Source organism: Arvicola amphibius, chromosome 14, assembly GCF_903992535.2.
Source record: "Arvicola amphibius chromosome 14, mArvAmp1.2, whole genome shotgun sequence".
NCBI classification, from domain to species: domain Eukaryota; kingdom Metazoa; phylum Chordata; class Mammalia; order Rodentia; family Cricetidae; genus Arvicola; species Arvicola amphibius.
The window spans coordinates 8,915,576-9,059,754 of record NC_052060.1 but is presented as its reverse complement, the minus strand read 5'-3'; the positions used below and the strand labels follow the sequence as shown (position 1 = coordinate 9,059,754).

General features: G+C 46.4%; 1 protein-coding gene across 6 annotated transcripts; it reads left to right on the top strand.

Annotated features, from left to right (window-relative positions):
- Positions 1-47,387: 47,387 nt before the first annotated feature.
- Positions 47,388-132,937, top strand: Bcl9 (BCL9 transcription coactivator). 6 transcript variants are annotated; one of them, XM_038311873.1, is made up of 10 exons: positions 47,388-47,495; positions 113,121-113,255; positions 115,162-115,242; positions 119,390-119,702; positions 120,593-120,909; positions 122,901-123,087; positions 123,867-123,966; positions 126,019-128,257; positions 129,288-129,548; positions 130,661-132,937. In XM_038311873.1, exons 4-10 carry the CDS (start codon positions 119,650-119,652, stop codon positions 131,776-131,778), a joined length of 4,275 nt encoding a protein of 1,424 aa, XP_038167801.1. In that variant the 5' UTR covers positions 47,388-47,495; positions 113,121-113,255; positions 115,162-115,242; positions 119,390-119,649; the 3' UTR covers positions 131,779-132,937. The 6 variants fall into 6 exon arrangements, with proteins under 6 accessions (XP_038167801.1, XP_038167802.1, XP_038167804.1 ...); XM_038311874.1 differs by lacking the exon at positions 47,388-47,495 and adding an exon at positions 108,530-108,662; XM_038311876.1 differs by lacking the exon at positions 47,388-47,495 and adding an exon at positions 109,602-109,668 and having other exon boundaries at positions 120,593-120,687.
- The last annotated feature ends 11,242 nt before the right edge of the window (positions 132,938-144,179 follow it).

The window sequence follows — 144,179 nt, the reverse complement described above, 5'->3', positions numbered from 1 at the left end:
AATTCACAAGGAAGGCTACCCTGATGTCACAGTGCTTAAACAGCTGCGGCCACCCAGAGGATGTCCTTTGGGGGCCATGAGACATCCTGGAGGTTGCTCACTGGCTTGTGGGTGGGGATGGGAGCCCCGGGGTGGGTGGTGAATCTAATGTAGCAGAACAGTAGGTATTTGGTTGGTAAGAATCTCTCCCTCCTCAGCTGCTTGAGTTCTAAAAACCAACCCTTCCTGAAAGGAAGCAAGGTCAAATGCGAAAGGATCTGAAGCCAGAGTCTCAGAACAGTGCGTGCCTCACCTACAGCAATTTCTAGAAATTAGCTTCACGCTGAATTCTAGTTTCAAAACCCTAGCCAAAGTGACTCCACGAGGTAAAGAAGGTGAACGGCGACAGGAATTTCCTAAAAGCATTTAACACAACCAGAGGCTGACCTGACCGAACTGGCGGGAGTAAAGGAGACCAGAGAATCCCAGCTCCCTCTGCCTCCCCCAGGTTGGCAGACTGCCACCTAAAGATACTCGCCCCGTGCGTCCGCAGCAGCTGCTCAGCGCCTCCACCGGCTTTCCGAGGCGCTGCCTCCCAGCAGGTCAAGCATGCGCACATCTTCTGTACAAGAATGTCCAGATGCTGTTCAGACGCAGTTCTAGAAATAGCCAGGCACCTGAGTGTAACCCGACACGGGAAACATCCTTCCATGCGTGCAAAACAGGCTTCTCTAAGAGGCAGGGGGAGAGGAAGTCCTAATTAGAGTCTTTCATCCAACAGAACCGAGCCTCCAAGCCACCAGCCAAGTGGATCTAGACCTTGGCTCCACACTGGATTCACCGGGGAACTTTGAGAAAAGACCCGCACCTCCGCAACTCCACCCAAAACCAATTAAATAGAACTACCTGGGAGTGGAGCCCAGTCCTCTGTGTTTTTAAAAGGTTTGCTGGGTGATTCTTTACGTGGGGAGAACCGTTATATAGTAGATACAACACAAAACAGGCCAGGCCTCAAGCAGAGGAGCCTGTGTTTTCTGGGAAGTGACTTTGAATCGTCTTCACCTGCAGACTGCGAGGGGTTTGCCTGTCTCGCAGATGGGGTGGGTGACGCAGCAAGCAAGCAGCCGTTGCGGAGGAACCGGTTTCCTAGTTCCATGACTCTCTTGTTCGCGTCATTGCGCAGCACTTTAAGGAACCCCGCTGGAAACGAGCTTCGGGGATGTGCATTGCTGCACCAAGGCAAGATCACAGCCAAAGGACAATGACGGGCGGTTGGATCTATCCACCAGCCAGCAAGTGTCGGTTGGTGTTCTGAAAACTAAGCTCCTGTTGATCCATTTGTTGTTGGCTTAACTGTTCGCCTCAAGGATTTTCCAGACAGCCTTGTGGCCAGAACTGTAAGCAGATATTTAAGAGACTGCAGCGCCGGGATCAGCAGTTGGCCTTAGGATATGCTATATCCTAAGGAGAACGTAATTTATCGCACAAGCTCTTAGCTGAATAGTTAGCACTCGCGTGTTTGGCCGCTTTGCTGGCCCTTAGTTAGCAGTCAGTAAGTGTAGGAGGGCCAGCCTGTGTTCACAGGAAAAGCACAGACAGGTGCGACATGTGCAAGGGGCTGAGACCCAGACTTTGAAATATAATCCCCTCTCTGGGTAGCTGTTCAGCCGCATCTAAACCTTGCTTCTTTAGGCTTCGGTACAGCTTAGCCTATCCTGGAGTGGACTATAACATTCTCAAAGCAGCCTCCAAGATATTTAGTCTAGTTTCCCAAGTGCTGGTCCTCTGGGAAGTAGCAATTACCCTTCATAAACAAACCCACTGGAACCTGCCCTTCCCCCTCGGCAATGTTGGCCTTGCTCTTTGTTCTTTCAGTGCTCTTCTCCCTCGCCCTTGGTGTTTGCCAGAGAAGTTCATCTGTTTGCCACTTGTCCATCACTAACAATCAGACCCTCTTGCAAATGAAGAAACTGAAGTCCAAAGAGCAGAGCTGAGGACCAACCCAACCTCTGGGTCTCACGTGGGTGGTCTGTCAAGTCCCACTCAATCAAAGGCTGTGCAGCACTTCCAAGCACAGGTTGCATTCAAAGCACAAACCAGTGCAACCCAAAGACGTTAGATGCATTTTACCGGCATCCGAGCCTGGGTCTAATCTTGGGCAAAATCCTAGGGAAAGCAAAGATATAGTCTTATAACCCTATATGTCTCTAAATCAAGAAAAAAATCTTAGAATATTTACCAATATCCACTATTAATACTTTGATATTTACCAAAGAGGACTTGCCAACAGAATTCAAAGAATAAGTCTCTAATAACAGAATGTTTAGGGGTTGCTTTGATGCTTGTTCTGTGATAGATGGAGTCTGCTGGCCCTCTTGGCTCCTTCAACACCACAGAGTATCAATAAAATCCACTTACACTTACTAAGTACTAAGCATGTTCCATGCGATGTAAAACATACTTTCTGTGTACATGTGTCCCATGCCACGTGACACCAGTCTTACTGTCTCCTTGTACAGGTGAAGAAACTGAAGCTCGCTGAGTAATTTGTCCAGGTTCACGTGGTTCATAAACACTTGAGACAGGGTTGAGCCTTTCTGTTCAAAAGATCCTATGCCTCGCACACAAATCACATGTGCCTTCCCCCTGACTGGGGCTTTTCTTAACAAACATGCAGAAATGATAGAGCTGGCAGGGACTGCACACAGAGAGATGAGCAGAGAAATGCCAGACCACCCCCCCCCCCAGGGCGGACACCCAGCACTTCTTCTAACTGGTTCCCACCCCTGCTTCACCTCACCCACGCTGGACCATCCTTCTCCTCATTAGTCACACACCCCAAAGGCCGTGCAGGGAAACAGCCTGAGCACAGCCTGGCCCAAGCCTGGAATGGAGCCTGATGCCTGTGACATTCATCAACTGGTTAATTTCAGAAAAGCATCCACTTGCACCAGCTGCTTACAAAGCTCTTGGCCCTCCGGAGACAAGCAGCCAATCACAAGGCAGTGTAGAGAGGCGGAGTTTTTCTGGGAACTGTATTCAACTGGGGGGGGGTGAGATGTCTGTCGGCCCCTTGGCTGGTTGTGTAATTTCAGTGAAGCTCGGGAGATTGGAAGATAGAGTTTAAATGAACGGTCTTATTATTTTATATTTATGGGTCATATTTGTCCTCAAAGCACAAGTGCCCTATTAGCCTGTCATGTGGGTGATGGTCGTGAGGCAAGGACTGCTGTTGCTCTTTATGTGGAGAAAGATGCCTGGGAGTTTCTGGCAGTCTCTCCAGGTGGTAATATGCACGTGTGTGTGTGCGTGTGTGTGTGCATGTGTGTGTGTGTGCGCGCGCGCGCGCGTGCGCGCGCACGCGCTCACGTGTGTAAGGAGAAGAGAGGGAAAGTCACAGGTCCATCTGCTCCTGAACTTCAGGCTCGAGTCTCAAGAGTTGCACGGCTTTTAGAGATGACCAATAAACCAGAATTCCAACACATTCCCACAGACAGAGAGCGACAGCTCAGTCTTTACAAGACCGCATTAAGGCATGGTACCCTTCCTCCCAGCTGTCAAGTTCCCTCAGGAGATCAGATGTCTTGGCATCACAGAGAAAAGTTTCCAGACGTTCTCAGGGAAACACTGCACCCACCTAGAGCAAAGAATGTGATTATTCCACTCCAAACACAACACGGAGATAACAAGCACTACCCCTTCCTATGCTAAGAACTGGGGATGCAAAGAATGTCCTATTCTGGAAATAAATGTCACACACACACGGAACAAGACAGGAAGTGGAAAGATCCCAAATCTTACCATTTCTGTTCAGCATTGTATTATATAGAACCATCGGATATGAAAAAGAAATAAAACACTATATAATTGGAAAAGAAAAGGGAAAACTATTTCCAGGTGACATGATTGTATATGCTACCTTTCCACATCCCTCCTCTGCACCCGGCACTGGACAGCAATGACCTCACCTGGTCCTTGCAAGCAGAGACTCACTGAGGTCAGTATCCCACTCTGGTGTGGTGTGTCTACCTGCAGAGCTGACCTGCTGAAGCATCCCCTTTACCCTTCTCTCTAGCTTTAGAACTACTTAAGCTGCTGCTCTCATCCATCCGGCTCACACTACCTTCTGCCTCTGTTGTTCTTAACACTCTGGCTAATGTTTGCTTATGTGGTTCTTCTTATGGTGTCCGTGGAAGCCATCAATCGGGTTGCATTTGATGCTTTCCATTTTCTCTTTGGATTCCATGGCTCACTCAAGGTGAGAATTAATTAGTCCAGAATACATACACATATAATAATAGAAGTAAATTAGTAGTGACAATAAAGGATAGTCAAGAGAGGGAAGAACAAAAATGGGTGAGTGATGTATCTGTTCACTTAGTAACAGACATGTACAGAATACATATGACATATCAGTAATGAAGGGCCCAGAGCTGTGGACAAGCAGAGCAGGCCATGCCTGCAGCCCCCTACAGCATAGAGCAGTAGGAGTGGAGGACAGTTATGACCCCAAATTTAAAATAATTGGAGTGCAAGAGAACATAGACCACATAACTGGTCAACTTTTCTCTGTGTGTGGAAAGCCGGGAAGCTCCCATAGTGTGAGCTGGCATTGCTAGACATAATTTCTTCCATAATGGCATCACGCAGTCAACTGAAGAAGGGCTCTTTATTATCGTTGCTTTTGTTTGGTTGGTTGATTTGATTTGGTTTTTGAAGAAAGGCTTTCTCTGTGTAGTCCTGGCTATCCTAGAACTCACTCTATAGACCAGGCTGAACATGCCTGCCTCTGCCTCCCGAGTGCTGGGATTAAGGGTCTGTACTATCACCTCCTGGCAAAGAAGTTCATTTTTAAGTCATGTTTCCAACAAAATCAAATAGCGGGATTTTAGAAATTGTGGCTTATAACTTGAAAAAAATCACATTGAGATGAATTTCAAACAATAATCCAACATTTATTAATTTATCATGAAAGTTCATGTATAAACCACTGAGAGCAGCAATTGATAAATGGGATCTCCTAAAACTGAGAAGCTTCTGTAAATCAAAGAACACGGTCAACAGGACAAAATGGCAGCCTACGAGTGGGAAAAGATCTTCACCAATCCCACATCAGACAGAGTACTGATCTCCAAAATATACAAAGAACTCAAGAAACTGGTCATCAAAAAAAATCTAATAAAAAATAAGATTCAGACTGAAGCCGAGAACTCTCAACTGATCAATCTCAAATGGCTGAGATATTTAAGGAAATGTTCAACATACTTAGCCATCAGAGAAATGCAAATCAAAACAACTCTGAGATTCTATCTTACACCTGTAAGAATGGCCAAGATCAAAAACACTGATGACAGCTTATGCTGGAGAGAAAAGGACTAAAGGGAACACTCCTGCATTGCTGGTGGGAGTGCAAGCTGGTTCAGCTGCTTTGGAAATCAGTATGGCGATTTCTCAGAAAATTAGGAAACAGCCTGTCTCAAGACCCAGCAATGCCACTTTTGGGTCTATACCCAAAGGATGCTCAACCATGCCACAAGGACATGTGCTCAACTATGTTCATAGCATTATTTGTCATAGCCAAAACCTGGAAAAAACCTAAATGCTCCTCAGCTGAAAAACAAATAATAAAAATGTGGTACATTTACACAATGGAGTACTACATTTTTACAGTGGTAAAAAATGATGACATCTTGAAATTTGCAGACAAATGGATGTATCTAGGAAAAAAAGACATATTGAGTGAGGTAACCCAGAGTCAGAAAGACAAATATAATGTGTTCTCACTTATAAGTGGCTTTTAGACATAAAGCAAAGAAAAACCAGCCTACAACTGACAACCACAGGGAACCTAGACAACAAAGAAGACCCTAAGAGAAGCCGGGCGGTGGTGGCGCACGCCTTTAATCCCAGCACTCGGGAGGCAGAGGCAGGCGGATCTCTGTGAGTTCGAGGCCAGCCTGGTCTACAAGAGCTAGTTCCAGGACAGGCTCCTGCAAAGCTACAGAGAAACCCTGTCTCGAAAAAACAAACAAACAAACAAACAAACAAACAAAAAAGACCCTAAGAGAAACATACATGGATCTAATCTACATGGGAAGTAGAAAAAGACAAGATCTCCTGAGTAAATTGGGACCATGGGGACCAGGGACCATAAGAGAGGGTAAAGGAGAGGAGGAAGAAGGGAGGGGAGCAGAGAAAAATGTATAGCTCAATAAAAACAATAAAAAAAGAAATTTAGTGTGTATTAATTCATTTCCTCTTCATTTGACCCTTAAGAGATAAGTATTTTTCTCTTATTGATGGGGCTAAAGGGCCAAATATCACTTATTACCTATAACTCACCGGACTCAGGGGCTAAGCAGCCAGCAGTGGAGAACAGGTTTTAATTAGAACAAGAAAACAACCCTGCAGTTCGGGGCCTTGGTGGGTAAAGGAGATAGTCTGGTCCATAACTTCCAAGACATTTTAAATGCCAAATGCTGATAGCGCCACTTGATTTTGTTTTCTTGGTGAATCAGGTAAGGAAGGGTGAGAGAAGAAAACAGGGAAAGCTGACTGGAACCACCAGGGCTCTGGAAGATGCTATGTGAACAAACTCCCCCCAGAGCCCAGGAGGAAGCCAGGAAATACATGTTGGGGAAAATAGATGTATGAAGGAAAGAAATAACAGAAGAAAAAGAAAATACTTATTTCCATGTGGAAAATTATTGCTGCTTAGCAGAAAACAGTGTAAATCTATATAGTTCATGAACATACAAGATGGCTCAGTGGGTAAAAGTACCTGGCTGTGGAAGCTGGAAGTCCTGGGTTTGATCCTACAGCTGTCCTATAGGAAAAAAGGTTGGGCATGGTGGCCATTAATCACAGCACTCTGGAGCCAGTGGCAGGTGAGTGTCTGTGAGTTCCAAGTCAGCCTGTTCTACATATTGAATTCCAGAATAGCCAGGGCTAGATAAACCCAATCTCAAACCCTGGGTTTAATGGTAAAACTTACAAACCAGCTCATGGGTCCACTAGCCTGGGGTACTAGACACAGCAGAAACGAGAGATGCTGTCTCACTCAACAAGGTAGAAGTCAAGTTGACCTCTAGACATGAGGTTGGGAGAAGTCTGTTGTGGAATGTTAAGATGTGTTACATTTGTTTATGCTGTGGAACATTGTTTTAATGATGCAAGGATGTGTTGCATGTTCTTTTATGTTGCATTCATTTAACTCTGTGAAGCTGCCTTACTTTGCCTGTCTAAAATACCTCGTTGGTCTAATGAAGAGCTGAACAGCCAATAGCAAGGCTGGCAAGAGAAAGGACAGGCAGGGCTGGCAAGCAGAGGGAGTAAATAGGAGGAAAAGCTAGAGAAATGAAGGAGCGAGACAAGAAGGGGCCAGTCACACAGCCAGGCATGGAAAAGATATATAGAAATAGAGAAAGGTAAGCCCAGAACCTGAAGGCAGATAGGATAATTTAACTTAAGAAAAGCTGGCTAGCAATAAGCCAAGCCAAGATCGAGTATTCATAAGAAAGGATAGGCCTCCATGGGATTTATTTGGGAGCTGGGTGGTAGGCCCCCCAAAGAGTAGAGTAATAAAATAACCAACAACAGAAGTCCTTGGTGAAGGGTAGATGGGAGGGAGGGGTGAGATGTAAATATGGTCAAACCACATGCTATGCACACTTGACATTCTCAGAGAATTAACAGAAATAGTAAACAGTTGTCCTGTGACCTCTCCGTGTGTCATGGAATGCCATAAACACTACATACACACCATCTTCATCATCAACAACAACAACAGCACTCAAACCTGACACCAGGGATGAGTCTCTAGGGATGGCTGACAAAGGGCCATGCAGATCAGAGCTTCATTTTGGGTTGCTGGGAGTATAAAGCTCTGCTATCAGACAACTTCAAGTTCAAATCCCAACTTGGAATGTCTTCAATCTGACCTTGAGCAGGCCATTCAGTCTCTCTAGGACTGATTAGGGGACAACATTAGTACCTTTTTCATAAGGTAGCTGAACGGCAAACTGCAATAATAATCACACACACGAGCTGCACTTGGACAGAGTGGCTTGACTTGTCACCACTTCTGAGTCGGTGCGTGTGAACCAGACAGGGAACATTGGTAGCACCAGTACTGGCATCTCCTCATCATATCTATCCTTATTTGGGGCCAGAAATTGTGACAACAGCAAGTGGATTGTGTAAATGGAGGGTTTTCAGATCTTCAACAAGCACTAAAGGAACTGAGTTGAGGCAGCATGGAGACGGAGAAGGCAAGCACAGGATCGAAGAAACCCAGCATCCTGTACTGTCGGAGGAAACAGGTTTGCTTCCATGTAGGTGGGAAAGGTTTCTTCAGAAGCACCTAGGGGATTTGCAAAGGGAAGGATAGCTACCTCCTACTTTATGGAGGTGATTAATACAAACAACTTCTTACCTTACTGAAGTGGGGACTTGACCAATGATGAAGAGTAAGTTTCCCTAGTAGGGAGCACTGGTCCTTTGGTTCTGTCCCGCCCGGCTAGCTTGCACACAAAATAATCACACAGAAACTGTATTAATTAAATTACTGCTTGGCCCATAAGCTTTAACCTCTTATTGGCTAATGCTCACATCTTGATTCAACCCATTTCTAATAATCTGTATGTCACCACGAGGTGGTGGCTTACCGGGAAAGATTCAGCATGTCTGACCTGGCGGCTGGCTCCATGGTGGCAATCTCTGACCCTTCTTTCTTCCTCCCAGAATTCAGTCCTGTCTACACCGCCTACCTATGTTCAGCCCTATCGGGCCAGGCAGTTTCTTTATTAATTACCAATGAAAGGAACACATAGATAGAAGAGCTTCCTACACCAAGTTTCAGTGACTCTGGAGGGCCAGGAGCCCAGCATGTACAGCCTTATTCTGCTTATCACCCCACATTTGCTGAGTACTACTGTGTGCTGGCATCCTCCTTGCCCTCTGTCTTCGTCACTAGTCAACTGCTGTGACAAAACCCCATGACCAAGGTAATTTACAGAAGGAATCATTTAATTTGGGGCTCACAGTTCCAGGATGTGAGATTCCATGGCTATCACAGCCACTGAGAACATGGCGACAGGCAGACAGACATGGTACTGGAGCAACAGTTGAGAGCTTACATCTTGATTCACAAGCATGAGACAAAGAGCTGGAATGGCTTAGGCTTCTGAAATGACTCCAAGTGACATACTTCCTTCAATGAAGTCACACCTCTTAATCCTTCCCAAACAATTCTACCAACTGGACATGAACCTACTATGGAGCCCTTTCTCATTCAAAGCACCACGGGACAGTCTGAGGCATAGTTTAATACATGGGTGCAGATCTCACGACAGCAATGGTCCCTCTCTACTTCTCAGGTGCTGAAACTAGTGGTAAATAAGAGAGAAGACTCCCCCAGGTGGGCCACTTTAACAAGAGATGGCGTGCGCACAGGAGAACACTATTACTGAGACAGGAACACCACTGGAAGTTCTGGACTCTCCTTGTCTGTGTTTTGAGAGAGTCACAGAACTCAGTGGCAGAGACGCCTCTGGAGAGAAAAATCCTACCACGTCAGACTGTTGCCAGCCTGTCACAGACAAGGTGAAAAAAGTCTGCCGCTGAGGGTCATACCCACGGGCGGTTCTCAGAAGTAACCAGGGTTGGGTTTGATCAGAGCTCATCCTCTTTAATGGGGCCTGACGCCTTGAGAAATAAATGCCCCAGGTTACACTCACTAGCCAAGACAACCCAAGTCTGGACTGTTCAGGCAGAGGAAAATGGAACGAAGCTGCCTGCTAATTGGCGATCTGGCTGAAGGTCTGTGCAGAAGACAGGCTGGGTGGGGGACTTCTGAAGGCTTTGCCACCTTCTCCACCTTCCCCCAACCTCCCAGCATTGCTTCTGCCCCTGACAAAACCCTGGCTCACAGTGCTAAGATATCCCATGCTTAAAGCAGAGTGGATGACATTTTCACACTCTAGGTGTCTCGTGAAGCTTTACATTCTAATATATGTAGCACTTCAGCAAAAGGCAACAGGCTACAAGCACCTTGAATTGTCATGGACAACTAGCATCTATTGAGTATGGATCTTAGATCAAATTTCCTAGTGGATTTTTGTAAGTCTGTTATCTCCTTTGTGGCTTCATGACAGCCTGCTAAAGTAGGATTGCTCTTCCTACCTAAAAAGAGGAAGCTCAGGAAAGCTAAGTAACCTTGCCTGGATATATGCAGGCAAAAAGAACCTAGCCTGATCTAATTTAAAATTTTCGCCACTATGTGGCTTAACCTCACTCCTATACTTACCTGAAGTCTCCTTGTCTTGGGTATTCACTCATCCAGTGAATGACTGTGTACTGGATATTCTTTCTGTTTATTTAGCCAGCCTTCCTCTATGTCTCTGAAACTGTATGTTGGCTTCTGTACATCTTTCTTCATCTTTTGGATACACTCACATGTACACACACACACACACACACACACACACACACACACGGGGTGGGGAATCATAAAGAGACAGACCAACAAACAGAAAGAGACAGAGAGAGCATAAGGAAGCAAGCAAGACTTTGCTCTCAAAACCCAGTTCTGGGCCTACTCCATCCACAAAGGCTCCTTTCCCTCTACTCCCCTCCTAAGATCCCCCTATTAGTGGGGCTCAGATCATTCATTTAAATGAAAGTAGGGGAGCCTCTGGCAAGGTCTAAAGAATGTGGCCACTCACTTGTGCTATAATCCACCTGATAATGTTAAACAGTGCCTTGAGGCAGGTCAACTATTTATTGCCTTTATCAACAGTTTCATACTTAAGTCTTCCACATGGGTCTATCTTTTTTTAAAATATTTTATTTATTTATTATGTATGTAATATTCTGTCTGTGTGTATGCCTGCAGGCCAGAAGAGGGCACCAGACCCCACTACAGATGGTTGTGAGCCACCATGTGGTTGCTGGGACTTGAACTCAGGACCTTTGGAAGAGCAGGCAATGCTCTTAACCTCTGAGCCATCTCTCCAGCCCCCGAACACATGGGTCTATCTTATACTTGTTTCGTTTATAGATCCTCATGCTGAGCATTTGAACGGTTTTTGGCCTCTTTGCTGATTTTCCATTCAATGCCCTCCCCTTGGTGAGAATAGCTCTGCCTAGTTGCCCTCCTGGACATTTTCTGTTCCTTGCTGAATTGAAAATGGAGTCCCTGGCTGTGACTCCCATGAGATCTGTGCCATCCTCTCTCACCCTGAGGTTCTTTTCTGATCCAGGAATGATTTGGACAGGGTCATCTTCCATACTCTCTGTTAGTTCCATTCCCTGTGTGGCTCGAAAAGCAACTGCTTTCAAAGCACCACGCGACTTCTGCATGCAGCCTTCCATGCTTAAAGCTCTCCTATTGTCCAGTCTGGGCCTATAAGTCAAGTCTTCCCACCTATTCTGCTTACAGGGTCAGCAGAGCTCTTCGGGCCTGCCTTTGCACTGAGAGGGGGACCCTCCTTCTATCTACCCTAACTGTCCCTCTCACTTTTTAACGCATTACGAAAACTTTAGTTTAGAGGACATGTTGGCATAAGGCCCTCCTGGCCATGGAAAAGCTGATTTGGAGAATAACGGCACATCGACAGTCTTTAAAAGCAAACTTTCTATCAGTGGACTACTGGGTAAGAACAGTTGAATTGGGTATGAGAAAGGGAAGAAGAAAACCCAGGAGTCCATGTGAGGGTAAGGATATACTAGATGAAAGGCAAAGTGTGTTTACTGATAAGATAGTGGCATGACCATTTGGGGTAACCAACTGCTTTCTGATTGGATTTGAAGCCTGCTCCACAGTAAGGAATTCATGCCTGGTGCTATAACCCTGGTCAGCACAACATGGCTGGGGGAGGTCAAAGGCCTTAGTGGGGAACCTACTACTGTTTTTGCTAAATGGACATGTTGTCCTTCTACATATTTATTTTCATCCATGTACATTATGGCTATCTTCAACCCTAATCAGAGAAACTTCTTTAGAAGGGCACAGCAATTAATGCACAAGACCAAGTCAATCAACATCCAAGCCCAGATAGAGGAGCCGCTGGGGCACAGGAAATCATTGTCTTCGTAAGAGATGGAGACCTCTGGTAGATTTCCTCGCCCTGGTGAATGGCCCCTAGTCATGTGCCTATGGCCGCACTAATTGAACTCAGTAGATTATAAAGAATAAACGACAACATGAAAGTGAGAGGAGTAGTTTGAGGGGCTCTCAGGGGAGTGGGGGAGCAGTTAGGGATGAATATAAACAAGACACGCTGTATAAAAATATGAAGTAGTCCAAGAATGAATAACAAATATTCCTTAAAAAGAAATAAGAGTTACTAGGTAAGAAAGAGAATGACTCAACCTTCCTTGGACACACTTGCTTCCTTCAATGACAGCCCATCTTGCCAAAGCAGGACAACTCCAGCCCACTCTAAATAGCAATGGATGTTCCTTTCCGATCCAGTATAATCCCACACAACACTCATTTGCTTTCTTATGACTCAGCTTGGAAATTGGGCTGCTTATTCAGAACTGTTTCTGAGCTTAGAAGCCAAAACCAGGATCATCTCTAGTGATTTTTTTAATCACTACCAGGAATAAATCCACTGAGTCAGCTTGTGGTTTAAAATTATAATAACAACCACAATCAAAACAGAAAAGGATCATTAATTTATTCACATAAGGAGAGCATATAAATGCCCTTCTCTCTACTTCCTAGACTAAATACCCTTTGTGAATTCTTGAGAACTTTGCTAAATATTCATTACCCTGATGTAATCTGGTTTAAAGTGTCAGGAGAAAGCGGTTAAAATCATCTGTGCTGAGACCTCCTTGTCGGGAAGGGAACAAGTGTTCAATACCACACAAAATTGTTTATCTGTAGACCTCAACTCTGGAAGCTTCTACAGTTTGCATGCTAAGCTAGCTTCCTTCCTTCCTTCCTTCCTTCCTTCCTTCCTTCCTTCCTTCCTCCCTCCCTCCCTCCCTCCCTCCCTTCCTCCCTCCCTCCCTCCTTTCCTTCCTCACTCCCTCCTTCCCTTCCTTCCTTCTTTCCTTCCTTAGGTGTTTAATCCATGTGTAATTAGCATATTTAAATTCCAGGGGAAGTGTTGACTGTATGCTCCACTGGAACACTCTTCCCTGGCAGCCACCTAGATGCAGGCACCTCCCCTGGTCCCCTTTGTTTCTCTGCCCTGCTCACTCCCACTCCCCTGGCTCCCAGGTGCAGGAGGCTTTCACTTCTTCTTCATCTTGGGTTCACAGCACCTTGGTTACACAGCCTCCAAAGCTTTTCCTGGGTGTCCCTCTTTACTGTGCAGTTGAGGAAGTGACAGCCCTGCCACAACGCACACGGTTAAGCTGGGTTTTAGGTTCAACGCAGGAGGAAGGGGGCACATAAAGATGAGGAAGTTAGCAGACAAGTTTCGTAAGTTCTCAAGACGCTGATCCTGGAGCTTTGGTTTTTCATCCTCACCCCAACCTCCAGCCATCTCTGAATAATAACTCGATAAGACGAGACGCACTGGTGCCTTGGAAGGCAGCCAGTCTTGTGGTATTAGCAAGATAATCTGATTTTGCAACTGGAGGGGACCTCAGACCTGATTTAGTCCAACGGTATCACATCAGGATTAGCACAGTGCAGCCCAGAGAGGTGTTGTACTTTGCTCAACGTCAGATGGGGAGCTTGCTCTAGACCTAGGTCCCTGGCACCTGTTGCCTCTGGGTAGATTCAGGTGCCTGAGTGTCAGCGCCAGAACCTGAGCAGGAGCCAGAGGAGGCAATGTAAAAGGGAATGAGGTTCCCGGTGCTAGGGGGCAAAGAAGCCAGGGAAAACGACAGAAGAAGGTGCCATTTCAAGCTTAAGAGAGGTACCGGATGGGCTGGAGACAGGCAGCAATCAGGCACTGGTAGATTTACCGGGAGTCAAGGCAACCGGAAGGAGCTGAGTCAAAGAGGCTGATTTGCGAACGTTCCAGGCTCTGCATATAGTAGCTCCAGCTGCAAAGCCAAGGACAGCATCGAGATTTACCGGCGCGCAGACAGGACTTCGGGTCAGCATCCGTCACTTCAGCCAGGCCTGTGAATCACAGCCAAATCTAGATGAGTTGTATTATTGACCATGATAATGGGAGGCTGAATGGGGGCTGTGATTGCCTCTACCGCAATCAACCTTTAAGATGGCTAGGAATCCTGGTCCGACCAGTCCTTGGCCCAGATAGCGGTGTTCCAGAGAGCCGGTGATTGCTGGGAGCAGAAGCAGCTTAAGAGACAAAGGCCACAGTGCACAGTGCTGTGATCGAGGAGTCCACTTTGTCATGGGTCACAGCTCAGGTTAACACGGACCTTGGGTGGTGGGCAGAGAGGAAGGCAGAGAACTGCAGAATGAAGAGAAATGAATGGGCGATTTTCATGTCTGGGGCGGCAGCGAAGCGTTTGTGCTGGCGCTACCAAAATAGCGAACCTCTAAGCCGTTTTATTGTCAGTATCCTAAGAAGATTTTGTCACGAATCCTGAGAAGGTGACTTAACTTTGCTATGTGCGGGGCTAAACCAGCGCAATGCAGAAACATCTGGATGAAAGGGAAATGTCTCTGTCAGCCCTCCAGGTGCTGTGTCTACCTGACATCAAACAGCTGGATTCTTGTAAACATTTGGATAACACACTGCATTTTTTTTTAATTTTTCATTCACGTCGCAAAAATCGTCCTCCCCAGCTTGGCAGGAGCGCAGAGGTCAGCTAATCTCTGATATGTGGCATAGCCTCAAATGACCTATTTGCATTATCATGCAAATCAAACGCTGAGACAGGCCTATGTGTTGTGTCTAATTATATGCAGTGTATCTTATTTGAACACGTGTTTATCTGAACGGTTTATTCTCCTTGGTCGTTTCATTGAATTGTAAATGAATCATTTGCAGATAAACTAGATTATTATAGGTATGAAAATACAACAAAATACTCTTAATTAAGGCAGACTTGGTTTACTGCAGCAAGAGTGGAAATGTTCGTGACCCCCGAGGCTGCCGGAGGTAGCTGCTTCCCTCAGAGAGCTACCTGCGACTTGAGCGTCATCTCCTCTGCACTTGCCTGCTGATGCCTGTCACTTGAAAACCCTCACTCCAGGTGTCTGTCCCAGGACGGAGACTAAGGCAAAGGAAGGGTACAGGACCGGGAACTTCATTAACTCCAGAAGATTTCTTTCGGCATCTGACTTTTCCTCTTCCGGATGGCCAAGGTGTCAGCCCACCCAACCCTCTCCACTAGCTGAGAGCCTTGAACAGCATCCACACTACCACAGCATCACAGGCAGGAAGCACCAAGCCAGCTTCTCTGCTCGGAGTCGGCGCCTGGCTTCCAGCGTACGTTCAATTACCCAGAATGGAGCTTTTTATCTTCCGCGTGTCACACTTTGAACTATTGTCTCATTTATACCGGTAGGCAGCACAGAAAGTGGGCACAGCTAAATTAAGATATAGAAGCAAGGGGGAAATATTTTCTAAAAACTAACAAATGTCTGTGTGCTGAGTTTTTTAAAAAAAAAAAAAAAATGATAGTCTGGGGAGGGGAATGAAACGAAAAGGTCTAGACAGAGGAAGAAAGAGGAAGGAGAGCCAATGAGGCAGGGACATCTAAGAAGGCTGTTTGGACTAACAGGAGAGGGAGAAAAGAAGCTTCTCATGTTTGCCACCATGAAAACTTAGAATGGGATGGAAGGGAGGTGCCAGTCAGTCAACGCATCAGCCAGGCCCATCTGCCCGGTGCCCAGCGTACGCAGAACATTCTTGCTGCTAATAGCTGGAAGGGCAGTAGTGAGGCTATATAGAAGGTCTTCCAAGAAGAGCTTGAAGACTAGTGGAGACCACTTCAAACAGCACCTCCGTGAGCCGACCACGAAAGCAGAAGCACATGCCCAAGATAATGAAGATCCCTGGCACCCATGCAGACATCAATACAGCCCTAAGCACAAAGACTGACTTACGCAATCCGGGTAGCATAGGTTTAATATATATATTAATATATAATACATATATATTTATATATTAATATATAACATATATTAATATATATAATTTAATATGCAATATATATACATACATGAACGTCAGAGTTAACAGTTCCTGAGTGCTCGCCATGCAGCAGGCATTGTATGAAGTGCTTTATATACATTACATCATTTTATATATGGCAAATGTGGATGAGCCTCGAAAGTCTAAACGTTAAGTAATACAGCAGTTCATTTTAGTGTGAAATGAAATAAATGAGAGGAGATGAAGTGGAGGCATTAAGAACAGAGTCCAACGGGCTAGAATTTGTCATAGCTTAGTTTGTGACTACCGTCCCTTTAAGGGTAGGACATGGTTCATTTTCTCAGACCCAAGACTGACGTGAGGTGGGCAGTGGTTCCCTCTCGGTTTCAGGGGGAAATTACTTATTCTCTGCCGTTGACTCTCAATACACCTTTATTACCCTTGAGCTTCACTGAGTCTGTACTCGGTCCTTTCACATCCTGCTTCATTTCATGGTCTGGTGGACAATGAGGACACTCACTGTGGCTCCGGCTACCCTAGGACTACCCAAGCAGCCCAGGCTGACCTTGATCTGGTGATGGCCTGCCGGTTCTCACATGTTTAGATTATGAGCCCAAGCTACCATGCCACACTGTGAAAACTCTTGGGCTATGGGATGGCTTGGTTGTTAAAGTGGTTGCTAGGCAACCGTGAGGACCAGCGTTCAGATCCCCAGAACCCACAGAAACGCCAGTTGTTCGTGGCGGCCCGCCTGTAATTCTATCTCCATGAGGTGGAGGCAAAGGATCCCCCCAAGCAAGCTGCAGGCAAGACTAGTCATATCCTTGAGCCCCAAGTCTCCCTGAGGGACCCTCAGCGAGGGAAGTAGAAGAAATGATCGGGGATGAGGCCTACCATCAGCCTCAGGCCTCCACACACAATGCACAATGCTCCCACCCATGCAAGCACGAGCACACCACATGCATGCATGGAAGAATAAAAACAACTCTGGTTTAACAGGGAGTTTGAAGACTTGCAGAGGTCTTCAGAAAGAGACTTCACAAAGACCAAGGGACCCCTGACTTCAAGAATGGCGATGGCACTCAGTGGCTCTGGCATCTTTCTTTAGTTTTATTCCAAGATAGAATCAGAGCCGGGAGGGCTTGTCCCCACGGCTCCATTCCGCTTGTGCTGTGGCAGCCAGCCTTACAGCTTCAGTCTCCCAGAGAGCCATCTCCAGAGAGCAGTCAAAGTTCGCAAATAGAGGGCTGGGGAGATGGCTCAGTGGTTAAGAGCACTGGCTGCTCTTCCAGAGGTCCTGAGTTCAATTCCCAGCAACCACATGGTGGCTCACAACCATCTGTAATGAGATCTGGCGCCCTCTTCTGGCATGCGGGCATATATGGAGGCAGAATGTTGTGTACATAATAAATAAATAAAATCTTTTTTAAAAAAAAAGTTTGCAAATAGAGACTTGAAAACTGTATTCTGGACCCAGTTTTTCCTAAAAGCTCTCTTCAAAGGCAAACTCACACTGGCTGCTTCCTCCCATTGTCTGCTATGCTGAAGGCAGAATCTCACGGTTGTTCCTTGTGGGAAGGAGGACCTTTCTCAACTGCAAAAGCCTGCTCTCCACCCTCTGGCTGGATCCACGGTCACCGGCTAGCCTGCAAGCGTCCCGTCTGAATTGTGGCAGGTAAGCCTTGTTCACCACCACATCCTGCACAGCAGAGGGGATGGTAAGGCAGGCAATGATGTTCTCTCAATGATTGGAAGCTGGGAGAGAAACAAACAGATAAAGCAATACCATTGGGCACACGAAGATGTACACAGGGGGATGGTTTGAGAGGCCGGTGACATGAGCTGGCTAGCACAGTGCTTGCCATGCGAATACTGGGTTTGGTCCCCTGGTGCTTATACACATACACACAAAATCCAGGCATGACTGTTGGCACCTGTGATCTTAACACCGGGGAGACAGGGACCGGAGGGTTTCCGGGGCTTTCTGGCTAGCCAGTCTAGCCAATTGGAGGAGGTCTAGGTTCAGTGGCAGATCCAGGGAGACACCTGATGTCAACCTCTGCCCCGCCCCTCCCCCACACCCACAAAAGAAGAACAGCCTGTTTTTGGCAAACAGCACAGGTCTGAAAGATGTTTCCTAGGGTCAGACACATCCTGTGCCCACGTGACATTTCATTGACTGGGATGCCACTGCTATCAGGGAACTCTAGTGATGTGTCTCCAGATGTCCCAGGTATGCCACAATAAGCCCTCAGTGACTGAGAGAGCCTGAGCAAGTATCATCACTGGGAAGCAAAACATCCCTGTACTGTCTGCATTGGTGGGGCCCTAGGATTCCTCAAGCCAGGATACCTGAAGGTGGGATCCAAGGACCAGTGGATCTACGACTGTTTCCGTGTGGGAGGAACTAAATAGAGACTCTGAGAATAAGCGTTTGGAGACATTCAACTAGATATGAGATATGGGGCATCCATGGGGGCTGGAGAGGCAGCTTAGCTGTTAAAGGCACAGACTGCTCTTACAGAAAACTAAAGTTTGGTTGCTAGCAGCCACATCAGGCAGCTCACAAAAGCCTGTAACTCCAGGGGATCTAATGCCTTTGGTGTCCTTGGGTATCTGCACTCGTGCATGTGTGTGCATGCACACACACAAACACATGCATGCACACCTGCAATTTAAAATAAAACAATTTTTTTAAAAAAAGGAAACATGACATTGCCTCTACATTCAATTTTATGTCTAGTTGATCTAATAAGAAAAAAAAAACTGAACTCACGTCTTGTAAGTCTGTTGGAGCTTTTCCCCTTTATTTTTGTAGTAATTTATTTTTATGTTTTTATAAAGTATCAACCAGTATATGAAAAACTAGAAATGATAAAATATTTCAAAGCTTTGCTTCGCAGCAGATAGATTGAGGAACATTGATCTAGTCCCTTGCTTTCAAACAAGAATCCTTGATCATTAGTGGATTGCAATCCATCAGTGAGTTGTAAAATTAGGTCAGGCAAGATGGCCCAGTGGGCAAAACTGCTTGTTAAGCAAGCTGCCCTGAGTTCAATGCCCAGAACACATGGGGAAGGGGAGAACCAATTCCCAAATGTTGTCTTCTAGTCTCCACACGCTAACTTTGGCGCTCACATGAAACCCCCCACCCCATGAAAAATATTTTTAACTTACAATGAGTTATGAAATTAATTTTAGTAGATACAAAATTTGAGCGGTAAAAGCCAGGCTTGGTGATGCATACCTTTAATCCCAGAACTCGGGAAACAGGGGCAGGCTGATCTCCTGAGTTTGAGGCCAACCTGGTCTACAGAGTGAGCTCCGGGACCGCCAGGGCTACCCAGAAGAAATACTGCCTAGGGAAAAACAACCAAATTAAGCATTAGCGAAAGGCTAACACAGAAAGTATCACATATAGTGAAGTGAGTCCTGTTTTATTAAACTTTCATTTTGAATAGTGTATATAAACATATGCATACTTTGTATATGTAGCAGGAAGGGGGCCTGAGAGCCTAATATTTCATCTGTCAAAGCTACCTCCGCTTTTCCACTGATGCTGTTTTGCTGATGGAGGTAGAAACGTGTGCATCTTTGGGAAACTGTACTCTATCTGGGGTGGGCTTTCTTCCACATTATCTGATTTAGCTTCCACAGGAGTTATGTACAACTCTGTAAATTGTAGATCACTGATAACTTTGCAGAATAATTCTTGTCTGCAGACATGCAACTCCTGTCCCTTGTAGTACAGTTGCAATTGCCTGCCCTCAGTATTTCTGACCATCAGTGAGTCTGTTCTTTGGATCCTCCTTGAATCAGTTACAGTGTCTACCCAGTTCCCTCATTGAATTACGTTAAATCAATTTTCTGATGCGTGTTCATTTAAATCTGTGTGAGAGTCGAGATTCTTTTTTTTTTTTTAATTCCCTTTTACCGTAGGTGTTGGGGGAGCATTCCTGCATTAGGTGGTAGTGTCTGTTCAGACTGAGGTCAAGTGTAATGAAATGGGCCCTCCACATAAAGGCAAGCCCAGGCATTCAGAAGCCCAAAGGGGTCAACTCGCTGCTGCTGTGGCTTGTTAAGGAATCAAAGGGAGGGAAGGATATCGTTGGGTAATGATTTGAATTCTGTTCTGTGATAGATCTCTGCTTCTATGACACCTATGAGTACATATCTCTCTTTTACTACAGTTCAGAAAAATCTGAAGATAGAAACATCGAGCACACAAATTAAAAGTCCTCGCTCTCAGCCACAGCAAGAAAGAGGACTGGCCTGAAGATCAGAACCTTAGGTGGGGACCCAGCTTGATCCCTAATTAGCAGGACCATCTTTACCACATAACTTTGCCTCTCTGGGCTCAGTTTCTTTATCTTCTCGTTTACCTTAAGTCAATAGCTTTTTTCTTTCTCTCTCTCTTTCTTGTGGTTTTTTTTTTTTTTTTGGAAGCATGCACACAGTCCCAATTTGCAAAGGAAGGCAGCACAGCCACTCTGATTTAGTGAGACATCTGCTTGGTTTCCACCCTCCCCTCCCCTCCCCTCCTCTTCCCTCCCCTCTCCTCCCCTCCCCACGAAGGTGGTCTCCAATTATAAGGACCCCTTGGAATCCTGACGATTCCATGTGGCACAGCCTGAGAGGCATAGAACCCACGGCACTACAGCTTCCTCCTGATGCTATGATGTTACGGTCAAATATTTTTCTCTGGGTTCAATGTCTTTAAAAAGACATGTACGTTCCATTAGCACTGAGGCAGGGGGATTTTGTGCTCAAGATAAACCTGTGCTGTACAATGAGATCCTGGCTTGTAAAAATCAAAAACCAAAAAAAGCAAGCAAGGCATCCTTATCTTCCTTATCCACCCTTATCTTCCTTGCCCCTCCCCAACCAGTAGGCGATACCTATTTATGGCTGATCTTCAGAGTCCTCCTCTATCTTAGGTCCCCTCGATTTCTATGATTCAGAGGGTAGCTTCAGTGCAAAATGCCTACCGTATTCTAATAATCTAATTATCTGCCTTCTCTAACAAGGCTGAATTCCCTGAGATAGACATCTTACCGTCACTTTGCTCTCTGGGTCTACCACGGCTCCCTGGTCCTGTCTGAGCTGAGTACACCCTGCCTGGATTCTCTCCTCTATTCTTCCCCACTCTGCTCTGCTCAGACCTCTGGAACTGCGGCTCACATCCACAGTCACTTACCAGACAGCTCTACTCTTGGGACCTCACAGGCTCTTCGAAATCAACAGGTCAGAAACTGAAGATGGCGTCTGTTCCGTGATCCTCACTTCCTCCTTGCAAGTCTCAATTTATCTGCCAAGAAGACAGAAGTCCCCGTTGCTTCTCTGTCCTTTATTTCCCCATCAAACAGTCATCACATCCTTTTAATTACCCTCCGGACAATCCCCGACTCCACCTATGTTTTCCCATTTCCATAACTGTTGCGCTCCACTTCAGATCACGTGGACCACATCACACTGACGGTGCCCCTGGCATGCCAAGTGTTGTGAAAAAGTCAGCCAGGCCTCTTTGCTCTTTAGCTCCCTTGGTGTCCATCGCTACTCTAGCTATGATCTAGCATTGCTCAGTGACCCCACTCACAGTTAGAGAAGTTGAAGTTTACAGAGAGCTGGGCCGGGCTGGCAAACCTCACAGCTGACGTTTAGCCTGTATCTCTCTACTGCCAATACGGTAGCTCTTAACATGACATCACCCTGGGGACATTAACCAGGACTGTGCCCTTCCATCAGCCTGACTTTTGACTCCTTTCTGTGTATGACATCCAGGATTTTCTTTTTTCTTAATTGAAGTCTTACTGTGTAATGTTCACTTAAAACTCTTCCTTTGCTTGGTGAACCTAGTGCAAGCTGGGGACTAGTCACTCAGCCCTTCTCAGCCTCCACCACATTAGGCCTCTCTCCTTGCCACTGCCACCCTTAGCTTCATTGTGCTGTTTGAGGGCTGTACCTTAGCAGCCTCCATCAAGACTTCGATTTGTTCTTTTCCTTCTGCCCGGTGAATCCTTTCCCTCACCACATGCCCTAGCCGGTCCCTACTCAAACTGCACACCTCACTTCCAAGGAGCGTGTAAAGTGAACCACTCCCTTCCCAGAGCACAGAGTGTCTTCAGAGCCTGCGACCTCGCCTGTATCCAACCCACAGAAGCCTCAGGGGAGGAGGCTGCCTGGCTGACTCAGCAGTGCCCTGGGGCTGCTCAACAGTGCTTTATTAGGGTGGACACTCGCAGACAGAGCAGGTGAGGGTAAGGGATACAGGACTAGGCAGGGATTCAGCCTCGCCCTCATCCCAGGAAGGGCTCTAAGGCTCAAATGGTACTAGATGGGTCCTAGTTGAAGTCATAGGAATGAGGTTTTGTCTTCCGCAGTTCCAACCATCAGTCACTGGGGGCAGGGTGACCTGACAGTGTGGTGAGAGAGGGAACACAAGAGTCACACCCCACTGGAGAGTTCTTATCGTCAGTAAACTTCTATTAAAGGGAACAGCTTAGTGTCCGTAGCAGGCCGGATGGATGCCACCAGGAAATGGGAATGAGCTGGTCTACACATTGGTAGCCAGAATGCCTCTTGCCATATTGCCCTCAATAGATGCCAAAGGAACAAGGGGCGTATGTTTTTCAGCTGCTCTCTAGCTCTCTTTTATGCCCAGTTTCATGATTTCTCTATTGGATCAAATTCCCCCATTTTCCCAAACTTGACTTTTGGCGGGTGGGCCTCTTCATTTTCTTTAACCTTCCCCAAACTCTAACCACTTTTGAGGGTTTCCAAGCTTGGGTGACCCTAGTTTCTTACCTCTTGTGTTTTGTTGAGAACTAGACAAAGCCAGGTGGTGGTAGTGCACGCCTTTAATCCCAGTACTCTGGAAATAGAGGCAGGAGGATCTCTGTGAGTTCGAGGCCAGCCTGGTCTACAGAGAGAGTTCCAGGACAGTCAGGGCTATAGAGAGAAACCCCGTCTCAACCCCAACCCCACTCCCATCAAAAAAAAAAAAAAAAAAAAAAACCCAACAACAAAAACTGGATGAGCGTGAGCATGGTTATTAGTGTTTCTACAACTTTATTTTTTAAAGATTATTATTATTTTTATTTGTGTGTGTGTGTGTGTGTGTGTGTGTGTGTACATAAATGTATGCCCTTGGAGTTTTGAAAGGGGTATTAGATCCTCTGGAACTGGGGTTACAAATGATTGCGAGCCACCCAAAAATTGAGCTCTGGTCCTTTGAAAGAGCAGTAAGCATTCGTAACTGCTGAGCCTCATCTCTCCAGCCCCAGCTCAATTCAGTTAAAGATCAGACAAGATAGAACATTTGCAGCTTCTCAAACAGTGAGATTGCTGGGGGCCAATTTGTTGTTTTATTATTTATTTGTGTGTGGGTGTGGATGTGGGTGCATGTATGTCACAGTTTGAGTGAGGAGGTCTGAGGACAGCTTGTGAGAGTCAGTTCATTCCTTCCACAGTCTGGGTTCTGGGGCTCAGGTTGTCGGGATGCAGCAGCAAGCCTCTTTACACACTAAGTTATCCATCTCCCTGGTTCCAATGTAATCTTTTAAACCATTTGACTAGAACAAATTTACTCCACAAAAATCTCCATATACTTTGGGTCCACCCTAAGATATCTTTCCGTTCTCCATTAATTTTAGATTCAGACATCCTTATTCATGGACTCAACTAGCTGTGGCTCAGGTGTATTCAGAAAAATAATTGCCAGTGCTGAACACGTACAGGCTTCCATCAGTATTCTGTCATTAACGTAGCAGAGCATCAACATGTGTAGTGTCCACTTCGTATTGGGTGTCACAAATAATCTAGGGACAAAGCAATGACCAGCAGGGTGTACACACATTATACACAAATACTATGCTCTCCTGTGTAAGGGTCTTCAAAGATGTTGGCGTTTGAAGCAACTTCCCTGTGCGGATTCGCGTGGATTGTTAAGAGGATGTAGACGCACCCAGACCTCCAACTTCTAAGCTCTTTCTGTGAGGGCATTTGCAACGTAACCAGCAGCCTCATGCAACTTTCTCTCCAGGACGGATGTGAGCCAAAACAAACCTTTCTTTTTTTTTTTTTTTTTTTTTTTTTTTTTTTTTTTTTTTTTTTTTTTTTTTTTTTATTCTCATGGGTTTATTTGTTTTTTATATTTAAAATTTCCATCTCCTTCCTCCTCCATCCCCCCTCCCATCCCCTTCTCTTCCTCCCCTTTCTCTCCCTCTTCTCCCCCTTCCCTCCCCTCCCCTCCACCCATACCTCCCCTCCCTCCCTCTCAAGGCCAAGGAGCCATCAGGGTTCCCCACTCTATGCTAAGACCAAGGTCCTCCCAACTCCCCCCAGGTCCAGGAAGGTGATCGACCAAGCTGAGAAGGCTCCCACAGAGCCCGTCCATGAAGAAGAATCAGAGCCCAGAGCCATTGTCCTTTGCTTCTACTCACTCATATTCGGTTTCTAGCCATGATTATAGGACATCGAGCCTATAAGTTTGGGATCCTTGAGAAGATAATAAGAAGGTGAACTCCCAAAAAAGATATAGTAATCCTCCTGGATATTGGAAGTAGACACGATCGCCAGGCAAAATTGGGAACTTGAGGGTTGGGCAAGACTGGGCCAAGGGAAGATGGGGAGAGAAAAGTGTGAAGGGGAGAGCGGGGGGAGCTCGGAGGAATGGGGTGCTTGGGATATAGGAAGGGTGGATATGAGAGCAGTGAAGCATATATCTGAATTTAAGGAGCTACCTGAGGGTTGTCAAGAGACTTGACCCTAGAGGGGTTCCCAGGTTTCCAGGGAGACGCCCCCAGTTAGTTCCTTGGGCAGCTGAGGAGAGGGAGCCTGAAAAGGCCATACTGATGAATTTCTTGCATATCACCATAGAACCTCCACCTGACGATAGATGAAGAAAATGACAGAGCCCCACCTTGGAGCACCGGACTGAGCTCCCAAGGTCCTGATGAGGAGCAGAAGGAGAGAGAACATGAGAAAGAAAGTCAGGACCGTGAGGGAACCTCCAGCTGGCGACAGATGGGGAAGGTGACTGAGCCCCACATTGGAGCACTGGACTGAGCTCCCAAGGTCCCGATGAGGAGCAGAAGGAGCGAGAACATGAGGGAGAAAGTCAGGAACGAGAGGGGTGCGTTCACTCATGGAGACGGTGGGACAGAACTAATGGGAGATCACCAACTCCAGTTGGAATGGGACTGATGGATCATGCGACCAAACCCGTCTCTCTGAGTGTGGCCAACAGCGGGGGCTGACTGAGAAGCAAACCTTTCTTTTTTTAAAGCTGCTTTTGTTGGGTATCTTGTTGCAACAGTGAGAAAAGTAACAATTAACTTGTACCCCTGCAATACTAATGGAAGCCCTGAAGACACATTTGTCAAAAGCTTTCCTGGAAGGGTTCGGGGCCTCTGCTCAGTCTTTACTGGGAAGCTCCATGGAGCCATGTGGAGTGAAAGAAATGATTTGGCAAGAAGGTTCTCTTCTCCAGTGAGCTTGTGCCCTCAGCTTACTTGTTTTTATTTTATTTTTTTATTTTCTGAGACAGGGTTTCAGGTATCTCAGGCTGAAGTCAACCTTCCTATGTAGCAGAGAATGACCTCGAACTCCTGATCTTGTGTCTACCTCTGGAGTGCTGGGGTTCCAGGTGTGCATCATCGAGCTGGCTTATGCAGTGCCGGCGTTTGGCGTTTGGTCTCAGATCTTCACACCTGACAGGCAAGCACCCTACCAACTTAGCTACATCCTCAGCTTATTCCCCAATGGAATTTTCTTTCTGGGGAAAATTCAGATCAACCAGACTCAGCCAACAGTTGAGCCCTTGGGATGGTTAAGAGCACTTTCTGCTCCTGCAGAGGATCACAGTTAGAGTCCAAGTGTAGACAGCTCACACCTGCTTGCAGCTCCAGCTCCTGATGAACAGATGCTCTCCTCTGGCCTCTGTGGACACCCACCCATACACACCATACTCACACACACACACGCACACACCATACTCACACACACACCATACTCACACACACACACACACCATACTCACACACACACCATACTCACACACACACCATACTCACACACACACCATACTCACACACACACACACACACCATACTCACACACACACGCACACACACCATACTCACACACACACCATACTCACACACACACCATACTCACACACACACTATACTCACACACCATATTCACACACACACCATACTCAAACACACACACACCATACTCTCACACACACACCATACTCACTCACACACACACACACACTATACTCACACACCATATTCACACACACACCATACTCAAACACACACACACCATACTCACACACACACACACACACTATACTCACACACACACCATACTCACACATACACCATACTCACAACACACACACCGTATTCACACACACACACCATACACACACACACCATACTCACATACAAACACACAGAAATCTTAAATTTTTTTAAAACCATTTTTGAAGTTGTGTTGTGAGACAGTTGTTGGGTCTTGTTCATCTTTACACAAAACTAGTCATATTTCACACACAGCTGTTACAAGTGTTTTCACATACAGTATCTCATTTGAATCACGTGCACACACGTGCGCACACACACACACACACACACATACTTTTTCCCAGTGGAAAATTAATTACTGTTCTCAGTTTTACAGAGAAGGAAACAGATGTCTGGAAATCAAGAAACTCCCCTAGGGCTACCCAGATAACAAATGGCAGGGCTTGTGTTCGAACCCAGGACTTCTGGTGCCACATAGGAAGGTGTTTCAGAGAACCCTGATGAGTAGCATGCGGCTGTTGTGCCACAAGTGTTCCATGCTCTTTGGTGAGCTGAACTGCCCGTGCCTTCTGTCACTCACAGCCAGTGTTCTCCTTTAGTGTAGGGGACGAGGAGTGGGTGATGGTCTCAGCTGTGGGAGCTAATGCATTGTGCCGGTGAGGTCAGGGGCATTGCTTTACTTCCCCCAAAGATGAGTTGCATTGTTTCTGGTAGTGAGCTTGGTTCTGTGACCCAGGCCGCCATATTAAATAGCCAGGATCAACACTGGGGATGGGGCCAAAGAATTCGGATGGAGCAGAGAAAATACATCACCAATTCTAGGGGACAGGGAGAAAAAAATCCTTTTTTTCTTGTCAAGAAGAACTAACTTTAAGAGCTCTAAATGGACATTTGTGGAACTGAACTCAGTGAGTTAAGTAGATCTGGCTCAGGAAGAGTTTGTTTGAGACAGGGCTTCTCTGCGTGTTCCTGACTGTCCTAGAACTAGCTCCATAAACCAGGCTGGCTTCGAACTCGTAGAGATCCACCTGCCTCTGCCTCCCCAGTGTTGAGATTAAAGGCGCGCGCCATCACCACTGGGTGCAGAAAGTCTTCTTAAAGGGAGGGATGTGTCAGACTAAAGCCAGAGCTGAGTACAGAAGAAGCCGTGGCTGGGAAGCCCAACCCAGCAAAGGCAAGAGTTGTGAACAGAAGGTAACGGGTGCACCTCCTGCTGGAAAACTTAAAGGCCTGGGGAAGCAGGAATGGCTCACAGCAATGTCAGCCAAATCTCACGTTCAGGATCCCAGGACCAAATCACGTTCAGGATCACGTTCAGGACCAAACCTTCCACCAGGATCTCATCTTGCATCCCTACAGCTTAGCCTGTGGTCCTGATGGGGAGAGGCAGACACTTAGGGACCACAGAGCTCTTCCTGCCACTGATCATATTTATCCCGCTAAACTCGGTGAGGATTGAGGGACGCACCTACTCTGCATTCCCTAATCTAAACGGCACTGGGCACAGTTCTTGGAGTCCCTCCTCCGGTGTATGGAGTGAAAGGGTTAAAACATACCACAAAACCAAGCCAAACACAGGAGCTATTTGGTGCATGTCAGGGTGACTGGATGGTGCCGAGGAGTCCTGTGAGGGAGATTTGTGGGAAAGGGCTGAAGTGAGCTTTGAACCGTTGGAGGTTTGGCACTTGAAGGCAGAGAGGGTGGAGAGAGGTTCATCTCCCTTCAGGCCACTTAACTTGCCCTGGGCTCACCTTTAGTCACCTGGGTCACTGCCACAGCTGACATCCGCAAGTGAGAGCAGCATCACCGTAGGTGCCCTGATCATCGCCCACTTTTGTCCCCTGCAGCCCTTTCTCTGCTGCCTACAGGAATCTGCTCAGCCGCTCTGCAATGTGTGCAAGCCTGGAAGGGCGTGGAATTAACTCCAAAGGGAGCAGAACTCTATAGAGTCATGCTTTGTTCTTCCACGCTGTGGGCTGTGGGGCCTAACACACATTCTTCAGGGCCTTCTCAGAGACTCTGAGGAAAGACTGAGCTCTGTTCATCTCCAGGGATGATCAAGATACATAAAGTCATCCTAGACTGACTTGCCCTCTTCCGTGCGTGGCTTCATGGATGCAAAGGCCTCAATCCTGTGTACGACATCGCCTTCCAAACTGCCCATTTACATGCATGCCTTTGCTCGGAAGGAAGGTGAATGAAGGCTGTAGTAATGGGAGCGGCGGGCTGCATTCCCGCCGCCAGGCTCCCAGCCACCAGCTAGCTTATGCCCCAAAATAATTACACGGAAACTGTATTCTTTTAAACACTGCCTGGCCCATTATTTCAGCCTCTTACTCACATCTTGATTAACCCATATCTAATAATCCGTGTAGCACCACGAAATGGTGCCTTACCGGGAAGTTTCTAGCGTATGTCCATCTTGGGCTGGAGCTTCATTGCATCTGGCATCTCTCTGAGGAGAGGCATGGCAGTCTGCCTAACTTAAGAGAGGCGTGGCATCTGACTGAGCCATCTACCTCACTTCCTTCTTCCTGTTCTGTCTACTCCACCCACCTAAGGGCCGGTCTATCAGATGGGCCAGGCAGTTTCTTTATTAATTATCCAATGAAATTATCAGATAGAAGACACACCTACATCAGAAGGCTGAGAATTAACCTCTGTTTTTTCTCCCTATATCCAGGAAAAATAGCTGCTCCAGAGGCAAGAGAAAGGCAAGTGAAAGTCACAGGAGAGGGCGCAGGTTCTACCATAGTAGAGCTGCCAGGAATCTCCTGGGTGTGGTGGGGAAGCTCACATCTGTGCGGTATGGTGACAGTCCACTGAGGGCAAAGCTCCTCAAACATCTGTCAAATCCTAGTCTAGGAGTGGAGAGGGTGGAACGGGGAGGGAAAGAGGTGGGTGGAGAGGAAGGGAGGGAGAGGGAAGGGGAGAAAGAGACAGAGACATAATGACAGAGAGACAGACAGAATGGCAGGGCATCTTCAGCCCGCCTTCCGTGCTTTGTGGGCCTCTTGTCCACAGCCATCTTTTCTGCATTCGCTGGAGAACCCACTGTCTGACAAGCTAGACAGACCATTCAGTCCCCATTCTGTCTTCTGCAAACGTGACGCCAAAAGAGCAAGCAGCCACCTGGCTTTCTCCCACCCATAGGACTTCTGAACACAGACCTGGTTGAATTTCATGCCACACAAGCAAGATGTGTTCACGAGAACCTTGGGGGTTTCTACGGCAACCATCGGGCTGCGAGTTTGAGAAAACCTGGGTGCTGGATGCCTAGAGAAGCCAGGCCCATGAATTTAGAGAAAAATAGAGGTGTACAAGTCACACCTCAGCCCACGGAAGGGGGCAGAGCGTGAGAGACGAAGGCAAGACAGAATTTTCCCCTCATGAAGGAAACAAAGGCCTTGAATTGTGTGAGAAAGTGGGAGAAGGGAAGGACAAGAAGGAAGAAGAAAGGAGGGTCACTCAGCAGTTTGGAACGGTATTAAAAAGTGCTCAGTTGGGTTGGAGAGATGGCTCAGTAGCTTGGGGCACTGGCTGTTTTTCCATAGGACCCAGGTTCAATTCCCAGCACCCACATGGCAGCTCACAACTGTCTGTAACTCCAGTTCCAGGGAATCCAACACCCTCACACAGACATGAATAAACAAAACACGAATGCACATAAAATAAAAAAAAATGTCCTCAACCTAGCAGCAATAGTGCACGCCTTTACTCCTAGCACATGGGAGGCAGAGGCAGGTGGATCCGTGAGTTAGAGGCCAGCCTGGTCTACAGGGTGGGTTCCAGAACAGCCAGAGCTACACAGAGAAACCCTATCTCAAAAAAAAAAAAAAAAAAAAAAAAGATAAAAAAACTTTTAAAGCGCTCAGTCGTTCAAAAATGGGTTAAACCGTTCCCTGAGTTGGTGGTGTAGATTTGTTCCACTCGGCAATTTTTCTGGTCCCAAATGAACTTATCAAATTGCAGAGGAAGGACTGGGAATCAGAAAGGAGGGAGGACCGTGGGAAAGATCAGGTGAAAGACCACCATCAGCAGTCGCTAGGCATGTCCCCGTATCAGGACATTTCCCAAATCCTGCCTCCAGCTTTCTCCCATCTCCTCCAGGGCCTGTCTTCACAGACAGTAGGTTTGAGATTCAGAACACTGGCTTTGGACTATCAGAACCAAGCAGCCCTGAGTCACACTTACAAGCTGGCCAGTTCTTATTGGACGAGGGTTTATCTTCTCTCCGACCTCAGGATCCTCAGAACGAGAACAGAACAGCATGAAGGCAAGGGCTTTGTCCGCCTTACCCACTGGAGTATCTCTAGAGACCCACTGTGTGCAAACCCATCTGTGGATAAATCAATAAATAATGTCTAAAGTCAGAATAGTGCCGCCAGTACTCCAAAGGCAAAGAGTTACGGTGCTGAAGAGTGGGGACCCTGGAACCCAACTTACTGCATTGAAGTGGGATTCAGGGATTGTGGGGTGGCTCAGCGGCTAAAAGCCCTTGCTTGTATCCAGATAGCACATGAGTTCAGTTCCTATCACCTGCAGTGAAAGAGGCCAATCAGACCCCCCAAACTGCCCCCTTACCTCCACATATACCACTTCTCAAGTGAGCTCATACTCACACACAGGCACACAATTATAAGTTAAATTAAAAAATTTTAAAGTCAGGATTCAGCTGCATCTTGTCTCTGAGGTTAGATAATCTTTGTTTCTTCATTGGTGATATGAAGACCATGACAGCACACCTAAACCGAGAGTGCTATGTTGAGGCTAAAAATACTTTACTACAAATAAAATACACAAAGCCATATCTGGGTTGACTGCGGCGTCACGCGCTTTCAATCCTGAGAAGCAGAGGCAGGCAGATCTCTGTGAGTTCAAGGCCAGTCAGGGCTACGCAGTGAGACCCTGTCTCAAAACAACAGCAAGAACCAAGAATCTAAAAGAAAAAAACGAACACCTGGGGTGGAGAGATGACTCAGAAGCTAAGGGCTCCCGGATGCTTTTACAGAGGGCCTGACTTCAGTTTCCAGCGTCATGTGACGGGTCACAACCCTAGTTCCAGGAAGTCCAGTGCCCTCTCCTGGCCCCTGTGGAACAAGGCAAACACGGTACACAGGCATGCATGCAGGCAGAATACTTCTATACATAGAAAGTATCTTCCTGGTTATGCAGTTTAGCTATCGTTGCTATTATAAGAAGGGACAGAAATCCAGAGAATGGCATCTCATGGTTAATCCCAATCTTCTCAACTATTCCACTTCATCCTTCTCTGGTAAAGTGTAAGCGAGTGTTATTCGTTTCCAATAGAGAGGATACTGTCTACCAGACACCTCATGCCCTGCTACATGTCAGCTCACAGTAAATGCAGACCATCACCGGTGTGCTTGAAGTCATTCTGACCTTAACAGCCCCGTAGGAGGATGACAAAGCCAGGGCTTTGCCTTCCAGATCAGCACAGCGCAGGAGCAGGCAACGGGGGCGGAGGGAAGGAAGGATCCCCAGGAAAACTGCTGCTGGCACGCACTGAATGAGCCGAGAGGGAGCCGAGCTGACTGTCATGTTCAGCTTAGCCGCAGGCTATAGAAGCAGACTTGAGTAACAGCAAGCAGGAGAACAGTGGTACCGCGAAGCCGCGCGCACGCTGGCTAGAACTGGCTGTTAATACACCAGACCAATTTCTTCAAAACAGCTACTTCCATTTCCAGTCAGAGGGGCAGCCGCAATTTTTCAAGAAGTATTTATGCTTCCGCTTCGTTTTTCAGCCCAAGCTGAGGGCTGTGGGAAAAGGGAGAGCAGGGGGCTGCTCCAGCACTCGGGCTCACGATTTCTTGCCGAGAGAATCCATTAGATACTAAGGCAAGATTGTTTATGATCACACCCTCAAACAGCTAACTGCAACGATCGGCGAAGGCAAAGGAGACATCACTTCATTTGTTCACCCTTGCCCACATTCATGTGTGTGCACATGTATGTGTGTGTGCTACTACAGAGCACACCCAGGCCCTTGCACCTCTATCTCCACGGTCTTTGCTATGGTGTCTAGTGCTGCAATGAAACATCATAACCAAAAAGCAAGGTGGGGAGGGAAGAGTTTTTTTTAGCTTGCACTTCTACTTCACTGTTTGTCATTGAAGGAAGTCAGGACAGGAACTCACCCAGGACAGGATCCCGGGGCCAGGAGCTGATGCAAAGGCCATGGAGAGCTGCTTCCCCTGGCTTGCTCCGCCTGCTTTCTTCTAGAACCCAGAGCCTCTAGCCCAGGGATGGCACTGCCCACCCCTGTTGATTGAGAAGATGTCCTACACTGGATCTCATGGAGGCATTTCCTTAACTGAGGATCCTTCCTCTCTGATGACTCTAGCTGGTGTCAAGTTGACACAAGACCAGCCAGTGTACCCACTCCTTGCCTTTTTTAACATGAGGTTTCAGTTTGTGAAGGCTGGCCTGGCATTTGCTACGTAGCTCTGAGTGGCTTTGAACTCACAATCCTCCTGTCCCCACTTCCCAGTTTGCAGAGATCATATTTCTGAGCTACCACACCTGAATAATAATTTTAAAAAATCCTCATTTAATTACATGAGCTAAATCGTGGGGCAAGCCTATGGAGTAGGGTGCTGCATTCCTGCCCCTTAGGGACCTCGGCCTCAGTGACACTCAATGAGTCATTCTATGTGAGAACCACCATGACATGGGGTATAAGGAGATCATTCTCTGAGAGTCTAGAGGCCTATTAGGTGTTCACTTTCTGAGAGCGACCTGTCTGAGGAGCATCTCGCTGTGTATTCCCAGCTGTCCTGGAACTCACCGTGTAGACCAGGCTGTACCGGACTCACAGCGATCCTCCTGCCTCAGCCTCGTTAGGAATAAAGGTGTGCACCACCATGCCCAACTTGCATTTTCTTGAGGAATGACTGGAGAGGGCTCAGCCCACTGCGAGTGACGTCATCCCTGGGTCAGGTGATCCTGGGTTGTATAAGGCTGAGGAAGCCATGGGGGGCCAGCCAGTGAACAGCCCTCCTACTCCGTCTCTGCTTCAACTCCTGCCTCTAAGTTCTTGCCTGACTTCCCTTCATGGTAGACTACAAACTGTAAGATAAAATAAACTTGGATTTTTATTTTATGAGATAAAGTTCCTTCCCAGGTTGCTTTTGGTCGCTGTTTCTCCTAGCAGTAGAAAGCTAGCTAGGACAGCAGGCCACCTGGAGAACGAAGGGCAGCCGACGAAAGAAACCCAGGAAAGGGATAGAGATGGGATAGGAGTTAAAATCCTACCAAACCCCACCCTGCCAAATAGAGGTCTTGTTTTGGGACAACTGCCTAACAATATTTAATAAGGTCTGGTGAGCTGCGAAGAAGGCAGTGGAGCAGGGGCACCAATCAGATTCTTCTGTAGTGGTAGCATAGTGTGTGCTATGGCAGAACCCACATGTACTTCCTGTTTGGTCCACACAGGACTCTGTAGGATGGTTCTATTGTGCCCATTTTACAGGTTTGTCAGCTCAGAGAAGTTAGCAAACACTAATAGAAGAGGTCACATTGAAAACCGGGGTCTTTTCACCCAAAAGCTTGTAAAAGAGACATGTACTCCAGCTCTGCACGGTATTCATACCCTTCCCAATCCCACAGAGGGAGGTGCCGCTCAGGGAACAAGGCGCTAACAACATCAGAGCCCACAGGTGCAGGGAAGGCTCTGTCTTCTGAAGAGATCCCACAGGGAAGCAGGGCTGCCCCACCTGAAAGGATTCCTCTGGGCTTTGGAAGGGATTTCCCACCGAGAGCCGCTTCCAGGCCCGCCACACCGAGCTTCCTTCCACAGGGTCCCTGCGTAACTCTAACTTCACCGTCGGGCGCCGCATAAAGCCGCCTCCGAAAAGCCATCCTCTGATTCACGCTGAATGAATTCCTGGCCTACGCTGTCAGGACGTAAAAGGCAGGTGTAGCTCCCCTGACGCTTTGAGTAGGTACTTGTTCCGATCGTGCAGCCTCTCTAGGAACAGTTTCTCAAAGGAGTGGTGTGTAATTTCTCCTCTGTAGCAGAGGTGAGGGGGTGGATTCTGAGAAAGAAACACTGATGGAGGAGGCAGGGGAAAGATGCCATCCTGGATCAGATCTGGGGAGATCAAAAGGTAGGGGTGAGCCTCACCTCTGGAGGTGCTCGGCTGGAGGTGGAGGGGTGGGGGGGGTGAAAGCCTGTGAGGGGAGAGGAGAGAGAGGGATTCAAAGTGTGTGGGAAGGAAAAGCAGTTTCAGATTCCCCAGAGGATAGATGGGAGTCCAGGCTTCCTGCTCCCCATCATCCTCTCTGGGAGCTCCTCTAACGCCCACCCCATCTCTCCATTCCCCACTCCGACAGCACCCCCTCCCCTTTACCCTTCAGGTAGCAAATGCCATCCAGCCTCTTTGTAGTGATTTAGTCTCCAGGTCACCGTCTTTCCTCCCTTCGTTCCACCTCACAGATCACAATCAAATGCAAGTGCCAGATGCCCCAGGAGCCCTGACCCCTGACCTCCAGCCCACAGGCGTCCTTACCTCCTATAAAGCTAGGTCTCAAACTCGACCACGCACCAGAATCACCTGCAGGGCACAGGGCTTGCTTGTTTGTCTGAGACAGGGTCTCACAGCCCAGGCCAACCGCAAACTCACCTTGTAACCAAGGATGACCTTGAACTCCTGGATTTCCTGTCTCCATTTCCCCAAGCCTGGACCACTACATCCAGTTTAGGCCGCGCTGGGGATCAAGCCCAAGGCTCTACCAACTAAGCTATGCCACAGCCCAGTGGTGGGCGTTTTAAAAGAGAGTTGGGAAGTCAGCTGAGTATTATTAAGTACCCAAATGATTCTCATGATCTGGAGATACTAGAAGTTACTGTCCCTTCAGCCTAGGGTCATGCTCTGGCCTGTGTTGAGACTGTAACTGGGTTATTATGTGAAGAGTTTGAAGACAGGTATATAATGGGTCCTAGACTGTATCCTCCACAGTAACCAGCTTGTTCAGAACAGGCACCCAAGTCTTGCTGGATGTGTCAATAGCATGAAGGGTTCATACTGATTTTTAGGTCCAGTTTATGAAGCAAGGCAGTCTGTCTTCAGGAACATCCCACCTTTTTTTTCCCCTTCCAGACCTCGACCTGCTTCTGGGCTGTCCGGTCTTCCCTTTTCACCAAACATAAATCTTAAGACTTCTCCCATCTGTCTATCAACATCTACAAGTAATCCTTACAGAAGTTTGGCAGGGGAGAGAAGTGAGGTAATCAGTCCCGGCAGAAGGGTGGGAGGCCCCAGAAGGCCTAGTATTGTACTGAATGAAGAAGAGTATGATTTGAGCTCATTTAAATACCCATGGCGAGGAGCCAGGAAGGATGCTGATGTGGGAAACAGAGACAGAGGCCCCAGAAGCAAGGGAAAGAGGGATCCAGAGTATGGGCACGGGGGTGGGGGAGGGGGCTGCTAGGGCAGGGGCACATGTCCCACTGTGGGTGTAAAAAGAAAAAGATGGGTTTAGATGCAGGAATAATGAGGCTATAGACTTTAGGTGACTCCCGGCTCTAAGTCCACAGAATTAAATTGCCATGGTGTCACTGGCTTAATATGTCACCTCTCCTTGGCAGAGCTCTAAGGCCCCAAGAAATGAATCTTCCATGAGAATCTCTCAGGCTGGAGGATGCCTGCTAGTGGAACAGCAAGGACTTCCAGTGGCACAAAGTGGAAATGGGAAAGGAAGGATAAATATGCCCAGCTGTGACAACGGAGGGACTCGCGCAGGGTCACGGAGCTAATAAGTGCCGGGGCCAGATTTAGAGTCTTGCTCAGCTTACCCTCAGACTCATCTGTCTGGCCCGTCCATTCCCGTTCTCGGACCACCTGAAACTGCAAGGAGCAGGTAGAAGCTAGGGGTAAGAGCAGCTTTTTTCCTCACCCTCAGAACGGGAACTTAGGGTGCCATGGCTCACCCCCACCCACCCACACAGTCCAACCTGTCTCCGGGGTGCCTGAAAGTGACAGGAATCCTAAGAGCGAGATGCTGCCTTGCCTGAACTGGCATGCAAAGGCCAGGACCAGTGTCTGAGAACCTGGATCCCAAACATACGTCCTCCTCATCGCTGCCTTTATTGGGTGCCAGGGACCATTATAGCCAACAGATACTTAATTTTTGTATAGTTTTCCTGACTATGAAAGTAACAGATGGTCAGTTTTTAAAAAGAAAAAGCTCTAACAAGAAATGCATCCCTAACCTAGGACAGCCAAATGCGATGTGGTGGGAGGAGGAAGGACACCGCATTCAGAACTAACATTCTGGCTCTCTTGACCATAACTGTGTGGTCTTGGACACACAAGGCTTCCGTTCCTCGGTTCCCCTATTGCTAAGCGAAGACCGTAGTGGCCTTTTCTCTTTAAAGACTTATTTTTATTTTAAAGATAAGTGCATGAGTGTGTCTATGCTTAGGGTCTATGTCCCTTGAGGGCAGGCTCCTGAGGACACTGGATGAGGGACTCCGAACCCCTGGGGCTGAAGTCATAGACAGCTGTGAGCCACCCAAGTCAGGAGATAAACTTGGATTCTCTGCAAGAGGCCGTTCCTCCACCCATGGGAATAACAGTTCCTGGACATTTTGAAAAAGAGGAGATACCTAAATTACTGAGAATGGCGCTTGGCACATGTCAGCCATCAACGCAGAGCGGTCACTATTGATAGCATTGCTGGTATTTTGCTCTACGTAGCCCGAACCTCAGCAGTAGGGAAAAGGCACCTTTTTTCAGGCTATGTGCTAGCTAGTTTTCTGTGAACTTGACACAAGCTACAAGTATCTGAAAGGAGGCAACCTCATTTGAGAAAATGCCTCCATAAGATCAGGCGATAGGGCATTTTCTTAATTAGTGATTGGTGGGAGAGAGCCCAGCCTATTGTGGGTGGTGCTGTTACTGAGCAGGTGGTCTTTGGGTTCAGTAAGAAAGCAGGCTGAGCAAGCCATGGGTAGGCAAGCCAGTAAGAAGCACCCTCCATGGTCCCTCTCAGCGTCCTGCTCTGCTGGGGTACCTATGCTGACTTCCTTCAGTCATCACTATGACCTGGAAGCATAAGCTGAATAAACCCTTTCCTCCCTAAGTTGTTTTGGTTATGGTATTTCATCATAGCAATAGTAAGCCTAACTAAGATAGATTAGACTGTACGTACGTACGTACGTATGTACACACACACACACACACACACGCACGCACGCACGCACGTGTTCACTTGCCAAACGTTATGGAGTACTCTCAAAATGATCCCATGGGACTGAGGGTATAGGTCTGTGGTACAGCGTTTACCTAGAACATGAGAGAATCTAAACTCTATCCACAAGTAAAGCAAATTAAATAGATAATCCTAGGAATATGGACATGCCATTTTGTCTTGGCCATACCCAAGATGGCCCCATCATCACACCACAAATATTTAAAGCTAAAAGCTGCTAAAGTGTGGAGCATGGATCAGCAGCTTTTTCTCTGTGAAAAGCCTGTCTGGAAGAGCCGAGGCTTTGCAGACCATATGGTCTCTATTGCAACTATGTACCTGTGTGGTGGGTACTGAAAGACAGCCAGAGACAACACTCGGATGAAAGAAAGCAGAGGCATCCCAATAAAACCTTAGTTTTAGAGATATAACTTTCACATCATGAAACATTATTCCTTTGATTTTTTTCTTTTTTTAAAAGTTTATTTATTATGTATATAATGTTCTGTCTGCATGTATGCCTGCAGGCCAGAAGAGGGCACCAGATCTTACTACAAATAGTTGTGAGCCACCATGTGGTTGCTGGGAATTGAACTCAGGACCTCTGGAAGAGCAGACAGTGCTCTTAACCACTGAGCCATCTCTCCAGCCCTGATTTTTTTCTTTTACAACCACTGTTTAACAATGTAAAACATATCCTTAGTTTTCCAACTGTACTGTGCAAAAGACATCAGGGTAGATTTGGTCTGTGGGTCACAGGAAGCCACGAGACCTGCCATTCTGAAACCTGGTTGAGGATGAGAGGCACAGGGAAGGCTCTATACCTCCTCAGTGGGGAGTGCAGGGTCCTTACCTCCCACAAGACCTGTTGAAACACCCTGACTCAATTTTTACCTCAAATACCGTAACCTCTGTGAAGGGTTTCCCAAAGGTCTCTGAAGAATTAAAAGCTGAGTTCTCCCCATTTCTCTACATGTCTTTACTGGTGCTAGAAACAATCATCTGAGTTCCCCTCAAATTCCTACCAGGCCACAGGCTCTTTGTATGTGGAGTACTTAGCCACACATCTGGAGGTGACATAGCACCTCGCTCGCTTTACCCTCACTCTAGGTGCAAGAGCCAAGAGCAAGGGAATCAGACAGGAGTGGTGGGGGAGGACTAGCTTCAGGAACCTCCCTCTCTCTGGAGATCTGCCCTTACTTCCCCTTACTTCTCCCTCACCAACTCCCTCTCCCCACTTCCCTCCTCTCCTGAATACTCCCTCAGAACAAAGGCGCTACCTTACCCATGGTCTTCCTGGCAGCAGTCCTGATAATAATTTCGAATAAGAGTGAAGGGCGAGCATTCACGGAATTAAATTCAAAACAATGCCTTTGGTTCAACTTTTAACACATCTTTCATCTTTATAAATGATACGCATTTCATTGCTGGGCCAAAGATGTGATATCAAAGATAAATTTCCTTTTCCTGGCTTCAGACCCTTTTCTATTCTTATTAAACTGCCTTTCACGGAGATAATTGCATGATTTCCATTTTGGGTGTCCTGAGGTTAAGCAACCTCAGGTCCAGAGGGACTAGGAACACAGCTAGAATGTTTGGGGAGCTTTTATTTCCTGGCTGTGCTGTAGGGCAGAATGACATGAACCCTTGAGCCAGGCCGGTAGGAAATCCTCCTCTAAGTACCCACCTCAGAATGATTTTGAGTTAAACTCAGGACTGTGGCAGACCACTTAGCAGTAGCAAGTGATCTGGGTAGCTGTGTCCAAACAGCCCTGAGAGACCTGAAGGGCCCAGATCAAACCTCAGTGGCTTTGCCTAGTAAAAGAGCAACCGTGAGTTCATGTTCATGACAAAGATCAGCCAAGCGAGCCATTGTCTTTTCCCACTGTCTCCAAGACCTGCTGGAGAGTTCCCTCCCAAGTTTATTGTGCCTCCTCTCCTCTGCTCCCTTGGGGAAGTCTCTTTGTTTACCCAAACCAGTTGCTCCCTCTGGTAGCTCTGCCGCCTGCCTTTCTGCTCTACCAAGCTGTGAGCTAGGCTGTGTTTGCACAGCCCTTTACCATTTATACTGTTTATAAATGTGAGTTTACCATTGTAAACTGGGCTCAAGGAGAGAACATTACAAACCCAGCCCTTTGTGAGTGTGGTGTGTTCTAGACTGTGCCTGCCTTGCCTCAGCTAACAGCAATAACCCCTTCTCAGGGTTTTCCACACTTCTTTTCACAGGAGAGAGAAAAGAACAAAACGACTTCCTTCTCTGACCCACCGAAAAGCCCATTGTATTATTTACTACATAATAACATGTCTAGCGTTTCATATTGGGCCACTTCACCCTGTACAATCGGGGCTGGTCCTCCTCGGCAGAGGACTGTGTGTATGAGAGTGAGCGTGGTCCTGTCTTGGGATGAACATTGCAAAACTCCAAATTACCATTAGTTAGCCTGATCCAAAGCATTACCAGCGTGAGTCACCTGAATATGACCCCGGCAGATCTCAATGTCCTTTAAGCTTTTATCAGGGCTTTTGAAAGCCTTCTACAGACCTTTGGTAGGAATTAGAAATTAGCCAGAGCCTGGTTGCCCAGAAAGACAGCAAGATAATAACTGCTTAGAGAAAAATGGTGTAGCCAACACTTGGGCCGTTTGTTTGCCTGTAAAAACCATTGTTCTCTATTTCTAAACCATCAGGAAGAGGCACGCTGCAGGTTGGCTACCCTGACACCTGGTTCTTCTTCCTTCTACACTGCCACTTTGGGCCACTTGTGATGCTCTTTTCTGGTGCACGGTTTAACTGAAAAGAGAAAGCTAAGTAATACTTTGTAAGGCCTAAAACATGAGTTGTAGCCTGGTGGCGCACGCCGTTAATCCTAGCACTCAGGAGGCAAAGGCAGGCAGCTCTGAGTTCAAGTCCAGCCTGGTCTATAGAGCAAGTTCTAGGACAGCCAGGGCTCTACAGAGAAACCCTATCTAGATAAAACAAACAAACAAACGAACGAACGAACAAAAAACAAAACACAGCCAGGCAGCAGTGGCGCACGCCTATAATCCCAGCCGTTGGGAGGCACAGGCGGGCGGATCTCTGTGAGTATGAGGCCAGCATGGTCTACAAAGCAAGTTTCAGGACAGTCAGTATTGTTATATAGAGAAATCTTGTCTCAGACAGACAGACAGAAACAAACACCCCATGAGTTTGGTACCATGCACTTCTCAGACACTCAGAGTCGGAGGGTTACCTTACTGGGCCTTTCTGTAGAGTATTGTTGAATACTGACATCATTCCTCTAAGACACGCGACATAGAAAGTAGTTTCTTTGAATATTTACGTTTGCAGACGAGAATTCAAGGCAGGAGCTGAGGTCTCTTCAATTGCCTGTGGTCACAGAAATCAATGGCAACATAGACTAGATAAAATAGCAGTAAAGATCAGGGGCTTGGGGTCAAACAGAGCGACGTATGAGTCCTTGTATTTATGAACTGTGTGATCTCAGGCTCAGCACGGATACCATCTAACATTTGCTGATTCCTTTGTGTGTCCTGGGCACTGAGATAAATCTGTCAGATGCATTCGTTATCTCATCTTTAAAATAATCCCATAAGGAAGGTGCTATAAATAGCCCCATTTCACAAATGAAAAACCCAGAGCTCAGAAAGGTCGGGCGGTTACTCCAAAATCACAGCTACCAAGTGTCAGGAGCAAAACGCTAGGTTGTGTCCTTGTTGGTGGTACTGGTCTTAAAAGGGATAGTTGTAGGGATTAAATGAGATAGTACATGCAGAGAGTGTGGCTGTACACAGTGCTTATTCCCACTGTGTAGCACTCCCTCGTCTTTGTCTGCTTGAGAGTCTCACTATGTAACCCTGGCTTCCTGGAACTCACTCTGTAGCCCAGGCTGACCTCAAACTCACTGAGATCCGCCTGTCTCTGCCTCCCAGTGCTGGGATTAAAGGCGTGTTGCGATGCCAGGCCTTACGCAGTCTTGGTATGTTTACATTTGCTGCTAGCATTTGCACAGCCCTTTACCATTTATAAAGGTCATCACACAGTCAACCATTAGAAACCGGCTTAGAAAAAGAACGAAAACGCACACAGAGACCAGGGAGAGGGCTCAGTGGATGAAAGCCACAGGACAGAAAAATCCTGGAGACCTTGTTGGTTGGACACAGTAGATCACGCCTTTGGTCCCAGCGCCCAGGAGGCAGATGCACGCAGATCTCTGTGAGTTTGAGGCCAGCCTGGTCTACAAAGTGAGTTCCAGGACTGCCAGGACCACAGATACAAACTGAGTCTCTAAAAACCAAAAAAAAAAAAAAAAGTCTGGAGACCTGAGCTCTACCCTCAAAACCCACCCACTTAAAGGTGGAAGGAGAGAAAGAACCAGCTCCAAGAAATTGTCTTCTAAGTTCCATACACATGCTATGGCATGCACGGGGCCCCACAAGTATGTCGTGTTCACACGTACACACAAACAGGCACACGATAATGATAAATAAATAAATTAAAAATATACCCCAGACCGTTTAATTTGCAAAGACTCTTTTAGTTCCAGAATGCAGCAACCATGTAACCATGTCTGACTTTCAACCAGTGTGTGTGTGTGTGTGTGTGTGTGTGTGTGTGTGTGTGTGTGTGTGTGCGTAGGGGGGGGTCTTTCTGTATAATACATCTCATTTATTATTAGGAGACATGGCTATTTTCTCATTACGTGGCTTGTCTAGTCCTGTCTGTCTCTAAATTGGCTCCCTTAGCTTGGTAAATCTGGCAACTGTTTTTGTTGTTGTTGTTGTTAGTGTTGGTTTCTGTTTGATTTTCTCCTTTTCACCAGACAGTCCTCCGTTCAGGGATGTGGGGGAGAGGGAAGCCTCGGTTGTCTGACCCCCACACTCTTCCACAGCTAAATATATGCAGGTAGTCGGATGTCAAATTATGAATGGGCTTTTCCTTTTTAAAGGTTAATGTATAAGTTGGGTGTTTGGGACTCTGAGGATTCCCGCATGGTTTGAGTGGGACTTGAATCCCACAGTGAACCCATCCTCTGTACCAGATGCAAAAGCAGGAAACCAAATATGGAGGAAGATAAAGCTGAGGCTCTTTCTCTTTCCGTCAGTCAAGGCTGGTGGGGCTGAGCGAAGTTCATTCAGCCTGCACCAGGCACCACGCTCAGTTACCAGCACTCAGGAGGTGGAGGTGGGATGTTCACAATTTCAAGGTCAGGGTACCACCTCTTCAAAGCAAGTTCCGAGAGATGCCCCCCTCAATCGTCCTGCCTTTTCAGTCTAGCTTTGTTGCAAATAAAAGTCTGTCTTTACTTTCCATAGCTCCTCAGCATTAGCTCCATCTCGTAGTGTTCTTTACCTCTCTATTATTTTAAGCAACCCCTATATGAGACCTAGCTTACACCGGAGGCTTCTAGGCTCCCAAGCTTTTGCTTGCGTTCCTGCTTTGTTCCTAGAAACTGAATGGCTATTTGTAGGGAAGTAATGAAGTAACTCACACTGAAGTATGAACAGCTGATTTTCTTTACTTTCTTCACAGGTATTTGCATTTTAAGAAGATGATTTTCAATGCAAATGAATTTGTAATTGGTGAGAATTCTCTCTGGTGAAACAAAACAAAGTAGCAAATGCCCCACTAGGCGGAATGTATTTTTGGAAGAAGCAAGCTGTAAGCTAGGTAGAACAGCTGACCAGCCACATGGGGCTAGCATCCTGTTCTGCCCAAGAGTCTAGGGCCTTTGCTTTTGCAGGAGATCTTGTAAAACACACTTAGGAATATCTGTGTGGTCCATGCACCCACTTGGGTTCCCTTTCTCTCTTCAGAGTTGGCAGAGAAGCCAGAGGAGCTGGAGGCACTGATACTTTGACCTGGGGCCTCCAACAGTCAGTTCAGACCCGAGGCTCAGCACAGTCCGCCTCTGCCAGGAGGGACTGTGGTAGAAATGGGCAATTAGGGTTTCCCAATGGTCCTGAAAAATGCCTCAAGATATAAAACAGCCCAAATATTAGGGTCCTGCTCAGCATTTAGGTTTCACTCCCATAACTGAAGTGGGGAGGCAGTGGTGCTCAAAAGGTTGCCTGAGCAGCATCTCAGCCACTGCCTCCCCACTCAATGACCTTAACAAGTTACAGAGGCTCGATGCCTCAACATCTTCATCCGGAAACGGGCAATGAAAGTTCACACCTTACGGAGTTCTTACATGCTAATGCATGAGTGTCTGTGGGTATGTATGCCTATGTTGGTTTGTGTGTGAATATGTTTGTATATACATGCTTCTTTGTGTTATGTGTGTATGTGTGTGCATGTATTTTGTGTGTATATATGTTTAGACAAGTGTATATATATATATATGTGTGTGTGTGAATGTGTATGTGTGTTCATGTTCATTTTGTGTGTGAATGTGTTTGTATTGCATGTTTGTGTGTGCACACATGTGTTTGTATTGTGTGTGCATGTGAGTGTGTTAACGATTGTCATCACCACTTTGCAGGTGTTCCCACTCTTTTTTAATTTAAAAATACTTTTTTGGCTTGTTTTGTTTAAAAATGGAACATTTTCCTGGTCATAGGTACCTTTCTGCATCACAGGGCAGTCTGGGAATGGTCGTTGAAGGTTAAGATGACCCTTTATGCAATTATTGTCTGGGAGGCCTCATTGCATAGAGTGAGTCACACCATTCAGACGCGCAGGGTGACTCAGGAGACTGGTAAGGAAAGGTCACGAGTTCCCCTGGATTCAAGTTAGAGGACCCAAACCCACGGGCCAAGAAAAAACAGCTCACGCATGTGGACAGTCAGTGAGGCTTGGAGTGCCTCCCTATGAAGTGCCCCGTTCAGCGAGAGGACACAGCATGGCGCGAAGGCAGGGCCTTCAGACTCCCAACTAGCTCGGTCTGAGCTCCGTTTCTGCTCTGCTCTGTAGCCTCAGGCACTCCTCACCTTCTCTAACTCTCATTTTAAAACATACTTCTATTATTTTAAAATAATGTGTGTATGTATATATGGTTGTGCGTCTGTAGGCATTACCCAAGGAGTCCACAAGAGGGCATCAGATCCCCTGGAACTGGAGATACAGATAATTGTGAGCTGCCCTGTGGGTGCAAAGAATAGAACCTTGGTCCCCTGGAAGAGCAGTCGTCTCTAGCTCCATCTGTGCACTCTGTCTGTCTGTCTGTCTGTGCGTGTGTATGTGTAAATGTACATATATGTTGACTGGCAAGGTACTACCAGCACACAGGAGTTAGAGACAGGTGGATCTCCGTGAGTTTGAGCCTGGCCTGATCTACAAAGCAAGTTCCAGGCTTACCAGAGCTACAAGTAAGACCCTGTCTCAAACTAAACAAAGAAACTTATCTATAAGTAGAAATGGCCTTTTTAAAAAATGATCTCCTTATTTTGTGTGCATTGGTGTCTTGCCTACATGTATATTTGTGTGAGGATGTAGGATACTCTAGAACCAGAGTTACAAATAGTTGTGAGCTGCCACGTGGGTGCTGGAACTTGAACCCGGGTCCTATAGAAGAGCAGCCAATGCTCTTAACCACTGAGCCATCTCTCCAACCCAGAAATGTTCTTAATAAAAATTGCTCCATGAAAATGTTGAGAATCGGGGTAATTATGGCTACAGCTACCATCGTGGTTGTAAGTTGGAATTAAAAAACATAGCTCCCAGGACTAGTAATAACAGGGACCGAGCTAAGGGGAAAGTAGCAGGGCATGGATGTCTTTGTCATGGTTTCAGGCAGTGACAAAGCCATTCAGCTAGGTTTAAGTGTGTAAAAAGTCATTATGTACTTCTTACTGTGTACGTGTCGAAGGAGTAGTGATTTGTGTCCACACAACTTTTATTTTGGAGCAGGTTCTGGAGAAGGAGTACAAGTGACCTTCATGTAAAAACACGGCTCAGGCTTAGTATTTATGGCAGTGAGCCTCCATTCGGGTCCTGGCTCATCAGGACAGCCATGGGCCTTGCTCTGTGACACACTAAAGCTTGCTGGAGATCTGAGAGTCATGTCCTAAGTGTGTCCCCTTCCCACTCTCCACCAGCCCTCCTGATTCCTGCAGATCTTCATGCTCTTTGTTGTTGCCTTTGCTCAGTTTGCGCCTTCCTCTGCCATCTCATTTACTCCGGGTTTCAGACTATGGACTTTCTTTTGAAAAGCAGTCTCAATCTCTCTCTCTCTCTCTCTCTCTCTCTCTCTCTCTCTCTCTCTCTCTCTCTCTCCTTCCCTTCTCTTTCCCATCTCTCTACCTTCCTACTGCTACTTGCCTTCTCCTCTCTCTCACCCCTCTCTCCCCCATCTCTCTCCCTTCCTACTTCCCCCTTCTCCCCATCTCTCTCCCTTCCTACTTGCCTTCTGCTCTCTCTTTCCCTTTCTCTCTCCATCTCCCTTCCTACTTGCTCTCTCTCTCTCTCTTTCCATCTCTCTCCCTTCCTACTTGCCTTCTGCTCTCTCTTTCCCTTTCTCTCTCCATCTCCCTTCCTACTTGCTCTCTCTCTCTCTTTCCATCTCTCTCCCTTCCTACTTGCCTTCTCCTCTCTCTCTCTCTCTCCCTTTTTACTTCCCTTCTCCTCTCTCTCTCCATCTCTCTCCCTTTCTACTTTCTGTCTCCCCCTTTCTCTCTTCATCTCTCTCCCTTCCTACTTGCCTTCTCCCCCCCATCTCCCGCCACACCAATCACATTCCTGCTTGCTTCCAGCCTAGTTCATTATCCTACTTCACTCCCCTTCATTCCTAGAAACCAGCTCACCCAGACTCCCCTCCCCCTCCGGCTCATGCCCACCTTCCATACATTCCAGCAGCCTGGCACTAACTTCAGCCTCACACTTCACAGCTCTCGGAGTTTACACTACTTACTATGCTCCTTGCTGCTGCTCTTGAGGGTTTGGGTTGGGGGCAGGGGATTTGCTTTCAAACAAAAAATATTCTGGGCACAAGTTGAATCTACAGTTAAGTTCACTCCCACATGTCTACATTTCATGGCTTTCTTTGAGTCAGCGGCTTGGGTCTCTGCTCTGTTACACGGTGAGAGACGACTAGACCCTTCAGGAAATAACAGGGAAGAAGTAGAAAGAAAAACAACAGAAACCGCCTAGCTGGGTCCACCCACGGCATCTTCCCACTCCCCCAACTCCAAGCCCCCAGGACCTTGGCTTTTTCCTTTGCTGGGTCGTTTATTCCACTCTCCCTGAGCTCCGATGGCCTCTGAGTCTCTGTGCACACGTGTGTGGCCACTGCTGGCTTTCCAAAGGGCTCACCCCTCTTACTGCCATTTTGCTAGGGCACAGGAGGCAGCTGCGTGGGATCTTACTCTCCCTCTTTTTCTCCCTGCCCCCAACTCAGCCTGGGCTTTTTCCTGTCTCTTAACTCTACCAGTGCAGCAGCAACTAGCCAAGCTGCAGGCGTGTGAGTGAGCGAGTGTGACTGTGTGTGTGTGTGTGTGAGTGTGTGTGTGCATGAGTGTGTGTGTGTGTGTGTGTGTGTGTGTGTGTGTGTGTGTGTGTGTGCATACGCAGCTAGGCCAAGCCTGCGAGCCTGCCTGGCGCTGGAGAGTTTTAGTTTGCATTGAGAAGAAAGGAGGAGGGGAGACAAGAGGGAAGGAGGAAAAGGTGGAGGGGGGGAGGAGTGGGGGGTGCAGAGAAGGGAGGGAGAATGTCTTGTTTGTGGCTTGTCAGCAATTGCTTGAGACAAGCTTCCATGTGTGAAAGCTACTTGGCATGAATGCCTGGGCCGTACCAAGTGTCACCGCAGCAAGAGGGGGAGACAGAAGAAAAACAGATCAGACCAGAGCAGACAATAGGCCCCTAAAGTGTTCCCCCTAAGTTGCTTTGATGTTGTCCTGGTGTCTTGATACCAGGAGGCCAGGGATTGCTGGAAAAGGGTCTTTTTTGTCTTCATTCACTTCCCTCCAGTTTCTGCAATGATTCTCCAGAATCTCTGCTCATGAAAAAGGTAAGCACTCTAAGGATTCCTTCTTCTGTGGCAAGCTTGCTCGCCTGTGCCTGGAAGTGGGGGTCTCATTCCTGCGCTGCTCAGAAGGAGCGCTTGGGTCCTGCGATTGGAGCTTGCAGCTGTGCCCCTGAAGTCTTCGCTAGCCGCTTAGGGCTGGGGATGGCCCCTCTTTCCAGGGAACCCCAGTAACACGATCTGTGCCTCCGGGTTGGGGGGGGCGGGGGAGAAGGGGTGGAAGAGAGGGGTGGGAGGATGATGGGAGGGTGGAGGGTGGGAGGGAGAAAAGAGAGGGAGAGAAGCCTGGAAGAGAGGAAGAGAAGGGCAGAGCCCTATTTCAGCGAAGCCCCAGCCCTGAGCCCAAAGAGGCCTTGCAAGCTCCGCGCTGTGCATTCGCAGGCTGAGCGAGGCTGGCTGGAGCTCGGCTGAGTGACTGCAGAGATTGCATGGCGCTTTGTGTGTGCGAGTATGCCTGTGGGTCTGGGTGTGTGTGTGGACCTCCCACACACTGCCCTGGCGTGCCTCATAGTGAAGGGGAGGTACCCCAGTCCTTATCACCCAGCCCAGACGCGGAGGAAGAGAGCGGCATGGCTGGCCCGAAGGGTGAGCGAGAGGACCGCCCCGAGACATCCACAAACTTTTCCAGTTTCCGGGAATTCTCTGCTTGGAGACACTATAAAGGGTTGTTGGGTGCCTCGGGCCTCAGTTTACCCTCTCTGCAAAAGCAGGAGAGCTGGTTGGGGAGGCTGCACGCCTCCCCGGGGTGAAGCCAAACAGAGCAGCCCACTCCATGTAACTGTGTGGTGAAATCTTCAGGCTGGCAATGCTGTGGAATCACAAAGTGGAAGTGTGACCATTATTCCTGATTATCAGCGTCATGATGATAAAACCGTCATTAAAGACACCCTGAGACAAACAGACCCGCGGCACAGATCAAGTGTCTGACCGTTTCTAATGGAACAAAAACCCCTTTTCCACCTGTTGGCTTCTGTCCTTTCTCTTATGTCTTTTCCTTAGATTTATTGGCCGATTTGTACAGAGAACAGGGTGGGAGGGATTGGGTTTCCCCTCTCCTCCTCCGTCGTACATATATATTTTTTTAAAAAGGTCAATTTAAGATTCTCAGAGAGAAAACGTGCCTCCTGTTAAAGCCCTTTATTCAAGACCTTGTGTTTTCTGGCACTGGCAGGGTATGCGTGCTCATTTGTAAACTACCTTGGAGGTTAAAGATTTTTTATTGTGGCTTTTAGAGATTAAATGAGATTTATTTACAATTGTCATTTATCAGAGAGTAAATATCATTGTGGAGGGGCAGGAATGTGACGGCCGTTTATTCTCTGGCGGTTTGGTGGCTAAACGCTTTTGCTTTTTAAAGTGGCATCTCAGAGCTGGGAGGAGAGGAGCCTGAAATCGGTACCTAATATCCATTTTTCACATGTTTGTCTGGGAGAAAAAAAAAATGTCTGCTTGTGTTTTTCAGTTGTGGATTTCTTCTGCCTTTACACGGTGATTGCGTCGAGCTTCTCTGCTGTGGCCCTCTTGAAATTCTTTGAAGGGGCTGGGGGGTGGATTACCTGGTTTTAGGAGATTTTATGACTCTGTCTTACTGTTTGTCTGGGAGAAGTCTGTGGTTCTTTCCATCCTAACTCAAATGTTTATCAGATAGTCTGTGATAGCCCGAGATGTTTATCAGATAGTCTGTGATAGCCCGAGATGGGCGCAAAGAGCCACCCCTGGCTAAGAGTATTTCTGTTTTTCCCATAGAGGCCTGGAAACCTAGCCGCTGGGTGTGGGAGAGGAAGAGAGAAAGGCATTAGGGGCCTCCATCTGGCACGAAGGTCCCAGAACTTCTTTATTCTATTTTAATGTTTTACATCTTAAGACTTAATCGTCTTCTGCAGAGAAGGCTGGCGAGGTTGCTATGATTCGTCTCAGGCAAGCTTCTGGGTCCAGACATCTTTTTAAAATGTTAGCCTTTTGGAACTGGGAGGAAGAAGAGAGATTGCTTGCCATGTTTTAGACGAGGGTGCTTGGTGAAGCTGACCAAACCATAGGGTCCTGAGTCCCATGAAGGTGGAAGTGTTTATCACCCGCTCCAACCTCATCTTCATACTCAACCTTGCACACTTATGAATAGGTACCGTTTTCAGTGCTGCTTAGTGCACTGGGCTCACACAGCACCGTGTGCCAGGCTCATGTCACAAGAGGACACAAACCCAGGAGATATCGATTACACCATTGATTTGCATTGGGCTCCTTACTGAGGAGGGAGGAAAAGCAAGGTACCCATCCTCAGGCAATGCCCACAGAAACCACAGAGTCACACAGTCAACAAGTAGGCATTACAGTTCAGCATAAGACTGTATAAGCTACGTGTCTCAACTCTATATCCAAATACAAACTGGCATTTTGTCCTGTGGTTGAGGTCCCCTGTCCCAGTCTCACAGAGTCCAAGGATTCTGATGGCTGAGGGAAATGTCCCCCTGTGCCCACACCCTGTACACCCAGAACAAGCAGAGATACACTTAACATCTGCTAACCCTTACACTCGCACTATTAAATGACTTCACACTTGTTGTGAGTCGACCCATACAACAGTCATTATCTGGGTAATTCACACTGGCTGTAGCCTCTTTGTGCTTTGGGTGTTGGAGGACTGGAGCTAGTGAGGCTCTTGTCTCCCTTTACTTCCTCCATGGTTCCTGGGTTGCTATAAAGATCTAGTGCCAGGAAGCTCCACCGTTATTAACGTCGTTTTGGAATTCCAAAGACAACATTGCAATTAAATGGTCTTTTCCACCCCTCCTGGCAGAGCCAGCTATCGAATTATAAGGCAAAATATTATCAAAAACCATTTCAGCCAATCCCATTTCGGGCCGGGTTATTAAACTCTTACTGATTTGGTGATAAAAGGAGCGCCCCCTACTTCCTCTTTACATCTGCCTTGGGGAGAACACACACCCGCGATGCCAGTCACTTCCAAGGAGGAACTTGGTGCGCTCGCTAGCTATCGTCTTCTCTCGAGGTTCTTCCTCTAGTACTCCGGGTGGTGTTGTCTTTACTGCTGCCAATCTTCTGCTTCTTCTTCTCCTTCTTTTTAAAGATTAATTTAACGGTTTAACAAGAAGACAGACATGCCCACACATACATAAATCACCGGTTTGCCGCCTACGCTCCAGGAACCCCCACGCGTTGTGTGGTTAAGTCACATCATGGGCAAAACGAGAGTCATTTCAATTCACCCAGCCTTGTCACTTAGTGACGTGTTAAGCCCACGTCGTAGCAACAACCTAAGTCAGGAGCTTGTTACATCTGCATTTGGAACCTATGGCTTAGGTCTCCTCTCCTCGGCAGGACGCTCTCGATTCATTGTCTTTGATCATTTGCCATTTCCGGACATACTCCCCACCCCCTAGATGTGTCACTCACTGGGGTGGTACCTGTGGGGGAGGCAGCTTGAGTTGGCATTGGATAGAGTCACCCAAAGAGGACAGAGAGCTGAAGGAGGGCTAAAACAGGACCAAGGTGGAAGAGAGATTTAACAGGAAGCCAGAAAGCAGGGATCCAGGCCATCCTTAAGTCCAGGAGAATGGAAGTGAAGGATGATGGGACATTTTTAAAGGTCCTGTATATAGATACTTGTATAAGTGCCTCTATTCCCACTGCAGGCAAGCCAACATTGGGCGTGGCGCGTTCCCTAACCTCATTAGTCACAAATGTTGTTTTTGTATGTTTTATAGAAGGAAATTTGTGGTTTTTCTCCCCACAAGAGACATACGATGTAAAGTGGATGCTTCCTTCATTTCTTTTCTGCTTTGGCATCTTAATGCGCTCTAAGTCCTCCGCTGAGTCCTGGTCCTTAGCAGCTCTCTGAGTTAAGTACTAATGTTAACCTCAGGCTGTATTTAAGGCTCTGTGACTCATCCAAGGACTCACAAGGCACCCCAGGGTGAGATGGCTAACCAATTAAATGTCTCTGTTAGGCCAATGGTTCTCAACCGCGGGTCCTGACCCCTCTGGGGATACGAATGACCCTTCACAGGGATCGCCATACAGACATTTACATTATGATTCATAACAGTAAGAAAATTACAGTTATGAAGTAGCAATGGAAATAATCGTGGTTGGGGGTCACACAAGGAAGTGAACCCAAGGGTCGCAACACAGGAAGGTTGAGAACCACTGCGTTAGGCCATCTCTTCAGGCCATGAGACGCAGAGAGCTGAGGGCCACACCAATCAGATCATATGCTCTGTGGAGACAGGACAGAAATTGCCTGAATTTGGGCATCCCACCCCCTGACTTTTTTTTTTTCTTTGAACAAAACAGAATTCTAGGAATTTTAAAATTTATTTATTTATTATGTATACAATATTCTGTCTGTGTGTATGTCTGCAGGCCAGAAGAGGGCACCAGACCTCAGTATAGATGGTTGTGAGCCACCATGTGGCTGCTGGGAATTGAACTCAGGACCTTTGGAAGAGCAGGCAATGCTTTTAACCACTGAGCCATCTCTCCAGCCCCAGAATTCTAGGAATTTTTAAAAAATAGTTTTAGATCATCGATCAGAGAAAGGGATTCCCAGTTCTGACTTAATAGTGACATGTTTTCTATAAGGGACACTATACCAGCTTTTGGCTGGGTTTTGACGGAATCCCAATTCCATCACCCTGGATCCCAGTTGGAGTGAAGGATTTGGGATAAGTGATCTTTAAGGTTCCCTTCAGGTTTGCTGGTCGGATGTTTGTCTCATTCTGGGAAGAGGCTAACGTGCCAGTCTTGTCATTTACACGATGCCCAATCCAAGGGCTAAGGTCACCAAATAAGAAATGTAGTGGTCTTCGTGGATACATAGCACAAATCCATATACATACGAACGGTATTGCCATTTTGAAGTGAAAGCACGTTAGGAGAGAGTGAGATTTTAATTTATGGATTGCAAGAGAATTTGCCAGTCAGCATGCAGGCACATGTGCAAGAAACTAAAGGACCATTTTCAAAAGAATGAGCCGTTTTGAATGCACGTCTTCCTGTATCATAAGTACGAATCTAAAATGGACGGGCATTGGGCACATCTCTCTACTGCGCTCACGCTTTCTCGTGGCGGCCGTGCTGCTCCTGTGTGTATTGTGGTCACGTGTTGTTTTGAGGGTGCAAAGGACCCGTGAAAGCAACCGTAGTGCTGATGATACCTGCCATGCATTTCACCCTCTGCTGTGGGGCAGCCCTATTGACTGTCTTTATCATAATGCAGCGCACGAAAGGTCTTGGGGAAGTCCTGCTGCTGAGATGCTGCCTGTATAGACCATCTACCTGGCTTGGGGCATAGTTAGAGTACCCAACTGAATGGTGACTGGGATCCAGACAGAAAGGCCAGAGAATAAATGGCACTTTCATTCATCATGTCACCTCCATGAGTCATTCCAAGCACCGTTCATCTACAGTTGAATAAACCTTTGAAAGATATAATTTAAAATTTTTACACAATAGCTCTTAATGCAATTTTTAGAATCTCAGAATAAATTCTTCTGCCATGTTTTAAGAATATCATCTTGCTTGTCGCAAGGGAGCCTGTTTCAAGCCTATGTTGGCAGTTAGGAAATCAACAACTCTTTTAATTGGCCTTAATTTTTTTAATCTGAAAAAAATAGTGTATAAGCTATAATTGCTTTCTAACTCAGAAAGGGGGTTTTGAAGACCATGTATAATTACGTTTTACTTACTCTTTTATTCTGAATTGTTTAAAATTCATAACATTGGGTCTCTTGTTTATTTCATAATCATCCTACAGCATACACAATAACAGAGATGTATTAGTGACTTCAGAGGTAAGGAAGTTGGAATGGATTTATCAGCAAGCAATCTAGCCCGTGTGACTGCCCTCGGTAGACATGTGTAGAACGTTTAGCTGTTGATGGTTGCTATCAAGGTAACAAGCAAACAGCACTGTTTCTCACTCTTGCTTAGCCTGTTTCTGGCGATTCAGGAAGTCACCAAGTGGTTTTCTTACTTGGTGATTAAAAATACCTTGAAGCTGGGTGTGCCGGAGAGATGGCTCAGTCAGCGGTTAAGGGCAATGGCTGCTCTACTGGAGGACCCAGGTTCAATCCCCAGTTCAGTTTCCAGTACCTGCATAGACGACTGCATAGACTGCATAGACTGCATAGACTGCATAGCTGTCTGTAACTGCAGGTCCAGGGACCCAACACCCTTACCCAGACACATATATTGGCAAAACACTTTATTTTCATATAAAATTTTTTTAAAAAAATTAAAACTACCTAAAGCTTTGGAAGGTTTTTATAATTATACACACACACACACACACACACGTGCGCGCGCACACACACACACACACACACACACACCATAATTACTTCTATCCTGAAAAAAATAAATACAGAATCCAAATTGCCATTGATGGCATTTGGAAGAAGCCATGTCATCACCAATTAAGAAGGAATGCTATGCCCCCGAGGTAGCTACTGTGCTGCTCGGTTAGCTTGACTTTGTAGGGGGTGTGGGCTTCTGCAGTTAGGAGAGAGTTACTGGGGACCTGTGGACACAGGACAAGCTTAGTGAATGGCCGAGAGCTTGCTTGTTCTCACAGTGGCTCTTTGGTGGTTTATGTTTAGAAGTACACGATGTACTTAAGTGTCTAAAGCAGCATAGTCTAAAGAGTCGGGACTTGAACTCACATGTCAGGGCCCAGGATTCCTCTGCCTAGACTGCCTTCTGCTTTATCTTTTCCCAATACCTCCTGATGCATCATCAGAACTTGTCCTGGCATTTCTTCTAGGATGGAAACTTTCTAGACCCAACCTACTGCATCCCATCTGTACTATCTATGGTGGGCAGGTGCTTAGGCAGCCCCGTGCTGGATTCATCCACCTACTCCTTTAGTCTGTTGTAGCCTTGAGGGTTGGGATGAGATTTTAGTCTCTGTACCTTAATACCCAGGGCAGGGTGAGACAGAACAGGCAGCAAACCAATGTTGTTGAATGAATAAACAATTTGAATTAGAAGGAGCTTTCTATGGCACTGAGGAGATGGATCAGTGGGAAAAGGGCTTCTTAAGGAAGCGTGAGGAGCTAAGGACCCAAGTTCAGATCCCCAGTGCCCATGTGAAAAGCCAGACATTGTGACTTGTGTCTGTAGCCTAGCATTGGCCTGGGGTGTGGGTGGGAGGGCTGGGGTGTGTAGAGATAGGTAGAACTTCTAGGTTTGCTCTCCCAGCAAACTTCACATTCCTTTTCAGTTCTGTCTGAGACCCTGCCTCAAAAACTAGGTGGGGAGTAATAACAGAAGAGATTTGACATCCTCCTCTGCCCTTTACATACATATACATGAGTGAGTGCACCCTCACACACAGGTGCGCGCACGCACACACACACACACACACACACACACATGAGAAAGGAAAATTATTGTTAACTTACTAACTTAGTATGGTGTTGCATGCCTTTAATCCCAGTCCTGGAGAGGCAGAGCAGGTGGCTCTGTGAGTTCAAGGCCAGCTAGGACTACACAGTGAGACTCTATCTCAAAAAAAAAAAAAAAAAAGAAAAGAAAAGAACAAAAGAAAAGGAAAGGAAAGGAAAAAGAAAGAAAAGAAATTAATAATTTAAATAAAAAAGTGATGGAAAAGATATGAGACCATACATTTCTGTATATATCACATTAAAGGGGGAAATGTTTCATATGGTATTCATTCTTTTGCAAAAGAATGAATTAAATGAATTGCTCATTCATCCTGAAGTATTGGGAATACCCCCCAACCCCTCTTTGTCTTATGCCAGGCTGTTTCTCTAATTTCTCATTCTTGAGCCTTATAATTCCTACTAATAGTTTACACTTTAGGTCAAAGAATCACTGACGATCGGGGTGTCGGTTACCTTGGCCTGCCTAACTCTTTGTAGGATCATTTCTTGAAATTTAGGCAGTAGCTAAAGAACAGATGTTTCCCAAGAAAGCCTGGACAATCAGCAAAAAGTAAGGTGAATACCTGCCTTCCAGACATCTGGACCATGCAAAATAAGAAGGAATTATACGCTTTAACTTTCTAAACATGGATACAGGACCCTCAGGGCAAGGGCTTTGAGTTGCAAAGGACTGACTCAGGGGGCATTCATGGTGAGGACTCTCACAGGCAAATGGGGGCCTTTCCAGCATGTGCCAGTTCCATGGACAGACACCTGCCATTCTCAGTGTCCCTGTTGCTTTTCTGTCTCCTTTGGCTCCTGTGGTGTTAACTTTGTGCTTTATTCACAGGGGCATCTTCTCATTTCATAGCTTTTTGCTGACACTAACTGTTGCTTGTTAGATGTGCCTACCTGTGTCCAGCTTCTGCTTGCACGCTCCATGGTTTCTTGGTTCATAGTCTTTCTTTTGTACTGTTCCTGATGGCTGCCTTAATCTCTCCGAGTTCTTTTTACCTAGTGCACATTCCTGAGAGTCCAGTTCGTCCCTTTCATCTTTTCCTTAGCACACTTATAACCCTTGGTCAATCTGTGGTTCTAACTGTTCAAGAGTTTGACATTCTCCCACAGTGTCTAGAGGAGCGGGGAGCAAAGCTGGTTCTGTTTGATGTAACCAGAGGCCTTTAGGAGAAACTATGGAAGGGCTCCCTTCCTTCCTGGGTAGCTAGCGTATCTGCCATAGCTAATGTAAGTGCATTAGGAGAGTCTAAGTTAAGAATAACCAGGTTATTAAAAATTAAAATGTTTCATCAGTGATAATTAGTATAACTGTGATAAGAAGGTCATGGGACGAATAGCAAATTCATAACCAAGAGAGAAGCTGGGAGGCAGAAGTGAGTTGAGTTAGAGGTAGTTCTTAGATGAACGATATCCTGTTGTACGCTTGTTAAGCAACAGCAGTAGGCGAGGAGTGAGCATGAACACATGTTGGCATGGCTCCCAGAGGCTAGTCTACACAGCAAGCGTAACCCTGGAATTGAAGACCAGGGAGACAGAGAGGAATATTAAACTCCCCAGGGAGCTTGAAGCTGGCCTTTCCTCCTATGTGTTTTCCCTACGCATCCCTAGTCCTTCCCATGATCCTTCTCGAGCTGAAGTTCTCAACAACCTGAACTCACTGGTCATGTGACCTTGGACTGTTTATTCTCTCCAACTCACTTCATTCCCCTGTCAAATGGGGACAATAATAATTATCTCAATACCTTGTAATATGAATTAAATTAGGTGTCCCCATGTATTTAAAGTGAGTAATAGATTACCTGGCATTAATAGGTCCTCCTTTGATTGTAGCAATTACTCTAATACACAGAAAGGAAGGAAATGTTGATGAGATAATATGCCGAGTAAAATTTCACTTGTTACATCATTGATTCCTTAGAGCAATCCCGAGGGACTTGAGCTTCTCCTTCATGGGTGATAAAAACAATAACAGGGTTGCTAGGAATATAGCCTAGTCGTAGAGCATTTGTCTAGCATATACAGAGCCCTAAGTTTGGCCTCCAGCATCCCATTCCCACCTCGGAAAATATAACATCCACAAAAACCCCGAGAGTGAAAGATTACACAATGGAATTTTTTCATGTGCCAGTTGGACTAATCTCAACCTTTCGTTCAGCAGTGCTATTGATATCTCCATCTCACAGCGGAGGATGCTGAGGTCCTGGTCAACAGCCACAGCTTCGGAGTTTGTCTACTTCAACCCAGGCAGTCTGACTCCAGAAGTTTCCAGAGTTACACTTAACTGAGTCAAGGTTCAGGTCTTGTTAGGGGTGCTTGTTCAGTTCACCCCCAGAGATGTAGGCTAACAGATTGTGAGGCTGTGGTAACAGACACAATCTGAATGTACACCTGAGTCTAAGTGCGGTGATGGGAAGACAGGTCAGCTTTCGGAATGGGTACAGACTATCTTGAGAAACAATTTGAATGTGTCAAAATAAGGTCTCTGAGATCTGAAGAAATGATTTAACAAGCGTGTGAAGGATAACCATTGTCTCAGACAATTAAAAAAATGAGTGTGACATTGTGAGGAATTAAAGATGAGTGGGGCTTGATTTCCCCCACCCTTAAGGTACTTTCATCCTGGTACAGGGAGACAGATAATCACACAACTAATTATAAACCATATAGCAATGGATCAAAGAACTGCCGCAGTCAAGGGAGAGGAAGATTAATTTGGCAGTGATGAACATGGTAGAGGAACTGGGGAAGGCTTCATGCAGGAGATGACATTTGCAACTGTCCTTTAGGGACAATTGTGGAAGTACCAGAAGCCTTCTATAATTTCCTTTTTCTTCACACTAGCGACTTTCTAAAGATAGCATCAAATAGCTAACTTTATACCGCAATATAGTGAGCATGTAATATGCATGGACTGTTTTCAAAGATTAGGTTCTTTGAGGGAAAATAAAGATATATCCACTCTTAATAATCACGTGACGGTAGCAGTATTTCCCCAGTCTGCACTTAGGTAGATACCTTTAATGGAGTCAGAAAATGGACTCTTCCATTCTATGCTTTCAAATTTGGGGCCCCCAAGCTGTGCAACAGCCGCCCATGGCCCAAATGGTGTGTCAGCCTGTGGAGTCACAGCACTAAGGATGTCCTGGAGAAATCTGGTGGGTCATTTATCTTCCTCCTCCTTTTCCTTCTTCCTCTTCTTCTTGTTCTAAGGTTTATCTGTGAGTGTTGTGCTCGCATGAATGTCTGTGTGCTCTATGTCTGACTGGTTCCCTTGGAGGTCAGAAGAGAGTGCTGGATTCTCTGAAGCTGGAGATAAGAATAGTTGTGAGCTGCCATGTGGGTGCTGGGAAATGGGGTTCTTCTTCAAGAACGAGTGCTCTCAACCGCTGAGTCATCGCTCTATTTACCTGTTCTTTGGTTAGAGATTTTAGTGTGAAGTTAGAAACTCTCAATTTTCATTACATTTCACCCCAGGTTTTCTGGATTTTCTTTTTAAAAGCACTGATTTAAGATACCCTGTGTTGTCTCTGTAAGTATATTTGTTTGTGGTTGTTGGTCTGTATGTTTCAATTGTTTTAGGTTGTTGATTAAATTGAGTTGCTACATCCTAATCTAGTTCAAAGCATCCACCATGTAGACATCTGCGTTCGAACTCAGTTCACTGACATAGCACGATGAGACAGAAACTCAAGGGAGCGCTCTTCATTGGGTTGGTGGGTCCTCTGCTCAAGTCGCCTCTCCCTGAACTTTGGTAGATGAACGTTATGCTCTTTCTTTCTTCCAAAGACCCAACTCAAATGCCGTCTTCCTCAATTCCTAGAGGTAGCGGAGCGGTGGTACCAGCACACCCATGACATCTATTCTCTTTCGAGTGGCCATAACAGCTTTGTGTCGTTACCACTATGGATCGCTCCTGGGCAACACAGGAGCTTGGTGCTGCTGGTCAGTTTTTTTTGTCAACTTGACACAGATCCAGGAAGAAGGGATCTCAGCTGAGGAAATTCCCCCATTGGATTGTCTGTAGACAAGTCAATGGGCCATTTTCTTGGTTAATGATTGACACAGGAAGACGTTATGGGCCGTGCCATTCCTGGCAGGTGGTCATGGGTTGTATAAGAAAGCAAATGGTTCAAGTCATGGGGAGCAAGCCATTAAGCAGCGCTCCTCCATGGCTTCTGATTCAGTTCCTGCCTCCAGGCTCCTGCCCTGACTGTCTTCAGTGATGGACTATGACCTGGGATGTGGATGATAATAAATAAACCCTTTCTTCCCCAAGTTGCTTTTGTGGCATGTGTTTATTGCGGCAATAGAAAACACAGAAGGATTTTAGGTTCTGTCCCCCTGTGCGTCAATCCCACAGATTATGACAGGGTAGCCCTGACTAGCAAGTGGTACTCAAAATTGCTTATTGAGCTCAACCAAACTGATTTTTTTTTTTTTGCCTTGGTGGGCTTGGCTTTGGGCACTGTAACCTAGATGTCTGGACTTCAATTCTCTTTTGGGGGAGGGAGTATTTTAAGCCAGGCATGGTAGCCCATGCCTATATTATCAATACTCAGAGGCTAAGGCAGGGGAGTTGCCATAAATTTGAAGCCAACCTGGGCTACATAACAAGTACCAGGCCATCCTGGGCTACAGAGTGAGACCCCACTTACAAACAAACAAACAAACAAACAAAAAGTGTCAATGATTTCAGGATGAAAGGGATTGATTACACGCTGTACCCATTCATTGTAATTATTAATAAGCACCAGCAAAACAGTGTGAAGTGACCAGATTGCTTCCTTTGCTCGCCTTTGCAGGCAGAGTGAGCAGGCTTCATAAAGTAACTGGCCCCTTCCATCTTTAATATCTATGATTCTTTGAAATTTTATGTAGACAAGTGCAAGCTAATGTACACTGGGCGGAACAATTGAAGCCGCTCATACTCGCTGATGGGCTCTGAATTACTCTACTTGTAAGTGCTCAGGAAAAGGATCTCAGATTCATTGTGGATAACTCAATGGAGACATCTGCTCGCTGTGAGCAGCAGTCAGAAGGATGAATGAGATATAATAGGCCGCATTAACTTTGAGAATGGAATAAAGAAGAATGCAGAAAATAATATAGTGCACGTAATTTGGCATTGACTATTTCTGTAATTACAATAAAACATTTTAATGATATACATTGATGTTATGACTTCACCTTAAAATCAGAATTCAGCACTGGGTCCTTTCATTTCAGAGACAACAAAGCAGAATTACAAAGGATCCAGAGGAAAACAACAGACAGTCTCAGAGACGTGCGAGGGATTTGCCTGTAATGAGAGACTAAAAAGACAAGGACATTTTAATTTGGGTAAAGAGGGTTGGGGGGGATGACATTGTATAAATTTATTTAAAATTAATGAAAGTTTCAGAAAATGGCTAGAGCTAGCTTCTGATTATCCTTGGTAATGGAGGTCAGAGATAGGCAGGATAATTGAAATCCCCGATTATCTCCAACCTTCCTTTTAGCCATTAGCAGTAGCATCCCGCCCCAGCACAGTCTTAACAAATGGGCAAATGTAAGGCCCAACAGCTCAGGGATTGTGAAGTGGACAGCCATGGGAAAGGCAGCCTAGGGTAGCCGGCTACCTGTGCCATATACCAGCAGGAGGTCTGAATTCCAGTCCCCGCTCTCTGTCCGTCACCTACACAACCTTGAGTGATGTGCTTGACTTCTGTCCCCATGCCTAGGCCTGTTGCAAGAGCTACATGAGCTGGCTGGAAATGCTGGTGAGCTGCACCACTGTGTTGAGGATGGCTGTGGCAGGTTCCCGTTCAACGTGCCAGCCTCAGGAGCTGGCATGGTTCTAGCACCTAGGTCTCACTCTGCATAGTCCCTTCACTCAGTGTCCTGCTTCTTCTGCTCTTGGGAGGAGGTTTCGGAAGACGAATGAAGAATGCCCCTCATCTTCAGAATCATCCTCCACATCCTATCCCCTGGCTCCCAGGGAACCTGGAGAGGCGTTCGCGTACGTTTTCCATTTATTTTAAGGTCATCTCACATAATCTTCCCAACAACCCGGCAAGGCATCAACCACCATTCTCCTCATCTTTCAAATACAGACACCGAGGCCTTGGTGACTTGCTTTAGAAGGGAGAGCAGCTGTAGAGTAAAGAGGACACCTATGTTGCTGGCCTATGGGGTGACTTACAGAGTTTAGAAAATGGAGTTTGGTGGCTCTGACTCCCCTGCCGAGGAATTTCCTAGTTTCCTCGAAGCTCCTGCTTTTTTCCTCAGCACCCAGTGAGGACTCACCCTCCCCTCAAGCCCTGAGCCTTCTCCTCCCTAGAAGCCCAGCGTGTCTGCCTAGGCACCCTGGTTGTAGTCCTGAACATATCATGTTCCTAAGTGTAGAAGCCCCTAAGCCCAATTCAAATAATAGTTAGTGATTAAGTTACACAAGCTTGTTAAACCCGGAGTCATACAAGACAATGGAACCATTTCTGAAGCCTTTATTTTAACTTAAAATATCCCTTGGGGTCTTGATGTGGGCCAACGCTTTGTCTTTAGGGAGAACCCTGGTCCTTAACCCTTGTGTAAGTCACAGAGTTGACATTTACGCAATGTTTTTTTTTCCCCTCTTGTCTTCAAAGTGGAGTGGTATCTGAAAGACGTTTGAGAAGCCATCGAGCTTTTCCAGATGTGATGATGTTTCACAGCTGGCCTTCCCACACTGCTGACAGCACACCATTGACTTTTAGTTGCGTGTGTATGCATGTGTGTGTAATGTGTTGGGAGGCGGTGTGCACACGAGTACAAGTATCCCAGGAGACCGGAGGCATCGGATCCCCTGGAGCTGGAGTTTCAAGAGGCTGTGAATCATGTAACTTGGGAACTGAACTCTGCTTCTCTGTAGAAGAGTATTCTCTCTCTCTCTCTCTCTCTCTCTCTCTCTCTCTCTCTCTCTCTCTCTCTCTCTCTCTCTCTCTCTCCCCTTGGGTTTTTTTTGTTTTTGTTTTGTTTTTGAGAGTTTCTCTATATAGCCCTGGCTGTCCTGGAACTCACTTTGTAGAGCAGGATAGCCTCAAACTCAGAGATCCGCCTGCCTCTGCCTCCTGAGTGCTGGGATTAAAGGCGTGCGCCACCACCACCCTGCCATAGCAAGTGCTGTCTTGGCCACTGCTCCACCAGGCTAAACTTTTAGTAATTCCCTCCAAATGCCTATCTCGTACTTAGAGCTACAGACATGGTTTCTTTTCTTTTTTTTTTTAAAGATTTATTTATTTATTATGTATACAACATTCTGCCTCGATGTATGCCCGCGCACACCAGATCTCAGTACAGATGGTTGTGAGCCACCATGTGGTTGCTGGGAATTGAACTCAGGACCTCTGGAAGAGCAGCCAGTGCTCCTAACCTCTGAGCCATCTCTCCAGCCCGACATGGTTTCTTTTTTGCATCTCTATTCCATTATTTCAATACTTTTAATTGAATCATATAGCTATACTAATGCGAAGAACCAGTGCAGACAGTTTATAAACATGGACTCTTGGTGAACAGGCAGCTCCTGCGGAGGGCAGGTGTCCCAGGGTAACCGTTACTAGCAGAGGTGGCCTTCGATGTATATACATCAAAAGAGGCAAGGGAGGCCACAGATGAATCAGCCATGTGTCATCATCACTTGAGAGTGCCCCTGCTCAGTATGACTTCTGTATCATTCTTCTGCCCTGAAAGCTGAATTCCTTGAAGGTCTAACGTTCATCTCTGTAGTAATTCCCAGAACCCAGCACAGTGATGGGTACATATTGGGCCCTCACTGAACATTGACTAACCAAGTAGCTAACAGGACAAACCTAAACTCAATTTGGCCACTGTATACCCTCTGGTAGGGATGTCAAGCTTCTTCAAGCTACTGGGTGGAAAGAGCTAGCAAATGAGTTTCTAATGTTGCTGCAGGCTTAGTTCACGCATGCGTTTAGATAACTGAACAATGTATCGCAGATAATAAGGAGTGGATTCCATTCATTATGAAATTAACCTAGGTAACTCACCTCCATAAAACGACAGCGAGACAACACTTGATAACATTTCATAAGGGATTAGGAATGTTCTTACGTGGGAAAAATCTGTACTTCCAACATGGTGACCGGCGGCAAAAAGCCTCTTTGATGATTATGTTCAGGGCCAGTCAGGCCAAGAAAAAAAAATCTCCCCTACCGATGCATCCTTGCAATATCTAGTTTATTATATGCTTCTGTGGCAAAGAGAGATGTCATTAATTGAGCACAGGAGAGAAAAGTCAAACCTGAAGGATATTAAACCTGACAAAGACATTCTGTGCTACGTGATTGGTTGGGAAAATGGGGGTAGGGTGTTGGTGACGGCAACAGAGCCTGTTTCCCAAAATAAAACCAGATAACACATTTAGGCTCGTATTCAACAAATGAGTTTCAATCTGAACCAAAATATACTGAGTGAGCACAGTTGGAACATTAACAGAATGTTTACATGACCATAGGAAAAATGAGATGAAAAAGCATATACATATTCCATTTAAGTGTGCGTACACACACATGCCGTGTGTGCAGACAGAATAGAAATGCTTGTAAGATTAGATGGATGTAACCTCTCTCCTCAATTTTCCATACTGGGGATCTGCAGGCCACTTTCACTGACTAGTTCTGGAGGACCTGTCTTTCCTTCAACAGGTTGTGAGATGACTCTCTAGAAGAGGAAAAATGGATAACATTGTACTGAGTGCTCCTTGAATGCCATCTGAATGTTTAATAAGTGGTAGCATATTCCTTTTAATATAGAGTGCCCTTTTTTTGAGACAGGTTCTCATTATGTAACTCTGGCTGGCCTGGCACTCACTACACAGACCAGGCTGGCTTTACAGATTCACCTGGCTCTGTCTTACAAGTGCCGAGGTCAGAGGTGTGGCTGAAGAGGTTAGAGCTTCTGATCTCCTGGAGCTGGAGTTAGAGGTTTTAAGTCTCATGTGAGCTCTGGGAAACAAACTCAGGCCCTCTGTAAGAGTCTTATGCTCTCTGAACTACTGCGCCTCAGATTTGACATTTTGAGAGTCGTTTGTTTTGGTTTTGCCTGCTTGGTTTTGGTAGCCTTTCTTCCAATTTTATAGAGTTCTTTAAAAATATGTTTTCAAACCAGCCTACAGTTCACAATCCCAGTGAACCTAGACAACAAAGAGAACCCTATGAGACACATACGTGGATCTAATCTACATGGGAAGTAGAAAACGACAAGATCTCCTGAGTCAATTGGGAGCATGGGGACCACGGGAGAGGGTAGAAGGGGAGGGGAGAGGAGCAGAGAAAAATATATAGCTCAATAAAAACAATGAAAAGAAAGAAAGAAAAGATGAAAGAACTTTTTTTTTCAAAGTTGGGTGGTGGTGGTGCACACCTTTAATCCCAGCATGTAGGAGGCAGAGCACACAGACCTCTGAGTTTAAGGCCAGCCTGGTCTATGGAGCGAGTTCTAGGACAGCCAGGACTACACACAGAAACTCTGTCTTGAACAAAACCAATTCATTCATATATATATATATATATATATATGAATACATATATAGTTTATTTTTATTTTATGTGTATGAGTGTTTTGCCTGTGTGTGTGTGTGTGTGTGTGTGTGTGTGTGTGTGTGTGCATGTGTACCATATATGAGCCTGGTCCCAATGGAAACGAGAAGAGGGTGTCAGAGGCCTTGGAACTGGAGTTACAGTTTGTGAGTCACCATGCAGTACTCTGGAAGAGCAGCAAATGCTCTTAACTACTGAGCCGTCTCTCCAACTGCCTTTATTTATTTATATATTTATTTTTAAAGTTTCTCGAGACAGGATTTCTCTTTGTAACCACTGTGGCTGTCCTGGAACTCTCTTTGTAGACCAGGCTGGCCTTGAGTTCTCAGAGATCTGCTGGTCTCTGCCTCCCAAGAGCTGGGATTAAAGGCGTGGACCACCAATGCCCAGTACCAGCCCCCAATTTTATAGTGCTCTTAAATGAGAATTTTCTAAGAATTCTGTCAGCAGCTTAAGCGTCAGCTTTGTGATGTGTTGTTTAGCCAAAGATCATCCCTAATTTTCATCCTCTAATGATCTATCCAAAAAAGTCTTTTATAGCTTTAACCAAATCCTTGCTATTTAAATGGAGCAGGGTGGGCTTGGAATATTAGAAGAATCTTGAAGGTGTTAATTGATCGGATCGCCTGACTCAGCTGTCACCCCTCACATTCTCCAGCCAGTGTGGGAGAGTGACAGATGCTATCCATCTCTAATGCCATTGTAGTCGCTTGAAGCGTACGTATACCAGGTATGCCCTTCCGATTTAACTGGTGACAGCTCTCTCAGGACGCCCAAGACCTCTTCTGACCCCAGTGTGTTACAGAGAGGCACCCTCTTCTGCCTTCCCTCAGAGAATCAACGGCAGGAGAGTGGACCCCTCACTCATCTCCGAGAACAGAACCCAATGCTTACCTTCCTGTTAATACTCTGAAATACAGAAGTAGTACAATCATTCTTGAAAAAGATTACCGCGGGGAGGGACTTCCTGGGCTATGGAACAATAGTTGGGTCTGTAAAACCAGGAATTAGGTCAGGTGTGGTGGCATACTCCTTTAGTCCCAGCACTTGGGGGGGGTGGGGGGCAAAGGCAGGCAAGTCTCTGTGAGTTCAAGGCTAGCCTGGTCCACATCATGAATTCCCAGACAGCCAGAGGTACATAGTGAGAACCTGTCTCAAAATAAAAAGAAAGACCAGGAATTAGAACCCAAAGACAACAACAAACCTGGTAAAAAGCTGGTTACTAAACTCCTGGAGACAAACACATACTCATATACATACTCAGTAGAACCTTCTAGAAATTAGTCAGGAAGAGTGTCTGTAGTTTGTTGTTGTTGTTGTTTTGTTTTGAACTCTTTGGGGACCTGCCACCCAGCTCCCAAGTAAATACATGGAGACTTACTCTTACTTATGAATGCCTGGCCTTAGCTCGGCTTGTTTCTAGCCAGCTTTTCTTAAATTATCCTTTTGACTACCTTTTGACTCTGGGCTTTTACCTTTCTCTATTCTATATACCTTTCTTTCCTTCTTACTCTGTGACTTGCGTGACTGGGTGGTTGGCGTCTGGCATCCTCCTCTCCTTTTTTTTTAAGTATGTATTTATTTATTATGTATACAATATTCTGTCTGTATGTTTGCAGGTCAGAAGAGGGCACCAGACCTCATTACAGGTGGTTGTGAGCCACCACGTGGTTGCCAGAAATTGAACTCAGGACCTTTGGAAGAGCAGGCAATGCTCTTAACCCCTGAGCCATCTCTCCAGCCCTCTCCTCTCCTTTTCTTGCTCCTCCCTTTTTATTCTCTCTGCCTGCCAGCCCCGCCTAGTTCTCTCTCCTGCCTAGTTATTGGCCGTTCAGCTCTTTATCAGACCAATCAGGTGTTTTAGACAGGCAAAGTAACAGCTTTACAGAGTTAAACAAATGGACCATAAAAGAATGCAACACATCTTTGCATCATTAAGCAAATATGCCACAGCATAAACAAACGTAACACATCTTACAATAATATTCCACAACGGGCGTCCTTCACTGAGTCATGCTGGTTGAACTGCAAATTTCAGACTAAGTCACCCATGTGAAATTAGAGACGGGAAAATGAATGTAAGCACCGTACACACAAACACCATCTTTTTAAACAAGGTTGTTGGTAGGCAAGAGAGACATAGGATAGTGAGCGTCCAAGGTGAGACAGCTCACGCGCAGGAAGCAGCAACTGCCAGGTTTCTTTCTCACCAAAAGAACTATATCGCGGTGATCTTAACCTTCTAGGCTGGGTAATTTTAAGCTTTTTAAAAAGGAGTGATAGCAAGGAACTCTTCATTGGTTCTTTATGATTCTCAGACATAATTAATAACAGATGGCTTGCAACTAAACAACATACTAGAAGTATGTGGGATTTCAATAGTAACAGGGATATGGGGTTCCTGTCTTATTCCTAAAGAGTCAAGGTCTTCGTGTAAGGCAAGGGGTGGCAAAGGAGGAAAGCCAGCCTTGTCCCTCCCAGAGGAGAGGCCCTACCCACCCTCTGCTCATCAGCACCTCTCTCCAAAGCAAAGTCACTTAAGATAAATGAACTCTGCAGCTCTATTGATTGAGGTAAACCCCACCACACTAATTCAGGCTTTCAGGAATGCTAATACAAGACCGAAGAATCAGGGAATTAGCTGAAACTTTTATCCCTTTCTTCTTCTTTTTTTTTTCTGGAAAGGATCTGCTCAACTCAAAATTAATTGCTGAGAGAAATGGTTTTACATTATTTCCCAGAAACCCACTAAATTAGGATGGAAGGACTGTGAGTAGCAGGAGCCGCAGACACCGGAACCCGGGTCCTAGGGCGCTGTGGGCACAGTGTGTAATTCTCTGCAACTCCCAAGTGGCCTTTCCTGCCATCCACGGGAGACAATGGAGAACGGTTTCCATGTTTGTTGTGGTACCCCCAGCCCTGAAAATGCCATTGTAAAGATTAGAAGGTCACCTCTTCTCGCTCCCTTTTATGATTATGCACAACTTTCTAAAATCACTGAATTGAGCCATGTGGCCCAAAGATGAATTTTAGGATCTGTTTGTTCATTTGCTCACCGATTCATTCAGCGTGTGTTTATCAAGCCCCTCCTGCATGCTAGATACTAACAGGCAGAAAGAGGGACTAGGATTCTGTCCCCATCCTCGAGACACTGGCTTAGGAGGGGAGTGAGGCATGCACACAGACAACTATAACACACGGAAGAATGCAGCAAATGCTTTCAATGGGCTCAGACAAAGTGCTACGGGAGGACCACACATGATAGGCAAGAGCAGAGAACACATCCAGGAGAGACGGCATCACTGGACCCCAGGGAATGCATAGCACAGGATGCCAGCAGACATAACTGGGGGAAGTGTCAGTGCAGAGCCAGAAAATTGCTCAAGTACAAACAAGCCATGCTCAAAAAGGCCAAGCCGCTACAGGACACGTGCAAGTTGCTACAGGATACGTGCAGGTGAACGTAGAGAAAAATGGACGAACTGAGTTGGGATCTTCTCGGTGGAGGGTGAGAGAGTTGCAGTTTGGTTTCCTGGGCGCTGGAGAGCTGTTGAAAGTTCTTGAGCAAGAGAGACGACTCAAACGACCCTTTACTTGAGGGCCGGCTGGCATCGGGATGTTGGCTGTACAGAGGGAAGGCCGCACTCTGGGAGCACCGCTGAGGAACGTGCTGAGATGCAGAAACAGCTTGCACGGGGGTGGGGAGACACAGGCAGGTAACTGGCAGATTGAGGATGCTCTCGGGAGCCTACGGGCGAGCACTTGTACACACACATGAGTCCAGACAGAGGGTGGCTGGATTAAGAGTAATCTTTTAAAAAAGGCAGCGTAGATCCCATTGTTCTCCTGCTTAATGTCCAAATGGCCTTCACTGCATTTCGAGCAAAATCCACACTCCTTCCTGTGGCCTGGCATAAACCCCATATACCTGCCTGGCTTTGCTCTCACCTCATCTCATAACCCTCAGTGCTCCAACTTCAGCCTTTTTGGCCCCTCAAACGCACCAGCCAAGTTCATTTCCGCCTCAGGGCCTTTGCGCATCTGACCCTCCCTGTCTGCAGCTTTCTGCCCTTGGATCTTCACAGGGCTGGCTCTCCTTAGGCAGGCTCCACTGTCACCTCTTCATGGAGGCCTTTCCTAATAGGTCACTTGTCACTCGCAGACACCGCCACGTCCTTTCCCTCTCTGGTATTCAGCCCAGAACTACACAGTCTGTAGCAGATCGGTGTTTAAGAGCACTGACTGCTCTTTCAGAGGACTTAGGTTCAATTCCCAGTATTCACATGGTGGCTCGCGACTGTCCAGAACTCCAGTCTCAAGCAGATCTTACGCCCTCTTCTGGCTTCCACAGGCAGTGCATGCACGTGAAGGAAAGACAGGCAGCGAAGCAGTCAGACACACAAAATGAAAATAAATCTAAGAAACAAAACAAACATCAACAACGGAAAAAAAACAACAAACAAAACAAAAACCACCCATTACATGCCAGGTACTTGACAGCTAATCAGTGACTGAGCAAGAAGGATCTCTGTGTGCAGGGTACATGAAGTTCTAAGTCGCAGCATTCAGGTAAATTAGACAAAATGTGCTTGCATGTTCAGGGCTAGAACTTGAGGGGAGGAAGAACAAAGTTTGACGTCCTTGCACAAGGAGACGAAAAGCCAAGAGATCCACCAGCAACTGCTTAGAACCTGCAGGCATCCATCCACGTTCACCTTCGATACCCAAGCCAAGGCCCTTTGCCTTGTGGGGATCTTTTCCAGGCTACCTTGTCTGAAAGTAGTTTCTTCAGGTCCTATTTTAGAATCCATAAGAATCTGCAGTGCCTGGATCGTGTAAAATATTAATAACTACCACTCACAAACACTATGCCCCAGGGCTTCGCAGTGTGTCTCCATTAACGCATCCCATGACCATGTAAGAGAAGTGACTCCCGCCTTTGCAGTGGAGGAAACCAAGACGAGGCCGTATTACGCCCCTCGAAGAGCGTCAGGTCTGGTGTTCAAGTTCAGCCTGCTTGGTCCCAGAGCCATGTGCTGAAGTCCTTAAGTCCTTTGCAGAATGCTCAGTGGGGTGGGGGACGGACTTTTCTTTCTGAAGGGACTGTGACTTTTGGAAACATCCTTGGGTCACAATCTGGTTCCGGGATCTCACCAGACCAAAGGACGAGGAAATGCTGGCTTTTCCGTGGACAGCTGCTCACAGTGCTTAGTGGGGACAAGAGGCAAAACCGAGTCTTGATTTCTTCAGGCTTCAGTTCTTTGTCCCTTGCCTTTCCTCATGTCTCCCCTTCTTATATTTAAACATGTTTTATAATGTGCTGCCGTTTCCACGGAGAAGGGCCAGGGTGGAGGTGGGGGCTGGAGGGGGAGGTGGGCTGGGGAGGTGATGGTGGGTGGGTGGGGCCTGGGGGCGGGGCTTAGAAGTCACCTTGTGTGTGGAAAGGAACTAGAGAAAAATGAAGTCTCGAGCTTGGTTCAGAATATTCCTTCCTTACTCTTTGAAGTCTGTGGCCTTAGGCAAATATCCGAGTCTAGATTTCCTCGTCTGTAAAATGAGAAACTGGTACTTGTTTTCTGCGGCGGCTCAAACCACACCCCAAGAGAGCCCTCTGCAGGGCATAAAGTTCTATGTAGCTGCAAAGAACCTATTATCACTGTCTTCATCACAGAATGTGAGTGTCCGCTTTAGAAGACCTAAAACGGCAATTGCGCTCTGTTTGTGAATTACCTAAATCAAACCCATGCCTGCCTTCATGCTTTGCCCCCAAGCTGCCCTCCACCCTTGGCCATAGTCTTTTGATCTCTGTACCTGGTGCCTGGCTTAAATAAAGGTGATGTTTGTCCTGTCTAGCGTGGTAGTCAGTAGCTGGCCACATAGAGCCACTGAAGTGTAAAATAATTAGGATGAAATTAGATATTAAATATCAGTATCTTAGCCATATTGCCTTTATTTTAAATATTGATATAGCCTAATGTAGTCAGTGGCTCTCATATTGGACAGCGCATGTAGGGGATATGTCCATATTTATGAAAAATTCTAGTAGACAGGACCTTGGTGGATTTTTTAAAATATTATTTTTCATAACCTTATAGCCATAATGAAAACCAACATGCTGTTACTCAGTTGACAAACACCTTCCATTTGCTCCTCATTAGCCACTTGTCCTCTCTGCTGTCACAAACCCCGAATAAAAGTAGTTAAGGAAGGGCTGCTGGAGGGGATAAAGTCCAGAATAGCCTGAGAGGCAGCAGGAGCATAAGAGGCTAGAACAGTCCCCCTGCAGTGAGCGCTGGTCACAGTCCCTCTGCAGTGAGTACTCAGTAACACAGAGCTGGAATAAACTCCCCAGGCCCAGCTCCATCCCCTGGGCCTGGGCCTGGGCCTGGTCTTGTTCCTTTCCACATAGAAGTTTAAATCATAATCTAGGGAATCTTGATGCTAACTGCCAGGACGTTGGGATGGGATTGTTGTCTCTAGGGATCACGGGTCGTGTGGATGTAAAGGCTTTGGTACATAGATCTTGGCACGTAGTAGGTGCCTGGTGGATTTCAGTTTTTTTAAGATTTATTTATTTATTATGTATACAACATTCTGCCTCGATGTATGCCAGCACGCCAGAGGAGGGCGCCAGATCTCAGTACAGATGGTTGTGAGCCACCATGTGGTTGCTGGGAATTGAACTCAGGACCTCCGGAAGAGCAGCCAGTGTTCTTAACCTCTGAGCCATCTCTCCAGCCCCGGATTTCATTCTTTTCCTCTCTGGCTAGACCTCCTCCACCCTATCTGCCCCAACTGCTGGCCATTCCTGGATGATCAACACAACACCTGCAATTTATTTTAGTTTCTAAAATCTCAAATTACTGTTTCTTAAAATCCTTATCCCTTAAAGTAGCTTTTACTGAGAATCCACAATCAAACGACCAGTGTACTAATACAATAAAGAAATGAGAGCTGGGCAAGGTGTCTCTCGAGGGGTAAATGTGGGCAAATCTCTTTGAGTTTAAAGGTAGTCTGGTTTATATAGCAAATTCTAGAGCTACAAAGAGAGACCTTGTCTCAAAACAAATAAAAGCAAAATGAATTTTAAAGTTTATCATGAAGACATTGCATGTCTTGTTGCTATAAAAACATCAAGAAAGGCCAGGCGGTGGTGGCGCTCACCTTTAATCCCAGCACTCAAGATGCAGAGGCAGGCTGAGCTCTGTGAGTTCGAGGCCAGTCTGGTCTACAGGGTGAGTTCAGGACAGGCTCCAAAGCTACACAGAGAAACCCTGTCTCAAAAACAAAAACAAACAAACAAACAAAAAAAACCAATCAAACCAAACAGCAACAAAAACACATCAAGAGAAGGCAGCACCCAACATGCTAAGTATTATTAGGTGACTCTAGCCTTCCTTTCAGCACCCATGTGGACCAGGACCGGATACCTGTAGGGCCCATCCTTCAGGTGAAACTGACTGCTTAATTGAAGATGAAATGTACCTGCAGGGCTGAGTCCAGGCCAGTTGGGAGAGGGAGCTCCGGACAACAAACTTCCTTAGGTGTGGGTCCTCAGAAGGAGTCCACGAAGGGGAGAGGGCGGCTCTGAAGCTTAAGTGCCTCTGTTTATTATCATTTCCATATAAGCCTAGCTGTGAGCTTCATGTTTAAAATGGTGTTGGGTTTTGTGTGTGTGTGTGTGTGTGTGTGTGTGAGAGAGAGAGAGAGAGAGAGAGAGAGAGAGAGAGAGAGAGAGAGAGAGAGAGGAGATACTAGACGATTGGGGGAAAATCTACACTCAGAAGGGTTTTGGATACCTCAGGCTATTGCATCAGATGCCCTATTACCTCATCTTCTACGGATGCTGGGGTGGGGGTGGGGTTGGGGGTGGGGGGTGTAAATTAGGCCCTGTGGGAAACAGGGACTGTGTGATTGGGAAGCCCCAGAAGGGCCCAGAGCCTCTTCTATGTGGGAAGGATTTCCCACTTCTGAACGGACTGCTTGCAGTTTCCTTCTACTTCACAAAGGAGTGTCATATTCTGTTTTTCCCCCTTTTAATTAAGACTATTTACACTTTTTTACTTTTAAATTGTGTGTAGGGGGCAGTCTGTACACATGAATGCAGGGAGCCACGGTGACAAGCTGCCTGATGCGGTGCTGGGAACAAGACTCTGGTCCTCAGCAGGAAGTTAACCACTGAGTCACCTCTCCACCACCCCCACTTTGCCATCCCCCCCTTTTAAAAGAAAAAGAAACTGCTTGTAGTCTTCCCTCTCTTGACACCCACTAACTCCAACAAGTGGATTTTCCAAACCCACTGGCTGTGGTAATGGGTTCTTATAAAAGCGAATTCATAGACAATATGAACTTTAGGAGACCGTTTGATCAGAGAAGCGTTTTTCTGTTGTTTGATTTCCTAGCCAAGAGTATCATTCTTGCTCCTACTGCAGTAGCAGTAATATCTGCAAGTTCAGGGAGAGCGCTCTACCCGGGACTACTTTTCACAGGCACAGATAACTTCTAACATACCCTAATTGAGCTGACATTTCACACATATTTGGTCTATGCCTAAGGGAAATTTAGGAGGGAGAGACAAAATAGAACCCATTCATTTATTTCTAAGTCAAGTAAAAGCCGTGAGAAAAAAAATATTTTACTTAAAAATAAAGATGCTCGACAATTAGTGGTATACAGGTCATTTTTTTTTTTTTAAGCATCAAGCTTGGCTTATACATACGTGATCCTCCTATAGTGCCTAACTCTGGGGAAGAAGGAGAGTGTATAAGAAAATAATGAGACCAGGAGTGAGAGCAGATAGTGCTCCTGCATCAGTTCTTGCCCTGGGGGCCCCCACTCCCACCCCCACAATCTCAGGAGCCAACCCCCACCTCTGCTCTGCCTTATCTGCTAGGGTGGTGTTGCTAGTGACCCAGCAGGTCTGTCTGCCTTTCCGCTCAGCTGCTGGCTGGCTGTTTTAAAGGTAACATTCCACTGCAGCTCTGGCAAGCACACTTGGAAGGTGTGTGCATCTCACAGAGGTACAGAACCAATAGCAGGCTTCCGCGTGCTCCTCTCTAAGGCTGGACTGGCTGGCCCCTTTCCTAAGAAAGTGTCTGCAGATCAAGCTTTCGATAACGCTAATGAGTCCACCTCCCGGCCACTGCGAGGTCTTCCTAGAGAGTCCTGGTTGTCCTCTTAAGGCCTTGCTACTTCTCTAATAGACCTCTGTCCTAGGATGGCGATGCTTAAGGGCAAAGCACTGTGGTCAAATGATCTCCGGAGACTTGTAGCTTCAAGGAGCTTAAGACACAAGACAGTAAACTCCCCCTAGAAACTGCCTTTTTCCTGTGGCGGAAAGAAAAGAAAAGAAGAACAAGGCATGAGGATGATTTCTTTGCATGAATGGAAAGACTTCGTGGACATCCTGGTGATGATGGCCGGCGGAGCCCGTGGCTGGAAAGCTCCAGCTAGAGCTCAGTTTCCGCAGACCTTCACGCCTTTCTTTCTACGTCAGGTGTTCTGGTCAGCATTGTCGGGCTGGAGACTCACTGGGGAGCCATCTGTCGGCAGCAGCGATGGAAGCTGCAAAAGTCACCTGCAGAGAACATCCTGAATGACTAGAGAGGTCTTAGGGAGGACTTTGGGGGTATCCTTGGTATTTCGCTTAAAAGGCAGAAGGTGAGAAAAGGTGAAAGAAGTAAGAAAAGACAGTGTCCCCGGAGTGATGTCAGGAGGTGCTGAGGAGTCAGTGGTGCCAGCCTTGCAGAGAAAGCAGGTAAGACGCAGGCTGCATGGCAGGCGAGAAAAAGGCTGGAAGGCACCCTCGGAGCTTTGCCCATCTGAAGCCATTTGTGACTTTGACCAAAGCAGTTTCTACGGAGTAGAGTGGGTGCAGTTTTGCATGAACATCTTCCAAGTGCAGGGACTACATTTTCGGATCCTTATGTGTGGCTTCCCTGGTTGTCTCGTGGTTAGGACCCAGGGCTCTCCGATTCTTCCACGTGCACACTCTACATTTTGCTCCCTCCCTTTCCTCATCCTGTTCCTCCGCCTCACCCACATCCTCCGTGAATCATCACACACTGATTTCTAATCGGTGACTCCTTCACTATCCCACTTCTCTAACACCTTCAGGCCTCTCCGGAGTTCCAGACCCCTTCAGTTATCCACTGCACCTCATCCTTGCTCTCCCGCAGGCATCTTTAGCAAAAAATAAACAAGCCAACCAAAACCACGCAAAAAAGCCATGTTCGCCTTATTTTAGGAAGGCGGAATCACCACCTGCGTTCTCTTTCCTGGTTAATTAATCACACCCGCTTTCATGCCGTCCCCCAAGGTAAACCCTTCACTAACCGAGCACTCTCTCTCCTCTTAATTTCTACATCCAAATACTCCTGAGAACCTGTTGAATCTACCTGAGACACATCTCCAAATCCATCATGTTCTTTCTCATCTAGCACTGCATACCTCTTGGAGGACAGAGTTCACCTTACTCTTGATCTGCGCGAAACCCTAGGACGGTGCCTAGCATCCTTATCCAAAGCTCATCACATGCCGGTTGAAGGAACGCTAAGACTTCTTGCTATTTGCCTTTCCCCTTCCTTACTGTCCTCTGCTTGTGCCTCTGCTGCTCTGCTCTCTGAGTTGCCTGCCGACCTAGCTCCTTCCTGTTCCCTTAGTGGGTGACATGCGATGTTTGCTGGAAGAAGATTAAATGCATTAAACCAACTACTTCTGAATTTTCTCTTCCTTCGTCCTCCCTCAGAGAGACAGAGAGAGAGAGGGAGAGAAAAGCCACTTCTCAGATAAGAATGACACATAGCCTGCTCTTCAAGGAGTGGAGGAGGGGGACAGGAATCTCCGGAGTGCAGCCAAGCAGTCCCTTCTTCTTGGCCAGTGCATTATCTCCCCTAGGCCCACCCAAATGGAGCTCAGAATAGCCCAGTGTCAGCTGAACAAACGGATAAACAAATAAGCAAGCCTGTGGATGCTGAGGAGAACTTGAAAAAGACCCTGTGTCAAAGAAGCAGCCGGCCGGCCACCATCACTGAGGACGTTTTAAAGTCTGTTTGGGAAGACTCCTTTCAACACAGATAAAGCTCTTTCCTAGGGAGAGCCCAGGCTGTTGGTCCCCAAAGGACAGTGATGGCTGTAGATCTTACTTAAATAATACTGGGTCATACTTACTATGTAGATCATACTCAAATAATAGCGGATGATAGTTCCGGGACAGACATGAAGAAACCCAGCCGCTCTGAGACTCATCCTTGCCACATGGGGACAGAACAGCTAGAACATGGTTAAGTTAACCAAACTCTCCCTTAGGAGTGCTATGCTGTGACTGGGTTCTGAGTATTTCTTTCCTCAGCCACAGAGGCCCACTGCTCTCTGCCAGGTTCTCATGGTATGAGAAGCCAAAGACCTTAGGTATATTAAGGAATCAAAAATGGTACATTAAGCCTCTGTCTATACACCGGAGAAGCAGAAACGAGAGCTGGGAGAATGGCTTGATGATTCATCTTATAAAAGGTTTCCTAATTTGCCAAAGAAGTTATTTATTCATTTTTCATGCCCTTTAATTAATCACCAAATATATTTTAAGGCCTGTTCTTGAGACAGCTTCCTGCCCTCTTTCCAAATTCCTTAAAAGCATGTTCTTCTAATAAGTCAACGTGGGGTGCTCTGTGCCCTGGCACCTCACTTGCCATATTCCTCTAGGAAGGATGAGGAGCCAACCCTTGTGGACCACAGAAAAATGGGGTAAACATCCTTATTTCCCATTGGTCTTCACTGTACAAATCCAACCCCAGGAGGAAAAAAACCCTCCAGAGGCCAGGAAGATACCTAAGAACATCATTGTCCCCCACGAAACCATGCAGTAAAGATGATATATGTGGCGTGTGTACGGCGTGTGAGGACAGGCACATATGTGTGCCTGTGTATTTGTAGTGTTAAGACTGGTATGTCAGATGTTCGTATTGGGGGAGCATGCTAGCCTCCATAGAACGGAGCATGTATCAGACATACAATAAAGACTTCATGCTTGATAAATACTGCAGGATTTACAAAGACGAAGACTTCAATCCCCTCCCTTACAGGTAGGGATGAGGGCAATCCGTTGTAACAGCAACTCAGAACATAGCTATGATTTGCCATTTAGTAGCATTGAAGGTTATTTTTATTTTTAAGTTAGTTATTTATTGAGGTCTCAGCTTTCTCACCTCGAATGGGGAGTATTGCAAAGGCGAAGTCCGAAAGTTCGGGTAGAACAGTCAATCAAGCATGTGACGAGTGCTGTCCTTCCTAGGAAGAGGTGACTTCCTCAGGTCATACAGCTGAAAAATTTAAAGCCAGACTTCCTAACTCTGCCATGTGCCACTGCTCTGGGCCAGAAAAGAATGGAGAACAGGCCAAAGTGAAATTTAGTTCAGAACTGCGGTATTACAGCACCCTTGAAGGGGAGACTAAACGATGTTAGTTACTGATGGATACCACGTACTGACATTACCTCCACTCCGTGATGGAGATGCTGTTCATCCCCACCCCCAAACACCCCAGGATACTATCATTATCCCTGTTTTAGAGAGGGAAAGTGAGGGTCAGGCAGCAAGAGAAATGTGCACAAACCTTAGTTTGCCTGGCTGAGCCCAAGCCTTGTGCGCTCTGTGGGGTGATGGAGAAAGGACGCTGGCACAGACTGGCCAGAACTGCGGTGAAAGGGATCCAGAGCAAGGCTGCGTTGGATGGCCCTTTGCCACAGCCTCCCTCAGTGACTGCTGCTTTCAACATGTTTGTGGAGGAGGATAGTAAGCCTTGAGCGGACAGGGCTGGTTTCCCCGTGTAGGAGAATCTGGGAAGACGAATGAAAAACCTGTTCCCATCTCACCCAGAATTCCACAGAACAGACTCTGCATGCCCCTGGATGTCGAGGAGAGGGGCTTCATTTCCAGGATGAAAAGCCAGATAGCCCAGGAACGATAAGATCACCCTGGTTTTTCTTATGAACTCCTAGAAGTCATCTTTGTTGGTATAAATGAGATCATTTAGCCTAATTAGTTCCAAGCTTAATTAGCAGTAATTATCCCGACATGGGAGTAATATCCGAGCAGGAAGTGCCGGGTCCTCGATTAGATAGATCTCTAATTGGTGTTACAATATTGTAATTAAAGCGTGTTTGTACGCCTCTGCCGCAGCACGCGATTTGTCTCATGTCTGATTAAACAGGGAGGAACTCCAGCCTTTGAAGGGGCCAGAATTTTAGATCTGACTCATGTAACATGCTAAGCCAGAGACTAAAGAGACTTGAGGACCTGCTTTTGTGGTCAAGGTGAGTGTCACGCCCGGAGCCAGGGGCAGGGTGAAGGAAAGATGATCTTTTCTGCGGTCCGCTCATCCCTCTCTCCCATGATTGCAAGTGCAGGAAAGTGGAAGCATTTGGTTGAAGGGTCACTTTGTAACTGTTGCAGTTTTTTTAGAGAAAATTCTTAAAGAAGGCTATGAAAAAGTAGTAATGACAGCTATCATTTATTGAGTATTTACTACAAGCCAGAAGCTATACTAACTGCTTTAAATATCAACACTCATTAAAATGTCAGAGGAATCCCCTGAGATAGCTTATTATAATCCCCAATTCAAAACAAGGACCTGAAAGGGAGGAATGGCTCTCCCAGGTTTTAACTCTGGCTTATCCCTTCAGGTTACTCCTGAATGTCACCCTTCAGGCTACTTCTGACTCCCAGACCACATTGTCTCCCCAGTATAGACCAGGTTAGCTCCCCCATGCATACCAGGATAACCCAGATGCAGACCAGGTTCACTCCCTCAGGCAGACGAGATTAGTTCACCCATACAGACCAGGTTAGCTCCCAGATACAGACCCCATTAGTTACCCCATACAAACCAGGTTAATTCCTCCATACAAGACCAGGTTAAAACTCCCAAATACAGACCAAGTTAGCTCACCCATGTAGACCAGGCTAAGTCCCCAATACAGACCAAGTTAGCTAACGCATACAAAGCGGGTAGCTCCCCTATACAGACCAGTTTAACTCTCCCATGTATACCAGGTGGTTGCTGGGAATCAAACTCAGGACCTCTGGAAGAGCAGCCAGTGTTCTTAACAGCTGAGTCACCTCTCCAGCCCCAAACACACACATGGCAACTCTTATGAGGAAAACATTTAATAGAGGTGGCAGCTTACAGTTTAGAGGTTCAGCCCATTATCATCATGGTAGGGAGCATGGCGGTGTGCAGGCAAACATGGTGCTGGAGCTGAGAGTCCTACATCTTGTAGGAAACAGGAAGTTGACTAAAACATATATACTGAGCATATATGAGACCTCCAAGACACCCCCACAGTGACACGCTTCCTCCAACAAGGCCATCCATTCCATCCAACCATACCTCCCAGTAGTACCACTCCCTACGAGGTCATTTGGTTACATTCAAGTTACCAAACCAGGTTAGCTCTTCCATGCAGATCCTTGTGATTCTTTCACACTTTTTTTTAACTTTTCCATTTTCCCCACAAAACCATGACATTTCTGCTTTGTGTCCAGAACCTAACAACATGCTAGCAATATAGTGATTATTGAAAAAAATGAAAGTCAAATTGTCAGTCCCCCTCCTCCTTCCCCCCCCCCCCCCCCGTATGCTAGTCACCTGCCTTATTGGATTCAAACCCAGGTCTGGTGGTTTTCTGGTCAGGTTTCCATGCTTCCTTTCGTGGGCACCAAATCTAACGTGGCATTTCTGGGTAAGGCAAGTACAATAAATATGCTGTCTTAAAATCTCTTAGTAGATCTCTTAACTTCTCATTTACGTTTCTCTGCTGAATGCTTCAACTTTGTGCTACAATTTAGGGCTATTTTTAATCCATATCTAATAACTGGTAATTGAATCTAATAGCCCTGAGAGAATTGGAATAAACCAGATAGAATTGATGTGCCTTTGCACATCCCTGGAGTCAGCAGAGTCTTTCAGTGTACCTACTAGCACTCCCAATCTCGACTTCAGGCACCCGCAGCAACGGTTCTGATGCTTTTCAAGAACGTTCGGTTAGTAAGATCAGTGACAAAAAGTTCTCAGGGATTTTTTTCCTACTTAATTTTGCTAGATGTTTACATAAATAAGCTACCTAATGCGTTGTGGAGGAGTAGGAGGCAGGCTGGTTCACAATGGAGGCAAATGGCTTTAGAGTTTGGAAGTCACTGCTCTTATTTTTTTTTAATTATTTACTTTGTGTGTGTGTGTGTGTGTGTGTGTTCGCGCGCACAGGTGCACACGTGCTCCAGTGTGTGTGTGGAAGTCAGGGGACTGCTTCCAGGGGTCGGTTCTTGCTTTTCCCCTTGCTGAGTGAGTTCTCTCTCTATGCTGCTGTGCTGCTCTGGCCCAGGCTAGCTGGCTGTGAGCTTCCAGTCAGTCCTGCCCTCTCCACCTCCCTTCTCACCACAGAAACACTGGGATTGCTGAGGAGTAGCTGCCACACATCTGGCCTTTTAAGTGGATCCTGGGACCACATTCCGGCTGTCAGGCTCAGCACTGAGCTCCTTTCTGTGCTGGCTCCCTACCTCTAAATCATTGCTGTTTAGTTTCAGTCCCCACTGAAGTGTGTTTAGGAACAAGGAAGCTTGATGATACTTTTTGTTTATTTAAAACATTTTATTGGCCGGGCGGTGGTGGCGCACGCCTTTAATCCCAGCACTCGGGAGGCAGAGGCAGGCGGATCTCTGAGTTCGAGGCCAGCCTGGTCTACAAGAGCTAGCTCCAGGACAGGCTCTAGAAACTACAGGGAAACCCTGTCTCGAAAAACCAAAAAAAAAAAAAAAACATTTTATTTATTTTTACTATGTGTTACTCAGGATGTCCCCAAACTTGTGGAACCAGACAAGTTTGCTTCAGATTCTCAAGTAACTGGAACTATGGCTGTACACTACTAGTCCCATCTAGAACCACATTTTACAGACAATGGATAATGCAATCTGGTATAGCTATTAAATGGAATACTATGCAGCTCCAAGGAAAAGTTAAATCACAAAATTTTCAGGAAAACTGATGGACTTAAAATGTATAATATTAAGCAAGGCCACATTAGCTCAGAAAGGAAAAAAATGCATTCATGATCTCCCTCCTTCTATGAGTCCTAACCTATATTATACATATGCATATAATAAGCAAAAATACACTAGCTGTAATACAACAGTTAAAAAGGAAGACAAGAAAGGATAATTTTTAAAAAGACAGAGATGGCTCAACAGTTAAAGAGAACTGGCTGCTCTTCCAGAGAACCAGGGTTCAGTTCCTGGCACCCACATGGCAGCTCACAACTGTCGGTAGCTCCAGTTCTAGACCTGACGCCCTCTGCTGGCACTTGAGGGCATTGCATGATCCTGCCACACAGACATACATGTAGGTGAACACTCATACAGTCAAATCAGTAAAAAAGGACTATATGCAGTATACTTCCTGTAAGTCATCTGAATGCTCTCTGAAGGTATAGCACATTGTCCCTGGAAAATACTTCCATAAGAGGCTGGAGAGATGTCTCAGAGGTTAAGAGCACTGACTGTTCTTCCAGAGGTCCTGAGTTCAATTCCCAGCAACCACATGGTGGCTCACAGCCATCTATAATGAGATCTGGTGCCCTCTTCTGGCATGCAAGCATACATGGAAGGAATGTTGTATACATAATAAATAAATAAATAAAATATAAAAAAAGAAAATACTTCCATAACTGGCGATGCCAACACATGGTTTTCTGAGGGGCTGTTCCCCTGCTGGGAGACCTGGCTTTTAAACCATATCTTACACTGACTATTCCTTCAGGACACAGTTCTTTGTGAGAACTATTGTCTTTTTTTAAAATTATTTATTTATTTATTTATTTATTTATTTATTTATTTATTTTGTATACAACATTCTGTCTGTATGTATGTATGCCTGCAGGCCAGAAGAGGGCACCAGACCCCATTACAGATGGTTGTGAGCCACCGTGTGGTTGCTGGGAATTGAACTCAGGACCTTTGGAAGAGCAAGCAGTGCTCTTAACCACTGAGCCATCTCTCCAGCCCAGTATGCTTAAACTGTAAGTTTGAAAACTCCGAGACTCCCTGGGAATGCTGACGCCAAAAAAGTAGCGTGTCAGGAATCTGAAAACACCAAGAAATGTTTTTTATTTTTTGTTTTTTGTTTTTCATTGAACAGTATAGTTCTGAGTTGTATCACTGTTGATGAATAAACATAATTTTAAATTAAAAAATAAAAATACATCTAAAAAATATATAGATTAACATCTTAATAGAGGCCTGTAGAGATGGCTCAATGGTTAAGAGCACTGACTGCTCTTCCAGAGGACCTGAGTTCAATTCCCAGCACCCATGTGGTGGGTCACAACCATCTATAGTGGAATCTGATGCCCTCTTCTGGCATAAAGTTGTACATGCAGATAGAACACTCGTGTGTGTGTGTGTGTGTGTGTGTATACATATACACACACGTATATAATAAATTTAAAATATTTTAAATATTTAAGATGTTTAAGTATTCTAAATATTTATTTTAAAATATATTTTTAAGAGATTTAAGAAACCATCTTAGTAGATATCTACTTGCCCAAAGTACAAAACTCACAAGCAAAGTAGAGATCCGCATCCTCCAGCACATAAACAACTCTCTATACTGTGTATGCTGATATATGTTCTGGTCAGGAGCAATTTAGGGTACTGAGCTCTAGATCTCTTGCAGGTAAGCCCTTTAACACTAGCTCATATCCCCAGCCAATTCTTAAGTTATTAGCTTAGCTGAGGAGGGAGACCAGGCCTGTGCCTGGTAGATAGTATAGTATTACTGAGCCACAGCCCCTGACTTTTCATGAAACATCATAGTTCACACTGACTTAGAGGTCAATTAACTCACTCTACAGTCTGGGCAAAAACAGAGCATGAGAATCAGAAACTCACTATATAGAAACCAAAAGCACAAAAGCTCCTAAAGACAATTTCCTTGCATAGCAATTCTGACGGCTGGTGCCACTGCGGCAACACTTGGCATGTAGGGGTGCATCAAGATGCAGTACTGATGAGTAAGAGGTGATGCTGCATCGTGATGGTGGCGTCATCCAGGGTGGGCTCTGGATCTTCCTGGGGTTTTGTTTTCCACTAACGTCAAGATGATGTTTCTAGATGCTTCTCTCAATATCAGCAATAATGAGGCTGAGACGAAAGGGTACGGTCACTGTTGCAACCTCACTCACTCCTGGTCTCTTGGCGTTGGAGGAGTGAGGGGAGAAAGTGAGGACAAATCTCGCAAATCTGCTACCACCGAAAGAAAAGGGGCTTCTTCCTCACTGCATTAATGTTGGGGGCCGGCGCTTGATAGGAAGCCTAGCTGAGCGCAAAAATGTGCACAAAGCGTTCTGCAACAATTCTGTGAGAGTGTGGGATTGTTGTCTGACTCTTGAATAACCATGACGGTAAAATAATTAGATTTGCATTTTGGCAAGTGACAAAGTGGCTAAGTCCATGGCACTGGGAGCCTCTTATGGCGCCCAGGGAGCACACTAGCCAGGGTCATTGTCAGCTTATTACAGTCGTGTTTAGGGTTTACTGAGCCCTGCAGATGCTCACGGCATAGGAAGCTGGTATGGTCTGGTGGTCCTGAGTTACGTCTGTCGTGCATTATCCCGTACCTACCTGCTATCTCTGTGGCTTTTCATTTCACCTGTGGCTCTCCTTGAATGGAGTTTGAGTCTAGAGTCTGATACTTCTTTTGTAACTACAGAATGCTCCTCATGACCGAGCAAAGCATGATCCCCTTATGGGAAAAGGAGGGGGGGTGAATGCAGCAGAACATTCTGGAAGCATTGTCTCAGATCGTTGTAACTTTTAATCTTGACTTTAAATACTCTGTTCCACTATGTGCACAAGTTTATTTTGAGTCTTAATTTTGGGCTTGGAAAATACAGCTAATGGCTGGGGTAGAGGGGTGCTGGCTTTCAGCCCAGAGATGGTGGTGCACGTCTTTAATCCCAGCACTTGGGAGGCAGAGGCAGGCGGATCTCTGTGAGTTCGATGCCAGCTTGATCTACAAGAGCTAGTTCCAGGACAGGCTCCGAAGCTACAGAGAAATCCTATCTTGAAATACAACAATAACAACAACAAAACAAACAAACAATTCAAAAAGGCAAAATTTTTGCTTGCTTTTGCAGACCAGCCTGGCCTTGAACTCACAAAGATCTGCCTGCCTCTGCCTCCCAAGTGCTGGGGTTAAAGGCATGCGCCACCACCGCCTGGGTTAAAATTTTTGCTTTCTTATGCAGACCTTGGTTTCTGTTTTTGTTTTATTGAGACAGGGCTTCTCTGGGTAGCCCTGGCTATCCTGGAACTTGCTTTGTAGATCAGGCTGGCCTTTGCTTCCTGAGTCCAGTCCTGGAATGGAAGGTGTGCGCCATCATTCCTAGCTCTAGATCTTGAATTTTCAATCAGATGTTGGTTCACGTCACCTTTGGAGTTTTCTGAGCCTAGCATCTAAGCTTTTTAAAGATGAATGTATACTGTGTGCTGTGTGTGTTTAAATGTCTTTTCAACTCCAGTTCTAAATATGACCATAACCACTATGATGAATAATATCATATCTGTGGGGAATGACTTAGTCAGAGTTCCGTGAAGGAACAGAACTGAGAGAGTAAAGACATATGTTAGATGGGGCTTATTATATTGGCTCATCGGATGTAGTTCCAGGTCATCCAGCAATGGCTGCTTCACGCCGGAGAGGCCTAGAATCCAGGAGTTGCTCAGTCTACAAGGCTGGACATCTCAGCAGTACTGATCAAGTGCTAAAGGCCTGGAGGAGTCTGTTGGTCTTCTGTCTGTATGTCTGTCTGTACTAGCTTATGCCTGAATGCTGCGGGAGTTAGTTCTGATATGGGTGAGAGCACGCTGTGGCAGCAGGGTGGAAGGACTTGTCAGTGAGGGCGAGGGCAAGCAGGCCAAGGACAGAGTGCCCTTCTCCCACGGCCTTTCATCCCAGCTTCCATTAGAGGCTCCTGCCTGCATTTAAGATGGATCTTCATGGTTTCGAACACACCGATGAAGAAAGTCCCTCCTGAGCCACTTGTGTTGCAGCTGATTCCCACACTCCATCAAGTTGGCAACCAATTATCAGCCCCCACAGCCAAGAATTTTAAAAATATGAGTTGGTCCCCCACACCACACCCGCCCAGTCCACTCAAATTAAACTTAAAAGGCTTCCCCCTCTGAGAACTTAATCCATTGGTTCTCAACCTTTCTAGCGCTGCGACCCTTTGATGCAGTTCCTCGTGTTGTGGTGACCACAACCATAAGATTATATCATTGCTACTTCATAACTGTAATTTTGCTACTGTTATGAATCATAATGTAAATATCTGATATGCAAAGCCCAATGGGGGTCGTGACCCACAGGTTGAGAACTGCTGCCTTCATACCATTTGAATTTTTTTCCTTCAAGTTATATGCCCTCAACACTGCCAGGATGTGGTAGCATTAGTGGTTGTTGTTGTTGAGACAGGGTCTGTAGGTAGCCCTGCTTGGCCTGGAACTCAGAGATCCACCTGCCTCCGCCATCTGCGTGCTAGGATTAAAGGCGTGCGCTCTAGACTTCGGGTCCAACTCCGACTCTGGCTCCAGCTCCAACTGGCTCTCTCTCCCGTCAAGGGTCAGTTTTTCCCTCTTGCTGGCTAATGGCTGCGTGACTTCAGTTACTCCCTCAGCTGATAAATTTGGCACCGCTGTCTTGAGAGCAGGGCCTCGTGATGAGGCTTCCTGGCTTCCCTCCCCTCCTGTCAGATGTTCTGCATCTATTAGGCTTTCCAAAGATGGCTGTTGGATTGGAGAAGCGTCTGACCGTCCACACGCAGCCCTTTTTCTCAGGCTCTCAGCTGAAGTGACTTTTCTGGAAGAACTCGCTTGAGACTTCACATTCCGCCGTGTTTCTGCGCACGTGGATCGTGTCACACTGCGAGCGTACTTATTTTCTTATCTGTTCTACTTATTACTCCTGAAATAGAATTGTGTCTCTGCTAAGTTACTGTGAGTGAGGGGATGGTCAGTCACCTCCTTTAGGTTTTAATTTTTAAAGTTTTAATCTGAGAGATGGAAGGAGGGCTGGGATGGACCGATATGCCTAAGGTTGTCTCTAGACTTGAAAATTCCGATATTTGGTTCAATCCCTAGACCTGCTAGAGGGAAAATTCTGATTTAGGGTATATTGGTTCCCCCGAAGAGGTCATAAACCTCTCAAAGGCAGACTACTTTCTCTGCCAATTGAAAGAGAAATGTTTTTGACGTAGATGATGTTTGATAGATCCTTCAGCCCCGACTGCTGCTCACCCCTCTAGTGAAAATGTTCCACCAGAGGATGGGTCCCTTACAGTCGCTGCTATCCCAAAGGGCCTCTCAGATCCAGTCTGGGAAACGCCGGGCAGCTGAGGCCATCTCAGGCTGACGCACGCACAGGGGCACGCACACCTAAGAGCTTTGCCTTCCGAAGTACTTGTGTTTACGGCTTGTGCTGCTCTCCTCGGTAAGATCGTTGCCTTGCGAGTAATGAGAGCTGTGTGTGATATGGTTGAAATCCTGTCCCTTGCCTGAGATGGAGAACTCACGTGACGCTGAGTGGGGCTCATTATCCCAACAGCGCTCTCAAGAACGCTAAGTCTGGCAGATATTAACTGGAGAACGGCAGCAGCCGGCAGGAGACAGGCTTGCTACCTTGTCGCTTTGGGGGGGAGAGGGGGGGTTCTGGTTTTGCTCTCCTTGGCTCGAGCATTGAATTCATTTCTCCTTTCATTCATCCTTCTTTCTCTTATGAAGCAAACACAGCACATCCCATTTTCTCCGTTCGTCTCTCCCTAGAAATCCCGATGTTCTCATTCATTGCAGAGCAGAATGTGCTTCCTCTTTTCACTAAATGATGCACAATCCGCTTATTCATCCTCTTGCCTCTATGCCCCCGGCTTGGGTATTGAAATCTTGGGTATTGAAGAAGACGCTCCTGCAGGCAGCTGTGCACAAAACAGATGAGCCGGGAGAACTGCTCAAAAGCGCTGCCGTGTGCTGGAGACGCTGAGGACATGCCTCCGTATGGTGTGGAAGCCAGGGACAGCAGAGGGAAGAAAGCCCGACTCACATCTCAATGTGTATAAAGCAAGCACTCCGGCCGACCTGGGAGGAGCTGTGGTTTAGGTTTAAACCGCAAAGGAAATGAAGGACGTTGCTACTTTTCAGTCTGTCCTTTGGCCATCTCTGGGGCTCGGTGAAGCTGCTCACCCCTGCCCAGCTCCACGGGCACCACCTACAGCCGGCTGTGGTCTTACAAAGTTTAGACTTGAATTTTTAAAGGGTAAACACGCTATAAAGTCCATCCACGTTCACACCTGTTGTCCTAAAAGAGAAAAGGGAAAGCCTTGGAAGGCTCTGGGAATGGAGGGGGAGGAGGAAAGTCCCCTTCCCTGTGACCTCACAGCTGCCCTCCTTCACGTCAGCTCTTAGACCTTGTGAATGTTTTGACTTAGCAAAGGTTATTAGTAGTTCTGGCCCTTTTATTGAGGGTCTATTGTGTGCTTTGGGGTTTTTGTTGTTTTGTTTTGTTTTTTTTTTTCTCTTGTATTATTCCTGAGTAGTAGGTGTTTTTACTGCTCCTGTTTGTTATAGGTGGGAAATTGAAGCCAGGAAGGAAAAAGAAAGAAAGCCAGGAAGTCATTCTATGATCTTGAACTTTGTGTTCCAGGTGTATTTGTTAGCAACACACACGAACTACCTTGCCGCTTTGAAACCTAGTTTTCCAAGAACTTCAGGCATCAGTGTCAAGTCCGCTTGGATTCTGCTTTCAAATGTGGATAATTACGAAGATGACCGGGAGCTGAATACTGAGCCCCTTTAAACTGCACGTGGTTATGTTATGTCTGCCTGCTATGACAACCACTTAGGCCTCTTGATAGGAGACTTTTAGAACTGAACCAAGTGGCAGATGAACAACCATCATGTTGCCTGGGGTACAGTAAACTCCCCAAAATGATACCCAAGCTTTCCTTGCATGTTCACCTTCTGAACAAGACTGTGAAATACTAAATTCTTTAGGAGACTCCCCCCCCCCCATTCCATCAACTGCCCTCCGCACCCCCTGCTGCTCGCAGACTTGAGAAAAAGGTACACACATCAAGGTCTAAAGTACTATTAACCCCTGGAAGGCAGAAGCCATGCCTCTCAACAACAAAACAAAAGAGCTGGTTGTTGAATTCTGTTCCTCTGAAGTCTGAAAGGGGGGTTGTTTGGGTTCTATTGTTCAGGTATTGGAGGGGTAGGAAAAAGAAGCTTCTAAGTCCCCCAGCCTCCCTATGCCCCAGACCCCGGATCCTCCTGAAGCCTTTAGTCTCAGGTTGCATTTTCTGGGTGCGTGGTTCACTGGAGGGCCGCTTGCAGAGTCCAGGCCTCAGCTGCTTTTGATCAGACTCCCCCACCCCCCCACCCCCGTCACCACCACTTCTGTGGTGATTTTGCATGAATTTTAGACCCTGGTGGCTCTCAGTTGCCTGGGTCTGGTTTTCATTGCAGTTTTATCAAGATTGTTCATCGAGGTTGAATTTGAAAAGCTTTTCTTTTTTTTCTATACCAACTTCCAAATCTGGATGCTTCTCCAGATCTTTTTTTTTTTTTTTGAGATATATTTGTATATTTCCTAGATCACAAAAGTGAAAGTCATTCACAGTAGAGAATCAGAACAGTAAATAAGTAGTAAATTGAATTTAAGAAGAGCTTTTAAAAAGAACTCCTGGAAAGACTAAAAAATACAAATAACCTGAATTGTAGAGGAAATGAAAGAAAATGACCCTATCCGAGTGTGTGTGCGCGTGCGTACATGTTTGCAAACTGGCATAGAAAGATAAACCTATTTTCTGATTTTTTTTCAGATAGGTTTTTTGGTTTTTTTTTTTTGTTGTTGTTTTTTTCCTTAGTCCTGAGCATTTTCTCGTGTACCATAAAGATTTATATCTATATAATATTTCATCATCTGAATGTACTGAGGTTTAATGATTCTAGATGCCTTTTCATAAAATTCTGACTGCATTTCTTATTTCCTTTTGCCTTATAAATTATCCCCAGGAAAAAAAAAGAATTATTACAGCAGTTAGGACAAGGAAGATGAACTTGAACTTTTTGTTTTAAATGATGTTTGTACCCAATTACTTTATTGCTAAGCCTAAGAGTGGCCTTATGAAAGTCTCTCTTGTAGACAGCGGCAACTATAAGGGTTCTGGTGACTGCTTTGGTACAGGGGTTGTCAAAAGACAGCCTGGGGCCAGATCTATCCCAGTCAGGAGCTATATATGACTGTTTACATGCTTAGCAAAGTACAAAAGGAAAACAACATTCCAGAACAAATAAAAGTGGTGTGAAATTCACGTTGGAATGTCCACAAATGCAGTGTATTTTCTTTATTTACGTACCATCTTTGGTTGTTTTTGCTACAAAGACTGTGTGACCCTCAAGCCCCAAAATAATTACTATCAGCCTTTTACAGAAAGCGGTTTATTGATTGGTGCCCAAGTGTGCAGTCTTCAGTGGTGCACATGAAAATGTCCATTTGATAATACATATATTAGGTGGAGTGCTGATCTTGAGAGTGTCAAGCCCTGGATCCAACCCCTCATCATTGGATAAACTGAGTATGGAAGCTTTTGCTCCAGTCTTGGTGTGCTGGGGGGATAGAAGTAGAGACTAGGTGTTCAGCATCATCTTCAGCTGTGCACTGTGTTTGAGGTCAGCTTGCACTGCCTGAGACAGTGTCTGCAGAAACAAACATTTGCCATGTGTTCACCATGTGCCAAGCCTTCATGTTAAACGAAACATGGGCATGTTTTCTTGATTATTAGTTATGAGCTTCTTCATGAATTTAAGTGGTATTTTTATGTTAATATCCTGCATGAAATGTTAAAATTAGACTCAGGTCATTTAAATTTTATTTGTATTTTTCATTGTTTTAGGAATTCTTTTCTTAAGACCTTAAAAATTACATGTATTTATTTCTTTCTGTGTATGTGTGCATCCCCATATGTATGAAGGTGCACACGTGCCGTGGTGTGGAGGTCAGAGGGCAACTTTTGGAACCTTCAAAATGTGAATTTCAGAGCTGAAATTCAGGTGCCAGCAGGTGCTTTTACACGCTGAGCCATCTCATCAGCCTAAGAGTTCTTTATACTAAAATATTAATTTTTAGTCACATTTATTGGAAATGATTTGTTCCCATTAGCTTGTCTGTCTTTTAGTTTTGTGATATTTTCACATACAGAATTTTGCATTCATATGAAATTAAATCCAATTATTTTTTTCTTTGAGTTTATTCTAGGAATGTCCATCTATCCCAAGTTGATATAAGTATGTATTTATATTCACTTCCTTTTATTTTAATGGATCCATTCTATGCACACATGTCTTCAGCTATAGAATTTTATGTTGTATGAGATGAGATTTTAAATTTACTCCTGAACAGGAGTATTATTGGTTCAGTAATAATTTTTCTTCATTTATATGTCACCTCTGCTAAATTCCTAGTGTCCTGTGATATGTTTCTGCTCCACATTCTAATTATTGTCAAGTGTATGAGTGTGTGTGTTCATAGTCACGGCTAATGCCTTGTGACATCAATTCTATTTTTCTTCCTTAGGTCTACACAAGACAGAGGCTCTGGCTAGAATTTTGGATTTATGTTTGGTTTTTTGGTTCCTCCCACGTGGGTGGAGTTGCCTGTAGTGTGGATGTTGATTCTGGTTCGTCCATTGTGGCTGTGAGTTTTGGCAGCAACATCCCTTCTCTTGGTTAGCAAGTCAGGAATGTAGTGCAAGTTTATCTACAAAAAGTACACAAGCTAACAGGAACAGTCCTACCAACCCACAGACAGCTCAAGGGCCAGGTCCTCCCATACTTGAACCAGGAGCCAGGGAGCTCATTCGTAACCACTCCAGGCGATAAAGGCTTATGCTTCGTAACCTCACAGGTTAGAGGTTTTCTGGCCAAATAGCATCAACCAGCATAAAAAGAGCAAATCTCAGGAAGGGGCTCCCAGAAGAGCCGTTACATGATGCCGAGCCCCTAACCTTCTGTTAGCGGCTCACCCCAACCTGCCCTTGGTTCACAGTGGAGTTATTTCATTTACCAGGTGTGAAAATTGGATTTTACCACAGAGAAGGGGAGTTATTACTTACCAGGTCTGCTCTTCAGGGAAGCAGGGCTTGTGGGGGGACTTATGAGAAGGGCTTTGCTATGCGTGGAACTTAAAATTAGAGATGTGTTCCTTTCATTAAAACTAAATTTGCCGTCTTTGTCATTTTAATAGTGGATCCTTTTGGGTTTGTATTTTTTCCTTTCCCTGTGTTAGTGTCTGGCAGCCATCTCCCCTCATAGCCTGAACACATTCTACCTAGGGTCTGAATATTTTATATGGCACCATTCTGCCAAGAGCTGTGCCTCAGGGGCGTGACAAAGAGTGCAGTTTGGAGGCGGGGACTGCCTCTTGGGTGTCTCCTGATATTAGTGGCAGAGCAGGATACAAGAAATGAAAAAGATGATAAAGTAATGTTCGTGTTAATTAATTGCTATATACTCTAGTACTCGGTTTGATGAAGGTATTAGGGTCACTCTGAGACCGTCTAATGAGAGAACTCAACTCAGGAGTTTAGATTTAATTACCTGTTGTTAGAGTCTATATAACTCAAAGTTAGTACCTGGTTAACTACACTTGCTCTTTAAAAAGCACCTGTTTACTATCGTGGTGAAGGCGCCGCTGAATTGATCACTGTTTAGCATTTCTAGCACACTTCGTTCTTGCTGAGAGCTTTAAACTTATTTGTGCGTGTACATCAGTTGCTCGCCGCAGCTCTCCCAAGGGATGAGTGGGTGATAGATTTTGTCATTGCCTGGATTTTACGACAAGAAAACAGACCAGGAGCTCCTGAGATGAAAAGGGGAACTTGACTGAGCCACAGTTCCCGCCTGCCCTCTTGTTAGGGGACCCTTAATATAGTGGTAGTAAGTTCAGCCTGTGTCCCGTGTCATTTGTACCACCCGAGGCCCCATCCTGCTTCCCTCTAATTACAGCGGGATGCTCACCCCCAAATCGAAATTATGACTCAGTGGGTTCTCTGTGCTGAACACTTCCTGCCTAACATACATCATCTTCCTCCCCAAGCATCTTAGTCCTCTGCTTTCCTCATAGAAGCCCCAGTTATTCCCAACACCCACCTCAACTCTCTGACGTTACCTGTGACTCAGCTTTCCTTCCCACCTGGATATCAGTTACATCTGTCCTCAGCCTTCGCTTCCTCTGCCATTTCCACAATCCAGGCCCCATGACCCTTGCGTGGGCCCGTGGAGTAGCCCTGAGCTCCACACACTGCATCCTAAATTGGCACGCTGCCCTAAGTCCTGTCATGGCCGGGATCCTTCTGATTTCGCCCCCAACCCTTGTATTATAAGTGCACCCCTCCTTTCCAGCCCACCATTCTTTTCAACCTTCTTCCAGGCACGGAGCAGCAAGAACACCAGGGGAGTAGGCAAGCCACGGAGGGTCTGGCTCAACAGATTTACTCTGCCTTCCCTGTCCGCGCATGCACACACCTCCACGTCACCAAGCTTTCAGGTGGACCACCCACTCTGCACTTTCGGGACCCCACGGTGCTCTGGTTCAGTTTGTGCCTATCTCATCAAGCCAGAAAAGTCTTTCTCTCAACCCTGTCCCCACTTGTTGAAGTTTTTTCTCATGTTAAATTTAAGAACAAATCAGTTATCTACTCCTGTAACAGCCTTCTGATTGTCTGGAAAGGGAAGGATAAAAGGCATCTTCCGTTGGTATTGGGTCTTTCCTACTACTAGTCCCCTCTCTTGTGCGGTTCCCCCACTAACCAGAGAACCTCCAGCATCTTCATTATAGGCTCCTTAGTAGGCCCTCAGGAGCCCTACTGGACTCAGCCTACTTCTTGGCACATTCGTCCCAATGCCAGATTCTATCTTGGGCTCAGAAGCTCTCTCGCTGTGTTTCCCTGGGCTGTTATATCCAGACAGAGAAGCTCACAACCGCAAACTAACTGGTGTTTCGCCTGTTCCTCCTCAACCCCGGGCAGTGAATTTGGAAGGCTTGTATTCTGAGGACCTAGCACAGGCCTAGCGCGGAGACCAGACTCAGCACGTCTAGAACACACTCACGGAAATGCTTGCCTTGTCTTCCCAGCCATCTCTCCCGCAGAGCTGACTTTGCTCTTTGCAAGTCTGGGAAAGTGGGTTTTTTCTGCTCTGTCTCTTTTGAACCTATTTTATTTCCCCTGCTAGACTGCAAACATCCTTGAGGGGAGGAACAGAGGAGGATCGATGGGCTCCCTATCCCCCCCAAGCCTGGATCCTTCCCGGTGGCCGCAGGTCAATAAACGTTTGTTTAATTGAATTGTAGGATGCTGCGCTCAGCTAGCTGCTAAACAACCCCATTTAAGGGGTTAACTAATAACACTCAGAGAAGTTCTTCTCCTTCGGGGGCATTTGCATTTTAATGGGAATCTTAAAAACCCAAAGGGAATGTTCTCTAATGGTGGGATCTCAGGCATTGGGAAAGGCTTTTTTTTCTTTCTTTCTTTTTTTTTTCCGGTAGTGGTTCAAGATGGGAACCAGGAAAGGTTCCTCTACCCCAAGGTCATTGAGGGCTTATGTGCAATGGGACCCAGTCTTGTAAAACTTATGAACAGAATTATTTTAAGTACAAAAAATTAAATACATACGATTAAAAGCTAGTTATAATGAAATTCAATGGTCTAAATAAACAAACAAAATTTGCAATATAATAATATTTATGCTTCTTATTTAGGCAGGTCCAATAACGACTATAATATTGTCATAGTGATGACAATTTATGGTATTTGGATTATCTGTGATCTTATTGACCAAAACAAAAAAAAAAAAATCTTAGACTGCTCATATTACCTTGACCTCTTGTTATTCATCTGGGTTGGGGGAGGGGAGGGGTGCTAGGAATCCAACCCACAGTCTCATGCAAGCTTAGCAAGCCCTCTGCCGCTGAGCTGCAGGCCCAGCTCCATGACATATCCATGACTGAAGGAAATGAATTGCACAATTCACCTCAAAGTCTCTGTGTTTTTTTAAAAAATATTTATTTATTTATTATGTATACAATATTCTGTCTGTGTATATATCTGCAGGCCAGAAGAGGGCACCAGACCCCTTTACAGATGGTCGTAAGCCACCATGTGGTTGCTGGAAATTGAACTCAGGACCTTGGGAAGAGCAGGCAATGCTCTTAACCTCTGAGCCATCTCTCCAGCCCCCAAGTCTCTGTGTTTTTTCTGGTTTCCGAGTTCATTACTGGGGCAAAGAGCTTGATTCCAGGATGTTCCATCAGTTGTCTTAGCTGAAGACCGAGACGGCCTCTCTCATCCCATTGCTGTGGGGACTTCCCTAATGCTGGCGTGATAACTAGCTTGGGTCTAAGTATTTGTATAGTTCTCTTTTTAACACCAAACACAGAGAAAAGTTTTCAGTCCATTCCAAGTTACCCTGTATATGTAGTCACTTAGAGGTGACTTTCCACAGGCAGATTAGCCTAGGATTTGGGGCGGGGCAGGGGTTGGGCACATAACTCTGCTCTCAGTGAAGGAAGGCTTTTGGCTTCTTGAACCTTCTGTATTTGTGATCTGTTTTCATCTGACAGATTTCTATGCCACCCTGGATCTATAGCTCTACAAAATAATCACTTACTAAAAACGTATCATAAAAATATATTTTAGAGCAGTTTTTTGATATGCATATAACTTTACCATTTACTAAAGATGAAAGCAAATTCGCATATTAATGAGACAGATGTGCTTGTTGGTTTTCATATATAAAGAATTAAATCCTGGTTGAATATTTGATGCTGCATGATGCAGAGCCTCCCCAGTGTTTTTCCGTGTTGGTGGATATGATTTTACGATTGTCAATGTTGAGAACGCCACATCCCTTAAATAGTCAGGAGATGATGACCGAAGCATGTTTAAAGTCGTTTTGGAAATTCTGTCCTAATCCCAAACCAAAATTCATTTAATGGCTTTTATGAAACTCTAGCCACTCAGGCAGAAGGATTTTTAGAGAGTGATATGCTTTTGTGTGAGCTCAATGCACAGGGGAAACAAACCCGGCAACGGTTCCCTCCCCGTTTTACCAGGCACCTGACAAGTACTATGCTGTCGAGGAGAAACCGCGTTAGATTAGTTACTGATGCCAGGCTGCCACCAGACAGATTATCAAAGAAGACTATCAACTAGAGCTGCTATTTTTCCAAATTATTTTTCCAAGAAAACAGCAAAATCCACTTTTTAAAGTCTGACAGATTGAGTTATTCAAATTAGCTGGGTGGTGGTCGTGGTGGCTGGCTGTGGCAAAAGCAGTGGCTGCGCAGGCCTTTAATCCCAGCCCTCGGGAGGCAGAGGCAGGTGGATCTCTGAGTTGGAGGCCAGCCCGGTCTCCAGAGCGAGTTCCAGGGCAGCCAGGGCTATGCAAGAAATCCTGTCTCATAAAACAATAACAAAAAGTTATTTAGCCTGGCGGTGGTGGCGCACGCCTTTAATCCCAGCACTCGGGAGGCAGAGGCAGGCGGATCTCTGTGAGTTCGAGACCAGCCTGGTCTACAAGAGCTAGCTCCAAGACAGGCTCTAAAGCTGCAGAGAAACCCTGTCTCGAAAAACCAAAAAAAAAAGAAAAGTTATTTAAACTAAAATCTTGAGGACATAACTTTAATTAAAGACTCCAAACCAGAGTGAAAACAGATATGAACATTCACACGTCTTTGTATTTATTATACATACATGACTTTTTCTAAATGTTCCCAACTAAAAGCCACCGATAATTTATACAGTTCTAGCTCTCCTGTAAGCAAAACAGATCATACGAATTATTAATAATTATTAACAAAGTATTAATAAATACTTGTGAAATGAAGGGCATGAATAGGAGTTTCTTAAACTAAACGCACTGGTACAATACTGTTCAAAGTCACACTCATTTGCTATTTACACGCTGAAGAATGACAGTAGGAAAATATGAAAAGTCTTTGCTTGCCGTAAACCATTATGTTCCTACAAGATCAGAAATCTTTTTGTGTGCGAGAAAGACCGCTGCGGTTCATCACATATGATAGTCTGGACTGTGAGCTAAGTGTTTCAAGCCCCTTTTGTCGGTGTCACGTGATCTGGGCAGGGCAGGTTGACCATACTGTGTGCTCAACTTGGGCTCACACGTGCATTTGATTTTTTTTAATTACTTTTGATTGTTGTGAATTTAGGAACTTTTCACTATTGCCAATGTTTTGTTATACCCTCCATCCCCCCACCTTCCAGCTGTGCCACACACAGCCCGCCATAGCCCACAGTTTAAGCCATCCAGGGCTTAAAGGATATAAGTAAAGTCTATTAGGAGCGGGGCACATTGTTACCAAGATGTTGACATTGACTTCTTAAAACTCTAGTTAAAGATTTTACTTATTTATCTGTTTGTTTATTTATTGTCATGTGTGTGACTGTATGTCTCTGTTTGGCATATGTGTACATGTGTGTACAGTTGCATGTGCCTATGTATGGATCCAGAGACTAGAAAAGAGCATCGTGTACCCTCCTCTGTCACTCACCAGCTGTGTATTCCTTTGAGGCAGGGCTCACTGAACCTGGAGCTGGTGTTTTCTCAGCTAGGCTGGAAGACAGCACACCCCAGAGATCTTCCGTCTCCACCCACTGCAGAGCTGAGGTGATAGGCAGCAGTACAGCCAGACATTGTGGGTACCGGAGTCTGGACTCTGGTCCTCATGTGCAGGCAGGAAGTACTCTTAGCCACTGAGCCATCTCCCTGGGCCTTAGATCATTGTCTTTAAGGTAGAGATGCTGAGGTGTTGCCTGTGGCATCTTCTTTGTCTCTTGCATGCCTTTGCATCTGCGGAGTTCATCCAGCTGTCACCTCTGGTCTCCAGCTTCCGCTATCACCTCCCTGGTGTGTGTGTGTGTGGGGGGGGTCTCTTCTTCCACTCATAATTCTAAATTTTACCTCACATTTCTTTATTTTCATAAATAGGCCGCTTCCTCATGCTATCATTTATATACTTTTGGAAGATTAGCCACCACTGTCATCCTGTGGCTCTAGTGCATTTGCTTCATACGATGGCTGCCTGTTTGTAGGTAGGAGATGGGGTAGCTCAGTAGATGATCACAGGCCTAGCACACAAGGCCCAGAGCTTAATCCCCACACCACCACCTCCCCAAATTCCCATTGGGATGAGTCCTCATTCCCTCCCACACTAATCACTTTCTGTGAATTCTTTTCTAGGCATTTCATGTAATGAAATCAAGCAACACGCAAAGTTTGTTTTGTTTTGTTTGGGGCTTGGTTTTGAGCATCACATCTTTCATTTAGCACAATAATTTTGAGATACAATTACACTCTAGTGTGTCAGTGGTTTGTTTGTTTGTTTGTTTTTGTTTTTTACTGATAAACGATGTGCAGATGTACCACATTTGGTTTGCACATACATAAACCAAATAAAAGCTCATATATAAACCAAATACACAAATGCTCATCAACTGAGCATTTAGGTCGTTTCTACTTTTTGACTTGCTGTGAAGACTCACAGGCAAGATTTTTGGGGAATATGTTTTTACTTCTCCTAGGTAGAAATCTAGAAGTAGAATTGTTGGGACACGTGGAAAACTCAGGTCTAACTTTTTTTTTCCTTTTCTGAGACAAGATTTCTCTGTATAGCCCTGGCTGTCCTGGAACTCACTCTGTAGACCAGGCTGGCCTCGAACTCAGAGATATGTGCTACCACCGCCTAACCAGGTTTAATGTTTTAAGAAATAAGAAAATTATATTCAAAGGTGGCTGCATTATTTTACATTCCTATACAGGAGAGAGAGAGAGAGAGAGAGAGAGAGAGAGAGAGAGAGGGAGGGAGGGAGGGAGGGAGGGAGGGAGGGGGAAGGAGGGAGCTGGGGGTTTGTCCTCACCAACACTTGGTATTGCCTACTTTCATTGTAGCCATCCCTAGTTGGTATGTGGTAGCATCTCACTGCAGATCCGGGAATTTTTCAGCCCTTCTTTTTCTGACCACAGTGCCCCTTTTCTACCAGTTTCCAAGCTAGAAATACAGTTTATGTTAGTCCTGCCCTCCCACCCCTGCTGATGCGCCACAGAAGAGAGCTGCTACAGTGTTGCTCTCGGCCAGCTCCAAAATGTCCTCCTTTCCCTCTCAGGGTCTGCATCGTCTCCTACCCAGGGATCTAACCCTAGATGTGCATTTTAGCTGCTTTCCTTGCCAGTTGTTTGCTCTACAAACCTCCCATCGCGATGCTGCAGGTTAATAGGTTAGAATAGCAACACGCAAAGAAAGGGCAGGTGTGGGTGCGAAGCCAGGGAACTCTGCGCATCCTCAGCAGCAGCCTTGGTCATCACGTGACCGCGAGCTGGTCCTGTAGCTTCTCCAAGCCCTGTTCCTTCATTAACCTCCCCGAGCCCCCATTTTTCTCATGAGCAAAGTGAGCTAATAATAGAAGCGGAGTTAGAGAGTTGTTCTCTAATAGAATTAGCTTAGAAAGCCCTTAGCATGATGCCAGGTACAGGGAGAGCACTCAAATCAGCATTGGCTTAGAGTGTTAATGATTGTATTATTAGCGCTTCTTAGGAGCTAGCCTTTTCCTGGCCCTGTCACATGGTTTGCATAAGGATCACACGCGGCTGAGAATGTGGAAATGCTTTGAAGAATGCTGTGCAAATGATAGCTACGTGGGTTTCCCTTACTCAAGGGGAGGCGGGTACAGCACAGGTTTCGCCCCTAGCCTCACATTTAAGTCCGAATCTCTGTGCTACTTAACAGCTGTGAGGCCAGAGCAAGTTATTTGCCCTCTCCAGATTGCTTTGTTCATCTGTGAAGTGGGTACACAATTAAAAGTCACAGTCAGAAGGATGCTGTCAGAAGACTGTGGCATAGTGTTGAGTCGACTGTAACCTTTTCACTTCTTTTTTTAAATTAGGAATGTATCTTTTATATATGCTTTCCCTAGATTGTTTCTTTTAATCAATTCTCACTGTATCTTTAAAAAGAGGTTTAATTTCTTTTCTTTTATGTGTATAAGTCTTTGAGGATGTATGCCCTTGGAGGCCAGAAGAACCCTTAAGATCTCCTGAAGCTAGGATTGCAGGTGGTTGTGAGCCACCAGTGGTGGATGCTTGAGAACCATACCTGGGTCCTTTTTGGCAAGTGCTCCTAGCTGCTAAGCCACCTCTGCAGCCCCAATTCCCTTTACATTTACCGAACCGTACTCGCCAATGACCCTACCATGTGTCTAGACAGAGGCTGCCGGGTGGACTGAGCCAGCTCCACCTCAAACCGACTGCTTTTAACCTCAGCTCCACACTTAGCTGCAGGTTTTAGTCACTTGCCTTTCTGAATAAGAAAGGTCCTTCTCCCATAAAACAGTTCATACCTCATGGGGTTTTCTGAGTATTAAATAAGATGAATTGTTTGGGCGTGTGGCTGGCCTGTGCTAACAGCTCTGTAAGAGACAGCTGTCACTCTGATGATTTCTAATGTCCTTTGTCATTCCTGTTTTCTGATCCACAGCTACACGGCTACTGTGTCCTTTTCTAGCGTCTGACATGGCACCTTGCCTGTCCCTCCTGGCAGTCCTTTCCTTCTGCATTCACCGAGTCACATTCTTACAAGGTCATTTTAACCTTTGGCCCTTCAGGAAATTGTCGTTCCTTTCCCCAGACTCTTGACTCAGGCTTTGTTTTTCTTTTCTCTGGAAGCCTGTGGTTTTTAGCATGCCTGTAATTCAATTAAGCTCTTAACTGTTATTAAACATTTTTTATTGTTGTTTCCTCAATCAAGCTGTAAGATGTCTTCAGCTTCTCTTGCACTCTCCCTCACTCCTGCTTAATTTAACACAAATGATCGACGATAGAAGATCAAACATGCAAAATAATAAAAGATGTAACCCAGGGTCTTTGGCCATCTGTATAGCACCCTCAGTTCCTAAGAGTCAAGACTGATTCTGACCAAAATTACTTATTCTCAAACAGCACAGAGTGGAGAAAGGGGGGTGATGAAGACTCCCCAAATCAAGGTCAGGGCTAGTTAAGCAGACAAAGCTTGCCTCTCTGGGCACTAAAGCCCTTGTTTTTGTTTTCCTCTGACTTCTTGGGGTTTCTCTGAATTCCGACCCCTTCCTCCAATCCCAGATGGGCTGTCCCCCCTCAGCAAGCCCTCTGAGCATCTGCCTGGCTTCAGTTTCTGAAGAAGGACCTCTAGGTTTCAGAGTTAGCCTTTTCGTTCATCCCATAATATTCCTTTGCTGCAGTCTGTAGTTATGGAGGATGTGACTATGGCTAGATAGCTTCTCAGAATAAAGTGGAGTTAACCCTTTATTGTGTTTCCCTCAAAGGCTTGGGGAAGCGATATCTTATATCCGAAGATATGAATTTCTAATGGCAGAAATGAAAGGAATGTGCTAAGAGATCTCAATGAGTAAGACTGGGTACAAGCACGAAGGGAACATTGTGTGGGGGGGGTTCTGAGTACCCCTAAAATTTCTCTCTCCAGCTCATCCATCTCTGGACCATTTGGAGAGAACCAAACCTAACAATAACCGACATCTCTGGCATACTTACTTTGTCTCGGGCACTATTTGTATGTAGCCACTCAGGGTCATTTATTCCCACAATGCTTGAGGAAGAGAAATACCATGCCACAAGGTCTGGCATAGTCAAGTTTTTTTCCTAAGGTCACAGCTTCCTGGTGGCAGAGCTGGGACCCAAATTCAGGCAGCTTCACCAAGAGCCCCTCCACCCGGAGGTAGCTCTCACCAGATGCGCATCGGGGAAAGCAGAGGAGTGTGCCTTAGGAGGAAAACCTCAACGTCGGGCTGGAGAGATGGCTCAGAGGTTAAGAGCATTGCCTGCTCTTCCAAAGGTCCTGAGTTCAATTCCCAGCAACCACATGGTGGCTCACAGCCATCTGTAATGGGGTCTGGTGCTCTCTTCTGACCTGCAGGCATACACACAGACAGAATATTGTACACATAATAAATATTTTAAAAAAAAAGAAATAAAAAAAAAAAGAAAACCTCGACGTCACAGCAGGCAAGGTGCTGTCCCTCTGCTGAGCAGGACACTGCATGGAGGGCTGGCCATGCTGGCTCAGCTGCCCGTCTGAACCCACCTGACCTTCAGTTTGCCTCAAATGCCTCCACCTCAAGGAAGCAAGGTTCCTGTAGCCCTCCCCCTCAAACAGCAGCTCTCTTCTGATTGCCATTTTGCTTCTTTGCCTCTGCTCTGCCGTTTGTTTATCACCTCCTTTCTTGCCTTGTGGCTATTTATATACATTGTGGCACAGCGAGCCCTTGCCCATGGCTGAGTCCTCAGCTTCGCTGACTCCTAAGCATTCGGAAGACTCTGCTTGGTTGTTTTTGCATTAGTTCTCCTGTCTACCTGGATACATCTCTTTTGCATGCATCTGCCACCAGGCATTTATCCATATCGATTATTAGAACTGATTATAAATGTCTACTTATCAGTATTCCTAACTAGGTAGACCCCCCCCCCATATTCCAACACCAGGGGGGAGAATGCCTTCTATTTCCTTTTCTATTTTGATTCTTTAGTATTTTGCACAAGGCACATAATGGGCAGTTACTCAACATTTTAATTTTTTAATGAATGAATTCTCCAAGTCTGATGAGCCTCAAACACAGTATTGCACATCTAAATCTCTTTTTTTTAATGTCTCAATATGCCCTGCATTTAGTAGATGCTTGATAAATATAGCAATGATAAATGATTCAAAAACAAAACAGGCATAAGTGTCTGCACTCAGGTTTGGGGGTGGTGCACAGGGACACACAGTAAGAGATTGTGGTATTCGAGGCTTCATATTTAGGCTTGTTTTCTAATTGGTGATAGGAAGAACTGAAATGCGTGAGAAAGGAAAAGGGGGCTGTTACCTGAAGTTTCTTGGCTACAAAGTGTAGTTCAATGTTCAAACTTCAATATTCAGGTTCCCATAGGTCTAAAGTCACTATTATTGCTGTTATATCATATTATTAGACTCTTAGAGTAGATGGGCACCAAAGAACCAAGGTGACCTCAGCAATGAGAGTTGGCTAGGTGAGCAGGCCTTGTATAAACTGAAGTTGCATAGACATCTTTAGGAAGACTGGAACCAGGATCGTCTGTCCAACAGTCCCAACTTGAAAACAGAAGAAACAATAAATTGGTTACAGGAGGAATGTATGAACACAGGTGGCTAGGAATATACAGAGCAGGGGAGATAGAGTCAGGGTTATCCCCAAGGTTTGGGGCGGAAGGGAAACTCCCGGGAATTGAGGAGGATGACTTGGCTTTGACAGATGGTAAATTCAGTTCTGACCTCTTCACGGGGACAAGCTAGAAATGCAGCATCAAATTCAAGTAAGGCCTGAATTAGACCCTGGGTTTGCTGGTCCTGTGCAAAGAGGGGATGGCCAAACTTGAGAGAACAGGAGAGGGAAGAAGACCAAAGAATGAAGGACCTTAGGAAGCAGCCGCAATGAGGGGTGGGGAGTCGAGCTAAGTCAACAAAGAAGATAAACCCAGAACAGCAAGCAGACCCTTGGGAGCTAAAAACCTGAGGAAAAGGCAGAGGTGGGAATATTTGTCAGCTGGGTTAGGATGGATCGGGAGGGTGTCAGAGGTGGGAATATTGTTGGTGGTGGACTTGGAGGCTGGGTTAGGATGGATCGGGAGGGTGGCAGAGGTAGAAATATTGTTGGCGGTGGACGGCTGGGTTACGTGGATCGGGAGGGTGTTTTGGTAACCTGGCTGGAGTATTTACAAACAAGGGAACCACTCACCTTTTGAATGTCTTTGGATGAAGACAAAGGGTAAGCAGGTATCACTTTAAGATGTTACTGAAGAGATAAAAGTCACATTAGAGACCAAAACCTTTGCGTGGTTCTCCCAAGGTGGGAGGAAACAAGACTGACCTCACAGCGTAGGAGCAGTGCGGATCAAAATTGGAATCTTTTCTGGGGAAATGACACCGGCAGCGATGAGAACATATAAAAGGATTACTAGGTACACTTGGTGTTTCGTTGTCTGAATTTGGCTTGGGATCCACTTTCTGGCTTAAGATTGTGCTAGTGCTGTCTGGCAGCCCAAATGTAGAAAAAAAGCACAGATACACACAGGCAGTAGGGACTTTCACTGCTGGAAGGATGGGTGGTCAAAGGTCCAAGGGGGGCTGCCTGGCTAAGGGCAGCAACCTGCATGTAAACCATGGTGATGTAAAACCATGAAATGGTTGGGTGACAATTCCAGAGAAGCTGCAAAGAGATTGTGTGAAATGGAAGGGGCCCAAGAGCAAAAACTAAACATGTGTAGATGAGGGACAAGATGCCTAAGAAAATGTTTGGTCTGGAAGGTAATCAAATGAGGGTGGCAGAAGCATCTAGAATTGTTGTTTGGGGAAGCAGTTAAAAACAAAAACGTGAAATAACAAATTAGTGGAAATTGACAAGGGAGAGGAAGTGGGACTCTAAGGAGAGGTTTGAGGAGCTGGTATGAAAACCGAGGTTATAGTGGCACACGCCTTTAATCCCAGCACTCGGGAGGCAGAGGCAGGCGGATCTCTGTGAGTTCGAGGCCAGCCTGGTCTACAAGAGCTAGTTCCAGGACAGGCTCTAAAAAAAAAGCTGCAGAGAAACCCTGTCTCGAAAAACCAAAAAAAAAAAAAAAGAAAAAGAAAAAAAAAAGAAAACCGAGGTTATAGCTCAGTGGTGGAGCTCCTGTTTGACAGGCGTTGGTCCCTAGGTTTAATACTCAGCAATGCAGGGATGGCACAGCAATGGGTTCCATTCCCAGCACCCACGTGGTGGCTTAAGATCATATTTAATTCCAGTTCTAGGGGATCCAACTCTCTCTTCTGGTCTCTGAGGGTATCAGGCACACATGATACATAGATATACGTGCAGGCTAAATATCCATACACACGGTTTTTGTTGTTGACATTTGTTTGTGTTTTATGTATGGAGACATACATAAGGGCTTTGGGGAGGAGCTGAAGCACACTGGCACTTGGGTTGCCACTTGTTAGGCTACGTGGACTACAGTCAGATTGGAGAAGGTGGGGAAACCGTCAGCACCATGCCCGCCACTTAGGGCTCTGGAATACAGGCAGGTTGACTGTCACACAGCTGGAATTTTAGGGAATACAATGACGAGATAAGAAATACAACCATGGGCTGGAGAGATGGCTCAGTGGTTAAGAGCATTGCCTCGTCTTCCAAAGGTCCTGAGTTCAATTCCCAGCAACCACATGGTGGCTCACAACCATCTGTAATGAGGTCTGGTGCCCTCTTCTGGCCTGTAGGCATACATGCAGACAGAATATTGTATACATAATAAATAAATAAATAAATAAACAGATAAATATTTTTTTAAAAAATAAATACAACCATACAGGCTGAAACATGGAATAAAACAGGGTGTTACTTTCTTGGAGGTTCTGCATGTCACTTCCATGAGAGCTTTGCAGTCAGGATGATTGCATGCCGAGAGCTGGTGGCTTCAGGCGAAGGTGCAGGCGGGAAGGAACACAGACTCCTACTGCATGAAGAGGATAATTAGCCCTGCATTTTCAGGCAAGGATGAAGCTCTGAGATTCCTCCACAGACTTTCATGGAGAGCTGTTTTTCCTTCATGGAGGGCAGGTTATGAAGCGGTATCTGGGCTAATTCACCACAGCCACAGCACTGGGCAAGTGACAAGATGCCATTCCATTCTAACCCTGAATTTTTCAGTCAGTGTGACCCTCAGTGGCATAGCCTTTAAATTCACTGATTCTGCACAGTGAGGGGTGCACAATAGACTAGGAAGGAATGAGCACTAACAATAAGAACCTATGGGCATGCTGAGGGCCTTGACCATGGCAAGAGTTTACTGGGAACTCCTGTAGCCCTGACACCAGCTGGCCCAATGGCTTAAGCTTTCTTAGTTTTAATTCCACGACTCCGTAAGGTGTTCTCTCTTACAGTCACTCATAAACACGTTGGGAATGAGCAGTTCCTAGAAGTTAGGACAGTGCTCTAGGGCCCTGGGTTCAAATCCAAGTCCCTCACAGTGGGTGCAATCTTGGCAAAGCATTCTATTTCCACATCAAAACTGTCAGCTGCAGAAATGGCTCAGTAGATAAGAGCACTGCCTTGTTCTTCCAGAGGGCCCAGGTTCAATTCCTAGCACTCACATGGTGTCTACACTGGTCTTCTATATCTTCAGTTCCAGGGGATCTGACAGACACCCTCTTCTGGTCTCTGTGGGTACTGCACACATGTGATACACAGACATATATGCAGGTGAAACACCCACATTCATACAAAAATATTAAAACACCTGTCATCTGAGAAACAAGATGGATTCTCTCAATCATAGTATTTGGGCATGCTTATCAAGAACCGAGGAACCAAGAATACTTGCCCCTCCAACTTGAAAATTGGTGTCCATGGCTGGGCAGTGATGGCACATGCCTTTAATCCCAGCAGAGGCAGGTGGATCTCTGAGTCTGAAGTCAGCCTGGTCTACAAAGTGAGTTACAGGACAGCCTGGGCTACACAGAGAAACCCTGTCTCAAAACAACAAGAACAACAAAAACAAAAAAAGGAAGGAAGGAATGAGGGAAGAAAGAGGAAGGAAGGAAGGAAGGAAGGAAGGGAGAGAGGGAGGGAGGGAGGGAGGGAGGGAGGGAGGGAGGGAGGGAGGGAGGGAGGGAGGGAGAAAACAGGTGTTCAGAAAGCCAGGAGACTGTAGAAGGAACGGAGAGCTGTGTCCCGCCATCCGGCTAGCTTTACCCAAAATAATTACACGGAAACTGTATTCTTTTAAACATTGCCTGGCCCATTATCTGAAGCCTCTTATTGGTTAAGTCTCACATCTTCCTTTAACCCATATTTAGTAATCCGTGTAGCACCACGAGGTGTGGCTTACCAGGAGAGATCTTAACCTGCATCCATCTCGGAGAGGAGAAGCATGGCGACTGCCTGAAGCGTCTCCCCACTGCTTTCTACCCAGCATTCTGTTCTGTTTACTCCACCTACCTAATTTTCTGTCTCTTAAAGGGCCAAGGCAGTTTCTTTATTAATAATGAAAGTAACACAGAGACACTCCTCCATCAGGAGACAAATTTAAATATTACTGCAAATCTGTTGAAAAACTAGGAAGTCAGACTTGCATCGTCCCAGCTTGGAGGCTTCTGCATGTTTACTGTCCTTATGAGAAGCAAGATTCAGTGAGAAAAGTCAAATCCAGGTTATGAAATGCCTTTATTATTATCAGTCTTACCATTTTGGAGCAAGGAGGATTTCACAGAGTTTCTCGAGTAGCAGAAGCACCATGTGCCCTCTGTTTACAAGATATTTTAGAAGGATCTCTCCACTGTCCCTTAGTGTTTATGCATATCCAGTGTGTCGGGCCCTTTTACACCAAAAGCAAGTCTTTGTCCAGTGAGAGGAGACATGTGCAGGTCAGAAAACTCAGAGAGCAAATGCTCTAGTAAAAAAAATATTGTGCAGAATAAATGATATTTTAAAACACATGTCTGTCCTGCGTGCAATATAGCTAAACTAATATGACTGCAAAGCTAATCTTTACATTTGCTGCTTTTTAGCAGGCTGAGGCCTTGATGCTATTGCCTGTACCCCCAATGTTGTGTGTGATCCTCATCTTCATTTTCCTTTTGATTCCGTAAATAATTTTGAACTTTAACACATGGCTGTATGAAAGCTTACTGTGCAGCAAAAAGTAGTTAAGGCTCTTTTTCTTTTTTATAAGTACATTATTGTCATTGTTTATTGTTTAGCTTGCTGACTAGCAGTGACCTGAATTGGAATACCCTAGTTATGTTGGCTAGTTTTAGGTCAGCCTGACACAAGCTGGAGTTATCTTAAAGGAGGAAAAACTTCAATTGAGAAAATGCGTCCATAAGACTTGGCTTTAGGGCATTTTTTAAATTAGTGATTAATGGGAGAGAGCCCAGCCCATTGTGGGTGGTGCCATCCCTGCCACTGGTGGTTCTGGGTTCTAGAAGAAAGCAGGTTGAGCAAGCCACAAGTGTAATGGTCTATCCTGTCCCTTTAAGAGACAAGCCCCGCCCCCTCCCTGTCCACTGAGGCAGACTAATCTGCTTCCAGTCTGATCCCTTTCCTTTTCCATCTCTGTCTTCTCCCCTTCCTCCCCGTTTCTTTCTTTCTCCCCCTCTCTCTTTCCCTCTCCCTCTCTCTGCTCTTCTCATCTCTCCCTTTCCCTTCCATAACCCACTAAATAAATACCCACTTTTCTCAGCATGGTATGCCTACCCTGTCTCTGTCTCTCACCTGCCGCAGCTGCAGCTCCTCATGGGACTGGCTGCCCCCCCCCAGGTCTCTTACCCACCATGTGGCTCCCTGCCTAAGACCCACTGGCCCTCATGGCCCACGGAATGAAGTATTTTGGCAGTGGTTTCCTTTTAGTGATACACTCTATATGATCTGAGACCCTTTTACTTATATTAGCAATCCCAAATGTCTCTTACATATTTCTGGTTTGGTTGTCTTATCTCATATGCATACCTGACTTTTCCTCGCACCTCTTTTACAAAGGTTCTTAGCTATGTTGAATCTATTTTCTTTCCTCCCTCCCTCCCTCCCTCCCCCCTCTCTCATTTTTCAAGGCAGTGTTTCTCTGTGTAACAGTTTTGGCTGTCCTGGAACTGCTTTGTAGACCAGGCTGGCCTCTGACTCACTGAGATTCACCTGCCTCTGACTCCCAAGTGCTGGAATTAAAGGTGTGCACTACCACCGCCTGGCCTTGAATCTAATTTCTTTTTTAAAAAAATATTTATTTATTATATATACAATATTCTGTCTGTGTGTATGTCTGCAAGCCAGAAGAGGGCACCAGACCTCATTACAGATGATTGTGAGCCACCATGTGGTTGCTGGGAATTGAACTCAGAACCTTTGGAAGAGCAGGAAATGCTCTTAACCACTGAGCCATCTCTCCAGCCACCGAATCTAATTTCTTTTTTTTTATTTTATTTTTTTCGAATCTAATTTCTAAGGCCAAATATTGACAACCCCCCTAACCAATTCCCCCCCCCCCCAAAACAATTTTATTTGTCATTTAAACTCCTTCATTTGCTCTCAGGTTTATATTATTTAGATCTGCCCGACTCTTTAAAATGTATAAACTCAGTCTCAACAGAACACAAAGAGAAAATATCTTGCCACAGTTGTTCAGATTCTAAGCCATGAAGAAATTATATGGAAACTCACTTGGCTAGTCCTGAGTTCTGAGTCGTTTGGAAGCAGCGAACAAACTTTGTCTTTTAGGGTTCTCTTATACCATCCTTTACAACAACACTATTCCTTAAAAGGGCACCGCAAGGAAGGTTCCCTATTTTATAAACAGAAAAACTGAGGCAGAAAAGGCTGTCCTGGTTAAATCCTTGGGCAAGAGAAGAATAGATAGTATGTGGGTAGGTCTTTTGGCTGTGTTGCTTGCATCCACCTTCGGGGAGATTATGTACCTTCTCAGGTAGACTGAATTCATTCAGCTGTGTTAGAAAAGCTTTAGACCAGTGCACAGAGTTGCAGAAACATCTCTAAGATTGACTCTGCAAAGTAGGGTTTTGTGGGAAAGGGCAGACAGTAAAGACGGCTGCTCACGGTAGTAAAACCGGCCCCACAAAATAGGAGTAACCGGAATCTGAGCTTTAAACCGTGATGTGAAAAAAAGTGCGATCTAATGAGCAAACATCGCACTTCACTGGGAATGGGGCTGAACGAACCGCCTTTGAATTCTCTACAACAACGCTCTTCCGAAACATTAAGGGAATAATACTGCGGTTGGGGGAAGACCTGGGAGCCAGGGCAGAAGGTGCCCTCTGGGGACCCTAGGTAGTGATGGCCAGGCAGAACGGGGCGGGGCGGAGCCCGAGGTGAAGGAGACCTTGCAGTCGCCACCGCGCCTGCAGGACCCCTGAGAGTCCGCTCTGGAAAAGCGGGAGAGCCAGCCGAGGGGGCCTGCTCTCCAGAGGGAAGAAAGCCGGCCCTGGCAAAGGTAGAGCAGACACCAAGAGGCGGGTGGGAGGGCTGGCAGAGCCAGGGCGGAATCGCTGCGTAGAGGTGTGAGGAGGTGGCATGAAGATTGGGGACTAGGCCCGGACCCGAGCGGCAAGAGAGTGAGGGAAGACCTGTGCCTTCAGCAGCTCCCAATTAGTTTCTGTCAAAGATGGCCAAATTCCACTCTGCCCTTCCCCCTTCCGCGCCTTTTCTAGTCCCCTTCGGTAGCTCCCAGTACAGCCGGAGGCCGTGGGGAGTCCGAGTGAGTGAGCCGTCGGGAGGAGAGCGAGGGAAGGAAGGGAACCTCCTCGCCGCGCCACCCACCCCGCGGGTCCTGCGGGAGGATCTTTTAGTTGAGAAAGAGGGTTCTGCGGCTTTAAAGCGGGCAGTGGGCGTCACCGCGGGGGACCCGGTGACTATCTGGGGCGGGGGCTGGTGGGCGGGGTCATGCAAAGCAGGAGGCGGTGCCTGCAGGGCGGGCCCTCGTGCAGCACTGAGACGGGGGCGGGGACTCCGGGTGGGCGGGGCGAGGGCGGCTTCTCCCGGGCCAGACGCGGGAGGGGCTGGAGGCCGCGGCGGGCTGGTACCATCGAGCGCGTTCGGGCAGGGGGACGGGTGGCATTCCCCCGGAGGGGGCGGGACCTGGCTGCGGCGGGGCCGGGGCCCCATTCCCCGCCGGGCGGGCCGGGGGAGGGGCGCGCCTCCGCTCGCGTCCGAGGCGGGGCCCGCGGTACCTTTCGTGGCGCGGTGAGGCTGGGGGAGGGCCGAGGGGAGGGGGAAGGGGCGGGCCCGGGAGGGGGAGCCGGAAAGGGGGAGGCGCCGGCGGACAATGGAGCCTATGTGTGCCTGCGGGAGTGGGACGGCGCCGCCGCCGCTGCTGCCGCCGCCTGGGGGAGACGCTGCGCCGCCGCTGCCGCTGGCCCCGGCCCCGGCCCCCCGGGGCTGAGAGCAGCCCGGGACCGCAGCCCCCGCCCGCGTCCGCTCCTCCCCGGCTCCGGCTCGGGGTAAGTGGCCCCGGGGAGGGGGAGGGGCGGGTCGGCGCGGCGGGGGCCGGGTCCGCGTGCGCGTGTGGCCGGGGGGCCTCCGAGGGTCGGGGCGCTGGCTTGGCGACTTGAGTCTGGAGGAACCTGTTGGGGGAGGCAGGGAAGCCTCGGGAGCTGTGGGATAGACCGGGGCATCTCTCGGGGTTTTAGAGATTGTGTCCCAAAGCTGTGCTTGGAGAGCTTACCTGAGGGGAGAGGACCGTCTCGGGGTCCTGGGTTGGAGGGGCGATAGACTGGAGAAGGAGCGCGAAATTAGGGGTTTCTGGTTGAGTTTGGTGGGGTCTATAAGACCCCGGAGATGCTTCGGGGGAAAGAGGACTCCGCAGGCCAGTGACTTGTTGAGGGGATGGGGGAGGTGAAAGCCTAGTGGAATGTCTGAGTTGTAAAGGGTTCCAGCAGGTGAGTTGGCCATGTCTAGGTCACTGAGTCATTGTGGGGGTCGTAGAACACACCAGTGATTTTCAAAGTGGAGCCCTAGACGCTGGCTGGCCTTTGAAAGTTGCAAAGACTATTAAGATGTCACTGGTAAGTGTTTGGTGAGCTTGGTGAAATGGAGATATCCTAAGAGTTGGTTGTTAGTTCAGAGGGAAGGACTAGGCCTGTAATAGGACTGCTGGGGACCTTATGTTAAGGTTGCCGAGGATGAGAAAGAAGTCTTGAAATCTGTCCTCCAAGCTTTGGTCTGCGGGAGGTAAGGAAGAGCATTTTTTTTAAGTGCTAAGAGTGATTCTGAGGCTAAGATTGGAGTTGGGTGGGTACTTAATAAAGTCATTAAACAGGATAGAGAAATGAACGAAAATATTTGTCTGTGGAGACATTCTCCAAAGCAGGATGCAATTGATACAAAGTTAAGACTCTAGTTAAGGCAAACACAAGTCAACCTCTGGCAGTGACTTCAGTAGGAAAATGACCGAGTGGCCATGTAAAAAGTCAGTTTGATTGAGTATTTGTTAGCATTTGATAGATTATGGAATTAAATGCTCGTTTGGGCTAGAGAGATTTGGGCTCTTGTGTAGGGGACACAGAATGATGAATTAGTTATAGTAGGTAACAAGAGTAAGTAAAATAGTTGAGAAGTGGGACCAAAGGGTGCTGGTGGGCAAGGCAGTGTTTAGACAGTATTCAGTCTTGTTGGTTTGGAAGTTTTTGAATGGATACTACTCATCAGGAAGTTTAGCACTGAAGAAATGTCTGTGTGCAAATCTGATAGTCCTAGGGATCAGTAACAAAGTCCTCTTTCTTCCGTTGATGGAGATGTATTAAGAAGAGGGTCTGTTGGGTGTTACACACGTTTTGAGGATGAGGGCTCCACTAACTGTTGTTTTGGAGAAGCCGAAGAAATGTGGAGATGTGTGTATGGCTTTTGACAGTTTTGTGCCCTAGAAGTTCGATATTGAGCCATGGACATCTTTGTAATCAATGTGCTGAGTATAATAGTTATAGTATGATATTATATAATATGATAGATGGATAGGAAAGTCGTTGACCTAAACATGAAAGCCCAAAGTCTTTATAGTTTTCTATTTATAGGGCAAGTGCCATTGAAATGGTTCTTGAGCAAAAGGAATGTTTCATTCTGGATTCTAGTTAACCAACATAAGCAAAAAAAAAAAAAGTACTTATATGCATTGGAATTTCTTCTATGGGTATTTCCCCCTTGACCTTCAGAAATGTCTGCTGCTGTAAACCAAAGGAAAATGCTCTACAGTTTGTAGGGGGAAAGACCAAGAGCTTTCACCAGCATTGTAACCAGCGGATACTGGATCATGGTGATCTGGTAGGGTGGTAAAAACCCTTGAACTTGGAATCAAGATGTTCACTCTCTGGCTGACTTGCTTTAGACTGTGAACAAATCTCTGGCTATCTGGTTCTGCCTATGAAGTGGTGATGCTGCCTGCTGTAACCATTTGTGGCTGCCGTTCAGCCTAGCAAGTTAATGCCTGTCCGAAAAGTCTTTGAACACCTCTGAGGATGAGAGATTATATAGCACATTTTTTAAAAAAAAATCTTATTTTGACTGTCTCACTAATAGACCAAATTCAGCTTTTGTATAATTATAGTAATATGTTTAATCAAAGAACAAAAGGGGTTGTTTTGTATACATGTTTTGGTCTGCTTTCTGAATTTAGAGTTTTCTATTAATTTTGAAAGGTAATACCTTCTCTCAGTGTTCAACGGCAAGGCAGTACTTTTGATGGTAATTGTGAATATGTGAGCAAAAGTCAGCATGGCCAGTGAGAGGGTAGGTGCTGTGATGTCCATCTAGGCTGCAGGAGACTTGCATTGTGGCCTAAGGCATATTCCTTGGTCTCTTGGCTAGTCCTCTTCAGCCATGAGACAGTGTGGGCAAAATGACGTCCCTCTCTGCCTCCGTTGAGCGCAATGGGAGGAGGAGTCTGTGGAAGCTTTTTCTCGCTCTAACTCTGGCGTTCTTAGTGTTTCCGTGTCCCAGTACTTTGGCAAGCACGTGGCGTAGAGTCCCACCTGAGAATGCTTCTTAAATGCACGAAATAAAATATAGAGAAGTACAGAGGGGTTGTCAAAATGTTCGTGGTGATAGGGTAATGTGTCTGCTGCCTCGTAACGCGCTGAATAATGTCTAATGAGACTGTGATTTCCAAGCAGTGATGAGGGGAAAGTGTGTGTCATGATGTCAGCGGATCTTCAACAACGAATGTGTCGTGAAGATGTGTGGTGGTGCTGTTGGTGGCACAGTCACAGGATTGCTAATACTACACCCACTGTTGAAGACTCTGCCAACTTCATTATTAGAGATTAGTCAAAATGACAATCTGCATTATCTGCCCCCTGATGGCACCAAGCCACCCTCCTCTCCTAGGTCTGCCTACAGACTCGAGGGGAGCCGTGAATCATGGAGTTAAGAAGTACCGTAGACCAACTGAGTCTGATTTTTATTTTAGACTGGTTTTTGAAAGTCAGCTTATGGCTGCGTACATTTCTGGCTTTGTGGAGTTTTTTGTTTTGTTTTGTTTTGTTTTGTTTTTTTTTTTTAGTATCTCCATCATTCTAAGAACAGGGGCACAGAGACAACATGAAAAGCCAGAGACCATTTTGCAACCTGTGATGGGCATTCTTGGTTGTAGCAAGGGTTAAAAACAAGAGCACTTTGTTGAGCGAACGAACACTTTCATGCCTGGTAGATTTTACTTTCCCAGCTACCCTAGTTGCAACTTGCGTATGTAGTTCCCGGCAGGGTCGATTCCCATTCCCTTTCTCTGACTCGTGTTTAAAGTTTGCTTGGTTTGCTTTCTCTGCCTATTTTTGATTGACCGCTTTCTTACTGTCTGTCCTTCCAGATGTGCCTTGGCCACAGCGCACTGGAGAATGGGTAGTTTTCCTTGGAGTCAGTGTGAATTTGAGGATGAACTTTTCCTTTCTTCTTGTCATCATAGGACTGAATGTGGGACTAACTGGTGTCACTTCGCGTTGACCCAAAAACTCCTGTGTGGTGGGGTGACAGTTCTCCTCCTCTGTAAGTTCCTCCCTGCCCCAATGTAGAAGACAAAGTGAAGTGAACAACTTGAAAGGTAAAAACCTCACTGTACGCCATAACTTCTGTGAATATGTTAGGGTTTTGTCTCTCTGAGGTTTCTTATAATGTAAAACTGGACTGCTCTCCTTAAGTTTCCCAAAGTGAAAGTCATCAAAGCAGATGCAGGTCAAAACTACAGAGGCCACTACCCTGTATCTTGTGTGCTGCAGAGCCTTGTGTTTGATTCACCTCAGAAAGCTGAGGAGAAAGGCAGACAGTGAGAAGTGGAACTAGTATTCATGTCCCCTTGGGTTTGCGGGAATGTGGGCTGAGAGTAGCAAGCTCACTGTGATACATCGATCAACCATCAGTTGTTGGGTTTTGCTGGGTACCAGGAGCTGAGGTGATGATTGACACTGTCCTCAGGGAGTTCCCTGTCTTAACTGTAACAGTGATACTGTTTTTGAGTGTTAAATAGTGTGCGCGTAGTACTGGTGGGCCCTGGATGACATACGTAGCTGACAATCTAAGAAAATGTCCCAGAAAAGGATATAGGTAGCCATTATTCTTAAGGACGGTGGTTAGAATTTACTTTGAACACCTGAATTTTATCAGTGTTTAGCTTGCTATGAATTTTGATTTGATTCCTTAATGTTTAGTGGCCATTGAAAGGCAGTCGATGCATTTTGCCACATGAATACTAAACCACATAGCAATATTTCATGTGAACTGAAGTTTCCTGCATGTGCCCACTGAACCGTTTGTTTTTCTTTACATTCTGGAAAGAGATTGGCTCTTCCTTTTGTGTGCTTGAAGAAGCCATTTCGTTGTTGGCGAGTCAGAAGTTAAGAATGAGCAAGGAATGGAATCTTAAGGCCTTTTAGTTCCACATTCTAAGTATGACACTATGCCTTTTATGGAGTAGCGGTCATAGCACAGAAATGAAATTTGTTAAACATGACATACTTCTAATAAACTTGACTTTGTAGAGCAGGGAACTGAGAAAGCGGCATTGGAAGAATTGAAGTTGGAATTTTGATCCCGAGCTCAGTCAGATTAATTTGTGAATTTACTTAAAACTTTGCTAATCTTATAGAGTGCATTTTTAAAGATCCGCAGATAATTTAGCTCTAAGACCTTCTAGAACTGCGTCCCCTGGCAGTCACAGCTTCTGCAGTGAGATGCTTCAGCCAGTAGAGGCACCTGCGCCAAGTCTGACAGTTTGAGTTGAGCCCTCATGGTGGGAGGAGAGAACCGACTCCTACAAATTTTCCCTGGACCTCCACACACGCACCATAGCACACACATGTGCGTGCATGCACACGCATACTTCGTAAACAAATAAGTGAAAACTGTAGATCTTTAACAAAGTGTTGTAATCTAGTCTACAGAGACTGATGTTGGAAGTCATTCTGGTTCCAGCTTGCCTTAGTTCAGGACATCACGTTGCACACAGTAGGCGAGTTTGTTCTCTCCTAAGCTCCTCCTAAAGTGTGGAAATCCATTTTCTTGGCAGCCAGAGGGAGTAGCTGTGAGTGGCCCTCGGGTTGTAAGTTCAGAAGCGCCCTTGGTGTTTTGTCTCTTTGCACCTTCACAGTTAACCTTCAGTGTCTAGACCAGTTAGAAGTGGTGGAAGCCAAAAATGTGAGCTTTCTTTTTTTCCATTAAATGCCTAGAAATGTCAAAGTAGGAAAGTTGATTTTTATCTGTACTCATTATCTCCTTAGCTCTGAAAACAAAATGTATAGTTGGGAAGAAAAGAAAACCCCAAGGGCCTTAAAATATCTACAAGTTTTATATACATCCTGAACAGTTGGAAATTGATTCTGGTGCCCTCCTCTTTAAAATCCCAGAGTAAATAGAAAGCCCGTTTTTCTCTTGTTACTCCACGATTGTCACATCGATGTTGCTGACATTCACAGATATTTTTAGGAACTCTCACCCAGTTTATTTTCTTCTAGGTGAGGGTCACCTTTGAGGAAGGGGCTCCCGACTCCCCACCCCATGATGAACTCTGCAGTGTCGTGACCCTTGGGGTTCTGGTGAGTACACTTGGCTGGTCGCACAAAAACCTGTGCCTGGCTTAGGAACGTGATCTTTGCAAAAACCTTTAACTTTCTTTCATAATTGGTATTTTTTCTTCTGTCTTTCAGCTCTGTCTCCCTATTCTTCACCTTTGGCAACTGCCATTCTTTTGGTTACTTCTGAGTTCATCTTGTTAAATATGTGTGAAGTTAAATGGTATTTGCCTTTCTGTTCCTGGCTTATTTTATTTAATGTCCCCTAAATTCAACTATGTTATAAATGATAGGATTACCATGTTTTTAAGGGCAAATAGTCCCAGTGGGGAGGAGAATTTGTAGTTTTTAAATCTATTCAGCCATTGATAGATGCTTAGATAGGTTCTGTATCTTAGCTATTATTAATAATTGTGCAGTGAAGACCAGGTGTAGTGGTTCACACATTAAACCCAGCATTGGGGAGGCAGAGGCAGGTGGATCTCTCTGAGTTCAGACTGGAACTCAGTACCCCTATCTCAGAAATCCAAAAACAAAAAATATCCTGCTATGAAGATACCTCCTGGACATACTCATTTCGCTTTCTTGAATAGTTTTTTAATAGATATTCCATAGAAGCTAGGAGTGGAAGAACGGGTAATGTTAGTCTTGGTGCCTACCTTCATGGAGCTTATGTAGTGCAGTGGGGGAGACGAGTTTCCCAGGCGATAGGAGGTATGGAGAGGATTCTGGGGGACCCAAGGTGCTTTGAAACTGTGATGGAGGATTTCATGTAGGTGGGTGGTTTAAGATGAGGAAAACCGGAAGGGAAGTAGTTTTAGGAGGAAGATCAAACTAAGGCGAATCTTCATGTTCAGTCCTGTCGGTTTTGACCATCCAGGGAGGTGTCAGGTAGCAGCTGTGCTTACAGGCTTGCAGAGTACATACAAGTCAGATCCGTGGAGCCGTTGGCATAGAAGGAGCTCAATGAAGGAGAAGAGACTTGCTTCTCTCCTTCCCTCTCATTGGCACTTATTTTGGTGCCAGAAGGATATACTACAGTGGACCTGAGTGCTAACTGGCAAGATCTGTCGGACATGGGAAGTGGACGGTATGGCCGGAGAACAGAATATGAGCCCTCAGCGGGCAGGTGACTCTAGCGTGAGCCAGACCCCTGTTGGTGGGCTGAGCTTTGCAGAAAAGTAACTGGGTTTTTTTTGTTTGTTTGTTTTGATAATAATGAAGCAAAAAAGAAATGGGTAGTGTGGGGAGGAGTCTTGCAGGTTTAGTGTGAGGATGTCCCATTTGGTAAGACGTCTTCTTCCCGTTAAGTATTAGCCAAGCCCACAGACAGGAATCACAGCACTCAGGCTGTGGGGTGTGCAGGTTCCAGGCCAACCAGAGTGACAGAGTATGACACTGTCTTAAGACAAAACATCAACAAAAACCCAGTAACCCACAAACTAGCGTTAGAGAGGGAGGAAGGAAGATGGTAGGTAGGTAGGTAGAGCATATGGAGAAAATATGAAGTGGTTACCTGGCAGAAGGAGCTGACTGCCAAGTGGCTCCCCTTCCCGTACACAGCACTGCACTGTGAAGAATGCCCATCTGGGACCCAAAGGTTTGGGCCAGACCCCAGCTCTACCACTAACAGAGTGAACAGCAGTTTTTCATTATTAAGACAGGGGAGTAGTAGTTGTCTTGTGAGGTTGCTGTGAATGAGCTTATACATGTATGAAGTGCGTAGAATGATGCCTAGGGCCTAGTGAAAAACTTCAGATTTCTGAAGAGAAGGGAAAAGCATGAAAGTAGAGGGAAGTCCTGGGGGATGGAGTCCTGTGCAGATGGAAGTAGACCTGAGGAGTGAGGTGTCTTCGCTTCAGGGGGAAGTCCTCTGGGGGTCCTGTGCACGATGTTTTCCAGTCCTTCGCTGTTGGAGAGTCGTCTTCTTCATGGCTGTCGTGAGACATCTGTGGGCTTTGCTCAGTTGTTCTTACTCTCAGAGGCAGGCTAGAGCCAGGCCTGATGCCTTCTTTGAGCACCTCTCTCAGGTTAGGAATTAGAAGCCTGGACTTTATTCTCAGCTCTTGTTCTTTCATGTTCCTTTTAACCTCTGTTCTGTCTGTCCATCTACAAACTAAGGTTGAGGAAACTGGGTTAGAAGAGAGCCGGGTCTGAGAGCGCTGATTGGCTAGAAAAGCCATTCCTGCCTGTACACTCTGGTTCATTCAGATGGAAAATACTGCCGGTCAAGGTCAGGGAAATTGTGAGAATAAGAAATTGTATGTGAAAGTACTTTGAAAATAAGAATATTTTATGTTCATGGCATCATTATTAGAAATAATCTGTGCTTCCAGCTCGTCATAAATGCCTGGCGGGCAAATGAGCCAGTTTGATATTTGGGATGTATTTTGCATTTCTTGGGAAGAAGTGTGCAGCACAAACGCCTGGTGTTTTTGTTTTCTGAGAAGCTGGTAAGTCATGGAGGACCCAACCGTACCCTTAGTACATCATGCTGAGTAGCATAGAGAAACCAGAGAACATACAATCAGGTTCTTGTCTTCAAAGAGCACAGTCTTCACAGGGAGGAAATAGACACAAAGGATTGTTCGGTGCCAGTGACTGAGCACTAAACTGTGGTACCGATGGAAGCACCGGAAGTTACACACAGATTATACAGCTGATAACGGCTTTCCTTGGCGGAGGTAACACTCTGGCCTTGTCCACTCGAGATTCATTTGCTGTGTCTGCTTTACCGATGATTACTACTTTGGAAAAAGAATGTAAAAAGTTTCTGATCTTAACTTGTCACATTTCTCAACCAAATCCACCCTATAGTTTAAACTGTAAAAGGAAACAGACCGAAGGTAGTAGGGGATAGAAATGAGACCTTAAGTGTAATTATGCTCAGTGTGTTCTTTAGAGCTCTGCTCTGGAGGCCATCTTAGAACCACTCCAGAATATCTTTTCTAGTTCTCCTTCCTGCCAGGAAAAGGTGTCGTTCTGTGTGCTCAAAACCTCCCTAATTCCCTTCCTGGCCTAGGTGAAATGGGGACTATTGGAAATGCCTCGTTGAAAGAATTTTGCACTGACAGTTATCATACCAGTTACCATACAACCACGATTTAACCATAACTAAGGAGCCTCCTGGTTTTAGTCAAGTCTTTGAGACTCTCAAAATACGTGTGAGCTTTATAACACACGAGCTGTTTCTAGCTCCTTTTAATTTTGTAGCCACTGATCCTTCACCAGACATTCCCTTCCTTCGGCCCCATACGTGGTCAGCAAGAGAGCAGCAGGTGGAGGAGAGGGAAGAGCAGGTCGTTGTGGTGACAGGAAGATGCTCGTGGAACTTCTGGGAGGGACCCGTGATGGAGAATAAATATCATGGTTCCCTAGCCTGCTGTCTGGGCTTCCCTAAATAAAGGACTTTTTCGTTTGTTCCATAGCTAGGTTTGGGAATATTTATTGACCTTTATGCTTCAAATTAGCCTTGCAAATTGGCTCAAAAAATACCTTAGCCTTCAAAGATAGTTTTTTACCTTCAAAACTGTGGCTCATTGCCATGCTTCCCATGTCCCTGTCATTAAGGTGAGAACACAGGCACAGAATCTGCATAATTTAATAGAAGAATCATGGAAACCGGGGGCAGAACTGATTGTATTGGTATTAGCTTAATATTTGTTTTCAGAAGAGTCTCCTTCGGTGCCCCATCACCCTCAAGCCCACAGAGTAAAGGCATCGATAATTTGCTGCATGGTTTGAAATTGGGGTGGGCTTGTTATATGTCTCTCCTTGTTTGCCACCACAGCCAAACACCAGAGATCAGTACCCTCTGGTTTGAAGGCATTATTTCAAAGCATACTTTGGAGGGAGACAACCCAAACCCATTGAGACTTTTATATTCAGAAATAAACACAAGGCAGAATAAATGGCTAAAAATGAAATCCTTTTCTCTCCTTCAGACAGAGACTGCTTGAATGGGAGGCCTGTGTGCTCATTAGAAATCCTTAGTTTTCTTCAGTTGCTCGATTGCCAGAGCCAGTGGCTGTGACATGCCTGTCACCCTTCCCCTTCATCCCGAGGGAGCTGAAGCACGGCCCAGATGTCTCTTGTTGTGCTGGTCCCGTTGGAAGGTGTTTTCTGCCTTTGTTTTCATTCTTACCTTCCCCTTTATATCCTTTTCCTGTAGTGGGACCTGGAGATGCGAGATTTTCCTTCGACAGCAGGAGGCACACGCTCAGAGAATGCTGGAACTTCAAGGGGGAAGGACCCACTTCCACAGCAGAGAAAAACGAAGAGGAAAAAGGCGAGCTGGCAGCCAGCACTAAGGGACATACCAAACAAGCAGTGGGCAACTGCCTCTGCCCCCAGCAGCTACTTCTGCTGCAGCCCGAGAGGAACTCGGTGAGCCCATCCCAGTTAGTGACCGAAAGCTCAGGATTTCAATCAATGCATTCCAGTAACCCTAAAGTGAGGAGCTCTCCGTCAGGAAACACACAGAGGTAAGGGCCCGGGCCTCACTGCCACCCCTGAGGGATGGCACGTGTATACCACACACACTGGTGGATCAGTGTGTAGAATTAGACGCAGGATAGTCCCCAGTGGGAAAGAAAGAGGAAACAATGGGGTAGTAACAGCTGGTAGCCAACCTGATGCTGCAATTTTTCTGGGTTACTCTCTCAGCCACCATTCCCATGCCTCCCACCTTTCCCCTTTTCCCACCCCTTGCAAAGCACAAACAGAAGGACCTTAAAGACCAACCAGAACCATCTGTGGAAACTGAGGCATAGATTGATGAGGTCCTAGAGCTAAAACACCGCCTGCAGCCTTTGCCGTGTTTCTCAGTACTCGGATGTAAAGAATGTCTTTCCTGGGGGTGGGCGCGCCCTGCTCTGGTGCTATGCTGCTGCCAGGAAGGGTGCTGGAGGATTTCCCTAACTTGACGGCACTAGTGGGTTTTCCTTCTGCCCTTGGGCCCGCTTGCTTGTTCTGCAGAGGAGCTAGGCTTTCGTTACAGCTGTTCCTTGTCATCAGCCTGGGGGTGGTAGTATTTTGATCTTAACGATGTCTGTTTGTTTACTCTGAGCTAGTCTTAGTGTGAGAGTCACTTTCCTATGTACATAGAAACGGTTGTCCTTTATTGACAGAAACCCTAGAGATAGGTCCCCATGTGACTCTGGTGTTCCTGAGCTCTGGAGGCCATTCTGTTTGATCCTCCTCTCTGTTGATAGCTCCAAGATGGGGGCCAGGGAGGCAGGGACTAGCATGTGGGCAAGGTGAAATGTGGGGTGGGTTATTTAGCATGCAGGGTCTCCTTAACTCATTATAGAAACACTAATTTGTACTGACCATATTTGGTATCTGATCTCTCTTTGTTATTTGTTTCTTTTAGTAGCCCTAAGTCAAAGCAGGAGGTGATGGTCCGTCCCCCTACAGTGATGTCCCCATCTGGAAACCCCCAGCTGGATTCCAAATTCTCCAATCAGGGTAAACCGGGGGGCTCAGCCAGCCAATCCCAGCCATCCCCCTGTGACTCCAAGAGTGGGGGCCATACCCCTAAAGCACTCCCTGGCCCAGGTGGGAGCATGGGGCTGAAGAATGGGGCTGGAAATGGTGCCAAGGGCAAGGGGAAAAGGGAGCGAAGTATTTCCGCCGACTCCTTTGATCAGAGAGATCCTGGGACTCCAAACGATGACTCTGACATTAAAGGTATGTCTATAAGCTCTTTGAGACTCAGAGGGAAGTTGGTGTTCCCTGGGGAAGGCTTCTGACATTTACTAGAGGCCAGAAGCTGCTGTCACTAAAGTGGGAGAGTTGGTGGCAGATTCAGGAACTGTCACAGCTTAGGAAAGACCATTGCTTTTCAATTTTCTCCTCATTAAAAGAGAGGCTAGAACACCTTGTTGAGGAGCTCTTGCTCTTGGATGTGCATGTGGTTTGAGCAGATGTTTTGCCGGCCTAGGCTATGTTCAGGAGCATATTCTGACCTCTGCACTGTTGTCCTTCGGTCAAGCCAGTAGCTGCCCTTCAGCCTGTGGCCCACACTGGAGCGGGTTCTCTGGCATTCCTGCCTCTCGGAGAAATCCTCCACGACTTGGGTTTTGTGCTTGCCGGTTGCCACTTTGCCAGACTCCTAGACACAACGGGAAGCTTTAATGGCCCTGGCACTAGTCCAGAGCTGTCACGGCTGATTTCAGGGTGGCAGGAATGAGGTGGCTACCAGATGTGGTAGAAGTTTGGCAGGCACTACAGTGTAATGAGCCAGGAAACGGTATTGGTGTGGGACTTAAGGCTTTTTTCTTCCTACAGGAAAACTTAAAAGAAAAAAAAAAAGGATCTTAGGAGTAGGCCAGAATGTGAAGTTACAATTTAACAAGTGAAAGTGAGATTTCCCCAGCCCAAAGTCAAAGGGAAAAGCTGAATAATTACTCCCTGCCTCCTTCTCTTTCTTACTCCCCTTCCTGAAGTGTTCTTGGGAATTCTGTTACAAATCCCAGCACTCTCTTGGGGGTGCAGTCAGCAAGACAAATCGTTGTCATCTTTAAGAGTTTGCGTGCACCTAGAAGCCAATCATTAGACCACCAGTATAAAATATGATCAATGCCAAAATACTAGAAGGGGGCTATGAGTTCGATTAACAGGGGCATCTTGTCATGTCTAAGAAGTTTCCGGAAGGTTGCCAGGGAGGAGGGACAGTCATGCTAATATGTGCACTACAGACATATGCTAATATGTATACTGCAGACATATGATAACGTGCACTTCAGGCAAGCTAACATGTGCACCACAGACATATGCTAATATGTGTACTACAGACATATAGCATGTGCACTACAGACATGTGCTAATATGTGTGCTAAAGACATGCTGATATGTGCACTATAGACATGTGCTAATATGTATACTACAGATGTGCTAATATTTATATTGTAGACATATGCTAATATGTGCACTACAGACATGTGTTAATGTTTACTGCAGACATGTTAATATATACACTATAAACATGCTAATATGTGCACTGTAAACATATGTACTGCAGACATGCTAATATGTACACTATAAACATGCTAATATGTGTACTATAGACATGTATGTGTACTGTAGACATATGCTAATATGGGCACTGTAGACGTGCTAATATGTGTACTACAGACATGCTAATATGTGCACTACAGAATATGCTAATATTTATACTACAGACATATGCTAATATGTGTACCACAGACATGCTAATATGTATACTACAGACATATGCTAATATGGGCACTATAGACATATATGTGTACTACAGATGTACTAATATATGTACTACAGCCTTGTGCTAACATGTACTACAGACATGTGCTCACATGTGCACTGCAGACATATGCTAACATGTGCACTAGACATGCTAACATGCACACTATAGACATGCTAGTATGTGCACTATAGACATGCTAATATATGTACTACAGACATGTGCTAACATGTTAATCTGTGCACTACAGACAGAAGAGAGGATGGGAGGAGTGCTATAGAGTGAGTCATTTAGGGAAGAAGTACTGGAGATATATGAGTAGAAGAGATGTTTCCAGTCAGCAAGGAACATGTTCTTGAAGTTTTCAAGCTGGATTTGTGTGTAATTCTGTAATTACTGGTGGGAAGGCTGGGGCAGTCAATTTGTTCTCTCTATGACAGCGAGTCTTTCATTCTTTTAGAATGTAATTCTGCAGACCACATCAAGTCCCAGGATCCCCAGCACACACCACACTCCATGACCCCATCAACTGCTACAGCCCCCAGGTCTTCCACTCCTCATGGCCAAACTACTGCCCCAGAACCCATACCTGCTCAGAAGACTCCAGCCAAAGTGGTGTATGTGTTTTCTACTGAGATGGCAAATAAGTAAGTTGGTGGCTGTGTCTTAGTGTAGAGCACGCCTTGTGTGTTGTGGAACCAGAGCTCTTATTCTGCTGCCCTGGGCAGGGGTGGCTGCTGACAGTGCTTCATTGGCTGTGTTGGGAGAGAGAGAGAGTGAGTGAGGATATGTGAAACACCGGTTGAGTGCACAATATGCACTCTTCCATGGTTTGTGTGTTCTTTTTTTAAAAAAAACATACTACAAACAGTACATGTCTATACTAGAATAATGAGAAAATATAAGGAGAACAATCTCTGGAGTCACCAAAAGTAGCTACTGTGAACAGTTTGCCGTGTGTGTTTCAGGTGGTTAGATGAAGCAGTGAAGTGTTAAGCTTTTCAGGAATACCTACACTTCACCCCTCCTCTCTCACAAGGCACAGGCTGGATTTCACAGTTCTGCTATCTCTAGATGTGTGGAATTCCATGTTCGCCCTTCCTAGCTGCTGTTTGAATTAGGGTTTTCTGTAAACTGCCTGACTGGGTTGGATTGAATTGAAGATCTTTAGTGTGTTGTTGTTGCTGTTTTTCAATGCCTCTGCGGGAATTCGCTTGTAGTCATCTTCTGACTTCAGACATTTGATGGTGAATGATAAGCATAAATAATGAAGTGTGTTTCCTTTGATGTCTTCTCATTCACCATTCCTAGTGGTTCTGTATACCCCATCCAGAACCTTGGAAGCCCAGTCCAGGGTGGGCACATCTAGAACCACAACTCACAAAACAGAAGCAAGTGCTAGTGCATTGTCTCTGTGTCTTTGCAGGGCTGCAGAGGCTGTGCTGAAGGGCCAGGTCGAAACGATTGTCTCTTTCCATATCCAGAACATCTCCAACAGCAAGACAGAGAGAAGCACAGCCCCCCTGGTATGTTGTTTAGAACTCGAATAATGGCATCGAGGTTCTGCAATGCCTGAAAAGGGGATAAATTAAATTGCTGGCACAAGCAGCATCCTGGGTATTTAACTGTAGGATCTTAGGCTTATCACATGGTAGGAAGTGACAGCTCAGCCTAATGACACCATAATTGGAGTCTGGTGACTCTCCAAATGATTCTTATTTGTTTCAGATCGAGACCCATTGAGTGCTTTTTTTAAAATTTATTTTATTATTTTGTGTGTATGAGTGTTTTGCCTGCATGTATATCTGTGTGCCATATACCTGCCTGGTACCTAAGGAGGTGGAGAACCTCCATGTGGATGCTGGGAATCAAGCCCAGGTTCTTTCCAAGAACAACAAGTACTCTTGACCAGTGAGCCAAGTGCTTTTTAATATCTTGATATTTTCAAAATTACAGTTGAGTCTGTTCCCTACCTAGATCTTAAGTACCCAGTATAAACTACGCTAGAGAAAAAGTGTGCAGTGTTTCTTGTAACCATATAGATTTCCATGTGGAATCAAAACCATTTGTCGTGAAGAGGCACTGTACCAGTGCCTCTTTAAATCCTGGGATCAGATTTAAAGTCCTAGACACAGTTTCTGCTTTCAAAGAGCATAAAGTCTAATCCTGAGATGAGCCTTAGACAAGAAAAAAAGTTGAATGACAATAATCAATCAGTTGTAATTCAAGATAAAATAGGTGGCTTCTTTTCTAGTTTATTTATCAAAGAGGGCTCCATCTCCAGGGTCAGCAGCACTTGGGCTTTCCTAAGGTCAGACAAGGTGCTTCACACTCCCCAGTCTCCTCTACTACTCAGTGGTGGGGACAGGTACAAACCCCTGGTCCTGGAGTGCACGGGGCATGTTGTCATGCAGTTGTCTTAATGACAGTTCCTAATACAGTTGCCTGCTCCACTTTATCTGGGACTACAATGACTTTGGAACAAGAGTTGAGGAGGGGATTGGTAAAGACTCAGTGGTTTCTTCTACTTCTTTATGACATCAGTACCCACCTGTAGCAAACTCATCAAAACAGGCAGCAATACCAAACCTAAAATAGCAACTAAGCAAAGGTGTCCTCCACAGACATGGAATATGCTTTTGATCATTCAGAAACATACATATTCATATCACAAATAAACACACCATAGACACTTGTAAATATACATTTATGTTTGAAACATAAACTGTTCATATGTATAGAAAACATGGAGATTCATGTATACATTTACACACAGGCAAACAGTCCAACTAAGAGCAAAAAACACAGTGTCCATGTTGTCGGTGAGCACGCTTTTGTCTGAATGTAGTGTAGCAGCCGTCCTTAATAAATGATAAGCAGTCATCCAGCCTGTTAAATGGGACAGCTTTGTTGATTGGAAAAAACAGATCCAGAGATACTGTGCGCTAGATAGTCTCAGGTTTCTCTACAGACACTTCCTGCCTACAGATTATCTTAACTACGCCAATATACAAACTCTTATCAAATATGGAATCAGTGATCACAGAAACCAGAGACACCAGGTCCATGGAAACTCAAGGAGGAAGTAAGCTGGTAGTCACTCTACAGAGGAGGCCTTGGCATGGAGCCGCCTTCTCGACTGCAAAACCACAAGTGACTTTTAGTTTCTCTTTCAGTTAGAAATATCAGACCTTTGGATTGATAGTGATAAGTCTGTATGAGCAGGGGAAAAGGAAAAGGTGTTGGGTATAACCCCCCATATACCAAAAAAATGAATCTTTCCCTAAGTCAGAAGCATTGCAGACACCTCAAAACAGATGCTCAGAGCCTGGCACATGCATGAAGTTATTGAAACCTAATTTTCAGGAAGAGAAAGAGGGTGATGCTATTCAGTATCAGGTTTAAGAAGGGGGGGATTAAAAAAATAAACGTGTTTCATGTCCAAAAATTGGTTATCCATGAAAGGCAGTATCAGTATGGATTTATGTTACTGGGACACAACTTTTATATCTTATTTCTTTAATTGCCCTTCTGCTCAGTTCACCATTATGTAATAAAAGCATCGTATTTGTCTTCAGAACACACAGATACCCGCCCTTCGGAATGATCCAAAACCCCTGCCACAGCAGCCGCCAGCTCCCACCAGCCAGGACCAGAACTCTTCGCAGAGTGCCAGACTGCAGCCAACTCCGCCCATTCAGGCACCAGCACCCAAGCCTGCTGCAGCCCCGCGTCCCCTGGACCGGGACAGTCCCGGGGTAGAAAATAAACTGATTCCTTCTGTGGGCAGTCCTGCCAGCTCCACTCCACTGCCCCCAGATGGTACTGGGCCAAACTCGACACCCAACAATCGAGCAGTGACCCCTGTCTCCCAGGGGAGCAATAGCTCTTCAGCAGATCCCAAAGCTCCCCCACCTCCACCGGTGTCCAGTGGCGAGCCCCCGACGCTGGGTGAGAACCCTGACGGCCTGTCTCAGGAGCAGCTGGAGCACCGGGAACGCTCCTTACAGACTCTGAGAGATATTCAGCGCATGCTCTTCCCCGATGAGAAAGAGTTCACAGCAGGACAAACAGGGGGTCCCCCGCCAAACACTGGGGTTTTAGATGGACCTCAGAAAAAAACAGAAGGGCCAATACAGGCCATGATGTCTCAATCCCAAAGCCTAGGTAAGGGACCTGGGCCCCGGACAGATGTGGGAGCTCCATTTGTCCCTCAAGGACACAGAGATGTGCCCTTTTCTCCGGATGAAATGGTCCCACCCTCTGTGAACTCCCAGCCTGGGCCCATCGGACCCGACCACCTGGACCATATGACTCCTGAGCAGATAGCCTGGCTGAAGCTGCAGCAGGAGTTTTATGAGGAGAAGAGGAGGAAGCAGGAGCAGGTGGTTGTCCAGCAGTGCTCGCTCCAGGACATGATGGTCCATCAGCACGGGCCCCGAGGAGTGGTCCGAGGGCCTCCCCCTCCATACCAGATGGCCCCTAGTGAAGGCTGGGCACCTGGGGCAGAGCCATTTCCCGATGGGATCAACATTTCACATTCTCTACCCCCAAGGGGCATGGCTCCCCACCCCAACATGCCAGGGAGCCAGATGCGCCTTCCTGGGTTTGCAGGGATGATGAATTCTGAAATGGAGGGACCGAATGTGCCCAACCCGGCATCCAGACCAGGTCTTACTGGAGTCAGTTGGCCAGACGATGTGCCAAAAATCCCAGATGGTCGAAGTTTTCCTCCTGCCCAGGGTGTCTTCAGTGGTCCTGGCCGAGGAGAGCGGTTCCCGAACCCGCAAGGCTTGTCTGAAGAGATGTTTCAACAGCAGCTGGCAGAGAAGCAGCTGGCTCTCCCCCCAGGGATGAGCATGGAGGGCGTCAGGCCCGGCATGGAAATGAATAGGATGATTCCAGGCTCCCAGCGCCACATGGAGCCAGGAAGTAACCCCATTTTCCCTCGAATACCAGTTGAGGGTCCTCTGAGCCCTTCCCGGGGTGACTTTCCCAAAGGAATGCCTCCACAGATAGGCCCTGGTCGGGAACTTGAGTTCGGGATGGTTCCTGGTGGGATGAAGGGGGATGTCAGTCTAAATGTCAACATGGGATCCAGCTCTCAGATGATACCTCAGAAGATGAGAGAGGCTGGGGCAGGCCCTGAGGATATGATAAAATTACGCCCTGGTAGCTCAGACATGCTGCCTGCCCAGCAGAAAATGGTGCCCCTGCCATTTGGTGAGCACCCTCAGCAGGAGTATGGTGTGGGTCCTAGGCCCTTCCTTCCCATGTCTCAGGGTCCAGGCAGCAACAGTGGCTTGCGGAATCTCAGAGAACCAATTGGGCCCGACCAAAGGACTAACAGCCGGCTCAGTCATATGCCACCACTACCTCTCAACCCTTCCAGTAACCCCTCTAGCCTCAACACTGCTCCTCCAGCTCAGCGTGGCCTGGGGCGGAAGCCTTTGGATATATCTGTGGCAGGCAGCCAGGTGCATTCCCCAGGCATTAACCCCCTGAAGTCTCCTACAATGCACCAAGTCCAGTCTCCAATGCTGGGCTCGCCCTCGGGGAACCTCAAGTCCCCTCAGACTCCATCACAGCTGGCAGGCATGCTGGCAGGCCCAGCTGCTGCTGCTTCCATTAAGTCCCCTCCTGTCTTGGGGTCTGCTGCTGCTTCGCCTGTTCACCTCAAGTCTCCGTCACTTCCTGCCCCGTCGCCTGGATGGACCTCCTCTCCCAAACCTCCCCTTCAGAGTCCTGGGATCCCTCCAAACCACAAAGCGCCCCTCCCCATGGCCTCTCCGGCCATGCTGGGGAGTGTGGAGTCAGGTGAGTGCTCACATCCGCACCCTTGTAGCTGAAGGCTGCTAGGGTTTGTGTTCTAAGAAAACTCGGGTCTTGATGGTATAGTCAAAGGTAGTGGCCTTTGTCAAAATCTGTTGCAAGGTGCATGATGGTCAATAATTCCTGGCAGAGAGTGTAGTTAGTTCCCTGAGTAATTTACATTTGCACATGAATACATAATGGTGAAATAGAATGTCAGCGGTGGTTAAATGTGGTTTCCTAAAATACTGGAACCACTCATTTCAGGGGGTCACTGTCCATTCAAAAGAATGAATGTAAGCCCAACCAGGGTTAGGGGCCTGCGCTAAGACCTAGGAGGATCCTCCCTGGTGGACTGCTGTAGTCACACATCAGCTGCAGTTTGCTACAGTGTTTTCTTCCTAGGAGAGACTCTGGCTGATGATGACATTTTCCTGATGGGACCGAGGTGGTCAGTGGAGTAGTCCTGGGGTGTTAACTACTAGGTTGGTGCCATCTCCACTTGAAACACTAGAATCGGAATAAGGCAGGCGATTTACCCTAGCAGAGCTAAAATATCTCTCTGTGGGGTAGCAGTTCACTAGCACAGTGGGGTGGAAATTAACCAGGAGTTTGTGCCGAGAGCTGGGGTTAGTACCCGAGGGTAGAGTACAAGCCTCTCTCCTTGGCTTGTAAGCATCTGAGTCGCGATTGGCAGGGAAAGAGATCCACTTGTTTCACACCAATCATCAAGCATTGTCTGTAAGCTGTGTTCTCCCCAAGCTTAACTAATATTTCTAGCACATTCCTGGTGTGTTTGTCTTCACATCTGCTGATCTGTCACCTCTACATCACACTGTGATGTCCCTCTGTACAGAGCCTGTCACCTCTACATCACACTGTGGTGTCCCTCTGTACAGAGCCTGACTGGAAGTCTGAGATCCCTGCCCTGTTCACCTGTCTTGTTCTCAGCCTCTCTGGGCCATAGTCACAGCACCCAGCACCATTCAGGAAGCGTCTAATCAATCCCATGTCTCCTTTTGCTTTGTTCTGTTAGGTGGCCCCCCGCCTCCTACAGCCAGCCAGCCTGCCTCTGTGAACATCCCAGGAAGTCTTCCTTCTAGCACACCTTACACCATGCCTCCAGAGCCAACCCTTTCCCAGAACCCACTCTCAATTATGATGTCGCGAATGTCCAAGTTTGCAATGCCCAGTTCTACCCCATTGTACCACGATGCCATCAAGACTGTGGCCAGCTCTGATGACGACTCACCTCCAGCTCGTTCGCCCAACTTGCCGTCAATGAATAATATGCCAGGTAAGACAGGGCCGGAACTGGTCCTGGGTAGAGCAGCAGCTTTGTAAAGTGTTTACTCAACAGCTACACACCTACATAGATGGAAGTTGAATAAACTGAAGAACGCACTCTGAATTTCTGTAAACTGAATGTCTTGCCTAGTTGACGCTGGGCCAGTGTGGTTCTGATCTGGTGAGAAGGAAAGCAGCAGGTGTGGTCTGTTCGGTAGTGGTGATCTGATCTTGTGTGGGGGTGCGTTTTGGATTGGGCTCTCCTAAAGCAGTACTGAAGAGCCTCTTTTTAACATACTGACTGCACTGTCTTTTATTTCTGAGTTTCTGGGTGGGCAGCTTCAGAGCCCAGGTCCTGCCTTGCGTCCTGTACACTTTCCTCCTGTGCTCACTCCTGCCAGCCCCACTACCAGGGAGTGACCTGGAGTGGTGATGGTCAGCAGGGAACTGTGGTTTCTCAGCTATGGGTATCTGGTTCCAGTTTCATCCTGATTGTTAGGCATGCTGTCTATTCATCAGTGATCCTAACTAACCAGGTGAGGACACGCTCTGTGACTGTCACAAGCAGCAGCGCTATTGGCTTTAATTCCTAGAGAACAAATACTTACATATCCCTGAGTCAGCTGCAGTGTTCCTTGGCCATAAGTTACTGTTTCTTTAATGGTTTAATGCCCTCTTTATGGCAATACAGAATAATACTAAATTCCGATTGAGAAAAAAGACCTGCTTGGTTTCCTTCCTGGTATTTGTGCTACTTGAACTTAGAGACTGACACTTCAGAGCAGGCTGCATGTGAGCCCCCCAGACAGATTGTTTTCTCCTATATAAACTGTCTCCAATGAAGAAGACCATGCTCATTTGAAAGTTGACTTAGACCTTTTCAGAGCGAATGTCTTCCGTGCTGTCTTTAGTTGTACAGCTAAAGGCTCGATCCTGTGTTGTCTGTTTCCCAGTGCTGCTGGTCTGTGTGCCTCCAAGTGTGTTACAACTTTTGGTGACAGGGATTAGGATTTTCCCAGCACAATGAACATATCACATAATTTTTTTGTTAATGTGATTTGTTAGAATTTTTGTGAGTTGCTTTTAGTTGAGTTGATTCCTTTGATATCTTTATTTTTCTAGGAATGGGCATTAATACACAGAATCCTCGAATTTCAGGTCCAAACCCTGTGGTTCCGATGCCAACCCTCAGCCCGATGGGAATGACCCAGCCACTCTCTCACTCCAATCAGATGCCCTCTCCTAATGCCATGGGACCCAGCATACCTCCTCATGGGGTCCCAATGGGCCCTGGCTTGATGTCACACAATCCTATCATGGGACATGGGTCCCAGGAGCCTCCAATGGTACCTCAAGGACGCATGGGCTTCCCCCAGGGCTTCCCTCCAGTACAGTCTCCTCCTCAGCAGGTTCCATTCCCTCACAATGGCCCCACTGGGGGACAAGGCAACTTCCCAGGAGGAATAGGATTCCCAGGAGAAGGCCCGCTTGGTCGCCCCAGCAACCTGCCCCAAAGTACAGCAGATGCAGCACTTTGCAAACCTGGAGGCCCAGGGGCTCCTGACTCCTTTACTGTCCTGGGGAACAGCATGCCTTCCGTGTTTACAGACCCAGATCTGCAGGAGGTAATCCGACCTGGAGCCACCGGAATACCTGAGTTCGATCTCTCCCGCATTATCCCTTCAGAGAAGCCCAGCCAGACACTGCAGTACTTCCCTCGAGGGGAAGTCCCAGGCCGCAAACAGCCACAGGGTCCTGGACCTGGGTTTTCTCACATGCAGGGGATGATGAGCGATCAAGCCCCTAGAATGGGACTAGCATTACCTGGCATGGGAGGCCCGGGGCCAGTAGGAACTCCAGACATTCCTCTTGGTTCATCTCCATCCATGCCAGGCCACAACCCAATGAGACCACCAGCCTTTCTCCAGCAAGGCATGATGGGACCTCATCACCGGATGATGTCACCAGCACAATCTACAATGCCCGGCCAAGCCACCCTGATGACCAATCCAGCTGCTGCTGTGGGCATGATTCCCGGCAAGGATCGGGGGCCTGCTGGGCTCTATACCCACCCAGGGCCTGTGGGCTCTCCAGGCGTGATGATGTCCATGCAGGGCATGATGGGACCCCAACAGAACATCATGATCCCGCCACAGATGAGGCCCCGGGGCATGGCTGCTGATGTGGGCATGGGTGGATTTAGCCAAGGACCTGGCAACCCAGGAAACATGATGTTTTAAGCTGCTACACTTGGATGTGCCCATCCTTGTTGAGGAGATCCCAGGTCCTGTGAGCTGCCCTGACGGAGTTCCAGGACTCCTCACTGTTGGTCAGGCAATAGAAGAGCGACCCGACCGGGGGCTGCTTTGGGGGAAGAGGGAACCGAGAATGTATGGATTTACCGGAAAACAAATTATTCATTTAACCAACAGGTGTGTTTTTTTTAAGATTTATTTTTTAAAAATTATTTTTGTGGACTTGGGGATCCCGTGATGGCACCTCCTTTGGGGAATCGTAGCCGTGCTTTGAGAGTCGCCATCAGTCATGTGTTGCACCATTCTTGCGTGTTTACGTCCTTTGGACTGGCTTCTCCCAGGATTCTTTTCTGTTTTGATTTTTGATTTGGGCTTTATTTTGTGTGTGTGTGTGTGTGCGTGCGCGTGCGTGCGTGCGTGTGTGTGTGTGTGTGTGTGTGTACTGTACTATATTGTAAAAGGGATTTTAGCAGAGACTTTAGTCTTTGGGGCAAGAGGAGAACAGGAGTGCTGGGTTGTTTACTTTAGATGGAGAATCCATCTTCAGACCTTGGACTATTTTCTTTCAACTCCAGTGTATAGAAAAACCAAACTACGACCTCAGAGCAGAGTATTAATGAAAAGCACAAAAAAAGGAGCTAAGTTCAGCAGGGGTGGGGGGAGGGGGGAAATTTTCTTTTTAAAAATACTGACACTTGGGACATTTGTTTTACAGTCCCCTGCGCTCCAGCGCAGCCTGTCTCTCCCGGTGTACAAACCCACCTCACGGTTCTCTCCCCTCCTCTCTTCCTCCAGTTCCTTGGTTAAGTGTGTTTCCTTCCCTGTGACCCCACTGGTGACCCTCAGCTTCCCCCTCTCTCCACTTCCCCTTGGCAGCTGCAATACCCGGGTTCTCTGGGGGACACTCTAGGGAGGCCTGGCCTCTGCCTCCCCTGCCCTCTGGCCCCTCCCTTCCCGGCTGTACTCTTCCTTGCCCACCTTGTTTCTTGTTCTCCTTTTCTTAGGAATTCCCAAGTGGATTTTATTAATGTGGGAATGGAACCAATGCTAAAAGCTATCCAGGATTTTGTTTTTGTTTTGAATTTTGTGTTCCTTCCCCTTCCTCCCTCCTCCCATGCGTGAAACGTTCTGTGTAATCTTCATTAAATTTGGTACAAAACCACTTGCCAGAGCTGTGGTGTCAGAAAATAAATATATTGTTTCTTACAAAACTGAACTGCATTGTCGTGCCTTTGGATTCCTGTTCCTTTGCTGTCAGGTCTGATGCACTGGTTGCCCAGTGACCGGATCCTCATATTGGAGTTAGCCGTAGGAATGGGGAAAGAGAAAGGAGCATACCTTGCTGTCAACGACTTTTCCTAGGAAATCCAGTCAGAGCAGAAGAGCAACCTTGGCCTCACAGCTGACCTTTTCCACGAGAGCAAGAACTGGCCCTCGCTAGGATCGTCCTGGGTGAGAGCCAGCAAAATGGTGTAGATCAATTAGGAAGGCCAAGGTATATCTTTAGTTATTTAAATGTTTTAAGCCCTGCCCCCAGATCTTCCTGGGGTAAAATACCGCTGCACCTACACATCTTGTGTTTTGACAAGCCACAAGATTGTGTGGTCCCTTCTGCCCAGCCTCCTCTCCAGCCTGCCCCTGGTCACTTCTGCTGCCTGTACTCAATCTGTGCACAGTCTGCTTCCCGCCATGCGAGCCTGGCACATTGGTGTGGTGTGTATCCTGCAAGGTACACTCGGAGCTCTCTCTTCTATTCCTGTACAGTTGGTTTTGTTCTGGTGTGTGTATTTCTTTTGAGTTTTAAAGCACTTGGTGATCAGTGACTGGGTGTGCATGTGTGTGTGTGTGTGTGTGTGTGTGTGCGCGCGCGTCTTTGTTATAAGGCAAGAGAAGCTGAGCCCCAAGCAGAAGGTGCAGGGCTCCCTGCAGTTAGACCTGTACAAATTAGACTTTGCTGTTTTTTCACACTTTGTTGGCGGTGAATGCTGCTCTCTCTGACGAGTTTCTGGGAAGCTGCTTTCGTCTGGAGATGTAGTCCGCTCGCTCACCAACACAGGAGCCCAAACAACAAAAAGGGACGTGAACTTTGGGGAATCCATGCTGCGGGTCTCCTCAGTGTGTGCTTTCCTTTGGTTTTTAAGAGGACCTATGAGATACACCATAGTCGTCTTTACAGGTGGAGCAGTTGAACCTCGAGTTTCAGAAGTGACCTAATCCAATCTACTCTGTTGATGTTGGATGATACATTTTATGTTGTAGAGACATAGGCTAGGAAAATGACTGGAATTCGTGAACTCAGCTGCCCCCATTTCTGTTTTTTTGGGGCACAGGGGAGCAAGAGATGAAACCCTCAAGAGACACTGAGCTGGGTCTGGCTGGGGCAGCTCCACTTCCTACTGCATAGTCTACTGTTGCAGTCACGAGTTGAATTTGGTCCCATGGCTACTATCCCAAGCAGAGGGTTGATCTAAAAGCAGATGTTCACTTGGAAGGGCAGCAAGAGATGGGTCTCCAGGCGCAGAAGCAGCCACAGCCTGCTGGGGGACCATAGGTGTGGTGCTCCTCTCCTGCGGCCCCCTGCTGGAGAACTTGTGGTGGTGCAGGTAAAAACATTGAGTTTTTAAAAGACTTGTACATCTTTTTCTGTTCTTATCAGCATCCCCCAGCCACACTTCATCACAACTGTCTTTGATAAGCCAAGTTTATGTGGGGTTAGGTGTGATTTCCAACTTAGTAGGATTATTATAAAAGCACACTTTTGAGAGATTGAATGTGGGTGTGTAGAAAACCTACAGTGCAGGGTCTTTAAAAAAACAGTGCAATGATGTAATAATGACAAAGTGAAGGCTCAGCTAGTTTCTCTACCCAAACAGTTTGGGTTTTAGTGGAAATAATTAAATCCTAGCTTGTTAGTTCAGGACTAAGGGTGTAGGGTGGGTTCTAGCTGTTCTTAGGGGCTGTTAAGGACTAGGTTGTATTTTCTCTAAAATAATGTGATATAAAACAAGCCTGCAGTTATAAATGAAAGCAGACAAATATTTAACTGTGGTCATCTAGTGTAAAGTGGGGTGTGAGAACATGAAATACTTTGCGCAGTGCAACCCTGTGCACTGGAACCCAAGGCCTCGCATGCTCTGCTGGAGATCTACCACTGTGCTGTAGACCCCCCCAGCCTAAGGCTCACTTTTAAACAATTTGATGTTTGAAGCTACTTCTAAAACAATTGATCCATTTCTCCCAGCCTTCCTCAGCTCCACTTCTTAATGTTGTAAGTCCAGTTCAAGAACGCTCATCAGCATTGGCTCCTGGGATGTATTGCCTGTGCAGGTAGACAAGACCCCAGCATAGTTCACTCTGTGTGTGTGTTGTGTGTGTGTGTGTGTGTGTGTGTGTGTGTGTGTGTGTCGGGGTGTAGTGAAGAGGCGAGCAGGCCTGCTTTTCGTCCCGCCTGGCTCCCACACGGCTAGCTTTACACCCAAAATAACACACAAATTGTATTCATTTAAGCACTGCCTGGCCCATTAGCTCTAGACTCTTACTGGCTAACTCTCACATCTTGATTAACCCATTTCTATTAATGTGTGTAACACCACGAGGTGGTGGCTTCCGGGAAGATTCTAACCTACGTCCATCTTGGGCCGGAGCTTCATGGCGACTGTGTCATTTCCCTTCTTCCCAGCATTCTGTTCTGTCTACCCCGCCTACCTATGTTCTGACCTATCAGGCCAAGCAATTTTCTTTATTAATTAACCAATGAAAGTAACACATAGACAGATGACCCTCCTACATCATCGGGGGTGGGGGTATCACTTCAGCATTTAATATAGAGGTCCCATGCTTCCATTTCTCCCTGGGCTCCACATATTGTTTAGCTGACTGTGGCTGTTGTGGCTAAGCAAAGTAGCTGCCCTCCACAGCGATGCTGGGGCCTTCTCTCTTGATTGTTTTCTTAGCCAGCAGCTGGGGGCACCCTGAGAAAGATGGCTGTTGTACTCCATTTGAACTCTGTTTAGCCATTCCTTTTTCCTTTTCCGAGTGCTTTCAGAAGGAAGTTAGCCTTAACCCGAGGGCTTCCGTACTTGGCAACACTGCCAGGGCACCCACTGGGTGTCAAGAATTGACTGGCTCGGGAATAAAGAGACAGTGTAAATCTGTTACAATACAACATAGGCAACGGCTGCAGAGAAAGCGCAGACAGAGAGGGAACAAGCTAAGGAAGTTTCCTCAAAGGAAAGGTGATCTTTGAACTGCCTCTCGGAGGAGGGAGCTTTCCTGGAGTACCTGGGTGGAAGAAAGCAAACAGCGAGGGACTGTTTGAAGGAAGGCAGATGTGGGAAAATGCCCAGAGAGAAGGGCTGGATCCCGCAGACCCTGCTGTCCCTGCAGGGCTTGGAACTTGAAGTTTTAAGCAAGGAGGATTTGGAGGTATTGCTCCAAAGTTAATTGACTTCACAAGGCCCAGCACCATAAAAACGTTTTAAACAAGGGAATCAGGTGATTGGGTTGGCTTAGGAAGACTATAAGGTTAGGTGTGAAGACAGGACAGTGGGGGAAGAGAGCCACAGGAAGACACTAAACCTGCTTGTTCTATAAAATCCTGTTTCCCAAGTTCTTCGGCCTTATTGTTCCTTTCTTGTTTTTAGTTTTTCCGTAATTTTTCTCAAAGTCATAAACCCACATTTTTAAAGAAAAGTAATAGAATCTTAACTTGTTGGTAAACTCATAACCCGTTTAAAGCAGGTCATTAATAACACACAAAATCCAGATTGTGGACATTTCTTATTGGAGGGAGCTGAGCGGGGAGAGCAATGCTGCAGGGGAGATGCGCTGTAAGGACCAGAATGAAGAGCGCTTCCTCTGCCTAGCCTGCCTGCCTGGGGCTCCTGTTAGGCAGGCATGTCTCCCACCTCTGTGTGGGTGACCACACTTCCGCTCTCAGCTTTCTGGCTGTGCTTAATTGTGCTTGGCAACTGACAGGCCCTGCCAGAGAAGGTAAGTGGATCCGCGAGCCTGGGTGGCTCAGAAGTTACTGCCTCGCGCATATTTAAAGCGTGGAGAAGCTCAGTTATTTCACCAGACACAAAAGAACAGGTGTCTCTTGTGAAATACTCCATCAGTGGCCCCAGCAATTCTGAGTCCCCCACCCCCCATCCCCCCCCACCCCCCCCACCCCCCCCCCCCCCCCCCCCGTGTCAAAGCTGAGGTTAGAGGCCTGCTGGGGAAGGGGAGTAGAGCTCTTTGCTCACTTGCTGGGCTGGTGCTCAGTGGTGGTGAGGGCAGCGGGGCTACCTCACCATGTGCTTCTGTGTGAGGATTTTAAGAACACTTGCTTGGGACGCAGTCCGTCCCCCCCCCCGTTCCCCCCCCCCCCCCCCCGCGCATTAGCGGTACCAGCTCATCTCTTGCACCCACCGCTGGAGTGCAGGTGGGGGCACACAACTTACAGACCTCTATGTTATCCAGCGTCCAATTAATTAGTGTGAATTTACGTTTTCAAGATTCCATTTATTTATTTACCACGGCAGAAAGCTCTTTCTATTAAACCCTCTGGGGAGCCTGTGTTTATTTCTCTTCTTTACCACGCTTCCAGGGGCTTTCATTTTTCCCACTTCCCACATAGATGCTTCTCAGCTACCTGGGGAGTGACTTCCCCTGGAGACTCCTACCCGGCCCCACACATCCATCTGTGATCTAAACACTTGCTTGCCGCTGTGCACTGAGGGCTGTGGAGTTCTTAGCTGTTGGATGCGGCATTCCCAGGCTCAGCCCCTTGCTGGAGTCTGAGTCATTCTGTTGTGTTCTCTCAGAACGGATTTGGTTACAAGGGATTGTAGGTGGCTGTGATTTATTTTGTTTTCCAACCACAGAACGTCTCCTAGGTTTGGGTAAAGTTGTGTATAATAGCTGTCAGCAGTTGATCTACTAAAAAGTTTTATACGCTGGGCTGGAAAGATGACGCAGCAGTTAAGAGCGGAGAGGACCAGAGTTCAGGCTTCAATGGCTCAGGTCAGGTGACTCCGCATACTGCCCCACCACAAAGACACATAATTAAAAGTATTATTTTTCAGTTTTATACAAGCATACAGATTTATTCATACAACCATGTAAATAGCTATGTTTATTAGCTCTGAGACATACAATAGCTATGTTTATTAACTTAAGATGTCATACAATGTATTTTGAACATATTCACCTCCCCCATCTCCTCCCATAACTAACCACTTTCTCATCCTTCCCCTCCTGACTTTTAAGTTTTTCTCTCTCTTTTTTTCCTTCCCCATTCAAGTCCAGTTTGTGTGTCCAGCTAGTTTGGGAGTGGGGCCTGCCCTGGTGTGTGGTTGCCCTACCAGGAGTCACATCACCAAATACTGATTCGCCTTTTCCCAGAAGCTATCAAATGCCAGTAACTCCTCCACAGGTATTATGCCCCCCGCCAATACTGGGATTCTGTCTGACCGGAGGTCTTAGTTGTCAAATCATTGTGAGCTCATATGTGCAACTGCCCTGTGGTGTCTGAAAAATACTGTTTCCTTGATGTTACTGGCTACCTCTGCTGATTTTTATTTTTCTACCCCTTTTCCTCCATCCCTGAGCCTTGGGAGGAGGGGTGTGATATGTTTGTCCCATTTAGGGTTGAGCCCTCCATGGTCTCCTAATCTCTGTGCACTGACCATATGCAGGGCGAGGGGTCTGTTTGAATTGCCATCTACTACAAGGGGAAGCTTTTCTGATGAGGTCTGGGAGATGCTCTGATTTATAGGGACAGTAATAACTGTTTGGAGTTCATTTATCACAATAATTGTGTTGGGTTCTCCCCTAGGGCCTGTGACCTACCTAGTCACTGTTATGCCCAGATCCACGTGAAGTCCCCCAAAAACCAACAAGGAGACTGAGTCCCGTATGTAAAAGCAAAGAGTCTTTATTTTATGCAAGTTTACAAACTCAGTCTCCTCATGTGTCCAACGTATTGGAATAATCGGAGAGCCCCAAGCTCAGAGTTGGATTTTTATAGTGGTAAAGGTGGGGATGAGGGGTTTCTGAGGTTCAGGACCCCTGATTGGCTGACATTTGTCTAGGGGTGTCCTGGTGATGTGTGCTGGAAGGTGATCCTATCTCCGGCGGTGGAACGTTAGGAATTTCTGTTGGAGGGTCTGTTCTTGGGTGGGGCCTGGGTTTGAGCTCCTTCCTGCAACCAGGTATTGCCTCAGGGTAAACTACTGAGACTCAGGCCTCCATTAAGCTTATCAGATCCTATTCTGGCAGGTGATAAGTAAAGAACTTCCTTTGGGTGGTCCACCTCTACTTAGCTTATCACTGCTGGCTCCTATAGCCACAGGTACTTGTCTCCATTAATGGTGCCACAGATGGGTTCCACTCAGAAAGTGGTTGGTTATTCCATACAATTCATGCCACCGTTGACACGCGACGGGCAGTTTGTGGGGTCCATGGCTGGATGAGAAGGAACCTTTCTCTTCTCCAGCAGGGCACCCACCACCTTCCAGCACAATGAAAGGAACGCTAGCAGTAGGGATGAAGCTTCCCCGAAGCCGCCAGCTTGGTTCTTAGGGCTGTTTTCTTTTCTTTTTTTTTTTTTTCTTTTTTCTTTTTTTGGTTTTTCGAGACAGGGTTTCTCTGCAGCTTTAGAGCCTGTCCTGGAGCTAGCTCTTGTAGACCAGGCTGGTCTCGAACTCACAGAGATCCGCCTGCCTCTGCCTCCCGAGTGCTGGGATTAAAGGCGTGCGCCACCACGAACTGTCTTCAAATCCTCTTGTATCTGTTTCCAAAATGAATCTTAAACTCACCCATTTCTCTCCCATCACTTTAGTTCACGTACCAGCTATCATGTGGTGCTGGCTTCTTTTCCTGTCAACTTAAAATCATTGGTGTATGTAAGTGTGTGCGTGTAATGTGGGGAATTGGGGAGCATGGCATGGCATGCATGTAGAAATCCAAGGACAGCTTTGTGAAGCTGGCCCTCCTCTACCTTCGCATGGGTTCTGGAGGTCAGACTTGGGTCACCAGGCTTGTGTAGCAAGCACCTTTACCGCTGAGTCATCTCGTCATCCCTCTCTGCTTCCATCCGCCCTTCTATTCGGGGTTCTTTCCACATTGTAGAGAGGTTACTCACACAGAGAGAGAGAGACAGACACAGACACACAGGCACACACAGACACACAGATACACACACACGGCACAGACACACGCGTAAGACACAGACACACTATCCAGCATCACAGTGTCTATTTGCAACCCTCTTAGCAATAACTTAGTTGCGCCACCTTATGAAGTCAAGGGCCTGTTTGCTCTTGCTCATCACTTGTTCACAAGTATCTGGTGTCTGCTCTTGACAAGAGATCAGTAAGTATATGCTAAATGGACCAGAGAACAGAAAGCTCAGTGTGAGCGCAGGAAGCTCAGGAGGATTTCATGGTGGTTGTGATACACTGACGGAAGCCTGGAATAAAATGGATGGGAGAGGCACAAAGGCCCAACACGGCCAAGGGAGAAGAAGTGGACATGAACAGGTAAAGGCAACGCAGCCAGCCGACATCAAAGGGAACAGCTTAAGTAAAACAAATCCGTTGAGTCATAGAATATGAAAAGATGCGAGAAAGAACAGCCAGCCTCAGAAGCCAAAAGAAGGTATTTCATCTTGATGTGGGAACCAGCTGGGATACACTCTTTGCTCTTTTTCAAGGCAACTGGGAGGTGCACAGTTTATAAAAACGAGTCTGGCAGGTACGTGCAAAATGAATGGAGTAAAGGCAAAACCGAAGGCAGAAAGAGTTTACAGCCCTGTGTGCAGTGTTTTAGTGCGGGGGGGGGGGGGGGGGGGGGGGGGGCGAGGCTGCTGGAAAGGGGGTGGAGATAAAAGGGTGAACATGTTTGGAGGGAAGAACTCCAAGACTTCATTGGATACCGGGAGAGAGGAAGAGGCATCCTTGATACTGAGGTTTTGAGACTGAGCAACTGAAGGAGAAGAGGGGATTTAAGTGCTGCTCGCAGTCATCTGGGCCTCCACTGAAGCCATGAAAATGGCCTCCATAGGCGCACAGGGAGTGGCACTATCAGGAGGTGTAAACTTGTTGGAAAAACTTTGTCAGCGGGGGGAGTGGGTGTTGAGGTTTCAAATGCTCAATTCAGGCCCAGTGCCACTCTCTCTTCCTGCTGCTTGCCAATTTAGATATAGAACTCTCGGCTCCTTTTCCAGCACCACGTCTGTCCGTGCACCGCCATGCTTCCCACAACAGTAATGGACTAAATCTCTGAGCCTCTACGCCAGCCCCCAGTTAAATGTTTTTCTTCGTGAGAGTTGCCTTGGTCCTGCTGTCCTTCTACAACAATAGAATCACTAACTAAAGCAGCCTGTTGCGGCTTTTTTCCCCCTAAAAAATGGGTCCCAATTCTGCTCAGGAATAGATACAGAACAAGGGCTGGGGCTGGAGAGATGGCTCAGAGGTTAAGAGCATTGCCTGCTCTTCCAAAGGTCCTGAGTTCAATTCCCAGCAACCACATGGTGGCTCACAACCATCTGTAGTGAGATCTGGTGCCCCCTACTGGTCTTCAAACATACACACAGACAGAATATTGTATACATAATAAATAAATAAATATTTTAAAAAAAAAAGAATAAGGGCTGTCCTTATGTCACATGCCAGCTTCCTCCATGGCTCAAATGAGCCTGATGTTCCTCCCAGTCATCTCCCTCCCATAAACTTTCCTCTTTCATCACTTGAAATCAGCGAGACCTGCCTTTGTCTCCCCAGGCGCCTCACACTTTCTCCTCTCAGTTTGTATGCACCCCGAGGAAGTGTTTGGTTGGGCCAGTCTGATCCCCACGTCATGCAGCAATTAGTCCCAGCTCATCTCAAATTCATGCCTTCTTGACGTTGGAAGCGCATCCTAACATTTCCCTGTGCTGATTCTTTGTAATCTTTGTAATTTCGTATTGAAGAGGCTGGCGGATCTACATGAGTTTAAGGACAGCCTGGTGTACAGGACAGCCAGAGCTACAGAAAAACACTGTCTCAAAAGACCAATTTTTTTTTAAATTTTTATTTATTTATTATGTATACAATATTCTGTCTGTGTGTATGCCTGCAGGCCAGAAGAGGGCACCAGACCTCATTACAGATGGTTGCGAGCCACCATGTGGTTGCTGGGAATTGAACTCAGGACCTTTGGAAGAGCAGGCAATGCTCTTAACCGCTGAGCCATCTCTCCAGCCCCCAAGACCAAATTTTTATATATAGCGTGGAAAGGGAGGCTGTTCTGTTTGCTTGCAAGTGATGAAAAAGACCCAGAATGATCCTGATATCCTGAGGCATTTTTTTCACTTATGTTTGGTTTGGTAGTAAAAAAGAAATGCAGAGCCCGTGATTTCCAGTTTTAACCATTTCCAGTGCGCATGGAGGTGCATTTAGTACATTCGAGACACTGCACCCATCACTACCGTCACCTCCAGGGATTCTCCATGAAAAACCTGAAGCTGCACATTACACAACTGTCCACTTCTGCTCCTGGGTTCTGGCAACTGCCTTTTGAACTTCAATTTTAGAAACGCCCCATAAGTGGAATCATACAGTATTTGTGGTTCTGTGACTGGCCCATAACTCTTAGCATGTTTATCCATGCTGTAGAGGTGTGAGAATTATGCATCCTTTTTTAAGGCTGAATGATACTCCATTATATATGTATGATATGTCTTATTTTGTATATCTACTCATTGTTTAGTTTTTAAGATTTATTTTTTATAAGTGAAGCGATCCAGAATGATCCCAATGCTCATATTTTTTTCTAAAAATATTATACTTAGAGCTCATCTTTACATTGACATTGATTCAGTAATTTATTGATATTTTATATGTACTCGTATAGTCATTATAAGTTTACCTATTATCTAGTTCACATTATTCATTTTCCCATCAAATAATCCATTTTCTCTGTCTCTCTTTGTCTCTGTCTCTGTGTTTCTGTTTATCTCTGTGTCTCTCTCAGACAAAGTTTTGCTATGTAAGCCGGGTTGGCCTAGAGCTTTCAGTCCTGTGTCACTGCCCCCAGTGCTAGAATCACAGATTATACAATACGACGCCTCTATTCCCTCCCTCCCTCGCTCCCTCCCTTCCCTTCTTTCTTTCTAATTTATGAGAGAGAAAGAGAGAGAGGGAGAGAGAGAGGGTGGGGGAGGGAGAGGGGAAGGAGAGAGAGAGAGAGAGAGAGAGAGAGAGAGTGAGAGAGAGAGTGAATGTGTGAGTGGGTGCCTGGAGAGGCCAGGAAAAGTCATTGTATCCCTTGGAGTTATAGACAGTTGTGACCTGACCTACATGGATGCGGGGAGCCTAAAGGGTCCCCTGGAATGGAAGTGCTCTTACCATTAAACCATCTCCCCAGCCCCAGGATTCATGTCAGCAGTACCTGCAAGGCTAGGCACTCATCCAGCGGTGAACTGATCAGAGATGGCCCTGCACTATCCCGCCACTCAGAGTCTAGCACAGAAGTCCAAGTGTTTAGGAGCTCAGGCATAAAGTGAAAGAAGAGAAGGAAGCTGCTGTTGTCAAAGCCGGGTAACCAGTTACGAATGCTTTTAGCAAATTTTATCTGTCGGCCTATTAGCCTGAAGGAGCAAGGAAATCATTTGCGTGCCATTTCCAAAGGGCGATTACTGCTTCCATTCCTGAGTGTTCACAGCCTTCTCTTTCTGGGAACCAAAGGGCGATTACTGCTTCCGTTCCTGAGTGTTCACAGCCTTCTCTTCCTGGGAACCAAAGGGCGATTACTGCTTCCGTTCCTGAGTGTTCACAGCCTTCTCTTCCTGGGAACCAAAGGGTGATTACTGCTTCCGTTCCTGAGTGTTCACAGCCTTCTCTTTCTGGGAACCAAAGGGCGATTACTGCTTCCATTCCTGAGTGTTCACAGCCTTCTCTTCCTGGGAACCAAAGGGCAATTACTGCTTCCGTTCCTGAGTGTTCACAGCCTTCTCTTCCTGGGAACCAAAGCATCACCGGTCTCAGATTCTGCGGCCCATAGTTTTCAAAACTGAAGCCGGAGCTGGGCGGTGGTGGCACACACCTCTAAGCCCAGCAATCCAGAGGCAGGCGGAGCTCTGTGAGTTCGAGGCCAGCCTGGTCTACAGAGTGAGAGTTCCAGGAGAGCCAGAGCTGTCACACTGAAGTCAAGCCACCTTTGCCTTTCTATTCTCATTCTCTGAGACAAGGCATACGGTCTCCTGGCTTTTCATGAGTTGCTATCTGACTCCTTTGTGAGAGCCCCTTATGTATCTTGGGGTATTGGTCATCCGATGTGAAGATCGGAGCTCACTGAAAGCAGTCCAGTAACAACATTCATTTGGTTCTTTCAGTCTGAAGACAAAGCCCTTATTTTGAAAA

What these genes read in the sequence shown, in the direction of transcription:
- Bcl9 (XM_038311873.1), top strand. Translation starts at nt 119,650, where the DNA reads ATGCATTCCAGTAACCCTAAAGTGAGGAGCTCTCCGTCAGGAAACACA. An exon ending in CCGTCAGGAAACACACAGAG is followed by an intron (nt 119,703 to 120,592) that starts GTAAGGGCCCGG and finishes TGTTTCTTTTAG; the next exon opens with TAGCCCTAAGTCAAAGCAGG. An exon ending in GTCAATGAATAATATGCCAG is followed by an intron (nt 129,549 to 130,660) that starts GTAAGACAGGGC and finishes TTATTTTTCTAG; the next exon opens with GAATGGGCATTAATACACAG.